At 54.8% G+C, this 130,044-nt stretch overlaps 8 protein-coding genes across 8 annotated transcripts; 2 read left to right on the top strand and 6 right to left on the bottom strand.

Moving 5' to 3' along the window:
• Positions 1 to 222: 222 nt before the first annotated feature.
• BIN2 (bridging integrator 2) lies at positions 223 to 6,502 on the bottom strand. The gene is made up of 11 exons (XM_066567673.1): positions 6,411 to 6,502; positions 4,964 to 5,044; positions 4,796 to 4,850; positions 3,681 to 3,775; positions 3,493 to 3,588; positions 3,306 to 3,413; positions 3,134 to 3,219; positions 2,252 to 2,327; positions 1,923 to 2,005; positions 678 to 1,671; positions 223 to 378 (listed from the first exon to the last, which is right to left on the bottom strand). The coding sequence occupies exons 1-11, from the start codon at positions 6,486 to 6,488 to the stop codon at positions 271 to 273; spliced, it is 1,860 nt and encodes a 619-aa protein (XP_066423770.1). The 5' UTR covers positions 6,489 to 6,502; the 3' UTR covers positions 223 to 270.
• Positions 6,503 to 7,863: 1,361 nt separating this feature from the next.
• Positions 7,864 to 9,808, top strand: LOC136567890 (chymotrypsin-like elastase family member 1). Its single transcript, XM_066567683.1, has 8 exons — positions 7,864 to 7,967; positions 8,061 to 8,143; positions 8,238 to 8,338; positions 8,594 to 8,719; positions 8,804 to 8,940; positions 9,207 to 9,352; positions 9,433 to 9,582; positions 9,707 to 9,808. The coding sequence occupies exons 1-8, from the start codon at positions 7,925 to 7,927 to the stop codon at positions 9,722 to 9,724; spliced, it is 804 nt and encodes a 267-aa protein (XP_066423780.1). The 5' UTR covers positions 7,864 to 7,924; the 3' UTR covers positions 9,725 to 9,808.
• A 2,550-nt stretch (positions 9,809 to 12,358) lies between these two features.
• Positions 12,359 to 14,298, bottom strand: LOC136567907 (chymotrypsin-like elastase family member 1). The gene is made up of 8 exons (XM_066567706.1): positions 14,195 to 14,298; positions 14,019 to 14,101; positions 13,824 to 13,924; positions 13,443 to 13,568; positions 13,222 to 13,358; positions 12,810 to 12,955; positions 12,580 to 12,729; positions 12,359 to 12,460 (listed from the first exon to the last, which is right to left on the bottom strand). The coding sequence occupies exons 1-8, from the start codon at positions 14,235 to 14,237 to the stop codon at positions 12,443 to 12,445; spliced, it is 804 nt and encodes a 267-aa protein (XP_066423803.1). The 5' UTR covers positions 14,238 to 14,298; the 3' UTR covers positions 12,359 to 12,442.
• A 1,650-nt stretch (positions 14,299 to 15,948) lies between these two features.
• GALNT6 (polypeptide N-acetylgalactosaminyltransferase 6) lies at positions 15,949 to 25,305 on the bottom strand. The gene is made up of 10 exons (XM_066567690.1): positions 24,818 to 25,305; positions 23,718 to 23,890; positions 22,081 to 22,230; positions 21,152 to 21,386; positions 19,688 to 19,805; positions 19,388 to 19,588; positions 17,778 to 17,909; positions 16,445 to 16,546; positions 16,182 to 16,334; positions 15,949 to 16,062 (listed from the first exon to the last, which is right to left on the bottom strand). Exons 1-10 carry the CDS (start codon positions 25,303 to 25,305, stop codon positions 15,949 to 15,951), a joined length of 1,866 nt encoding a protein of 621 aa, XP_066423787.1.
• Positions 25,306 to 39,467: 14,162 nt separating this feature from the next.
• On the top strand, positions 39,468 to 68,317 carry SLC4A8 (solute carrier family 4 member 8). Its single transcript, XM_066567869.1, has 25 exons — positions 39,468 to 39,610; positions 45,624 to 45,705; positions 46,675 to 46,809; positions 47,217 to 47,352; positions 48,036 to 48,196; positions 49,631 to 49,816; positions 51,034 to 51,122; positions 51,232 to 51,389; positions 51,725 to 51,812; positions 53,202 to 53,348; positions 53,509 to 53,600; positions 54,314 to 54,488; positions 54,751 to 54,884; positions 55,720 to 55,965; positions 56,053 to 56,158; positions 57,271 to 57,432; positions 58,043 to 58,156; positions 58,609 to 58,770; positions 59,298 to 59,549; positions 61,653 to 61,721; positions 63,893 to 64,066; positions 65,266 to 65,403; positions 66,420 to 66,517; positions 66,956 to 67,059; positions 68,031 to 68,317. Exons 1-24 carry the CDS (start codon positions 39,566 to 39,568, stop codon positions 67,041 to 67,043), a joined length of 3,237 nt encoding a protein of 1,078 aa, XP_066423966.1. The 5' UTR covers positions 39,468 to 39,565; the 3' UTR covers positions 67,044 to 67,059; positions 68,031 to 68,317.
• Positions 68,318 to 71,791: 3,474 nt separating this feature from the next.
• LOC136567827 (pro-glucagon-like) lies at positions 71,792 to 74,622 on the bottom strand. Its single transcript, XM_066567577.1, has 4 exons — positions 74,561 to 74,622; positions 73,979 to 74,081; positions 72,502 to 72,648; positions 71,792 to 71,801 (listed from the first exon to the last, which is right to left on the bottom strand). The coding sequence occupies exons 2-4, from the start codon at positions 74,071 to 74,073 to the stop codon at positions 71,792 to 71,794; spliced, it is 252 nt and encodes an 83-aa protein (XP_066423674.1). The 5' UTR covers positions 74,074 to 74,081; positions 74,561 to 74,622.
• Positions 74,623 to 89,330: 14,708 nt separating this feature from the next.
• Positions 89,331 to 92,300, bottom strand: AQP5 (aquaporin 5). The gene is made up of 4 exons (XM_066567661.1): positions 91,923 to 92,300; positions 90,533 to 90,694; positions 90,219 to 90,302; positions 89,331 to 89,516 (listed from the first exon to the last, which is right to left on the bottom strand). Exons 1-4 carry the CDS (start codon positions 92,283 to 92,285, stop codon positions 89,331 to 89,333), a joined length of 795 nt encoding a protein of 264 aa, XP_066423758.1. The 5' UTR covers positions 92,286 to 92,300.
• Positions 92,301 to 102,651: 10,351 nt separating this feature from the next.
• AQP2 (aquaporin 2) lies at positions 102,652 to 109,690 on the bottom strand. The gene is made up of 4 exons (XM_066567662.1): positions 109,325 to 109,690; positions 105,524 to 105,688; positions 103,796 to 103,876; positions 102,652 to 102,867 (listed from the first exon to the last, which is right to left on the bottom strand). Exons 1-4 carry the CDS (start codon positions 109,688 to 109,690, stop codon positions 102,652 to 102,654), a joined length of 828 nt encoding a protein of 275 aa, XP_066423759.1.
• Between the last annotated feature and the right edge of the window lie 20,354 nt (positions 109,691 to 130,044).

Genomic DNA, 130,044 nt, shown 5'->3' on the forward strand with positions numbered 1-130,044 from the left:
GCATTTTCCGGGAGCTGGTGGAACAGGCTCGACGCCTTTTCCCCGAGTCACGGGTGTTGGAGCAGGGCAGGGAGTGACAACCCCCAGCCTCCCCGCCCTACACTCCTCAGCCACCCCAAATCCGCCGGTGGGATCCCCCCGGACCCCTCCGCAATCCCAGATGGAGCTTTGGAATTTTTCCACCTTTTCCATCTTTATTTCGGACGGGGTGGGGGCTGGGAAATACTTTCTGGGGAATGAATTTGGGGAAGAAGCCGCATTTCCCTGGGATCAGAGGGCGCTGAGGAACTCGGGGGGATCCTGGGGGTGGTCTGCAGCACCTGAGGGGTCCCGGCTCGTGTCCTGGCTCGTGTCCTGCTCCGGTGTCCCGGAACAGCCCTGGGAGAGACACAGGGGTGACACTGGCACCTCGTGGTTCGGTTGAATCCCACCCAAAAGGGACCGAGCCCCCCGCCCGTGGCACCCGCCTGGGTTGGGTGTCCAGGGGGGCTCCGGCCGTGCCCGGAGCCAGGGGAGGGGCAGGTCCGGCCCCACCCCACCAGGGTGTCCCGGGGGCTGGCTTTGTCCCCAGGGCCAGCCCCGTGTCCCCACATCCCTCCCGGGTGTCCCCAGCCCGGAATCCCCCCTCGCTCCCACCCCGGCGTCCCCCAGAACTTTCCCACCTGAGTTTTGCGCACCTCTGGCTCGACATCCGCCGCCTCCGCGCTGTCCCCGGTGTCCCCGCGCTGTCCCCGCTCACCGCCGAGCTGGCACGGCTCCCGGGGAGTGGCCGCGGGGCTGGGGGCACGGCAGGGGACAGCTGCGGTGGGGGACGGCGACACCGCGGGCCGCGCCCGACCCTCGGCGCTGGTGGCCGTGCTGTCCCCTGCCGTGCCCGCGGCTGTCCCCGGCGCTGCTGACAAGGTGCCAGCGGCCTGGGCGATGGCCTCGGATAAAATCAGTGACGCCAGCGAGGTGGCGATGCCCTCGGGGCCCCCCCGCGCCCCGCTGTCACCCCCCGGCTCCGCGGCTGTCGCCGACGGCTCCTGACCAGGGGACAGAGAGTCGGGGTCGGAGATGGGCTCCGGGGGCTCCTCGCTGGACACCGACCCTGTCACCGCTGTCGCCTGCTCCGGGGGCTCCTCGCTGGACACCGACCCTGTCACCGCTGTCGCCTGCTCCGGGGGCTCCTCGATGGACACCGACCCTGTCACTGATGTCGCCTGCTCCGGGGGCTCCTCGCTGGACACCGACCCTGTCGCCGATGTCGCCTGCTCCGGGGGCTCCTCGATGGACACCGACCCTGTCACCGCTGTCGCCTGCTCCGGGGGCTCCTCGATGGACCCCGACCTTGTCACCGCTGTCGCCTGCTCCGGGGGCTCCTCGCTGGACACCGACCCTGTCACCGCTGTCGCCTGCTCCGGGGGCTCGCTGTCGCGGCCGGGGCCGGGCTCCGCGCTCTCCTCGCTGGACACCGAGGCCAGGGAGCCCCCGCTGGCGGGCGAAGCCGGGGGGGCCCCGGGGGACACAGCCCCCAGCTCGGCGGGGGTGGCGGTGTCGGTGTCGGTGGCGGCGCTGCCCCCGCCGGGGGACCCCGGTGTCACCTCCGCGTCCAGCACGGGGGCCTTGTCCGGGCAGGGGACCATGGCCGGGGGGCTCACGGGCGCCGAGATGACCAGAGAGCGGCGATTGCTGGAGGGGGATAGAAGGGTTCAGCTTGGGGCTCCTCCTTGGGGTGTCACCATCCCAGCTTGCGGGGGGCCCTTCCCCAGCCAGCAGGACCCCGATAATTCCCCAGGCCCACAAGAAGCACCTTCAGCCCATCTTTGGCAGACGCCCGCCCACCCCAGGACTGTGGGACCGGAGCCTCCATCACATTTGTGGGGCTGGGGGGCAAAATGTCCCCTCAAGCTCCGCTGTCCCCTCATCTCCCCGGGTGTTACCTGGGGACACCTTTGATGATGAACACCTTGCTCGAGTGCTGCTTCTCCAGTTTGCTCATCACCTCGTACAGGTCCCGGTTGAGCTGGGGAGGGGGGACACAGAAACACTTCAGGGGGCCCCCCAGATGCCCCCCATCATCCGGGGGCTCAGCAGGGCCCCCAACACCTGGGGACACCCCAAACACCCTCGGGCTGCTCTGAATGAATGAAATGAAGAGCAAGGACTCTGGGGAACAGCACCGGCATGGACACCTGGGACACCTGGGGACACCTGGGGACACCTGAGGATGCCGGGGGGCGGGTGAGGTGTTTTGGGGTGCCGTCCCCACCTTGCTCATCTCCTTGTAGAAGACGTCACGGAGGTTGGAGATGTTCTGGAAAACGGTGACGTAACAGGCGAGGCGGCTGCGGGGGACAGGGAGGGGTCTGGGCGTGCCCCACGATGTCCCACCGAGGGGACACCGGAGGGGTCGGGGGTGCTCAGCCACCTCCCACCCGTCCCTCCCCCTGAGTCCCCAACTCCGTGGGCCCCTCACGGAACGGGAATGTCCCCTCAGGGCCACCCCATGGGTGCCGCAGAGCTGCCACCCCCCACTGTCACAGGGCCCCGTGGCCGATGTCCCCCCAGGACCCCCGATGTGTCCCCAGGGTGGACCTTGAGGAGAGACCCACGCAAGTCCTTCCCTGCATGGGGGGACCTCACCCACATGATGGCACCCATGCCCAGCCCGTGTCCCCCAGCCCTGCCATGTCCCCCGACCCCACAATGTCCCCCCAGCCCTGCCATGTCCCCCGACCCCACAATGTTCCCCTGTCCCTGCTGTGTCCCCCAGCCCCACGATGTCCCCCCAGCCCTGCCATGTCCCCCAGCACCACGATGTCCCCCCAGCCCTGCCATGTCCCCCAGCACCACGATGTCCCTGGTCCCACGATGTCCCCGGTCCCACGATGTCCCCCCACCCCTGCCATGTCCCCCTGCTCCTGCCGTGTCCCCCAGCCCCACGATGTCCTCAGCCCCACGATGTCCCCCACCCCCTGGTCTGTGATGTTCCCAAGCCCTTGTGGTGTCCCCCAGCCCCATGATATCCCCACCCTGACACCCCCCACGGTGACCTCCATCCCCGTGATGTCCCCAAATCTCTGCAGTGTCCCCCAGCCCCCCGCACGTCCCCGAGCCCCCGCGGTGTCCCCAGGCCTGTGACAGCCCGTACCTGCCGTACAGGACCGGCAGCTCCTCCCGCAGGTCCCTGTTCAGCTCCTCGAACACCGCCTGGGCTCTATTGAACTCCTCCTCGGCCTGCCGGGAGGGACGGGGGGGTCGCGGCTTTGTCCCCACGGCCGAGGCACTGTCCCCACACGGGGGCTGTGCTGGGGAGTCCCAACCTTGGCGATTTTGGCCTCGTCCTTTTTCTTGGCGCTCTGAAGAGCCTCCAGGTGGTGCCGGGCGCTGTCGTAGTCCACGAGCTTTCGGCCCCGCTTGGCGATGCGCTCCTGGGGTGGGGGACAGGTGAGCCAGGACCCCCCCGTGCTCCCCCTGTCCCCAACCCCGCCCGACCGCCCAGGGAGGCACCTTAAAGTCCCCGAACTGAGCCAGGTAATTCTCCATGAGCCGCAGGGCTTGGTCGGCCAACTTCGCCTCGTAGTCCTCCCACAGGAGGTCATTGCTCTGGGGGGACAGGGACAGGGACAGCAGTGACAGCCGGGACCCTCCAACCCCCCCAGGCTTCAAGGGGACCCTTGGGGACACCCGGGGCTCACTTCAGCGATGGCGCGGAGCTCCTCGTGCCCGTCCCACTCAGGGCTGTAAATCTCCTGCAGCGTCTCGGCCACTCTGCGGGAGCTCTCGTGCATCACTGCGGGCACAGACACCCGGCACGATCGTTATCATTGTCATGATCATTATCACTATCATTATTATTATCATTGTCATTGTCATAATTATAATAATCATTATCGTTATTATTATCATTATAATTATCATTGTCATTATTATTATAGCTATCATTATCATTCTCACTATCACTATCATGATCAGGATCAGTTATCATTGTCATTATCATTATCACTATCACTATCACGATCACGATCATTATCATTGTCATTATCATTTATTCCTGATCGTTATTAATTTATTCACTGCTGTCTGTTGTTGTTTATTAGCCCAGGTGTGTTATTTAAAATTATTTATTGTCTCTATTATCCCATATGTATATACAATATATAACATATGTATTATCTGTTTTTCTATTTAATATCTTGTACATAATATATATCTCATATATATTCATTATCTATTATCCCACATACAGTTTTTATTATTATTATTTTATTAATAGTATTACCGATATTAATTATTATATTATATTATGTTATATTATATTATCATTTAATATTATTGATATTAAACCTATATATTATTACTAATAATATCATTATTTTATCTTTAATATCTTTTTAATAGCTATTACTTATATATCTTCATTATCTCTCTATTATTTTTATCTCTCTATTATCTCTCTATTATTTTATCTCTTTATTATCTCATATGCATTTAATAAATAATGAGATATAAAAATATATATTGCATATGTCATATGTGTAAGACATATATATTTCATCTATATTATATTATCTATTATCCCACGTATAGTATTTTATTAACTATTTTCTCTTTATTATCCATTCATAGTTTACAATCTATTTATTCTCAGTATTTATTTTTATTTATTCTTTCTTTTGATTTGATACTGATTTTTAATGCTCAATCTATTTATTGTAGCATGATTTATTTCCTCTGCTATTCCTGATTTATTATCCCGGCTCCGCCCCGAGTCCCTCCCTGTTCCCGGGGCCATCCCGGATGGGTTCCTCACCTCTCACGGCTCCCACGAACCCCTTGAGCTCCTTGTAGAGTTTGTGACCCTCGTTCTGCAAAACACGGCGGCGAGGGGGGAGGTCAGGGCTGTCCGCGGGGACAGGGACCCCCGGGGGTGTCCCCAATGTCCCCGGTGTCCCCGGTGTCCCCAATGTCCCCCTGTCACCTGCTGCAGCTGGAAGTTGTAGGCGCTCTGCTCAAACTGCTCATCTTTGGTTTCCACCGTTTTGCCCAATTTTTGCAAAACCTGTGATGGAGAGAGAGGGGAAGAGGCCCCCACCACACCCCAAAGGCACCGGGCTGCGCCCCCCGGGCCCCCCAAAACCCCCCTGAGGAGCTGCCGAGGAGCCAGCGGGGCAGGATTGATGTGGAAATGCAAAATTTCACTGCATCCCTCTGTGCTTTTCTTTCTTTCAGGAAAACGGTGAATTTTTGGGTGCCAATCTACCTCCCACCCTAAACCCTGTGGGTGCAGCCCTGTGCAGCCCAAAACACCCCAAGCCCCGGCTGTGGGACACAGGGGATACCATGAGGAGGATGAGGAGGCTGAAGCAGAGCTGAGAGGCTGCTCTGGGTGGGAGAGATTTGGGGTGTCCAGGCTGAATCTCCTGGGAAGAGGCTGAGTCTGGACTGGGGCAGCTTTGGGGTGCCCAGGAAGAGACTGAGCTCCCCTGGGAAGAGGCTGGGGCCAGGCATGAAGGGGTTTTGGGGTGCCCAGGAAGAGGGTGACCCTCTGGAAAATGACTGAAGCCAGATGAGGAGAAATTCGAGGTGTCCAGGAAGAGGCTGAACCCCCCAGGAAGAGCCTGGGCCAGGCAGGAGGGACTTTTTGGGTGCCCACAAACAGCTTGAACCCCACAGGAAGGGGCCAGGGCTGGGAGCAGTGAGCTTTGGAGTGTCCAGGAAGAGGCTGGGGCTGGGTCAGAGGGAGATTTGGGATGTCCAGGAAGAGATTGGGCCCCCTGGGAAGAGGCCAGGACCGGCTGGGAGGGAGATTTGCAGCGTGCAGGAAGCAGCCAGAGCCTGGCCTGGGATGATTGAGCCGTGGGAAAGCCAAATTTAGCACCGAGCCCAAGCCAGGAAACCCGGGAGGGTGAGGGTTTGAAAGGGGTCCTTGTGTCACCCCAAAAGGGGAGTCACAGCTACTTTTAGGGGAGAGGAAAGGAAAGAGGCTCCCCCAAAGCAGTGAGAATCGCCCCGCTCGTGCCGTTTCCGCAGCCCTTCCCCCTCGTTTCCTGTGGGCCCCTGCTGATCTCACCAAGGCTCCTGGGACCCCCGGCCACGCTGGGTCCTGCTGGGCACCCCCAGTGCCAGCCAGCCCAGGCACCCCGTGCCACCACCCCGCAGCCCCCCCATAACCCCCACAAAGGTGTTTTGGGTGGAGAACCCCCCACCACTGGAGAAGCCAAAGTGTCTTGGGGAGCTTTGGGAGATGCCATTCCCCAAACCCTTGGAGCAGCAATGACATTGACCCAGAAACCCCCAAATTCTCACCCTGTGAGCACCCAGAGGTGCTGAGCTGTGCCATTTGGGCCACCCCGGGAGCGCTGAGGGGGGAGAGAAGGACAAACCCGGTCACAGGTGGGGTGTGGGGGTGGGTGGCACCTCCGTACCTTCTCCTGGGCGCGGCTGAAGCGCTTCTGGACCTGCCTGGCGAAGAGCCCGGCGCTGCCACTCCTGCCCTCGGCCATGGCCCCAGCACGGCCCCGGCGCGGCCCCGCAGCAGCCGTTGGAGGCTTCTGAGGGAGGAAGTTGGAGGCGAGGCCAGGCAGCATCCGCTGCGCGCCCCGGAACCCCCAAACCCCAAAAAGGCTCTCCTGGAACCCGGCCAGGCCACAGGGCTGGGGGGCCATGGAGGATCCAGCTGGCAGGGACACACAAAGGATCATGGAGGCAGCTCCTGGCCCCGTGCAGGACAACTCCTAATGGTCACTGATGGCAAAACCCCAAAGTTCAAGGCTGTCAAAAGGTCCCTGACCTCTCGGGTTGTGGAATCACCAGAGGTGGAAGGGACACACAAGGATGATAAAGGAAAACTGTTGGTTCTGAAAGGACAACCCCAAAGATCCCCAAAATCCAGGAGTGTTGTCCAGGTGCTCCCGGATGTCCAGACCCGTGGATGCATGGATATTCTGAGGTGGAAAAGACCCTCTGGGAAGAAGGAAGTGTTGAATATCTGGAGTTGGATAGGACACAAGTTTGTGTCTAACACAGGACGATACCAAAAATCTCAGTAATCCACAAATCCCACTTTTTTAGCCCAAAAATGAGTGTACAGCCCTTTGTGCCACAGCTGGGTGATCAGCTTTGCCTTGGGGTGTCCCTGTGTGGGGCGGAGCCGTTGCCGCTGTCCCTCACTCTGTGCCCTTGGTGCTGATAGAACAAACATGGGATTACTTGGGAATTGTGTTCCTGGGAAGTTTCGTGTTTTCCTTGGAAATAAATGCAGAACTGCAGCAGGTGCTTTTTATTCCCAACACTTTTTTGGACCTGGTTGACCCCATGAGCCTCGTGATGCCAAATGCCGAGGCCTGTGCCTCAAGGGCCAATGGTCCTCACCAAAACAATCTCCATTTGGAGTTCAAGGGGTAAAACATGGCAGAGTTTTGGCCAAAATCCCAGGGTTTATTTCAAACCTATCTCTGCTTCCTCCTGCCCCAGCCTCAGGCCCCAGGGAGCCCAGGCCCTGCTCCAGCGCTGGCTGTGCCGGGGGCTTGGGGAGGGGCTGACGGTCGCGCCCCGTTTGTGCCTCGATTTCCCCATCCCGGTGCCGATGTGGCTCCATCCAGGGGTTGGATCGAGCCCCTGGGCGCGCCATGGCACGAACCGAGGCCGGGCAGCGCTGCAGCCAAGGCCTCCTGGGGCTGAGAGCGGGAGCCAGCGGTGACGCGGCTCGGGGACACGGGCACAGGAGGCGGCAGCGCAGGGCAGCGTCTCCCTGGGCTGCAGCGCCGAGGGGGGCTCGGGGTGTCCCTGGGCTGCCTGGGGACCGAGTGTTCTTTGGCACAGGGGCCAAGGCCGCTCGGCGGGGCCGCGGCACCTGCTGCCCTTCCCGCGCCGCCTCCCGCCGCCCCGTTAAAGCGCCCGCGGGGCCGGCGCTCGGTCCCACCGCGGACAGCGCTCCACCATGATGCTGCAGCTCGTGCTCCTCGCCGCGCTCGCCCTGTGCGGTGAGTCCCGCCCGGAGCCTTGGGCCTCGGCACCCCCGAAAGCCCCCTGGAGCAAGCCCGGGGGGACTCACGCCCACGTGCCTCTGTCCCCAGGGCGCTGCTCCGAGCTGGATCTCGATGGCATGCAGCGGGTGGTCGGCGGCAGCGAGGCGCGCTCGCACTCCTGGCCCTCCCAGGTGCGTCCTGCCCGCGTCCCACGGCCGGGCCCGGGGCTCTGCCCGCGCCGCGACCCCGCGCTCAGCCCCGGGCCGTGTCTCGCCCCCTCCCCAGATCTCCCTGCAGTATTACTCCGGGGGAGGCTGGCACCACACCTGCGGGGGCTCCCTCATCCACAGGAACTGGGTGATGACCGCCGCCCACTGCGTCAACAAGTGAGCGCCTCGGGGACCCCTCCTTCCCCTCGCCAAACCTCCTTTCCCCACAAAACCCTTCCAAGCAGAAATTCTGGCTGCCTCAAGCCCCAGAGCAGCCGCCCTTGGAGCGCTTTTGGCCTCCTCCTTTTTGGCAGGGCCTCCGCAGCGCTTCTCCGGGAGCGCCCCGTTCCCGCTCGGAGCCTCCCGGAGCAGCTCCCGCTCGGGCTGCGCGGAGCCCGGCGCTGACGGAGCGTGTTTGCACCTTGCCGCCAGTAACCTGCAATACCGTGTGGTGGCCGGCGAGCACAACCTCAACATGAACGACGGCACCGAGCAGGTCTTCAGCGTCAGCAGGATCATCGTCCACCCCTACTACAACGCCAACAACGTGGCCGGAGGGTAACGCTGGCGGAACGGGCACTCGGGGGGAGCCCGGCCGGCGTTTGGGGGGTCCTTGTAACATCCTCTCCCTCCCGCCGGCAGCTACGACATCGCCCTGTTCCGCCTGAGCAGCTCCGCCACCCTGAACAGCGCCGTGCAGCTGGCGGTGCTGCCCCAGGAGGGCACCATCCTGCCCAACAACTACCCCTGCTACATCACGGGCTGGGGCCTGACCCGCAGTGAGTGACGGGCTGCCCCCGACCCCAATTGCCCCGGCACCGGCCACCGCCGGCAGCCGCGGCAGCGCCCGCAGCCCGGCACGGCCCCGGCAGGCTCCGCTCGGGGCTGCGCTGGGGGCTCGCAGGTGCCCAGCGCCGGCCGGGGCCGTGCCGAGCCTCGGGGGCACGGGCGGGGCCGGAGGGGCTGCGCGGGGGCCGCGGGCTCGGCTTTGGCCGGGCCGTTCCGGCGGCTCCGAGGCGGCGCTGACCCGCCCCGCTCCCCGCAGCCAACGGGCAGCTGTCCAGCGTCCTGCTCCAGGCCCAGCTGCCCGTCGTGGACTACCAGATCTGCTCCAGCGCGTCCTACTGGGGCTCCACCGTCAAGAACACCATGGTGTGCGCCGGCGGCGACGGCGTGCGCTCCGGCTGCCAGGTGCGCCCGCGGCTCCCGCGCTGCCCCCGCCGCCCCCGGCGCGCCCGCAGCCCCGGCTCACGCCGCTCCTCGCTCCGCAGGGCGATTCCGGCGGTCCCCTGCACTGCGCCGTCAACGGGCAGTACCAGGTGCACGGCGTCACCAGCTTCGTGTCCAGCCAGGGCTGCAACGTCCTCCGCAAACCCACCGTGTTCACCCGCGTCTCCGCCTACATCTCCTGGATCAACAGCGTAAGGCGGCCGGGCCGGGCCGGGCCGGGCCGGGCCGGGCTCAGCCCCGGCGCTCTCGGGGCACCGCTGCGCCCGCCCCGGCCCCGGCCCCGCGCGGCTCAGCCCGGCCCTTCCTCCCTTCCAGGTCATCGCCCAGAACTGAGCCCGGCGGGACAAGCGCTCGCTGCCCCCCGCCCATGGACATCCCCTCACTGCCCCGCGCCGCGCTCCGGGCTTCCCGCCCCCGAGCCGGCCTCAATAAAATCTCTCCTCCCGTCTCTGAGCCTCCGCGCTGCCTTTGCTCGCGTCCGCCCATCCTTCCTCCTCCGGCCCGCCATCCTCCTCCTCCCCCAGCTCCCGCACCGGCCCTTCCCCGCCTCCTCCTCTTCCTCGCTCCTCAGGGAAGAGCCCTGCGGAGCAGGAGCTGCCTCCGAGCTCTCGGGGCAGCCCCAGCCTCTGTGCGATGCTGGAAAAGGGGCAAACGCTGCAAAGCCCCTTCCTGGCCTCCAAGGCCATCGCTCCCTGGCATTGCGGGGGCACACGGAGCGTTCGGGGCAATCCCATCGGCATCTCCCCTGACTCTTGCTCTATTTCTCTTCCCCAAATTCCCTCCTTGGCCACGAGAGGTGTCCCAGGGAACAGGGACAGGACAGGAGGGAAGAGTCTCAAGCTGTGCCACGAGAGGCTCAGGTTGGACATCAGGAGGAATTTCTTCATGGTGTCTTGGTTTGAAAAGACGTGTCTGCTAAGGATGGCAAGGGCCTCCCTTGAAATGGAAAATGTAAACCGCTCCTTCTGAATTATTATAATTTTGAAATTAAGGGGCTCTCAGGCAAAGATTTGAGAATAGGAATAACAGTTCTTTATTAGGGAAAATTTTAAAAAAATTAAAAAGCAATAATAGAAACAACAATCAGAGTGAGAACATGCCCTGACCCCCTGTGTGTCAGGGGGGTGGCACAGCCCCATCCCATGGGGGCTCAGCCCTCCTGCAGTGCCAGCTGTGGTTCTGCTGGAGCAGGGATCCTGCACAAGGGGGGAGTTTTCCTCTGCAGCTCCAGGGCTGCTGGAGATGGGCCTGGGCTCCCTCTGGCAATGCAGGACAGCAGAAGCTGTTCCTCTGGGAATGCAGTGGGCAAAGGCTGCTGTGCTGTCCCAGGCTCAGATTGTACCCAGGTAGAAATGTTTGAAATCTCAGATTGTATCCAGGTAGGAATGCTTGGCTCCTCCCCTGGGCGGAGCATCTCCCCATGGGATGATGGAACTTTATCAGCCATGCAGGGACACTCATTGGCCCACGAACAGAAGATAATTAAAAATTTATGGCCCATGAACAGATAATAATTAATGCCCATTAACAGAAGATATCTCCTGGAGGGAGGATTGGTTGTGGCAGAGATAAAGAAAGCTGCCCAATGAACAGAAGAGACCTACCCCACCTCTAGAAGATGATAATAAAATACACATCCCCAGCCACATCTTGCCACCTAAGACACACAGACAGGGTGGTTGGCCATTGGAAGGGGCTGCCCAGGGAGGTTTGAGGTGCCCATCCCGGGAGATGTCCAAGGAAGGACTGGATGTGGCACTCAGGGCTCTGGGCCGGGGACAAGGTGGGGATTGGGCACAGCTTGGGCTCGATGATCTGGGAGGGCATTTCCCACCGCACACTTGGACTGTGAGGGGATAAACCTGAGGGTTCCTCCTCAGAGGCACCAGCTGGGGCTGGGCTGGGGCTGGGCCGGTGTCACTGCACAGGGACTCGATGGCTTTGTGGAATGGGACACCTGGGACTGCCATGGGAAACCAGGGCTGGGATCACAGCCAGCCAAGGGAGGGATTGTGTCCATCTCCTGATGTCCAGCCTGAGCCTCTCGTGTCACAGCTTGAGACTCTTCCCTCCCGTCCTGTCCCTGTTCCCTGGGAGCACAGGCCGACCCCTCCCCGGGCTGTCCCCTCCTGTCAGGAGTTGTGCAGAGCCAGAAGGTCCCTCCTGAGCCTCCTTTTGCCCAGGCTGAGCCCCTTTCCCAGCTCCTTCAGCTGCTCCAGCCCCACCCCAGCTCTGTTCCCTTCTCTGAACACGTTCCAGCCCCTCGGTGTTTTCCTTTCTGGGAGGGGCAGAACTGGACGCAGCCCTCGGGGGCTTCAGCAGGGCTGGGCACAGCCACTGCTCCCGTGGCCTCCCAGGGCTGGGAGAGCCCTCTTGTCACTCGTGGGTGTTTTGTTCAGCAGGACACGACCCAGGGCTGGGGGAACTCCCAGCGGCTGCTGGATCCACCCAGCAGTGTCTGTTTGGGTGTAAGGCGGGTGTTTGGGGCACAGTGGTGCTGGTGGTGTGTCCCCAGGCTGGGGGTTGTGGCACAGCCCCAGGACGCAGCTGAGGGACGAGGGGGTGGCAGCAGTCCCCGAATCCGACACCTCTCGTGGCCAAGGAGGGAATTTGGGGAAGAGAAATAGAGCAAGAGTCAGGGGAGATGCCGATGGGATTGCCCCGAACGCTCCGTGTGCCCCCGCAATGCCAGGGAGCGATGGCCTTGGAGGCCAGGAAGGGGCTTTGCAGCGTTTGCCCCTTTTCCAGCATCGCACGGAGGCTGGGGCTGCCCCGAGAGCTCGGAGGCAGCTCCTGCTCCGCAGGGCTCTTCCCTGAGGAGCGAGGAAGAGGAGGAGGCGGGGAAGGGCCGGTGCGGGAGCTGGGGGAGGAGGAGGATGGCGGGCCGGAGGAGGAAGGATGGGCGGACGCGAGCAAAGGCAGCGCGGAGGCTCGGAGACGGGAGGAGAGATTTTATTGAGGCCGGCTCGGGGGCGGGAAGCCCGGAGCGCGGCGCGGGGCAGTGAGGGGATGTCCATGGGCGGGGGGCAGCGAGCGCTTGTCCCGCCGGGCTCAGTTCTGGGCGATGACCTGGAAGGGAGGAAGGGCCGGGCTGAGCCGCGCGGGGCCGGGGCCGGGGCGGGCGCAGCGGTGCCCCGAGAGCGCCGGGGCTGAGCCCGGCCCGGCCCGGCCCGGCCCGGCCGCCTTACGCTGTTGATCCAGGAGATGTAGGCGGAGACGCGGGTGAACACGGTGGGTTTGCGGAGGACGTTGCAGCCCTGGCTGGACACGAAGCTGGTGACGCCGTGCACCTGGTACTGCCCGTTGACGGCGCAGTGCAGGGGACCGCCGGAATCGCCCTGCGGAGCGAGGAGCGGCGTGAGCCGGGGCTGCGGGCGCGCCGGGGGCGGCGGGGGCAGCGCGGGGGCCGCGGGCGCACCTGGCAGCCGGAGCGCACGCCGTCGCCGCCGGCGCACACCATGGTGTTCTTGACGGTGGAGCCCCAGTAGGACGCGCTGGAGCAGATCTGGTAGTCCACGACGGGCAGCTGGGCCTGGAGCAGGACGCTGGACAGCTGCCCGTTGGCTGCGGGGAGCGGGGCGGGTCAGCGCCGCCTCGGAGCCGCCGGAACGGCCCGGCCAAAGCCGAGCCCGCGGCCCCCGCGCAGCCCCTCCGGCCCCGCCCGTGCCCCCGAGGCTCGGCACGGCCCCGGCCGGCGCTGGGCACCTGCGAGCCCCCAGCGCAGCCCCGAGCGGAGCCTGCCGGGGCCGTGCCGGGCTGCGGGCGCTGCCGCGGCTGCCGGCGGTGGCCGGTGCCGGGGCAATTGGGGTCGGGGGCAGCCCGTCACTCACTGCGGGTCAGGCCCCAGCCCGTGATGTAGCAGGGGTAGTTGTTGGGCAGGATGGTGCCCTCCTGGGGCAGCACCGCCAGCTGCACGGCGCTGTTCAGGGTGGCGGAGCTGCTCAGGCGGAACAGGGCGATGTCGTAGCTGCCGGCGGGAGGGAGAGGATGTTACAAGGACCCCCCAAACGCCGGCCGGGCTCCCCCCGAGTGCCCGTTCCGCCAGCGTTACCCTCCGGCCACGTTGTTGGCGTTGTAGTAGGGGTGGACGATGATCCTGCTGACGCTGAAGACCTGCTCGGTGCCGTCGTTCATGTTGAGGTTGTGCTCGCCGGCCACCACACGGTATTGCAGGTTACTGGCGGCAAGGTGCAAACACGCTCCGTCAGCGCCGGGCTCCGCGCAGCCCGAGCGGGAGCTGCTCCGGGAGGCTCCGAGCGGGAACGGGGCGCTCCCGGAGAAGCGCTGCGGAGGCCCTGCCAAAAAGGAGGAGGCCAAAAGCGCTCCAAGGGCGGCTGCTCGGGGGCTTGAGGCAGCCAGAATTTCTGCTTGGAAGGGTTTTGTGGGGAAAGGAGGTTTGGCGAGGGGAAGGAGGGGTCCCCGGGGCGCTCACTTGTTGACGCAGTGGGCGGCGGTCATCACCCAGTTCCTGTGGATGAGGGAGCCCCCGCAGGTGTGGTGCCAGCCTCCCCCGGAGTAATACTGCAGGGAGATCTGGGGAGGGGGCGAGACACGGCCCGGGGCTGAGCGCGGGGTCGCGGCGCGGGCAGAGCCCCGGGCCCGGCCGTGGGACGCGGGCAGGACGCACCTGGGAGGGCCAGGAGTGCGAGCGCGCCTCGCTGCCGCCGACCACCCGCTGCATGCCATCGAGATCCAGCTCGGAGCAGCGCCCTGGGGACAGAGGCACGTGGGCGTGAGTCCCCCCGGGCTTGCTCCAGGGGGCTTTCGGGGGTGCCGAGGCCCAAGGCTCCGGGCGGGACTCACCGCACAGGGCGAGCGCGGCGAGGAGCACGAGCTGCAGCATCATGGTGGAGCGCTGTCCGCGGTGGGACCGAGCGCCGGCCCCGCGGGCGCTTTAACGGGGCGGCGGGAGGCGGCGCGGGAAGGGCAGCAGGTGCCGCGGCCCCGCCGAGCGGCCTTGGCCCCTGTGCCAAAGAACACTCGGTCCCCAGGCAGCCCAGGGACACCCCGAGCCCCCCTCGGCGCTGCAGCCCAGGGAGACGCTGCCCTGCGCTGCCGCCTCCTGTGCCCGTGTCCCCGAGCCGCGTCACCGCTGGCTCCCGCTCTCAGCCCCAGGAGGCCTTGGCTGCAGCTCTGCCCGGCCTCGGTTCGTGCCATGGCGCCCAGGGGCTCGATCCAACCCCTGGATGGAGCCACATCGGCACCGGGATGGGGAAATCGAGGCACAAACGGGGCGCGACCGTCAGCCCCTCCCCAAGCCCCCGGCACAGCCAGCGCTGGAGCAGGGCCGGGGCTCCCTGGGGCCTGAGGCTGGGGCAGGAGGAAGCAGAGATAGGTTTGAAATAAACCCTGGGATTTTGGCCAAAACTCTGCCATGTTTTACCCCTTGAACTCCAAATGGAGATTGTTTTGGTGAGGACCATTGGCCCTTGAGGCACAGGCCTCGGCATTTGGCATCACGAGGCTCATGGGGTCAACCAGGTCCAAAAAAGTGTTGGGAATAAAAAGCACCTGCTGCAGTTCTGCATTTATTTCCAAGGAAAACACGAAACTTCCCAGGAACACAATTGCCAAGTAATCCCATGTTTGTTCTATCAGCACCAAGGGCACAGAGTGAGGGACAGCGGCAACGGCTCCGCCCCACACAGGGACACCCCAAGGCAAAGCTGATCCCCCAGCTGTGGCACAACGGGCTGTACACTCATTTTTGGGCTAAATAGGGAGTTTCTAGAACAAGAAGCGTGAAGGATACAATGTGAGAGGAGTGTTTGGAGCTCAGAATGGCCAGAGACAGGATTTGTGTAAAATAAAGCATCTCTTTATTTGAGGTTCAGTGTCTAGGACAGGTTCTCCCCACTCCTGCCATGTCCAGGAGGATTTTTCCCCGCTGTAAATGATATGGCAACAAAAGTGGCAGCTACAGAAGTTGGGATAGACAAACAATCTGGAACAGAGCAGATGTGGCACCCAGGATCCTGTTCAGAAGGATTCTCTGGTGCCATCCAGGGAAAACTCCTCCTGCCCAGCACAAGCAGAATCGTCCCCAGGAATCGTCATCATTTAATAATAACAATAATAAAAGCAAGAATCTAACTTCCTCCCCCCTCCAAATCCAACGTGATTCCTAAGGCACAGATCCCAACTTCTCCCATTGCCCGCCAGGGGCCACCGCAAGCCCCGATCCCCCCTCGACGGGAGCAGTCCCACGGTCACCATCCTCCTCCTCCACGGATTTTCCCGCCCAGATTCCCCATCTGGGGAGGCGCATCCACGTTTTTAAAGCCTGATACGAACTGAAGAGTCTCTGGCTGGAGCCGGGATGGGGAGGACGAGCAGCGGCTTCCGAGGAGCATCGGCAGGAGCGTCGCCGCCACCACCGCTGCGTTTCGGGGTCCCTGGGGTGCCCCCGGCAGAGCCCGGCTCCCAAAAGCCCGGGATTCAGTTCAAGGCAACCACGAAATGCAGCATATTTAAGGCCTTCACTTCTTAAATTAAAGCGAACAAGGGAGTTTTTTGGATCCTGGTTTCCTGAGCGTGGCCGGGGGCTCCGCTGCCGTTTAGGTGAAGGACCAGAGCTGGTGCGGGTCCGTGAGGTCGCAGGGAACGAGCGCCGGGTGCTTCCCCCGGGCCGTCAGACACATCCCCGAGGCCAAATTCTTGATCAGCCGGTTCTGCCGAGAAACAACGCAAACCATCCATGAACGAGAGAGGGGTGTGACCGAGGGGAAACAGCACCGGAGGGGCCGCTCCGTGCCCAGGGGCGATTCCCGGCACGGAGGGGGCTCCTCACCTGCGCCAGGTCCCACTCCTCGCTGGCGGGCACCCGGCCGGGCTTCCCTCGGAACTGGCACTCGCCCAGCTCGGCCGTGCCCGCAGCTCCGCGCAGGCACAGCTCCTTGCCGATGTTGTGGCGCAGCTCCCGCTGGCTCGTGTACTCAAAGTACTGCGGGAAGAGCCGGCGGGGCCGTCACTGCCGCGCCCCGGGAGCTGAGCCCGGGGGAAAACCGGGGGGTGGCAGAGGGGGAAATGATGGGGGTGGTTCGGCGGGCGCACCTGGTTGCCCCCCAGCCCGTGGCAGGGGTACATGATGAGAGGTTTCCCACCGTGGTTGTTCTCGCCCACGTCCAGGCAGCTCTTGGTGCCCTCGTTTTTTATCTGCGGGAGGGGAAGAGAGGAGTTGGGAGGGGAAAAGAAGTGGTGGTGGGAAAAGGAGAGGGGAGAAAAACGAGGGAGAGAAAGGAGAGGGAAAGACGAGGAAAAAGAGATGGGGGAAAAGGGCGGGGAGAGGCCACGGGAACGGGGGTGAGGAGGAGAGAGAGGGGGGAAAAAGGGAGAAAAAGACGAGGTAGGCGTGGAAAGGAGCAGTAGTGAGGAAAAAGGCTGGGGGAGTGGAGGAAAGAAGGACTCAGAGGAGCCGGGGTGGGACCGGCTCGGGTTTGGCCGTGCAGGGCTCTGGGTTATCGCTGTGCAAACACAATCCCAGCACCCAGAGCCGGCTCCGGGTCCCGTGTCCTTTCCAGGACACGAGGAACGCCCGAGCCATCGCCTCCGGCACACGGAGCAAAGGGAAAGGCACCTGGGCGGCGGTTTCAGGAAATGAAGGTGAATTAAAAGCTGGATGGGAGCCAGCAGCCAGCACCTGGCTGTCACCCGGCTGTCGCTGGGCTGGGTGCTGGCCGTGCCAGTTGCTGTCACATCGCCCTGGCTGAGGAGGGGCAGACTCAGGATCCAACACCCAGCTTGAGGGAAAGGGATTTTCCAGCCTCAGAGGAATCCCATCCTCAGGGATGGAGCTGGAGCCCCTCATCCTGCCTGCCCTCAGTTCCTCGGGGATGCAGCCAGAGCTCCGTGTCCTGCTGTCCCCAGCTCCCTCAGGGACGGAACCAGCCCTCCCCATCCCGCCGGTCTCCATTTCCCTGTGGATGGGGTCCTGCCTCCCAGCCGTGCCCAGATTCCCTCGGGATGGAGAATCCCATCCCATCCCATCCCATCCCAGCCCATCCCATCCCATCCCAGCCCAGCCCAGCCCATCCCCATCCCATCCCCAGCTCAGTTTTTCCAGCCCTCCCTGTGCCAGGACGATGTTTGGGGCTCAAGGAAGTTTTCAGCTCTTCCCCCCAATTTAACCCAAGTCCACATCCCCACGGGTTCCTCACCCCGGGACTCACCCCAAACCAGCCCTGCCGGATTCCAGCTCAGCCGGAGCCCAAACCGGCCCCGCCAGCCGGTGACAGATGAGGTGACAGACACAGCGAGCGGTGACAGACAGACACGGTGACAGACGCGGCAGCACCAGCTCCCCCTCCCCGGACCCACCCTCCGGGCTCCCCCGGCTGTTGCCGGCACAGGGCGGAGCTCCCGCGGCTCCGGCAGCCCCGGCACTCACCGCTCCGTAGAACGCCGGGGTCAGGTCGGGCACGAACATCTCGGGGTAGACGTTCTGCAGGTACCAGGTGAAATTCTTGCAGTGCAGCCGCTCCCGCAGCCTGCGCCGCTCTGTGATGTCACCAAATGTCTTCTATTGATGAAGTCATGGACAAAAATTAACTTCAGAAAACAGTAGGGAAAATCCCAAAAAAACCCTTTCCAGGTTCAGAGTTTGGAGTAAACCCCAGCTTTGCCATCATCCCTCATGGTGTGGCCAGCACCGAGACACCTGGCAGGTACCCACCGGCTCTACCAAAAGCTCGGAGATATTTTGGTGAAGAATAAGAAGTTTTGGTGTTGAAAAAAGAAAAGAATAAGAAGCTTTGGTGTGTGGCATTCACATTCTCTGAACAGAGAGACATAATTCTCCCAGGTTTTTTCCTGGAGAAGCACAGAGAAAAGAAGAGGAAACAATTCTGATATCTGTTTGCTGCTCCTGTTGTTTTGCACATGTGGAATTGTTAGGAAGGTTGTTTACCTGAAGTGATTTGTCAATTGGATTCTACTGAGGATTGTTTTGATTCCTTAGCCAATCACTCAAAGCTGTGTCCTGGCTGTCTCAGACAGTCACGAGTTTTTCTTCAATATGTATCTTTTGTATAATATTGTATCTCTTTAATATAGTATAGTATAATGTAATATAATTTTAATAAAGGAATTGTTCAGCCTTCTGAATCAATAGAGACACATACTAATTACTCCCTACATTGGGGGTGCCCTGCTTAAAAAAAAAAAAGAAATTCATAAATCCCGATGTTTTCCTAGTAGGAAACATTCCGGCCAGAGGGGAAAGAAAAAAAGGCTTTTGGATATTTGTGTCCACCTGTCTGGTCTCCCACCCACTCCTGCTGCCCAGGTGGAGCTCCCAGCAGGACCAGCCCTCTGTTCCAGATTGCAAGGCAAGATGTATTCTGTCACCATTTCTATGGCAGTTATCTTTTGTCAAGTGGGCAGTTTTCCTTATCTCTTCCACAATCACTCCTTCCTTGGGAGGGGACATTGCTGATAACAGCTATTGAATGTCCCTGCATGGCTGATAAGAACTACAGCATCCCACTGGGAGATGTGAGCCCAGAGGGAGGAGCCAAGCATTGCTACCCGGATATAATCTGGAGATTCTGGAACACCAGCAGAGCTTCTCCACTGGATTCCCAGAGGAGCAGCTGCCTCTTCCACTGGATCCTCAGAGGAAGATTCCACCCTTTCCTACAGATCCCCCTTGCTCCAGCAGAACCACCCCTGACACTGCAGGAGGGCTGCAGCCACAATTCCAACTGGACTGATACCAACAGCCTGACCCACAGGGTGTCAGGTTGGGTTCTGACTCTGTCAGTGCTGTTTTAGTTCACTGCATTGTTCATTTTATCCTTTTATTTTCTTCCCTAGTAAAGAACTGTTATTTCCTGCTCCCATATTTTTGCCTGAGAGCCCCTTAATTTAAATTTCATAGCAATTTGGAGGGGTGGGGAGGGTTTACATTCTCTATTTCAGGGGAGGCTCCTGCCTTCCTTAGCCGGCACCTGTCTTTCCAAACCGAGACACCCTCCCAGCAGCAGCAGCCCCCGGTACCTCTCTGGCCATCTGGGAGGCTTGCTGGTTGCGGCGGTAGAAGATCTCCTTGTAGTCGTCCATCCAGACCTCGGCCAGGCGCACCTGGTTCCGGGAGATCACCTGGGTGCCCTTGGGGAAGGTGTGCGGGCTCTTGGAGCGGAACACGTGGCCCACGACGGAGCAGGGGATGATCTCCACCTGTCCCCCGCACTGCCACACCTGCGGGGAAGCCACACCTGAGGTGGGGGGGTCCAGCCCCCGGGCCCCCCAGCAGGGAGCTCCCTGGAGGTGCCCTCAGAAGGTTACCCCTGTCCTTACCCTGAAGGACATTTCCACGTTTTCACCCCCCCAAATCTCCATCTGGTCGTCGTAAGAGCCGATGTGCTCAAAGTAGGACCTGGAGATGGCAAAGAGGCCACCTGCAAAGGTTGGGGACCTGCAGGGGGCAAAGAAGGGGTAAAACACAAACAAAAGAGGAGAAAACGGAGTTTTGGGAAATCAGAATCCCCCTCTATCCAGCTGTGGTGGCTTTGGTGGACAGGCTGGGCCCGGCTGCTGGGAGGGGACAGAGGTGACAGTGTGACACGGAGGGGCCTCACTGGATTCAAAGTGAAAAGAGGATATTGTTACCAAAAACCTGTCGCCAAAAAGAGGAGGAGGTCAGAGCTCGGTGCCCCAATCCCTCCTCCCGCTTCCCTAATCTTTTCCATCTGAGGCTGGAACAGAACCTCGCTTTTATTCAGGAAAAATAATAAACGCCAAGGACTCGCTGAGCTGCTGGAGACGAGGCAGCGGCGGGAGCCAGGCGCCCGGCTGGAGGTGAAAGGGGCCTTTATTGGGACAGGAGCGTCGCCCAGGTGACCCGAGCACAAAGCCAGCCCCGCGGCCGGGGTGGGGCCGGGGCCGGGCGGGGTGTCCGGTGTCTCCCAGTGGGGGCACCAGGGAGAGGTGGGAAAACCACCCAGGCTCTGTCTGCATGTCAAACAGAGGGATAAGAAGAGGGATTTTGGCACAGCCTGATCCACAGGTGACCTGTTCTGTGTGGGGGCACCTGGGCACCAAGGGTGAGAAGGCAGAGACAGCAATTAAATCCTTAATGGGAGCGAGAGTAATTAAATCCTAAATGCTGGAGCAAGAGGTGGCTGGAGGAGATTCCAAGGTCCATTTTGGCCCTGCATTCCCCAAGCCCCAAGGGAAGTTTGTCCTCCACCCCTTGCCAAGTTCTGACTGTGCTCGAGCACAAACTCCTGACATGTCCCATGCCAAAAGGGGAGAGCCCCGGTGGGAAAGGGCAGCACCGCCCACCCAGAGGCACCAAAGTCAAGGAGAACACCTGTTGCAGACATCTTTTATGGAAAATCCTTTCCTTAGGATTTTTCCTCCTGAGAAGCTGAGAGGCCTCGGGAACAAAATGTAAACATTGATTATCTGCTGCTGTGGAATGCAACAGGTGGATCTGTGATTGGCCCATGTTGGATGTTTCTAATTAATGGCCAACCACAGCCCAGCTGGCTCGGACAGAGAGTCTGAGACAGAGCCTTTGTTATCATTCTTTCCTATTCTATTCTTAGCCAGCCTTCTGAGGAAATCCTTTCTTCTATTTGTTTAGTATAGTTTTAACGTAATCTATATCATAAAATAATAAATCAAGCCTTCTGAAACATGGAGTCAAATCCTCATCTCTTCCCTCAACCTGAGACCCCTGTGAACACCGTCAGAAACACCAATTTGTTGGAAAAAACAGCAAACCCAACTGGATAAAGTATCCCGTGCTGGGCTTACTTGATGGGGAAGGTCTCATCCTTCCTGCGTTGCCTCTCCCGTGCCGGAACCACCTCCCAGCCGAAGGTCAGGCTCCAGTCGAAGTTGCCCCGGCTGTGCTGCTTCCCGTTCTGCACGGGCTTGGAGAACTCGAAGGTGTTGAGGTCGATGGTGGCGATGTCGGGGCTCACGACGGCCGTGGGCTCCTCGGCGATGCGGGACAGGAGCGGCTCCAGCCAGCCATGGAAACACTCGCCTGGGACACGGGGCAGGGCTGAGTGGGGCTGGCGCCACCCAAAGCACCCGGGGTACGCACAGGTGACACGGGCTCACAGGGGGGACACGGGGACACACTCATGGTGCCACAGGGGGACACTCATGGTGTCACAGGGTGGACACTCACAGGGTGTCGTGAGGGGACAGTCGCAGGGTCACAGGGTGTAACAGGGGGACACTCACAGTGTCACAGGTTGCCATAGGGGGACACTCACAGTGTCACAGGGTGTCACAGGGGGACACTCACAGTGTCACAGGGTGTCATGGGGGGACACTCATGGTGCCACAGGGTGTCACAGGGGGACACTCGCAGTGCCACAGGGTGTCACAGGGGGACACTCGCAGTGCCACAGGGTGACACTCACGGTATCACGGGGGGCCATAGGGGGACACTCACGGTGTCACAGGGTGTCACAGGGGGACACTCATGGTGTCACAGGTTGCCATAGGGGGACACTCACAGTGTCACAGGGTGTCACAGGGGGACACTCACAGTGTCACAGGGTGTCACAGGGGGACACTCATGGTGCCACAGGGTGTCACAGGGGGACACTCGCAGTGCCACAGGGTGACACTCACGGTATCACGGGGGGCCATAGGGGGACACTCACGGTGTCACAGGGTGTCACAGGGGGACACTCATGGTGTCACAGGGTGCCATGGGGGACACTCACAGTGGGCATCCAGGAAGGTCAGCACCTCCCCGCTGGCCACGCTGGCCCCCAGCAGCCGGGCTGTGATGAGCCCCTTGCGCTCCCGCTGCCGCACCACGCGCACGATCTGCAGCTGCTCCACGTAGCGATCCAGCTCCTCCTTCAGGTACTCTGCAGGTGGGAAAACCATCTGGAGCCATCAGAGAGGCAGGTGCCAGTCCCTGCATCCCACCAGCCCATCCTGCTGCCCCATCCCATCGATCCCATCCTTTCCATCCCATTGATCCCATTCCAAATCCCATCTCTCCCATCAATACCATCAATCCCATCCCACCCCATCCCATCTCCGAAATCCCATCCTATAAATCCCATTGATCCCATAAATCCCATCCCATCCCAAATCCCATCTCTCACATCTATCCCATCCCACCCTATCCCATCTCCCAAATCCCATTGATCCTATAAATCCCATCCCATCCCGTCCCCTGCTGTTCAGACCCTGCAGTTGGGTTTGGGTTCAAGGACACCTGAGCCTTTGCCCCAAACCCAAGTGTATTTCTGGCTAAAGAAAATAAGATTTATAAAGATCTAAGCCCCCTCCTGTCTAATCCCTCTCTGGAGAGGGACTGGGGGTTGGCAGGGTGGGTAGGAGGCCACATCCCTGTGCTTGAAGTGTCACCAGGACCAAGTTGTTCCTGGGGGAAGGGGTCACCAGAGGGACCCAGAATTTCTTGGCAGGTGCAGCCAAGCCAGGAGCTGGAAATGGCCAGGTGGGAGCTGGGACCCCGAGAAAAGTGTCCTGGGAAGGGGACCTGAGTCCAACCCACGTCCAGCCACAGTGGGAGTGGAGCTCTGGGGCACCACAAGGTTCCTGCTCCTCGGGAGCCCGTGGGTGGAAAGGGAGAATTTATCTGGGCCAAGGGCAGAGTCCGCTCCTCCCAGTGCCCCGACACTGAACCCCACGTTAATTAGCTCTAGGTGCTAATTAACGAGGATTACAGCTGGCTGAGGTTGGAGGTTTGTGGAGCACCTGGTTTGTCCCCGGGGCAGGGATAACAGCCGTGCTGGGGAAGGGAAAATCCCCGATGTGCTCCTCCGGGGTGGATGTGGAATGGGGAGCGGCTGCTGGGAGATCCCGGGATGCTGGGAGCGTGAGTGGCTCAGAGCTGCTGCTTCCAGGCTTGGAAAGGGGCTGGCAGCCCCTGCATCCTGCTGATCCCACATCCTGCCATGGATCCTGCCTCCCGCTGGCCCCTGACTCCCCCCACTGCTCCCTCACAGCTCCCTGTGGCTCCTGCATCCCTCTCACTCACACATCTCACCACAGCTTGTCCTACCTCCCTCTGGCATCCACATCCCACATGGCTCCTGCACCCTTCTGGCTCCTGCTTTCCACCAGGGCTCCTGCACCCCTTTGACCCACATCCCACCACAAATCCTGCATCTGTCTGACCCCCATCCCAGCACAACTCCTGCATCCTTCTGACCCCACATCCCACCACAGCTCCCGCATCCTTCTGACCCACTTCCCACCATGCTCCCTGTGTCCCTCTGGCCCCACATCCCACCACATCTCCTGCACCCCTCTGACCCCACATCTCTCTGGCCCACACCCCACCGTGCTCCCTGACCCCTCTGTCCCCGTGTCCCCCACGCACCGTCCGTGCTGGCGTCGTCCACCAGGATGACCTCGCGGAGCAGGCGGGCTGGGGACGAGTGCAGGACGCTGTAGACCGTCCGGAGCAGGGTGGACCAGGCCTCGTTGTGGAACACGATCACCACGCTGGTGGTGGGGAGGGGAGGGCAGCGCTTGAACTTCTGATCGATGCACCTGGGGGACAGAATGGGGGGGGGTGAAGGGGGAGGCACGACTGGAGTGACCCCCGATATCCCCCCCCACCAGACCCCACAGCTGCGGGGGAGCAGCTCTGGCCCCTCTGGACTCGTCCCTGCTTTGATTCCCATTGATTTTGGTTGAGTGAGTCCCATTGCCGGCCTCCGTGTCCCCCCTTTGTCGCCGCCACACCTGCTAAGCACGGATAATCGCCTGCCAGCGCGGGGGGCTGGATTCCTCCATCCCTTTCAAGGCTTTTTCCATCCCGAATTCCCCCCCATGTCTCCCCCATCCCACCCCTCCGCGCGGGCCCCGCTTTAATCCGGCAGCCCCTGGCCGAGGGCAGGCGGGGAAATCTCTGGAGTTTCCCTCTTTCCCTCCCCCCGACCCCAGCGGGGTCCGAGGCTGTTCCACTCGGCTAAGAAAAGAAAAAGTCTGACCGCTGGAGCCGCTGGGATAAAGGAGGGAGAGGAGGGAAAGGCGGGGAGGCGCCGGAGCCACCGAGCAGGTACAGGGAGACACAAAGAGCCTGCTGCCACTAAACCCGCCCCCAAGGGGCCAAAATTAGGGAGAAATAATAATAACAACTAAATTCTTTTTTTTTTTTAGCTCTGTCTCCATTCAATCCTCTGCCAGTGCTAGGTGACATCCTGGCCCTAATCTGCTTTAATTTTCCCTTAAATTTTAAGGGAGTAAGTGGCCAGATTGAAGGGAATAAGTGGGCAGGTGGAAGGGAGTAAAAGTGGCCAGGTGGAAGGGGGTCAAAGGGGCCAGGTGGAAGGGGGTCAAAGGGGGTCAAAGGGGCCAGGTTGAAGGGGGTCAAAGGGGGTCAAAGGGGCCAGGTGGAAGGGGGTCAAAGGGGGTCAAAGGGGCCAGGTTGAAGGGGGTCAAAGGGGCCCCAGGGGCTTTGGGCCCGGCTCTCACTCGGGGGGGCGGCTGTCGGGGCCCAGCGCCCGCTGCAGGGAGATGCGGTCGCTGGCGAAGGCGTTGAAGCAATGCTTCTCGTAGCCCCGCTCCTTTTCCTTCGTCTCCTCGGGCGTCCAGCGATCCTTCTTGAAGGCTTTTCCGTCGGCGCCGGGGCTGGCGGGGTCCTGGGGGGGCCTCTCCATCAGCGGCCGCAGCTCGGCCGCGGTGTAGACGCCGGGCAGGCAGGAGCGGCTGCTGGGCAGCGGCTCCGGCGGCGGCTCCGGGGCCCCGATCTGCAGCCGCGGCATCGAATCCCGCAGGTCCCGCACGGCGCCCAGCATCAGGTCCAGCACCTGGCCCTTGCCCTGCACGATGTTCCGCAGCCACGGCTCCTCGCCCGGCTCCTTGCTGCCCACGTCCTTCTGGAGGATGAAGAGGAAGAGGACGAAGACGGCGCCCGCCAAGGCCACCTTCAAGGTGCTGTAGCGGCGACGGAACAGCCTCATTTTGGGGTGTTTGGGGCGTTTCTGGAGGGTTCAGGAATGTGGGGGCTGCGGGTGCATCACGGTGTCCTGCTCTGCTCCAGTGACCTGGGGGAAGGAGAAACACCTGCAGTGAATTCCCGGGCTGGATGCATCCCCGTGGTGTCAAAACAGAAATCCTGCACTGAAGATATAATGTATTGTATTTAAAATGGATCCTGTTGTACCTAAAATAGAATATATAAATATGATCAGCTCGTGGAATAGTTTTGTTAAGGACCTTAAAGATCGCCCAGTCCAACCCCCTGCCCCGGGAAGGGAACCTCCCACTAGACCAGGTTAATAACAAATAATAACACAATAATACAATAGCAAAATAATACATTAATATATTGGCATAATAAAATAATATTGGCAACATATTAACATATCAATATTGCAGTACAATGTTAGTAATATATTAATATAGCAATATAATATTAGCCATATATTAAGTTTGCCACAAGCAACACCTGTAAAATTCATCCCCCCCAGCACTTCCAGCCCCTAAATCCATCCCGAAATTGAAACACCAGGAAAAGTGCAGGTTAAAAAATGCCGGAGGATGTGCCACCCACCCCCACCACCCCACACGAGACCTCCCCAAAAATTTCTTCTGGGACTGATCTGGAGGCTGCAGCCTCCCCCTGCCACCGCCCCTCGCACGCCGAAGTTAAAATAGAGCCCAAAATTTGCCAAAATATTTTGGGCCGCTGGGAAAGAAAAAAGCTTTTTCCTGGGCATTTTCCTGCCTGCGAAGGAAAACTCGAGCAGACCGTGCAGTGCTCCGGGTTCGGCGGAGCTGGAGCAGCAGGTTCGGTGTCCGGTGCCGTGCCCGGTGCCTCGGCCACCGGGAGCTCGGCGCCAGCTCCCGAGTTTGCCCCGGGATCCGCCGGAGGCTCTGAGCTTTCCACCACCCCCAAACTTCCCGCGGCTCCTCTTTGTGAGCCGCGGCCGCCGGAGCATGGACGAGCCCGGCGGGATCCATTCACCGCCATCTCCTCCTCCTCCACTTCGGGGTCCCCCCCCTTCCCTCGGTTCCTTTTTCCCCTTTTCTTTCCATTCTCTCGGGAATGGGGCGGGGAAGGGCACCTGCCACAACTTCAAGGGCGAGGAGGTTCGGGCTGGGGAGGAGGAGGAGGAGGAGGAGGGTCCCGGGGTCCCCGCTTTGAGCGCCGCGGGATCAAAGCTGGACCACGCTTCACTGCCAAGAGCGCCCGACCCCATCCAGCGCGGAAAAGCAGAATCGGGGAAAAAAACCCATCAATCCCCTGGTGTTCCCTGCCATTCCCTCGGAATTTCTGCCCCAAGCTGAGCGAAGGTGCCCCCGCTCCACTCGTGTCCCCGAGGTTTTCATTGCACGGCGCTGCCGTACAACGAGGGGGAGGAAAAGAAACGGATTTTGGGGAAAAAACCCCGTTTCCATCAACCCCACCACTCTAAGCTTCCTTCCTGCCACGTTGCTAATGAAGCTCGTTAGGTGTCGGTGCTAATTAACACCAAAGGGACACTCAGGTGTGCGGGGGGGCACAGGTTGTGCACAACAAGAGCTGCCGCTCCCAGGGGGCCGCAACCCCTTCCCAAAAAGGTCCAAAAAGCCAAATATAAGTAAAAATTTCCCCTCTGAAGGAAGGACTAGGGTGGATTTGGCATGGAGCTCCAGCGTGAGCTCCTGGTGCACCTGCGCCCTCCGCTACCTGCCCTGCAAACTCCCGGGTGGATTCTGCTCCGTCCCATCCCGAAAATCCCATATTGCCACGGGGCTGGCCCCGTGCCCTGAAAAAACAACATCGAAATGACCCAGGGAAGCCTACGGGGGGAGGCGAGGAAGGGGGAAAAAAAGGGAGGAAAAAAGGGGGGAAAAAAAGGGGTGGGGGGGGAAAGGGGGAAAAAGTTCGGTGGGAATTCCAGGAGCATCCCCCGTGATGTGGGAGGGAGGGATGGTGGGAAGAGGCGGAAACAGAGATACACTCGTGGAGGAAATAAAGGGAAATAAATAAAATACAAACGGATTGACACCGACACTGCCTCGGGTGCGGCGGCCACCGGCTCCACGTGGCAGCGAGCCACGGTGACACCGGGAGGGGCAGGGACTGGAAGCTGGGGGGCAGCGGGATTGCTCCCGGCGGGATTCAGTTCCAGTGGGAGGAACTGGATGTGCTGGGGAGGGCTGGGAGCTCACAGGGCTCAGGGTCCTGTCGGGCTCCCCCGTCCAGGTGGGACGAGCCCAGGGGGTCCCGGAGCCGCTCCCGGGGTGGAGATGGCGGCTGTGTGAGGGTCCCTGCCCCGCCGGGGGTCCTGGGGTGCCCGTGGGGCTGGTGGGGGTCGGGTCCTCCCAGCACCCTGCCCAGAACCGCCACAGCCCCGGGAGCAGCTCCGGGGGCTCCATCCCAGGACCACCCGAACCCCTTTCACGGAGGGGTCTCTGCACCGGCACCCCCGAGCACCCAACCCCCAGGAGGGTCCCTCACCAGGACCACCCTGCTCCCCCTTCCCCAGGGCCGGGGGCTCTGCACCGGTAGCCCCCCGTCTCCCTTACCGTGAGGGGGGGTCCGCACTGGGACCTCCAGACCCCCTTACCGCAGAGAGGGGGCTCCGCACCGGGACCACCGAGATCCCCGGACCCCTTTCCCCGGGACAAAGACTTCACACCAGGACCCCAGAGCCCCTTACTGCAGAGAGGGGGCTCCACACCGGGACCTCCGGACCCCCTCCCCCGGGACAAAGACTTCACACCAGGACCCCAGAGCCCCTTACTGCAGAGAGGGGGCTCCACACCGGGACCTCCGGACCCCCTCCCCCGGGACAAAGACTTCACACCAGGACCCCAGACCCCCTTACCGCAGAGAGGGGCGCTGCACCACGACCCCCGCGACCACCGGACCTCCTTTCCCTGGGGCGAGGGCGGCCCACCGCGACCTCGAGACCCCCTCCCCCGGCAAGAGCTCGGCACTGGGACCCCAGACCCCCTTAGAGCAGAGGGGGTTCCGCAGCAGGACCCCCCTCTCGTCCTCTCACCGGCTCCACAGCGGCTGCGGGGCCGCAGGTGCGTCCGGGTGGGGCGGGGCCACCTGCGCTACCTGTGCCCGCCCCCGGGCAGGTGCACGGGCGGGGCCGCCGCGCTCCTAAAGCCGCCCGGCCGGGAAAAACGCCGGCTCTTAAAGGTGCCCGGCCCGGGAAAAACACCGGGTCCTGGAGGTGCCTGCAGGGAGCAAAAGCCGGGTCCTGGAATCGCCCGCCCATCCCGGGAATAACGCCCGGTCCTGGAGCCGCCAGCCGGCCCCGGGCCTGAAATGGGGGTGCTGTGCTGGGACCAGTAAGGAATTGGTACTGGGGATACTGGGAGCCGCAGGGTAGGACCCCACGTGTACTGGGGGCCAGTAAGAGACTGGCACTGGGGACACTGGGAGCTGCAGGGATTTATGGAGGTGCCAAGGTCTTGGCTCCAGGTGTACTGGGACCAGTAAGAGACTCGCACTGGGGATACTGGGACCAGTAAGGAACTGGCACTGGGGATACTGGGGACCAGTAAGGAACTGGTACTGGGGACACTGGGGACCAGTAAGGAACTGGCACTGGGGATACTGGGGACCAGTAAGGAACTGGCACTGGGGACACTGGGGACCAGTAAGGAACTGGCACTGGGGATACTGGGGACCAGTAAGGAACTGGCACTGGGGATACTGGGAGCTGCAGGGTAGGACCCCACATGTACTGGGGACCAGTAAGGGACTGGCACTGTGGACACTGGGGACCAGTAAGGGACTGGCACTGGGCACACTGGGAGCCACAGGGATTTATGGAGGTGCCAAAGTCTTGGCTCCAGCTGTGCTGGGACCAGTAAAGAACTGGTACTGGGGACACTGGGGACCAGTAAGGGACTGGCACTGAGGATACTGGGGACCAGTAAGGAACTGGCACTGAGGATACTGGGAGCTGCATGGGTAGGATCCAACGTGTACTGGGGACTAGTAAGAGACTGGCACTGGGGACCAGTAAGGGACTGGTACTGGGGACACTGGAGGTCCCAGGGATTTATGGAGGTGCCAAGGTCTTGGCTCCAGGTCTGCTGGGACCAGTAAGCGCCCAGCACTGGGGATACTGGGAGCCACAGGGTAGGACCCCATGTGTACTGGGGACCAGTAAGAGACTGGCACTGGGGACACTGGGAGCCACAGGGATTTATGGAGGTGCCAAGGTCTTGGTGCTGGGACCAGTAAGAGACTGGCACTGGGGACACTGGGAGCCACAGGGATTTATGGAGGTGCCAAGGTCTTGGTGCTGGGACCAGTAAGGGACTGGCACTGGGGACACTGGGAGCTGCAGGGTAGGACCCCATGTGTACTGGGGACCAGTAAGGGACGGGCACTGGGGGTCCCAGGGATTTATGGAGGTGCCAGGGTCCTGGCTCCAGGTGTGCTGGCACCAGTAAGGAACTGGTACTGGGGATACTGGGGACCAGTAAGGGACTGGCACTGGGGACACTGGGAGCTGCAGGGTAGGCCCCACGTACTGGGGGCCAGTAAGGGACGGGCACTGGGGGTCCCGGGGATTTATGGAGGTGCCAAGGTCGTGGCTCCAGGTGTGCTGGCACCAGTAAGAGCCCGGCACTGGGCGTGCTGGGAGAAGCAGGGTGCGCCCGGGAAAAGCCCCGGGGGGACGGGCCTGGGCGGGCTCCTTCACCCAGCCCGGGATTTTCCCTTGATTTTCCCTTGGCCCTGACGCTGTGCGGAGGATTTGGGAGATTTGAGCTGGAGCACAGCGAGGATTAATCGGGATTATTGGGATATCAACTGGAATATTAACGGGCTTAGTATTCCAGATAACATCCCAATATTGGGGGGATGAGGAGATGAGGTCTCTGGGGCACAAACACCCCTCAGCCCCAAATTAAAGCGCTAATGAGCTGGGATAAGGTGTGAGGGGAAACTGAGGCACGGATTGGAGCCAACCCTCGGTCCCCACGAGCCCCCCGGGGCCTCCATCGCCCTCCCCGGGGCTTTTCCGAGCTCGCTTCGAAGCCGTCGCTCTCGCCCCTTTCGTTTCCTGCGCCGGAGGTTTCGCTCTTCGCTCACAGCCCGAAGGGGAAATTCCCACCCCCAAATTTGCTGCTGCTCGACTTTCAGCACCCGCCGCTCTCAGCTCGGCGTCACCGCGGCCACCGGGCAGGGCCAGCGCGGTCCCCACACGGTAAGTCACTTTTGGGGGAAAGAGAAGGGTTTTGGGGTGAGCCGGGTGGTGGGGATGGGATTTTGGGGGTCCCGTTCCCCCCACCCCGCCGGGCTCTGCCCCTCGGAGCCGCTCTGCCAACCCCGCAAACGGGAGTTCTGTGCTCCCGAATCGCTGCTTTTAATCGCAGTTTGGGAGAGGAGAGGCTTTTTTGGGACATAAAAAAATCTCCTGCAGCTTCGTCCCGGTGGCACCAATCCGGGGAAATGAGGAGTGGAGACCTGAAGAACCCTGGCAGGGCTGGAATGAAATCCATAAAAAAATCCAAATGAAATCCAAATAACAATCCAATAACAAAATCTTCCCAGGCTTGTTAGGGAGAGGCGGCTCGGTGTCACACTCCAATTAATAATTAATCGGCGTCTTTATGGACAACTCTCAGGCAAAACAAAACTTGAATTAGAGGTGGAGTTGGCTGCCTTGGGAGGGAGGGGGGTGAAAAATGTTTACTGTAAAGGTTTGCAGGAGCAGAGGACCCCAAAGAGCCAAAAGTGGGGTGAAGTCACCCTCGGTGCGGGGCCAGCACCGCCGTTCCCTGCGCCGGGAGCAAACCTTACCATCGCCTCTGAGGTTTTCCTGGCTCCCAGCGCATTTCCTTCGGGATTTCTGCCCTTCATCCCTCCCGGGGAATCCACAGCGTCGGAGGCGGCTCCATCCAACCCTCCAGCCAAACCCCTAATTTGAGCCAGAGCTTAAATTTAAAACTTGCGGCGCTGAGCGGCAGCAAACCTGGAGGAGCTGACAGGAAGCCAGGCTGATTTACATATTATGCTAATTAGGATCGCGAGAACCTTTCAGATCCCCTTTGCAGATGGTTTGCAGATTTGTGCCCAGCTTTGGGTTTATTTGTTATCTTTTCGCCCGGTAATAATTGGTGCAAGATGGGAAAACTGGGAAGTTTAATCCATAATACAGCTGTCAAAGAGGGGACAAACGTGGGGAACGCAATTTTCCTCCATAATGCCAATATTTGGTTAATTGATGCTGGGTGGTGCTTCCTGGGGTATTTTTGGGAGGAGAAGGGGCTGAGCAGCTCAAAAAAGGGAATGGTGTCCCCACCCATGGACATCATTCCTTGGATGGGTTTGTTCTTGGGAGTTTTTTGCTCTCATGCCCAAAAAATTCAATCCTTTGGTACTGAGATGGAAACACAACTTCTTCCAGGTAGATTTAAACGGGATTTTTTGTGTTGTTTTTTTTGGAGCTCGTGGAAGCTGTGGGGGAGAGGTGGAAAAGCCCAGCTCAGCTCCTCTTAGGAAGAACCTCTTCCCTTTTCTTTGTTTTCCTAAATTATGAGAGAACTGGGAAAGCTCCTGTCTGTGCAATCCCTCACGCCTGCAGCACCTGACCCTCCCCATCCCACCAGCTCGGGATGACCCTGCGGCTCCTCCTGCCCTTGGATAACACCAGTTGCCAGTGGATGATGATTAATATGAATTAACATGCTCATTATTGCTGTTCCCAGGTGCTCGTGGCCTCTCCTCCCCCCTGCCCAGGTGTGATGGAGATGCAGGAGGTGCTCCTGCAGCTCTGGGGGCAGGTGGCCAGGCTGCAGGAGCTGTGCTCGGAGCAGGGGCAGCTCCTCCGGAGGCTGAGGGCCAGGAAGGGACCGGTCCTGGGTGAGTGGGACCTGCGGGGTCCTCAGATGGCATGTTGGGGTCATTCTCACTTTTATCCTGCAGGGTCATTCCCACCTTGGTCTTGGCAAGGTCATTCCCACATTTATCCCGATTGGGTGAATCCCACCTCGGTCCTGGCAGGGTGAATCCCACCTCGGTCCTGGCAGGGTGAATCCCACCTCGGTCCTGGCAGGGTCATTCCCAGCTTTATCCTGGCAGGTTCATTCCCACCTTGGTCCTGGAAGGGTTATTGGTCCTGGCTGGGTCATTCCCACTTTGTCCTGCAGGGCCATTCCCACTTTTATCCTGGCAAGGTCATCCCCACCTCGGTCCTGGCAGGGTCATTCCCACATTTATCCTGCAGGATCATTCCCACCTTGGTCTTGGTGCCCTCAGAAGTTCCTCTGGTGGGGGGAAGGGGCTTGGAGCAGGAACGTGCCCTGAGCCCCTCGTGGCTTTGGGTGCTGCTGCTCAGGGACGCTCCTGGTCCTGGGACCATCAGCTGGAGAGGGTGGGAGAAGGGCTGGGGAGGATCTACAGCCCAAAAAACACCCAGGAACCCTCTGGTTTTCCAAGGATTCCCCCTCTCCGTGCTCTCCTCTCCCTCCCAAACACTCACAGCACCCCCACGGGGTCTGGCACCATTTCCCCAACCCTAAAATGGGAATTCTGTGGTCGGGAGGGATCAGTTTGGACAAAGCTGTGCTGGGAAACTGCAGCCTCCCTGCCCTGGGGCTCCCTCCTCTCCACCCGTGTCCTGCCAGGACTTGAACCAAAGCCTTTCCTGGGATGAACCTGGAGTTTGGGGACACGGGGATGTCCCTGAGGTCTCCTGAGGGAGCTGATGGTCCCTGACCCCTCAGCCCTCCCTGGCTGTCCTCAGTGTCCTTCTCTGGTGGCCCTGGAGAGCTCTGCCAGCCCAGGGGTTCCCCAAGCCCAATGGGAAAACAGAGCAATGGAAAGAGAGAAAAACCCCTCTGAATTGCCAGCAATGACCCCTCTGCCTCTCTCTCTCCCAAAGACATCCCGGTGTCGCTGCCTGTCCAGTGCACGGAGGATGTGGGGACAGGGGACGGGCAAAGGTCACCTGAGAGCCGCCAAAGCCACCCAGGAGCTCCGACATCCTCCACGGCCCACATGGAGGGCTCTGCCTGTGCCATGGGACAGCTCCGGGCCACCAAGAGGCTCCCCCCGAGCCCTGGGCATGGCGCAGGAGCCGCAGGAGCCGCAGGTCCTGGCAGCACCGAGGGGGAGAAGGGGGAAGCGCCCGCCCGCAGGAGAACCTGGATCCTCCCGGTGCCCTGGGAAGGAGGGAGAGCTCCCTGCAGCCCTGGGGAGCTGGAGACACTAAACCCAGGGGCTGGGGGCTCCTTCCCAAACCTTCTGGATCTCTACGAGGCCCCTGAAGCGCTTGAGAGGGAAGAGGCTCCCGGGGATGTGGCTCTGGTGGAGATCCGAGGGCCTGTGAAGGTAACGGGGGGGAATTCAGGCCATGGCATCAGGGACCCTTCACCCTCCTCTCCACCAGCCCTGGACACATGGGAAGTGTGGCAGAGAGGGATTATTTCCTTAAAAAGTCTCTGGGCACCCAATTTTCTGGTTCCCAGGGGATTTGGGCACGGGAAAGCCCCTGAGGTCCGTCTGTCCAGCCAGGACATCCCTCCCGTGACCCTCACGGAGGCTTTGGGGATCCCTTGGAGGAGTCAGCTGGGGGGAAAATTCTCCCAACCTCCTTTGAATCTTCCAATTAAACAGCTCTAAAGCATTTCCTTCATTCTCTCTGATCTCCATACCCCAAAGCACATTTCCAAATAATTCCAAACAATTCCTGTCATTCTGAAAGGATTCATAAGGACCTCCCTGAGCTCTGGCCCCTCCTGGTGAACCTTCACCCCAATCCTGGCCTTCCTACCCAGCGTCCCTGGGAGGCCAAACCCATTTTCTTTCATTCCTTTTCTTAAATGAAGCCCTTAAAAATTCTTTAATGACTTCAGGGGCTGGATATTCCTGGGGATAACTCTGATTTTGGGCAGGATTTGGGAGGGAGTTTTTGGAGGAGAAGGGGGAAGTGGAGCTGTGTCTGTCTGGGGCCCATCAGATGACAATGGCACAGGGACAGGTGACAAATCTGCTCCAGTTTGCTGTTCAAAGCCAATTTTCCTGCTGGTTTGGCCCATGGGAAGCACTGGGGGAGGCTTGGGAGCCACACAGACATGGGATTGTCCAGCGGGATGTACCGAGGATGGAGCGAGGGGCAGCTCGAGCTCCCCCAAGCTCCAGCCCAGCCCTTTTTGGGTGGGATCAGGCTCTGGGGGCTGGCCCAGGGCGCTCCTGGGGGTTTCTCTGTCCCAAAATCCCCCTTTTCCTCACAGACCTGCTGGACTCCGGGCTGGGTGCTGGAGGAGGGGACGCTCAGCCCCAGCGCTGAGGCTGCCCCGGGCTGTGAGCTGTGCCAGGAGCTTCTCCCCTCGGAGGCAGCGGGACACACGGAATATCTGAGCCACCTTCTGCTCCACCTGGAGTAGGACTCGTCCTCCCAGTGGGAAATCCATGGATCTGCACCCTGAGCCACGGGACAGACTCTGGACATTTCCATGGAAAGACTCTGGACATTTCCACGGGACAGACTCTGGACATTTCCCATTTCCATCGGACAGACTCTGGACATTTCCCATTTCCATGGGACAGACTCTGGACATTTCCACGGAACAGGCTCTGGACATTTCCATGGGACAGACTCTGGACATTTCCCATTTCCATGGAACAGTTCTAGACATTCTGGACATTTCCCATTTCCATGGAGCAGACTCAGGACATTTCCCATTTCCATGGAACAGGCTCTGGACATTTCCACAGGACAGACTCTGGACATTTCCATGGAAAGACTCTGGACATTTCCATGGAACAGGCTTTGGACATTTCCACAGGACAGACCCTGGACATTCTGGACATTTCCCATCTCCACGGAACAGGCTCTGGACATTTCCACAGGACAGACTCTGGACATTTCCACGGGACAAACTCTGGACATTTCCATGGAAAGACTCTGGACATTTCCATGGAACAGGCTTTGGACATTTCCACAGGACAGACTCTGGACATTCTGGACATTTCCCATTTCCATGGAACAGGCTCTGGACATTTCCCATCTCCATGGAACAGACTCTGGACATTTCCCATTTCCACGGGACAGACTCTGGACATTTCCAGGTTGGACTCAATGGCCTCAGGGGCTCCTCCAGCCCTGGGGCTGATGAGGATTCTGGGCTGCTGCTGCTGGTTTGGACTGGGAGCAGTTTCCACGTTCCCCATCCGTCTCCATTCTCCTGGGAATGTGGTCCCAGCTTTGGATCACCCTGGATGTGTTCTGTTATTGATCCCTGTGGATATTGAAGCTGATCCCATCCTGGGGTCTGGAGGTGTGAGGGGGAGGGAGCTGCAACTCCTGGGAAAAGGGAATTCCTCAAAATTTGCCTTTGACTGAGTGGAAATGAACCTTCCATAAACACTTAGGGATGCTTGGGAAGGCACGTTGGCTTTTTCTGGGAGTTTGGAAGGTTGGGTGGGACAATCTCAAGGTTTTTGGGGTCACTAAGAATTATTTTAATTCATTAATAGGAATTTGAGTATTTTATAGCATTTCCATCAGTAATATCCAATTCCCAAAGGAATTCACTGCAACACTGAGGAAATTGAGGCACAAAGCATCAGTTCCCAATCCCTCTTTTCCTTTGGAAAAATCTCATCTTAGGCTTTTCTATTTTGCAAGTTTCTCCCAAAGTGGATTTGGCATCTCCAGTTTGAGGAAACTTGTGTTGAAATGAAGAGCCGGGTTCTCCTCTAATTCCAGGGATTGGGAAGAATTGGAATCTTCAGCTCAAACACCTCCTCTTTGGCAGCCAGAAAAGCCAGGAGTGAAGTTTCTTCCCCAAAACAGAGCCACGTTAATGGATTTATTAATGACAAACTTCTGTGCGTCCCCAGGGTCCCTGGAACCATTTCCCAAGAGAAATCCCACAACTTTTCTTTCAACAGCAGCTTTGACCTTGGATTCTCCATCCAGGTGGATCTTGGAGCTGCTTCCAGCCCTGGGTAGAACCAGGGCCTTTATTTCACTGAAAATGGGTTTTCTTGGGGTTTTCTCGGGGTTTTCTCTGGGTTTTCTCGGGGTTTTCTCCACACCACAATGGACTTTCCCACCACCATCTCCTGCTCCAAGTTTCCTCCTGTGGCTCCTCAAATTAATTTGGATTATTTGATGATTATTTGAGGGTTTTATGCTCGTCTTAGGGGAGAAACCCTCATTTCCCAGGCGAATCCCTGGAAGCTGCAGCCCCAAAGCTGGAGCAAGGACCCCACCAATTTATTCCCATGGATTGGAGCTGGCCAGGAGGGGAGGGATCCATCCTCACCCAGGAAATGGAATTCCCAAAGCAGGAGCACAGATGGTTTTTATCAGACTCAAAGCTCCTGGTGTGGGGCTGGTGCAGCTCCAAAATGCCCAAAATGCTGTGGAAAATCCCCCTGGGAGCCTTTGGTCTGAGGGAATTTTGAGCCCAGGAGGGGCAGCAGTGAAAGCTCCACCAGCCCAGCCTCCCTCAAGGACATTTTTAGTGTGGGGGCAATTAATCCCCCCCTTCCAGATGTTCCCCAGGGATCTGGAACTTCCCTTTTGGATCTGCAGGGCAGGAAGGTGCCCTGGCTCCGAAATAACTTTAATTGCAGGGTGCTGGTGGGGCCGTGGGTGGGCTGTGGCTGCTGGGGCCAGCCTGGGCTCCAGGTGGGTGGGAGCTGTTTTGGAGCTGGGTCAGGGCAGGTTCCCGGCAGGAGAAGTTGGGAAATCAGGAGTGGGTGAAGCTGTGCCAGGAGAACTCAGGGGAAGGGAGCCCCACTCTTGTTCTCCAGGCAGGGATGGAGATGGTGATGGTGCTCCTGGGGAAACCACAGCAGCAAAAACGCAGCTGGAAATGGGATTTTGGGTGGAAAATGTTCCTTTTTGGAGGTTTCTAATTCAGAGTTTAGGCTGTGGGAGGGGGAAGGGGCTGCCCAGGTGCTGACATCGAGCCCTGGGCACGAATCTGTGCCCAAACAGCCCCAAATTCCAACGTCCAACTCCTTTGGGGCCACATTTTCAGAAGAAATGAGGCTGGGGCAGGCTGGGGTTTCATCCCTCTCATGGGAGAGTGAGGAAAAAGGGAAAATTCCTGCCCAGGAATAGAATTTCTCTAAGGAAAAACTCTCTGGCTGCTGTGGTTGGGTTGCCCCACATCTTCTGGGAGCTGCTGGAAATGAGGGATGAGGTGGGAGAACCATCTGCAGCAGGAGCCCATCTGTGCCACCAGCGAGGATGGGAAGTCATTAATGCCTCTGTTAATTAATAACTGCCCCTCGATTTCATCCCTCGCTAGGGGAAGGGAAATGTTCCGTGATCCTGCTGTGTTTGGACACGAGGAAGCAGAAACTGGAAATGGGATTAAAAAAAATGAATCTCCAAGGGAAGTCAGAGACTTCCAGGTGGTGTTTTGGGAGGAGTTGGAGGTGACAGCTCAACCCTCCCCAATTTCTGAACCTTCCCTGCTGGGCCAAGGGGAATTTTGGGGAGCAAAAAAGGGCCAAGGGGATTTTGGGGGAGCAAAGGGCTGGGTTTGGCCTCAGCTGGGGGAAAAGGGGGGTGGGAGGTGGTGGAGGGGGCCAGGAGGAGACATGGGGGTCTCAGGGGGAGGTTGTGGGGATGGGGAGATTCCTGAGGGGACGGGAGTGAGCTGGGGGGGGTGTCAGGATGGGTCTGGGGGTGTCAGGATGGATCTGGGGGGGTGAGGATGGTGCTGGGGGTACCAGGATGATGCTGGGGGGGTCAGGATGACCCTGGGCCGGGGGTTCAGGATGGTGCTGGGGGGGTCAGGATGGTGTTGGGGGGGTCAGGATGGTGTTGGGGGGGTCAGGATGACCCTGGGCCGGGGGTTCTGGATGGTGCTGGGGGGATCAGGATGGTGCTGGGGGTTCAGGATGGTGCTGGGGGTTCAGGATGGTGTTGAAGGTGATGCTGGGGAGGGGAACTGGGGGTGAAGCTGGGGAGGGTCTGGGGGGTCTGAGGGGATTTGGGGGTGACATTGGAGAGGATCTGAGGGGGAGGCTTGAGGGGATCAAGGAACGATGAGAAGCAGAGCCAGGATGGTGCTGGAGGGGTCAGGATAACGCTGGGGGGGTCAGAATGATGGTGGGGGGGGCAGGATGGTTTTGGAGGGGGTCAAGATTGTGCTGGGGGGAGCCAGGATGGTTCTGGGGGTGTCAGGATGGTGCTGGGGGTGTCAGGATGATCCTGGGGGGGGGTCAGGATGGTGCTGGGGGTGTCAGGATGATCCTGGGGGGGGTGTCAGGATGGTGCTGGGGAGAGCCAGGATGGTTCTGGGGTGTCAGGATGGCGCTGGAGGTGTCAGGATGGCGCTGGGGGTGTCAGGATGGTTCTGGGGGTGTCAGGATGATCCTGGGGGGGGGTCAGGATGGTGCTGGAGGTGTCAGGATGGTGCTGGGGAGAGCCAGGATGGTTCTGGGGTGTCAGGATGGCGCTGGAGGTGTCAGGATGGCGCTGGGGGTGTCAGGATGGTTCTGGGGGTGTCAGGATGATCCTGGGGGGGGGTCAGGATGGTGCTGGAGGTGTCAGGATGGTGCTGGGGAGAGCCAGGATGGTTCTGGGGTGTCAGGATGGCGCTGGAGGTGTCAGGATGGCGCTGGGGGTGTCAGGATGGTTCTGGGGGTGTCAGGATGATCCTGGGGGGGGGTCAGGATGGTGCTGGAGGTGTCAGGATGGTTCTGGGGGTGTCAGGATGGCTCTGGGGGTACCAGGATGGTACCAGGAGGTACCAGGGTGGGCAGTGGCTCGGGAGGGGGCACTGAGATGCCGGAGGGGCCGGGGTGATGCTGGGGGGGGTGGGGTGAGGGGGCAATCGGGGTGATGAGAGCGGGGCCGATCAGGGCGATCCTGGGGCGCTGCTGCGGGCACCGGGGGGGGGGCAATGCCGGGGGGGGGGGCGCTGAGTGCTGAAGGGAATGGGGGCGATCGGGGGGGGCTGGGGGTCAGCCGAGGGCAGGCGCTGGAGGGGGAATGCGGCTGATGCTTGGGGGCACCAGGAGGGTCCAGGGCACGGTTCGGAAGGGTCAGAGCGGGGCTGGGGAGGGAATCGGGGCTGGGGGCCGCAGGAAACCCGCGGGCATCGCCCCTCCCGGCCCTGCCTCCTCCTCCTCCTCCTCCTCCTCCTCCTCCTCCTCCTCCTCCTCCTGCTGCTGCTGCCGCCGCCGGCCTGGGCGGGGTTTGGCCCCGGCACCGGCGATGCTGGAGCCGGTGTGAGCGGCACCGGCCCCCCCTGGCCCCCGCCCCGGGGGGGTGCCCGGGCCCAGCCATGCCCGCCGGCAGCAACGAGCCCGATGGCATCCTCAGCTACCAGGTGGGGCCGGCGGGCGGGGGGTGCCCGGTGCCCCCGGGCCGGCCGGAGGATGCTCCGTGCCCGCTTCACTGCGGCATTTCCGACCGAGGGGGGGGAGAGGGGAGGATTCTGCAATGGGAGCGCGGAGCGGGGTGAAGGGCACCGGCGGGGGGGGGAGGTGTCCGTGAATTGGGGTGCCGGGGGTGGGGGGTCCGGCCTCGCAAAGGGGGGGGGGGGGGCTCGAGGTGGGTGCAGGAGGGGGGGAAAGGGCACCTGCGTGGGGCTGCTGGGGGGTCCTCGCCGGGCCCCCCCCCCCCGGCTCCTCCTCTGCATCTGCCTGTGCCCCCCCTCCCTCCTGCCCCCCTCCCCCGAGCGGCTCTTGGGAGAGGAGACAAAGGCCACTGTCCCCGCGGAGCCCCGCCGAGCCCCGGCACTGTCCCCCCGTCACTGTCCCCCCGTCACTGTCCCCTAACACTGCCACCCTGCACTGTCCCCCCCGGTCACTGTCCCCCCCATCCCCCAGTCACTGTCCCCCCGTCACTGTCCCCCATCACTGCCCCCTATCACTGCCACCCTGCACTGTCCCCCCCCATCACTGTCCCCCCCGGTCACTGTCCCCCTGTCATAGCCACCCGTCATTGTCCCCCTGTCATTGTCCCCCCATTACTGCCACCCTGCACTGTCCCCTCTGTCACTGTCCCCCTGTCACAGCCCCCCAGTTTGGGGGCTCAGGGGTTGTGTCTGTGCCTGGGCAGGAGGGGACACGGGACACCAGGGCTGTGCCCCCCTTGGGCTGTCCCCCCTTGGGCTGTGCCCCCCTTGGGCTGTCCCCCCTTGGGCTGTGCCCCCTTGGGCTGTGCCCCCCTTTCAGCGTCTCCTTGTCCCTGTCCCCCCTGCCCCCCCCCCCCCCCCCCCAGGACTGTCCGGAGCTGCTCTGGGTGGGAATTAATTAATGAGAGGTTGGGAATTAACGAATCTGCCCGGAAATCACTGCATGAATGGAGTCTCTGTCCCCCCTGCCCTGTGACCATGGTGTCCTGGGGATGTCCTGGCTGTGACCAGAGGGTCCCTTCCCAGCCCCGTTTTGGGGGTACAGGGACCCCTCCCCTCCCCCAGTCGCAGCCAGGGGGGTCCCTGGGGTGACACGGCCCAGGGGACCCCAGGGTTTTGTCCCAGGGGGATGGAGAGGGGTCAGGAGGGGTCTCTCTGCCACCTCAGCAGCCTCCAGGTCCCCCCTGTTACCCTCATCCCATCAGAACAGTGGGTCAGTTATTAATTAATTATTAATTATTAATTGCACCTTGGGCCAGGTGAGTGACATCAATCCTGCCAGCGCTGCTGGTGGCTGCTCCTGGTGTGCCCTGGGCTGGGGGCCAGGGGGGCTCGGGGCTGGTCCTGAGCCTCTGTTTGGGGCTTTTCCTCATCCTCAATTACCCCAAAACATCCCCAGAGCAGGAGATTTTCATTCCTAACCTGAGGAGTTGCAGGGAGCCAGGGAAACTGAGGCAGGACCCCCAAAAATCCCTGTGGGGGACACAAAATCCCAACAAAATATGAATTTAGAGAGGGAGAGAGGACACACATGAGGAGGCAGAGACTGGAAAATGGGATGAAAAAAGGGCATTTCCAAGGAAGTCAGAGACTTCCAAGGGGTGTTTTGGGAAGAGTTGGAGGTGACAGCTCAACCCTCCCCAATTTCTGAACCTTCCCTGCTGGGCCAAGGGGATTTTGGGGGAGCAAAAAAGGGCAAAGGGGATTTTTGGGGAGCAAAAAAGGGCAAAGGGGATTTTTGGGGAGCAAAGGGCCGGGTTTGGCCTCAGCTGGGAGCAAAGGGGGATGGGAGGTGGTGGAGGAGGCCAGGAGGGGACATGGGGTGGGAATTTGTGGGGTTTGGGAGATTTCCCAAAGGGATGTGACATGGAGGGGGATGGAAATGGCTTTTCCTGCCTCGCTCCAGCCATTCCTGATTTCATTCCTAGTAGCAACAATTCCTTTCAGTCCCCCCAGAAAACAACTTCCAGGCAGCCAAACTGAGGTTTTTTCCTTAGAAAACAGCAAATTGAAGGAAGTCTGGCTGATCTCAGACTCCAGGGTGAGCGATGCCAAGCTCAGCACCCCCCTTGCAGCCCAGTTTGGATGATTTGGTGCTTGCCAGGCTGTTGGCAGTGGAGGAGGATGGAGAGGCAAGGCTGGTGCCCCATCCAGGCATCCTGGGATAACCCCTGCTTTGGAGCCGTCCCCCTTCCTGCTCCATCCCACCCCAAACCCACAGCTCCACAGCCATAAATCCTCATCCCCCTGAATGTCCTTGGGGGAACAGCCCCTCCCAGTCTGCCGCTCCAGGATATGAAATAAAACTGGAATCTCCAAGGTAAAAAAGAGGGAAGATTAATTTCTGACTCCAACATTTATAGATTTTCAAAAGTGACAGTGGATTGGAGGATGACAGTGCCACCTCTCCAATGACACTGGACAAACCAACAGCCCATCAAGTATCTCCTCCTCCATAAAAGAATCCAAAGCAATTAATTATTTACATAAAGTCCATAAGAAAGTCCATTGCAAAAAATATAAATATCAGAAGGCTTAAAAGAACTTTAAAAACCAGAACAACACTGAGTGGCCTGACTGGGACTGGGGCAGTTTGGAGGGGCAGCATTTCCCTCACTGTGATTTTGGGGATGTGTCCAGGGAAGGGCCGTGGGATGTCAGAGCATCCCACCGGTGCCACCTGCCCCTCCTAAAGCTCCTGGAGCCTCAATCCTGGTTAATAACCCTCAGTGGGGCTCCGAGCTTGGTCCCGGCGGGATTTTCCCAGCCCAGCCCTCGGTGTCACCTTCCCCGGCCGCGTCATTTGACACCCGGGTCACCTTTCCGGGCAGGTGACCTCTGCCGGGAGCTCATTGACGCAAACGACTCTGGAGGATGGAGATGCCGGATTCGCTCAGCTCGGGGAGCCAGGCAGAGCTGGAGAGGGAGGAGAGGAGAAATGGGGCTTGTCCGGAGCCTCTGCCCCGCGGCAGGACAGGCTCTGGCTGATGGGGATCCCCCAAGGGATGGGGCTTGTGCCAAAGCGAGACCTTTCTGGAATTCCCTGATTTTCTGCAGGAAATTTGGATGGAAACAGCCCTGCCCATGATGTTTCTTTTCCTGACAGTTTGTACCTCACTTTTTTATCTTGACTTTTTTTTTTTTTTTTCATCAAATAATTAAACCATATATCTCTACATTATCCAAATCACTTGTCATCAATACTTTCAATTAACCTTCCTCTATATTTCCTATTATTGAAAAAAACCAATCAACCACCATCATCCTTCCACAACCACCCCCAAAGACATAGAATTAACCCCAGAACTAACCTCCCCCCCCAAAAAACCCAAACATAAATACAAACCATGATGATAAACCATCAACCAATCACCCAAATTTTACGTCCTTGTAGCTTATAGAAAGCATGGCACTTATATCAGCTCTGGCTGATGAGGATCCCCCAAGGGATGGGGCTTGTGCCAAAGTGAGACCTTCCAGGAATTCCCTGATTTTCTGCAGGAAATTTCGATGGAAACCAGCCCTGCCCATGATGTTTCTTTTCCTGACAGTTTGTACCTCGCTTGTTCTTTGGGAGTTTGGGTTTAAAATCCACCCAAATGCTGATTGTCCTTCCCCTGGCAGGATGTTTTCACCCCGTTCTGCAGAATTTTCCATAAACCAGAGCTGGATTCTTCCCTTCCACTGGGTTTTCTGAGTGTGCAGAGTTTTGGGGAGTGTAAATAATCCTGGGTTGGCACCCTGGATTCTGATCCCGTCCCTTTTTGTCTCTGGAGCTGAGGGACACAAGGTGCCACCTTGTCCCGAGGGAATCTGACCCCTGATCCATCCGGAGTCCCCCAAAACCGGGGACTGACATGGGGATGAAGGAATGGCCCGGACGGGAAGGGACCCACGAGGTCACAGCAGTGGCAACGTGACCCTCTCTGGGAGAATCCCAGGGGCTCTGCTGGGGCTGTGCTCCCCCTGATGGAGGGAAAACTCCTCCAAATCCTGCTCGAGCTTCCTTGGCGTGCAGGAGGGGAGGTTTGACAAAATGTCTTTTTGGGGAGAAAGAGGCTTGAATTGAGGGAGGATTGAATCTGCCCCTCCCAAATCCCTGTTCACTCCCGCTGCCACAGCTGTGCTCAAATTTGCCATTTTATTAAAATCCCCATTTTAAATTGTGATTTATCGAGCCCTTTCACCCTGTGCCTTTTCCAGGGTTGGGTTTAGTCCCTTTTGGTGGCTCTGGAGGGTGCTGGGAAGGGCAGGAGGGTGGTGATGGATGTCACTGGAGTGAGGACAGAAGAGCCACTGGCACAGGAAAATCCGGCTGCTGGGCAACGTGGGGAGGGCAGGTCCAGGGGCAGGCAGAGGAAGTGTCATTCTGGTTTGATGTGTGGAGGAGTGGGTTAGCTGGTGTAAAGGTTTCACCTAAGAGGCTGGGGGAGAACAGGGCCAGGGAGACGAGTAGGGAGAGTATTAGTACGACACCTAGAATGTCTTTAGTGGTGCAGTATGGGTGGAAGGGGATTTTGTCGCAGTCTGAGGGTTATTTGAGCCTGTTTTGTGGAGGAAGGTGAGATGGACGAGTGTGAGGCCTACGATGATGAATGGGAGGAGGAAATGGAGGGCAAAGAATCGAGTTAGTGTGGGGTCATTGACAGAGAACCCACCTCAGGCTCATTTGACTAGTGTTTGTCCAATGTAGGGGATTGGACAAGGGAGTGACAGTGAACTCTGGAATTGGTGCTCAGGCACCAGCAATCATTCCCAGCAGGAATGTTTGCTCCTCTTCCTCATCGAACTCACCAGTGCCTGGGAGGGAGCCGAAGGTTTTCCATCCGTTGGTTAAAGCAGGAATTTGGGGGGAGCAGATTCCCTGAGAGTTGTTCCAGCTGAAATCATAATCCATTATTTATTCTCCATTTTCCAATCACCTCACGGCATCATTATCAATACAAGGGCAGCGTCTGCCTGGTGGAGTTGGAAACTTTCCCTACAGATTCCAGCTGTGGTTGCTCTGAGCTGGTTGCCCAGGCATGGGGGAGCTCTTGCTCCTGGAATTTCATCCAGCAGCCCCTCCAGTTCCCCCAGTTCCCTCAGGATTTTGCTCCTTTTCCACCTTCACTTTCAGGATCTGAAACCTGGGTGTGGTTTTTGTTGTTTGAATCATTTTCGGTCACCGCGATGGCATCAAGGCAAGGTTGGACCTCACCCACTCAATTATCCCAAATTTTCCCCTTGAGCCTTTAAATGAGGAATAATTGGGCAACTGATGGAAAATATGGGTTATAGGGCATTGCAGGGTGTTTGTTTGCACAGATTTTTATGGGATTTTGGTTTTCTTGGGGGCACAAGGAGAGGGGAGGTGAGCAATGGTGATTCCTTCCTTTAGTATTTGAAGCATAAAAGAATCATGGAATGGTTTGGGTTGGAAAACCATTGGACCATCCTGCTCCACCCCTCTGCCATGGACAGGCATACTTCCCATGAGCCCAGGTTGCTCAGAAATCTCAATTAAAAAATGGGAGATGCTGTCTTCCAAAGAGAACTTGCACCAAGGGGAGCCTGAGGCTCTGCAGGACCTTGAAGGATTTTGGAGGTCATTGGTGGCCACGTCCTGTGGCCAAGAGCCCCCCAGGGAGTCCTGCAGGAGCCACCCTGAGACCAAAAGTGGCTCTTTTCCCCCAGCTTGGAAATCCCTGTGTATTTTTTTCCTTTTTTTAAGAAATCAAGCACAAAAACAAAGCAGGGGGTTGAGTACTTTTAGGTCCGAAATGCCCAAATTTGGGTCTGAAGTCCCTCTCCCCCCACGGTAACCCTTTCAGACTCCCATTGTGTACATAGATGGGTTTATTTGGGATTGGGAAAAGAACCTTCCACAAGTCCTTGTTTTTTGGGCTGTGCCTGGAGGAGAAGCCATGATCCTCGTGGAATGGTGGATGGACAGGGAGCTCCACAGACCCATCCCCACGTTTTCCCTTCTTCTCCTCTTTAGAGACATGACGAGGAGGCCGTGATTGACCAGGGCAGGACGAGCAATGTGGTCAACATCCACTATGAGAAGGAGGAGCTGGAAGGTGAGATCCTGCAGGGATCCTGCTGAGATCCTGGTGAGATCCTGCTGGGTTCCTGCTGAGATCCTGTGGGGATCCTGCTGAGAACTTGCTGGGATCCTGCTGGGATCCTACTGGGATCCTGCTGAGATCCTGCTGGAATCCCACTGAGATCCCGCTGAGATCCCACTGAAATCCTGCTGAGATCCTGCTGGGATCCTGCTGAGAACTTGCTGAGATCCTGCTGAGATTCTGCTGAGATCCTGCTGAGATCCTGCTGGGATTCTGCTGGAGGAGCCACCAGGCCCTGGGAAAACGTCCCTGCAATGTCCCTTGCCTGGTGTCACATCAAGAGCAGCAAAACCTGTTGTGGTTCTTGATAAACAACAAATTATTGCTTTATTTTTTAACACAATGGCTTTTAAAGCCCTGCTGGAGGCCCGGTGTGAAATATCCATGGGGTTGGATAATTCCCATCTGCTTTTCCCACAGCAGCTGCTCCTGGCTTGGAGAGGGCAGGAGAATCATTTGATGTGGTGCAGATTCCCTGTTTTCCTCCCGGAGTTCATCGTCATGGGGCTCCTTTGATCTTTCCTTGTCACCTTCTGCCATAAAAAGATTTCAAAACTATAATTATTGTATTATCTCCTGCTTAATGAGCAAATCTGAGGGTTGGTGGTGGTGGTGTTGTCCAGTCCAAGCTGGAATTCGAGAAGGGTTTTGGTACTTTCAGGGCACATTTAGGTGACCCCAAACCATCCCTTGGTGGGAAGCTTGAGTAAAACAGGCTTGGAAAAAAGGGCAAGTCTGGCAAAGTCAGGGATCCACTGAAATTTACATTAAGGGAAATCACTGTGGGATTTTTGGGGTGCCCTTTGTGGGGCCTTGCTGAACCTTGCGGGTCCCTGAGGAGCTGCCCTGACTCTGTGGCTTCCTCCTGGGGTGGCTGTGCTGGCTGAGCCACCAGTCATTGCCACCACCCTGTTCTGCCAGGCCACCGGACCCTGTACGTGGGCGTGCGGATGCCACTGGTGCGCCAGAGCCACCGGCACCACCGCGCCCACAGCCAGAAGCACCGGAAACGGGAGCGGGAGAAGGACGCGGTGCCCGCCGAGCAGGGATACCACTGTGAGTCCTCCTGGGGTGCCCACCATGCCACTGCCCAGCCAGGTCCCTGGGGACACTCTGTGGGGCTGTTTTACTGAGGAAAAGGGGCTTTTTTTAAAACAAGACTCCCCTTTTCCCAAAATTTTTTCTTGTTTTAGAGTTAAGTTAAATTAAAAAAAAAAAAATCTATGATGGATTTAGGGATCCTGGTGTAAAACTGGAGGTGTGGGGAAGGAAAGCAGGCCATCCTTATGGAGCTTGGGATGGAGGCTCCACTTTGCCCTGTGAGAGCCCAGAGGGAGCTGTGGGAGAGGGGCCAGCCCAGCGTTTATGGCTGGACTGGTCCCAGTGTGATGCCGCTGGAATGTGAGCGTGCCAGGATGGATCCAGGCTCAGTAATGGGATGGGGAATCTCCTTCTGTCCCCAGACACCCCATCCCAGCGGGTCCAGTTCATCCTGGGCACGGAGGAGGACGAGCAGCACGTTCCTCATGACTTGTTCACAGAGCTGGATGAGATCTGCGTGAAGGAGGGGGAAGATGCCGAGTGGAAGGAGACGGCCAGGTAAATAAATCCCTGGGATTTGGGAATGGCAGGAAGCTGTGTCGGGAGGGGTTTAGGTTGGATACTGGGAAAAGGCTCTTCCCCTGCTGGAACAGCTCCCCAGGGAATGGTCACAGCCCCGAGGCTGCCAGAGCTCCAGGAGTGTTTGGACAAAGCTCTCTGGGACTGGGTGGGATTTTGGGGTGTCTGGGCAGGGCCAGGGATTGGACTTGATGATCTTTGAGGGTCTCTTCCCACTTAGGAGATTCCATGGTTCTAGAGGACAGGGAATGCTTGGTTTGGGGATTAGTGGGATTTTCGGGGTTCTCCTGGGCCAGAAGTTGGACTTGATGGTCTTCTTGGGTCCCTTCCAATTCCAGAGACTCCATGATCCTGTGATCCTCATAGGTCCCTTCCACCTCTGGAATTGATTCCATGTTTCCAGAGGCCAGGGACAGCTCTAAGTGGGATTGTTGGGGTGTCCTGCACAGGGGTTGCAGTTTATGATCCTCGTGGATCCCTTCCAGCTGAGGATATTCCAGCATTCCGTGATCCCTGCTGCCAGCTGCAGTGGCAGAGGAGTTCTCTGGGACATGGAACTTTCCCAGCTGCAGGAACATCCTCCAGCCACTCCACGCTTTTATCCGAGGGGCTGCAGGGCTGGAGCCCTTTTCTCTCTGACTGATCCCACTCCAAATCCACAGGTGGCTGAAATTCGAGGAGGACGTGGAGGATGGGGGCGAGCGCTGGAGCAAACCCTACGTGGCCACGCTGTCCCTGCACAGCCTCTTCGAGCTGCGCAGCTGCATCATCAACGGCACCGTGCTGCTGGACGTGCGCGCCACCAGCGTCGAGGACATCGCTGGTACCGGTGGGGGGAAATCCTGCCCTGTGCTCGGGGCTCCCAGCTGGCCTGATGGGGCTCTGTCTTGCTTTGGAAAGACAGGTGCCTGCTAAGGAAGGCAGGAGCCTCTCCTGAAATGGAGAATGTAAAACCCTTTCCCTCCGAATTGCTATAAAATTTAAATTAAGGGGCTCTCAGGCAAAAAATATGGGAGCAGGAAACAACAGTTCCTTAACAGAGAAGAAAATAAAAGGATAAAATAAACAATGCAGTAAACTAAAAGAACACTGACAGAGTCAGAACCCAACCTGACACCCTGTGGGTCAGGCTGTTGGTATCAGTCCCGTTGGAATTGTGGCTCAGCCCTCCTGCAGTGTCAGGGGTGGTTCTGCTGGAGCAGGGATCCTGTAGGAAAGGGTGGAATCTTCCTCTGAGGATCCAGTGGAAGAGGCAGCTGCTCCTCTGGGAATCCAGTGGAGAAGCTGTGCTGGTGTCCCAGAATCTCAAGATTATATCTGGGTAGGAATGTTTGAAATCTCAGATTATATCCGAGTAGGAATGTTTGAAATCTCAGATTATATCCAGGTAGGAATGCTTGGCTCCTCCCTCTGGGCTCACATCTCCCAATGGTATGCTGTAGTTCTTATCAGCCATGCAGGGACATTCCATAGCTGTTATGAGCAGATGTCCCCTCCCGAGGGAGGAGTGATTGTGGAAGAGATAAGGAAAACTGCCCACTTGACAAAAGACAACTGCCACGCAGATGGTGATAGAATACATCCTGCCTTGCAATCTGGAACAGGTTCCTAGGATGGGAGTGGGCTCCGGGTGTGCAGCTCTTGCTGGCAGTGTGGGGTCCTTTGGAAAGTGATTTTTGGGTTAGACAGAGACTGGAGCAAAGCTGTGCAGCAAAAAAGAGAATATTCTGCAGTAAAAAGGAGAATATTCTGCAGCAAAAAGAAGAATATTCTGCAGTAAAAGGGAGAATATTCTGTAGTAAAGGGAGAATATTCTGTAGTAAAAGGAGAATATTCCGTAGTAAAAAGGAGAATATTTTGTAGTAAAAGGGAGAATGTTCTGCAGGAAAAGGGAGAATATTCTTATAAAAGGAGAATATTCTACAATAAAAAGGAGAATATTCTCCCTTTTACTGCAATACTTTACTTTACTTTTTACTTTACTTTTCTCAGTAAAAAGGAGAATATTCTGCAGCAAAAAGGAGAATATTCTGCAGCAAAAAAGGAGAATGTCCTGCACATTTTTGAGTATTTCAGGACCTGGCTGTTTGATTCTCCCTAAGAGCTGACCCTCGTTCAATAACAACTCACTCCAAGCCATTTCCTTGCATGACTCTGATTTAATTCTCCCTCCACACTCCGGGGTTCAGGGCTTTAGGGGCAGAGTAGCTGTGGCAGGGCAGGACCATGCTCTGACCTGGTGTCCCTGTCCTCCCAGACCTGATCCTGGCCCAGCAGGAGCCCTCGCCGGAGTTCGACGAGCGCACGCGGGCCAAGGTCCGGGAGGTGCTGCTGAAGAAGCACCACCACCAGAACGAGAGGAAGAGGAACAACCTCCTGCCCATTGTGCGCTCCTTTGCTGATGTCAGCAAGAAACAGGACCTGCACCTGCTGGAGAAGCCAGGTGAGGTTCTGTGGGGTTTGGGGCTGGGTGAGGTTCTGTGGGGTTTGGAAACAGATGAGGTCCTGCAGGGCTTGGAGCAAGGTGAGGTTCTGCAGGGCTTGGGGCCACGGGAGGTTCTGTGGGGTTTGGAAACAGATGAGGTCCTGCAGGACTTGGAGCAAGGTGAGGTTCTGCAGGGCTTGGGGCCATGGGAGGTTCTGTGGGGTTTGGGGCCATGGGAGGTTCTGTGGGGTTTGGGGACAGGTGAGGTTCTGCATGGTTGGAGGAAGCTGATGTTCTGTGTGGCTTGGAGCCAGGTGAGGTTCTGTGGGGTTTGGAGCCAGGTGAGATTCTGCAGTGTATGGAATGAGGTGAGGTCCTGCAGTGTATGGAACCAGGTGAGGTTCTGCATGGTTTGGAGCCAGGTGAGGTTCTGCAGGGCTTAGAAGGAGGTGAGGTCCTGCAGGACATGGGGCCAGGTGAAGTTCTGCAGAGCCTGGGGCCAGGTGAAGTTCTGTGTGGTTTGGAACCAGATGAGGTCCTGCAGGGCTTGAGGCCAGGTGAGGTTCTGTGGGGTTTGAATCAGGTGAGTTCTGTTGGGTTTGGAGCCAGGTGAGATCCTGCATGGTTTGGAGCCAGGTGAGGTTCTATGGGGTTTGGAGCCAGGTGAGGTTCTGTGGGGTTTGGAGCCAGGTGAGGTTCTGTGGGGTTTGGGGCCAGGTGAGGTTCTGCAGGGTATAGAACCAGGTGAGGTCCTTCAGGGCTTGGAGCCTGGTGAGGTTTTTGCCAGGTTTTAGCACCAGCTGGACGTTTCTGCCAGGCTTTTACACAAAGGGAAGGTTTCTGCAGGGATTTGGTACCAGGTGAGGGTTCTGCCAGTTTTCAGCACCAGGTGAGGGTTTCTGGAGGAGATTGTCACGGGGTGAAGGTTTCTGTCAGATCTGGCACCAGCTGAAGGTTTCTATTAGAGTTTGGCACCAAGTGACGTTTTCTCCAGGAATTTGCACTGGGTGAAGTTTTCTCCTGGGGCTTTAGCACCAGGTGAGGTCTTCTGCCTGTCCTTAGCCTGAGGTGAAAGTTTCTCCAGGGATTTGACACCAGCTGAGGGTTTCTCCAGGCTTTGGCACCAGATGGGGTTTTCTGGGTGACTTTGTCCCCATTAGACTTGTTCTGGCAAATAACAAACACCCCAACTCCTCCTTTCCTCCCTTTCTGAGTGTCTTTCTCTTCCCTCCCAGCCCAAACCCTCACCCCTCACCCTTCTCCCACCACTGCAGAAGCTAAAAATGGGGTGACCCCTGAGACCAGTGCCATGGACCTGAGCAAGGTGAGACCCCTGCACCTCTCCCACACCTCCAGGGGGTTGAGAGGGACCTTGCGGGGCCCTGAGGGTTTCGTTTTTGGGGGATTCCCTGAGAATGGCTGGTCCTGCCCAGGCGGAGCTGCACTTCATGAAGAAGATCCCCAGCGGAGCGGAGGCGTCCAACGTGCTGGTGGGAGAGCTGGATTTCCTCCACCAGCCCCTCGTGGCCTTTGTCCGCCTGACCCCGGCCGTGCTCCTGTCGGGAATGACAGAAGTTCCCATCCCAACAAGGTCAGAAGGAGAAGCACAAAGTTTTTATTTAAAATAACCCCAAACCCACCTGAAATCGCCCCACGATTTGGGGCCCAAGGGAACAAGTGGGAGCTGCATGTTTCTCCCATGCTGCTCCTCACCTTCCTCCCTTCCCTGCTGGATCTTTGAAACCTATGCACCAATTTCAATGAAACTGACCCTAAAATGAGATTTGTGATTGGTTTTGGTGAGCCATTCAACCCATGGGGGAGGAGGGGAACCAACGGGTTTCCCCTTGAGGTCCCTTGGGTTTCCCTGGGTGCTCTTGGAGTGAAGCCACATTCTCCTCTCTCAGTTTGGTTTTCCTTGTTCAGGTTCCTCTTTGTTCTGCTGGGGCCAGGAGGAAAAGCCCATCAGTACCACGAGATCGGCAGGTCCATGGCCACCACCATGACGGATGAGGTGTGATGAGATAAGGGGGATCTCGGGGTCACTTCTGGGGTTCTTCACCATTGCCTGTCCCTGGAGCAGTGAGGAAGAGGATTTGCTGTCCCAGCCCTTCATTTACACCCCAAACCAGGCAGATTTACATCACCCCAAATCCCGGGGGCTGAAATCCCCTCTGGGTGCATCCCACATCCCATCCTTCCCTATGGGGTACCCCGGACATGGTCCCCAGGGGTGGCATCGCCCAGGCCAGAAGAGCTTCACAGAACCACAGAATCATGAGGTTGGAAGAGACCTCTAAGATCATCAAGTCCAGCCTATACCTTAACACCTCAACTAGACTAGCACCATGTCCAGTCTTTTTAAACGGGTGTCAGCACAGAAAGTCTAAAATCCTCAGCATCCAGAGCTCCAACATCTGCTTTTTGGGCCACCCCAGTCTCAGCCCCTCACTTCTCCCTCCAGTGCCATCCCAAGCTCCATCCCTGCCTTTCTGCCTGCTGGTTTTTGGCAGAAAAGTGATATTACACACTTCTAATCAACTGCACAGCCATGATCTCAGTGCTACCAAAATCACTGCAGTGATTCCAAAATCAATCAATTTTAGAAGCCTTTTCCACGGCCTCAGGTCAAAATGCAGTGCTCTCCTGGGAGTCAGAGTGTGTCACAGAATCACAGAATCACAGAATAATGAGGTTGGAAGAGCCCTCTGAGGTCATCGAGTCCAACCTATGCCCTAGCACCTCAACCAGACTATAGCACCAAGTGCCATGTCCAGTCTTTTTTTAAACACATCCAGAGATGGTGATTCTACACCTCCCTGGGAAGAGCATTCCAGTGCTTTATTATTCTTTCAGTGAAAAACTTTTTCCTAATATCCAACCTATCCCTTCCCTGATGTAGCTTGAGGCTGTGTCCTCTGGTTCTGTCAGTGCTGCCCGGTGGAAGAGACCGACCCCATCTGTCTCCAGCCTCCCTTCAGGAATTTGTAGAGAGCAATAAGGTCACCTCTAAGAGGGCAATAAGGTCACTCTAAGGCAATAAGGTCACCTCTAAGTGACCCCTAACTTCTCCCCTTTAAGCCAATGCCTCCAGTGTGGCCATGGGGAGCAGTGCTGAAATCCCACCTGGGATTCATCCTGCACCTCATCCTCCTCACACCCAGGGCTGGCACCATCCCAGGGGTGGCATTGCCAGGGTGGTAGAACTTCTCAAAGCCATGAGGGACAGTGCCATGAGGAGGAGATGATTACAAACACCGCAATGCCCAGATTCTTCCTGTGGGGGAACATTTCCAGCTGGAGTTTTGGGGAAGATGATCCTGCCATAGCCAAAGGGGAGCTGCCCAGGTGAGGACACCTGGGGTGGGTTGTGCTCTCACCTGGGGATCTCCTCTCTGGGCAGGTTTTCCACGACGTTGCCTACAAAGCCAAGGACCGGGCTGACCTCGTGGCTGGCATTGATGAGTTCCTGGATCAGGTCACGGTGTTGCCTCCAGGAGAGTGGGACCCATCCATCCGAATCGAGCCCCCCAAAAACGTCCCCTCCCAGGTGGGTGCGGCAAGGGGGACGGGCAGCACAGCACCCCGAATTCTGCTAAACTCGGAATTCCCAGTTTGGCACAGCCACACCCAGGCCAGGAGCACAACAAGCTGGTGGTTGATAAAATACCTGAAAAATACCAGTTTTGAGCTGAATTCCGTGCTCACAGGAAAAGAGGAAGATGCCAGGAGCTCTGGATGAGAGTTCTTCCCACAGCAAACCAGAGAAACACAGCGGTCCTGAACTGGAGCGGACTGGGAGGTGGGAGCTCTCCTGGTTTGGGGCCTTCTTCTGTTTCACCCCCAAAATCTGAGCAGGCACCTTCCCTTCCAGCAGCTTCCGGGGTCACCTGGTTCAGTGAAAGGGCTCCACGTGTCCACCTTGGGCTGAGCAGGGGGGACATCTGGGAAGCTGGGAGATATGGGCAGGGGGGAGCTTTGAGCAGTGAGGAGGTCCGGGAAGGTGGGAGATCTGGGCAGGGAGGAGAACTGGGAAGGTGGGAGATTTGAACAGTGAGGAGGTCTGGGAAGGTGGGAGATCTGGGCAGGGAGGAGAATGGGAAGGTGGGAGATCTGGGCAGGGAGGAGAATGGGAAGGTGGGAGATTTGAACAGTGAGGAGGTCTGGGAAGGTGGGAGATCTGGGCAGGGAGGAGAATGGGAAGGTGGGAGATCTGGGCAGGGAGGAGAACTGGGAAGGTGGGAGATTTGGGCAGGGAGGAGAATGGGAAGGTGGGAGATCTGGGCAGGGAGGAGAACTGGGAAGGTGGGAGATCTGGGCAGGGAGGAGGTCTGGGAAGGTGGGAGATCTGGGCAGGGAGGAGAATGGGAAGGTGGCTGAGCCCCAGCATCAGCACACCGGGGTTTCCTGGATTTGGGGCAGGGGCAAACACCTCCAGGTGAAGGCATTTTCTGCCCAAAGGAAACCAAAAGTGCTCTCCAAGAGAGCAGCCTGGTGTTCCCTCCCTCCCTGCAGGCTCTTTGGGGGTCTGGTCCTGGACGTGAAGCGCAAGGCGCCGTGGTTCTGGAGTGACTTCAGGGACGGTCTGAGCCTGCAGTGCCTGGCGTCCTTCCTGTTCCTTTACTGTGCCTGCATGTCCCCCGTCATCACCTTCGGGGGCCTGCTGGGGGAGGCAACCCACGGCCACATTGTGAGCTCCTCTCTCTGTAGGGAGCGTGGGGAGGGGGAGATGCTCCAAAAGGTCCCCCCTGGACTGGTGGGAAGTGTCCCTGCTCAAGGGGAGTGTTTGGAGCCCAACCAGCCCCTGCCAACCCAACCCGCTGGTCCCTTCCAACCCAACCCGCTCCGTAACCTTGGAAATCTCTTCCCTGCTGTGAACTTCCTTTGGGTTTTTTGGGGGGTTTTTATCCCTAATGATTGATTTTCTCCCTGCTCCCTCTCTTCCCTGCCAGAGTGCCATGGAGTCACTGCTGGGAGCGTCCATGACGGGCGTGGTTTATTCTCTCTTTGCTGGCCAACCCCTCACCATCCTCGGCAGCACTGGACCCGTCCTGGTCTTTGAGAAGATTCTCTACAAATTCTGCAAGTGAGATGTTTGGATTCTATTCTTCTGGGGAAAAGATTTTTTTATTTTTTTGGGCAGGGAGAAGATGTTTTTCTTCTCATTTTCTTGTGGGAACTGTCAGATTTAAGTTGTTTGCTGGGTCACAGAGGTCTCCTGCTGTTGCTGTTGCACAGGAAGGGTGAGAGTCCTTGGGCTTGGGGGTCATTTGGGGTTTTTTGCTTGGGGTCATTTCGAGATTTTAGGGTTGTAATGAAGCAGTGGGAGGAGGAGGAACCAGAGGCTCTGGATGGATGCCCAAGAAAGGTGAGACAAGTCCCTGTGGTTTGGGAATGAGGGAGGGTTTGTTTACCACCGAGTACAAAACTTTTAAACCTGGTTTTTGCTGGAAGAAGAAATAGATTTTGCCCAAATATCCATGTAGTTTAAAATTGGAATACTTTGCATTTTGGTGATTTTATTGAACAAGGATGAGCTTTTCCTGGGAAATAGTTCTTTTCTATGACAGTCCTTTCATCTTGGTGACTTTGGTGTGGGATGAAGCTCCCTCACCAGAATTAAACTTCTCATTCACCCCCAGGCTGACTGTGGGTGACTGGGGCGAACCCAGCTGGTTTTGGTGTCGGGGCTCTGGGGGACACAACCTCAATCAGCCTTCAAGGCATTAAGACAACATTAATTAATGCTAATTAAACACTTGGCTTCTCCGCCCACACCCTGCCACCTCAAGGACATGGAAACCCCAATTACCACCTGCAACCTCCACACCCTCCCCCATTGCTCCTAATTTTCTCTGGAGGAAGGCTCGGCTCCGAGGCCTGTGCTGGCCTCTCCCCCAGGAGATTTTGTGCTTTTCCAGGGAATACACGCTCTCCTACCTGTCCCTGCGGACGTGCATCGGGCTCTGGACCGCGTTCTTCTGCGTGGTGCTGGTGGCCACGGACGCCAGCTGCCTGGTGTGCTACATCACCCGCTTCACCGAGGAGGCCTTCGCCTCCCTCATCTGCATCATCTTCATCTACGAGGCCCTGGAGAAGCTGAGCCACCTGCGGGAGACCTTCCCCGTGCACATGCATAGCAAGCTGGACCTCCTCACCATCTATTAGTGGGTGTTCTCCTCCTCCCCCCAGCAGGTTCCTCTGGGCTCGTCCTGGTGCTGTTCCCTCAGCCCTGTCCTGGTTTCCCCCTCCAGCTGTAAGTGTGAGCCCCCAGCTCATCCCAGCAATGACACCCTGCGGATCTGGAGGAGCAGCGGGGTCAACGTGTCGGGAATCACCTGGGGAAACCTCACAGTGACCGTAAGTGCCCTGGGCCACCACTTCCTCAGGGAGGCCAGGTGCCAAAGCCACCCTCTTCAGGTGACTTTGGGCTTCAAAGTGCTCTGAGAAGTCCCTGCTTAAATCTCATGAGTACTTTTAGCCTTCTTGGTCCTGGGAAGGAGAGTCCAGGGGTGCCCAGCCCACCTGAACCAGCCTACCTGGTCCAGCCCACCTGGTCCAGCTCACTTTGTCCCCAACCTCAGGGACAAGAACTGTCCCCCTCAGCCGGGCTGTGGGACCTGGATCAAGGTTAAGGGAGTGCTTTGATTCCTGGAGCATTTGAAGGACTGAAGTTCCTGTTTGAAGGCAGTGATTGGCTCCCTTAATTGGTTCCTAATGACTCCAGGCCCTGCTGTCTGTAGGGTCTTGCATAAATTTTCATGTCTGAGCATCCCCACAGGGATTGTCCCTGGAAGCAGAGCCCAGGTGTGGGACGGGAACTCTTTGGGACATCTCCAGCCCCTTTTGGCCTTGTCCTGAGAGCGCCAACTGCAAAGGGACAATTTGTCTCTTTTTCCATCCCATGGTTGTCCCAGCGCTCCTTCCCTGGTCCCTCTTTATCCACAAATTTCCAGCTTTTCCTTCCCCCGCAGTGTTTTCCTCAGCCATGGTGGAGCAGAGGATGTGCCATGGGTCCACAGTGTCCCACCACATCCTGCCTCTGCTCCCCTCTGTGTAATTCCAGCTCTGTGTGTCACTTGTTCAGATGTTGCTGCCCATATTTGCATTATATAAATATCGAAATATTTATATTTATATATAAATTAGCCACATATTCATGTTATTATATTATAATATAATAATATATCTATATATCTCTATTTTTATATATAAATATTTATACTTGTATATAAAATAGTCACATTTATATTATTATATTCTAATATAATAATATTTATATTTATATAAGTATATTTATTTTATATGAATATTTACATATTTATAATATACAGATATATTTATAATATATTGACATATTCATATTAATAACTTCTATGGCAGCTGCAGGGTCACAGATCTTGCACTGAGACCCTCACCCCCCCCCCCGTTATCCCAGTTTTCCTCTGTGTCCTGATGCTCTGTTTCCCCAGGAATGTCGCTCCTTGCATGGGGAGTTCCACGGACCTGCCTGTGGACACAACGGCCCCTACGCGCCCAATGTCCTCTTCTGGTGCTGCATCCTCTTCTTCTCCACCTTTGTCCTGTCGAGTTTGTTGAAGAAGTTTAAAACCAGCCGTTACTTCCCAACCAGAGTAGGTAGAAGGTGGTGGCCCGGGACAGATTCCATGCTCCTTTCCCAAAATGCCATTCCTGGAGCACTGAAGGATTGGCCACTGCTCAGTCACAGGCAGGGAAATGCTGACCTTGGATGTCCCTCCCTCGTTTCCATGAGTGCAGAGAGGTTGTGCCATTCCCCACCTGCCTCTCGACCTGTTCCAGAGTGATGTTTTTTGGCTCAGGCAGTGGGAAATCAGCTCTTCCAAAGTTATTTATTTCTCTTCCCCTTCTGAGCATCATTTTCTGGAGTGGCATTCAAATGAGGAGTTGCCATGGAAAAACAGGAATGAATGATGCCTCAGTGCCTTATTCCCATTTTACCCAGAAGCGTGGCACCTTTCCTCATTTTTGGTATTTTGCTAATGTCTGAATTAAAATTTGAATTTTCCCCCTAATTAAACTCTTTCTACTGTCCCACACCAGATCCCAAGATCTCCAACATGGCAGCAACATCCACCCAAGGGAATTGGCTGCATGTCCTTGGAATGGAGGGATTTTAGGGATTAACCAGTCCCAACTCTGTGGGTGTCCCCAGGTTTCCCACCTCGTGTCCTGGCCCCTCTCAGCCCCGGTTTCTCACCCCAGGTCCGATCCACAGTGAGTGACTTTGCTGTGTTCCTCACCATTGTCATCATGGTGCTCATTGACCTCGGGATCGGGATCCCGTCCCCCAAGCTCCACGTCCCCCACGTGTTCAAGGTAACGGGGTTGGGGATTGGTGGAGAGGGCTTTTGGTACCTCAGGTGCCACCAGGCGATGTCAGGGCAGGGCTGGAGGAGATGCTGGTGGTGGAACCATCTCCTCTGCGACATCCAAGAGCACCGATCCCCCCTGGAAATCAGGGTACAGCCCCAAAACCAGACACTGGACAGGAGAACCATCTCCAGCAGGGCAAGGCTGGGCTGGAGGAGCTGCTGCTGGTGTCAGTGTCTCCTCCTCGACATCCAAGTCATCAATTCCTTCCTGTCTTTTGGGAAGACAGCCCCAAATCCAGGGGAGAGGGGACTCTGGGACAGACGACACTGGCACTCTGAAGCCCCCTGGGAGAGGGTGACACGAAGGGAAATGGGAAATGCTTGGACACAGGCATGGAGGAGAACAGAGGCCAGGGAAGGGTTTGGGCTGGGAGCTGATCCCGCCCTGTGTTGCAGCCCACCAGGGATGACCGTGGGTGGCTCATCAACCCCATTGGGCCCAACCCGTGGTGGACGGTGTTGGCCGCGCTCATCCCGGCCCTGCTCTGCACCATCCTCATCTTCATGGACCAGCAGATCACGGCCGTCATCGTCAACAGGAAGGAGCACAGGCTCAAGGTGAGGGGCTGCAGGGGGTCACCCCCTCCCCACCCCGCTCTGCAGGGCTGGGACAAGCTCCTGTCCCAGAGGCTTTGGGAAGATTTGGGATAACCCCAGGCTGTGGGCAGGAGCTCTCCTGGACACAGGGAGGGGATGGCAACTTTTGGGAGCAGCAAGTGAATGCTGGAGTGTAGAAGGGTGGTGTTTTTTCAAATGTCAGTGGTAGCTGGGAAAGGGATTGCAATGAGCTCCAGGGATCAGAGCCATGTCCTACCTGCAAGTGGTGGGAATTTCTTTATGAATGAAAAAAATAGTACATTTAAAAATTATTTCTGAGAAGCAGAGATGGTACAAACCCTCCAGACCCACTTTGTCTGATTCTTCTGGATTTTCATGCAAGACATCAAATCCATGTTTGGTTCCAGTTCTTATTTCAAACCTTACATAAATTTTCCGGTTGACTTGTGCTTGGGCAGGGTTTGAGCCCCACCTGTGGTGTTGTCCTGGTCCCTGAGGAGTGCTCCTGTTCCACTTTTGCTCCCCAGAAAGGCTGCGGGTACCACCTGGACCTGTTCATGGTGGCCGTGATGCTGGGGGTGTGCTCGGTGATGGGGCTGCCCTGGTTCGTGGCCGCCACCGTCCTGTCCATCACCCACGTCAACAGCCTCAAGGTGGAGTCCGACTGCTCCGCGCCGGGCGAGCAGCCCAAGTTCCTGGGGATCCGGGAGCAGAGGGTCACTGGCCTGATGATCTTCGTGCTCATGGGCTGCTCCGTTTTCTTCACCTCCGTGCTCAAGGTGAGAATGGGATGGAAACCCCCTGGTGACCCACAGGAGTTTGGGAGGGGATGTGAAATTAGGGCCTCTCTCCCAGAGGAGGTGATGCCAAGGGCAGGATGGGAGCCAGCCTTGGTGACTTCCCAGCCCTTCAGACCCAGCTTGGGGTGCTCAAGCCAAGTAAACAGGACAAATCCCTTAATTTGGGGTTGTCCTCCACACCCTCTGTAGTGAGAGGGACCCTGGCTGGATCCCAAAGCTCGACTATCCCTGCCCTTCCCAGCTGGATTGGAGAGAAAATAGACCAAAGGTTCATGGCTTGAGATAAGGACAGTGACAGATCCCTCATCAATCATGATCATGGGAAAACAGGCTGGAATTGGGGATATTCACTGAATTTATTTCTGACAAAATCACAGCATCGTGAGAATTGAAACCAAACCTTAAAAACTCCACTTCCCTTCCCTTCCCTTCCCTTCCCTTCCCTTCCCTTCCCTTCCCTTCCCTTCCCTTCCCTTCCCTTCCCTTCCCTTCCCTTCCCTTCCCTTCCCTTCCCTTCCCTTCCCTTCCCTTCCCTTCCCTTCCCTTCCCTTCCCTTCCCTTCCCTTCCCTTCCAAGTTGAACCCAGCTCTGTCTCTCTGCTCCCAGAGAAAAGAAAACAGGAACACCAAACTTGTCCAAGCACAGGATCCCACTGATCCCAACTTTCCCTTTTCTCCAGAATTTATCTCATTTTTCAGCCTCCTCTCCTTCCTGAGGGCTCAAGGCAGCTTTTCCTGCTCGGCCACTGCCCACCCCAGGCTGGCAGGCAGAAATGGGGGTTTCAGTCAGGCCATCCCATGTTGTGAGGAGCCAAAGCCCTTCCTCACTGGTCCCTCCCAGGGGACACAGTCCTCCAGAAACTTCTCCAGGATCTCCTCCAACCCGAGTCCATTCCCATGGCAGACAGCTCTCCCCAAACTGCTCCATCCTGGAGCCAGCTGGAGCTGGCTCTGCCAGACGTGGAAGAAACTTCCAGCAGCCTCTCACAGAGGCCATTCCTGCTCCCCAGACATGGCCACGCAAACTCAACACATCCGCCCCCGCTTTGGGTTAGAATTTAGCACTTTCAGACAAGCAGGACTTCATTGGCTTCAATTCACTCCCCCAAGAGCCTCAGGAGAGCCACTCCCAGGAGCTGAACCCTCAGAGTTCCCCCCACAGGCTTCCCTGCCTGTTCTCACCAAACAATCCCAGCTCCAGGCTCAAAGGAGACACAACCCAGGCTCAAAGCAGACCCAGTCTCATCTCAAGGCTCAAAGCAGACCCATTCCTACCTCCAGGCTCAGAGGAGACACAATCCCACCTCCAGGTTCAAACCAGACCCATTTCCATCTCCAGGTTCAAAGGAGATGTCACTTCCATGCATTCCCACAAGAGTTTTTCGAGATCATTTTTTACCCCCACAGGAGGTCTCAGATATATGAAATGTGGTCCTGATGTGTCGTGAGCGGCGGAAGAATTGCCTCACACAATATGCATGAACAGCAAATCCCAAAGTTTATTGATAGCTCACACATATTTATATTGGTGTTAATAAAGCTTATACATATTGCAAAAGCTGAGCTCATTATTGGTTAAAGCACACTTAGATCAACCACACCTACTTCTATGCTCTAATGATTATTTTGTTTCTATGTTTACATTCTTATAGCTTCTCTACCTAGGCTATCTTCATTTTCTGGCAAGCGATTTTCTCCCCCATCTTCCTGTTTCAGCGAAGGTCACCATGACCTCTGTCAGTGATTGGACACTGGTTGCATAATCCCCAGCTTGTTTCCCCTATCCTTATCCAACGGTATCACATCGAAGTGGCCTTTCTCAGCTAGCCAATTATCCACAAAGCTCTCCACACTGATGGATGAAATCCCCTCTTTGTCTCCCAGCCTCTCTGGAAAAGAGAATTATTCTGATGGAATGAATCAAAAGATCAGCCTGACACAGAGAACAAAATCTGTGCTGGATAAAATCCAGCAGGGGAAAGTTGGGAATCTTCAGGCAGCACCTGAGAAAGGAGTGGTGGGAGAGAGTGGCAATGCTGCAAATGAAGTAGAAAGCCATTAACTGTTGCAATTTTTTCCCCAGTTTATCCCGATGCCAGTCCTTTATGGAGTCTTTCTGTACATGGGGGTCTCGTCACTCCGAGGAATCCAGGTACAGCTGCTCCAGGGAATTTCCCCTCCTGAAGGCCTTGGGATGGGAAAAATGTCTCTGAGAGCAGGAAATTCAAATGGTTTTTGTCAGGGACTGATGGGTGCGGGCTCAGGAAGTTTTTAGAGCTGGGAGGGCCAGTTCAGCACTGGGAGGGCCAGTTCAGCACTGGGAGAACCCCAGTTCAGTACTGGGAGGGCCAGTTCAGCACTGGGAGGGCCCAGTTCAGCACTGGGAGGGCCCAGTTCAGCACTGGGAGAGCCCAGTTCAGCGCTGGGAGGGCCCAGTTCAGTGCTGAGAGAGTCCCGTTCAGTGCTGGGGGAGGCAGTTCAGCACTGGGAGGATCCAGTTCAGCACTGGGAGAGCCCAGTTCAGTACTGGGAGGATCCAGTTTGGCATTGGGAGGGGCAGTTCAGCACTGGGAAGGGCAGTTCAGCACTGGGAGGATCCAGTTCAGTACTGGGAGGATCCAGTTCAGCGCTGGGAGGGCCCAGTTCAGTGCTGAGAGAGTCCCGTTCAGTGCTGGGGGAGGCAGTTCAGCAGTGGGAGGATCCAGTTCAGCAGTGGGAGAGCCCAGTTCAGTACTGGGAGGATCCAGTTTGGCACTGGGAGGGGCAGTTCAGCACTGGGAGGACCCAGTTCAGCACTGGGAGAGCCCAGTTCAGCACTCTGTTTCAGGCTTTAGGACAGGTTGGTGTTTGGTGATGGGAATTGGCAGAATTCATGTGAAGGGAAGGAAATTCTACTGGTGGGAATCCTCGCTGGGGGATTCCCTGAGCCAAGAGATGCTGACCAGAGAAAACCCTGGAATCATTTGGAATTTGGTGGGCAAAGCCAGGTGGATTTTGGACGGAGTGAAGGGAAAGCAGGTGCTGGTCCCAGGAGGAACAGAAGGGGATCCTGGATCTCTCCTTGCTTCCAAAATCTCCACATCTCACTGCAGGAGCTGTGGCAGTGTGTTAGAATAACTTCTTTGAGCGAGGTCTAATGTGCTCTAGGGGGCTTGTAACACACTTAAGATAGCTTAGCTACTTTTGGAGGCATAAAAATCAGCAGGATGGCTTCTGTTGGAGTGTTGGAAACAAAAAAAGTTTAATAAAAGGCAAAATAACAAACAGAAAAACTGAGCTAAGTGTTAGATGTTCTTGCTCTTGGTAAAAACACTTTACAAAAGCAGTTAGTTTCTTTGTTCACGTCTTTTTCTAGTTAATTGTTTAGGCGAGATTTTTAGATCTTGTCTAATTAGCTATCCTTAATTTTGAAGTGAAATCTCTTAAGTCTTATGAAGTGTCTTTTAACTTAATTAAAGAGAGAAATTTCTAAGCTTCTGTCTTGGTTTGGAAAGACAGGTGCCTGCTAAGGAAGGCAGGAGCCTCTCCTGAAATGGAGAATGTAAACTCTCCCCATCCCTCCGAATTGCTATAAAATTTAAATTAAGGGGCTCTCAGGCAAAAAATATGGGAGCAGGAAACAACAGTTCCTTAACAGAGAAGAAAATAAAAGGATAAAATAAACAATGCAGGAAACCAAAACAACACTGACAGAGTCAGAACCCAACCTGACACCCTGTGGGTCAGGCTGTTGGTATCAGTCCCATTAGAATTGTGGCTCAGCCCTCCTGCAGTGTCAGGGGTGGTTCTGCTGGAGCAGGGATCCTGTAGGAAAGGGTGGAATCTTCCTCTGAAGATCCAGTGGAAGAGGCAGCTGCTCCTCTGGGAATCCAGTGGAGAAGCTGTGCTGGTGCTCCAGAATCTCCAGATCATATCTGGGTAGGAATGTTTGAAATCTCAGATTGTATCCAGGTAGGAATGTTTGAAATCTCAGATTCTATCCAGGTAGGAATGTTTGAAATCTCAGATTGTATCCAGGTAGGAATGCTTGGCTCCTCCCTCTGGGCTCACATCTCCCAATGGGATGCTGTAGCTCTTATCAGCCATGCAGGGACATTCCATAGCTGTTATCAGCAGGTGTCCCCTCCCGAGGGAGGAGTGACTGTGGAAGAGATAAGGAAAACTGCCCACTTGACAAAAGACAACTGCCATAGAAATGGTGACAGAATACATCTTGCCTTGCAATCTGGAACAGCTTCTTTCTTTTTCAAGAGACAAAAGACAGTTTTGTCACTCCCTCAACAAGAAGCACACTCCCACAGCAGTGCTCCCTTTTCCCTGCAGTTCTTTGACCGCCTGAAGCTGTTCTGGATGCCGGCCAAGCACCAGCCCGACTTCATCTACCTGCGCCACGTGCCCCTGCGCAAGGTGCACCTGTTCACCCTCATCCAGCTGCTCTGCCTCGTGCTGCTCTGGGCCATCAAAGCTTCCCGCGCCGCCATCATCTTCCCCATGATGGTGAGGGATGGCGTTCCCAGTGTTCCCAGTATCCTCGGTGTTCCCGGTGTTTCCATTGTCCCCAGCGTTCCCTGGTGTTCCCAGTGTTCCTGGTGTTCTCAGTATCCCCGGTGTTCCCGGTGTTCCCAGTATCCACAGTGTTCCCAGTGTTCCCGGTGTTCCCAGTGTTCCCAGTATCCCAGTGTTCCCAGTGTTCCCAGTATCCTCGGTGTTCCCAGTGTTCCCAGCCTTCCCAGTATCCCAGTGTTCCTGGTGTTCTCAGTATCCCCGGTGTTCCCGGTGTTCCCAGTGTTCCCAGCCTTCCCAGTATTCCCAGTATCCCAGTGTTCCCAGTATTCCCAGTATCCCCGGTGTTCCCAGTGTTCCCAGCCTTCCCAGTATTCCCAGTATCCCAGTGTTCCCAGTATCCCCAGTGTTCCCAGTGTTCCCGGTGTTCCCATTATTCCCAGTGCTCCCAGTGTTCCCAATGTCCCTGATGTTCCTGGTGTTCCCAGTATTCCTGGTGTTCCCAGTATTCCCATTATTCCCAGTGTTCCCAGTGTTCCCGGTGTCCCCGGTGTCCCCGGTGTTCCCAGTATTCCTGGTATTCCCAGCCTTCCCAGTGTTCCTGGTATTCCCAGTATTCCCAGTGCTTCTAGTGTTCCCAATGTCCCAGTGTTCCCAGTATTCCTGGTGTTCCCAGTATTCCCAGTATCCCAGTGTTCCCAGTGTTCCCGGTATTCCCAGTGTTCCTGGTGTTCCTAGTATTCCCATTATTCCCATTATTCCCAGTGTTCCCAGTGTTCCCAATGTTCCCGGTGTCCCTGGTGTTCCCAGTGTTCCCAGTATTCGAGGTACCCCTGGTCTTCCCAGTGTTCCTGGTGTTTCCAGTATTCCCAGTATTCCCAGTGCTCCCAGTATCCCCATTATTCCCAGTGCTTACAGTGTTCCCAATGTTCCCACTGTTCCCAGTATTCTCGGTGTCCCCGATGTTCCCAGTATTCCCAGCATCCCAGTGTTCCTGATGTTCCCAGTATGCCCAGTGTTCCCAGTGTTTCCAGTGTTCCCGGTGCTCCCAGTGTTCCCAATATTCCCGGTGTTCCCAGTTTTCCCAGTATTCCCACTGTTCCCAGTGCTCCTCACTGCCCCAGGTGCTCACTGCTCTGGAGAGATGGAAGCACCATCTCCGGCCTCACCCATCTCCCCTTTCCTTCCTGAAGGTTTTGGCTCTTGTTTTTGTCCGGAAAGTGATGGATTTCTGCTTCTCCAAGCGGGAGCTCAGCTTCCTGGATGACCTCATGCCAGAAAGCAAGAAGAAGAAGTTGGACGATGCCAAAAATGAAGCCAAAGAAGAGGAGGTAATGCCAGGAGCTGGGAATCTCCTTGTGGTATTTTCACGGTCTCCTGTGACTGGGAGGAATGAATGAATCTGACTCCATGTTCTTAGAAAGCTAATTTATTGTTTTATGATCTATATTATATAAAAGAATGCTATACTAAAGCTACACTAAAGAATAGGGAAAGGATACAGACAGAAGGCTAAAAGATAATAACGAAAATCTCATGACTCCTTCCAGAGTCCCGACACAGCTTGGCTGCGATTGGCCAACGAGTAAAAACAATTCACATGAAACCAATGAAATCATCACCTGTTGGTAAACAATGTCCAAACCACATTCCAAAGCAGCAAAACACAGGAGAAGCAAATGAGATAATATTGTTTTCCTTTTTCTCTGAGGCTTCTCAGCTTCCCAGGAGAAGAATCCTGGGCAAGGGGATTTTTCCAGAAAATATGACAGTGGCATTTCCTCTGGGCTGTGAGATTCCCTGTTCCTGCCACAGCTCATCCTAAGATCATGGAATTGTGGGGCCATGGAATGGCTTGGGTGGGAATGGACATTAAAGCCCAGCCAGTGCCACCCCTGCCCTGGGCAGGGACATCTCCCACTTATCCCAGGGTGCTTCAGGCTCATCCAGCCTGGCCTTGGGCCCTGCCAGGCTGGGGAAGGGATGGAGAATCCACAGGTCCTCTGGGCAGCAGCTGTTGGGAACATCAGAACTGAGACAAACGGATCTCATAGCCTGGATCCCACATTCTGAACTTTTTTCCCTAAATTCTGAGAGAATTTCACACTGGAACAGAGGCATGGTTATAATTTTAAAATGAGCCTTAAAATAAAAATAATTACTATATTTCTGTGAGGGTTTGCTCCCAGCAGTGTCACTAACCCCAAACACACCCACAGGGGAAGGTCTTTACCTGCTGCTAAAGGTGCTGTGGGTCAGAGGAGAGGGCAGCCTGCCAGGTTTTTACTGGAATTTCATTTTTCCTCTCTTGGATCAAGGAGAGAGAACTTGACTCGTCTCTTTTCAGGAGTCCCAGAAAATGATGGAAGCAGCTGCTGCGAATTCTGTTCAGCTGAAGCTGGGCAAGACCAGCAGGGTGGACACCCCAAAGCCCAGCAGTGACAGGTAAAGACCCCCCAGGTGAGGATCCCTGGCAGGATCAGTGGGAAGTGTCTGGCTCAGGTTTCTCCACTTGCAGATTTATCCCCAGTCATCTTAGTGGGAAAATCCCTATTAACTGGCAATTTCGGAGGTGATGGCAGAGCTCTGACCCCACACAGTGGCTGCATAATTCCTGTTTTATCCCAAAACTACATCACCAGTGGCTTTCTGGGATCTGGAGACCCTCGTGCTCCCACCTGAGAGGTCACAGGGGAAAACACAAAACACCAGCTGTGGGTCTGCAGCTCCAGGCCTTGATTCCCAAAATTCCTCATCCAGCCAAACCATCCCCACCAGCTGAGCTCCGGTTTTCCAGGCCCTGCTGTTCCTCTGGCTGCTGCCAATGCTCCTGGTGGGATCAGACCCATCCTCACGGAAAACCATCTGGAACATTCCTTTCAGGGCTGATCCTTCCGAGATCAACATTTCGGACGAGATGTCCAAGACCACGGTGTGGAAGGCTCTGACCATGAACACAGAGACGCTCTGAAGCCGGGAGGAAGGAGGTAAAGGCTCAGCTGTGGCGTGGCCCTTTGGGGACAGCATAGGCCCATGGACCCCTGGGCTCTGGCCAGTGCTGCTGGGCAAGGGGCATGCTCCTGGAAGCAGGCAGCACGACCATGGCCACCAGCAGCAGGACCATGGCCACCAGCTCCTCTCTGCTGGGAAGTGAGGGAGCTGCACCTGGAATCCTGGGATCCTCCATCCTGAGAGGCTTTGAGGGGCTGGGAGCATCTCCAGAGCTAGGAGTGGAGCTGGAGGAGGGCTGGAGCAGCAGGAGGAGGGTCTGGAGAGCTCCTGAGGGAGCTGGGAAAGGGCCTTAGCCTGGAGAGAAGGGCTCAGGGAGAACCTTGTGGCTCTGCACAACTCCCTGAGAGGAGGGAACAGCCTGGGGGATTCGGTATCTGCTCGCAGGGAACAGGGACAGGTTGACCAGGGATGGTTCAGGTTGGATTCTGGGGAAAACTCCTTCATGGAAAGGTTGTCCAGGACCTGACACAGCTGCCTGTGGAGGCAGGAGTGGAGTCATCATCTCTGCAAGAGTTCCAAAAACTTGGATGTGGCACCTGGGGACATGGCCAGTGATGAACACGGCTCCCAGGGAACAGGGACAGGAGGAGAGGGAGCAGCCTCAGGTTGACCAGGGAAGGTTCAGGTTGGATACTGGGGAAGATTCCTTTATGGAAAGGCTGACACAGCTGCCCAGGGCAGGGGTGGAGCCATCATCCCTGGAAGAGCTCCATAAACTTGGATGTGGCTGCCCAGGGCAGGGGTGGAGCCATCATCCCTGGAAGAGCTCCATAAACTTGGATGTGGCACCTGGGGTCATGGCTAGTTGTCAACATGTGGGTTGACAGTTGGATTTGTTGATCTCAAACACCTTTTCCAACCTGAACAATTCCACAGATCTCTGATTCTGGTTCTTCCACTGATGACACCCCCCATTTCCCCTTTTTCGCCCCACGCCCACGTTTAGACGCCTCGACGCCGCCGTCGAGGAGCAGGAGTGTGACTCAGGGATGTGCCAAGGCAGACACGGAGGAGCGGCTCGTTTCCCAGCCGAGGGGTCCCACAAAGCCATGCAGAGTTTCCCGTTCCCCGGGCTGCTGCGTCCCGGGGGTCCGTGTTGTCCAGCCTCGTGTGTCCTCGTGTGCGTGTGTTGTGCAGTGGTGGAGGCTCCGCTACCGCTACCGCTTCCCATCAGTTCTATTTTTTTAATCTCGAATTCTTCCTCTCCTTCCTCTTTTTTTTTTTTTCTTTTTTTTTTTTTCCAAATATAAACTCTGAATGTACAAAACCATTCCCTGCTCGATCTGGCGCCTTCTCCTTCCTCACTGCTGGGGTTTCGGGCTGGTTTGGGATCCTCCTTTGGGTAACTTCTGTCTCATACTGGTACAAGAGGGGTGCTCTCCATGGTAGAACAGCCTTGGGAGGATCTCAGAAATTGGGAGGAACCACCCCTGAGCACTCAGGATAACAGAAAGGAAAAGCTCCCTATGCTCCATTTTCCCATCTCTTTTGAGGGTTCTTTTTGGGCTCTGCCACCAGCCTGAGAGCAGTAAAATCCAGAAATGTCCCTTTTTAGTCAGCTCCAAAATGACCATAAGGGAAGCTTAAAAATAAAATCCCTGGTGGTGTTGAGTTTGTGAGGGTCTCCAGGATGAGGTGAGAGATGAGAATCTGACTCCATGTTCTCAGAAGGCTGATGTATTATTTTATGTAATTATATTATATTAAAGAATGCTATACTAGAGCTATACTAAAGAAAGAGAGACGATACAGACAGAAGGCTTAACAAGAATGATGATGAAAGCTCGTGACTGACTCCTCAGAGTCCAACACAGCTGATGGTGATTGGTCATTAAGTAAAAACAATTCACACAGAACCAATCAAACAACGACCAGTTGGTAAACAATGTCCAGACCACATTCCAAAGCAGCCAAACACAGGAGAAGCAATCAGATAATTATTACTTACAATTTTCTCTGAGGCTTCTCAGCTTCCCAGGAGAAGAAATCCTGGTGAAAGGATTTTTCAGAAAATATGGCAGTGACACTGGTGGTGGGAGCAGCCAGGTGAGCTGTGGAGCTCTGCACCCCCAGAACCCCACCCTTGTTCCTTCCCTTCCTGTCACCTCCCTGGGCTCTGGTTTTTCCTTCACCCCATCCTTGCAAAGCCTCTTTGGAGCTGGCAGGGAAGTGGGAAGTGCCTTTTCCTCCTCCTTTTCCTGCTGTTTCACAGGGAATCGGTGAAGGTCCTGAAGCTCTCCCCACACTTTGGGGGTTTGGGGGGCTCTGGTGTCCCCCTGGGACGTGTGGCTGAGTCTGGGGGCTGTGGAGCTGGGAAGGGAGGACGTTCCAGAGGAAAAGGTGCTCCCACAGCCCCCAGGAGGCTTGGAACACCCTCCAGCCTCCTGGAACACGCAGCTGGGACAGGGGCACCACCACTCCTGCTCATCCCACCCATCCAGGAGCCTTTGCCTGCATGGAACCAGTCCAGGAGGACAAGGGCTGGGGAAAAGAAGGTGGGGAATTGCTCTGTGAGATGGAGGTGCCACCTCCCCAGGCAGGGCAAAACTCCATCAGGTTTGATGGATGGGGATTTGGAAAGTGGAGTTTCACTGCTGCCAGCCTGGGGTGGGCAGTGGCCGAGCAGGAAAAGCTGCCTTGGGCCTTCAGGAGGGAGAGGGGGCTGAAAAATGAAGTAAATTCTGGAGAAAGGGAAAGTTGGGATCGGTTGGGATTAGTGGGATCCTCTGCTTGGACAAGTTTGGTTTTCCTGTTTTCTTTTTCTATCTGGGCTGGGCTCAGCTTCGGAAGGAAGGAAGGAAGGAAGGAAGGAAGGAAGGAAGGAAGGAAGGAAGGAAGGAAGGAAGGAAGGAAGGAAGGAAGGAAGGAAGGAAGGAAGGAAGGAAGGAAGGAAGGCTGAATATTTTGGGAGGATTTGATGTTTCCTTGTGCAGGGGAAAACAACACAGAGGGAAAGCCTTCCAGAAATGGTTCCTGGAGCTGCTTTAGGGATAAACCCAAAATATCTTTGGAATGACCCAGAAAGTGAAATCTGACATCAATCCCCTCCCACTCCCCCCCGGGCCCTTCCAGACTATTCCCAAAAGGAAATCCATGGGAATGGGGACGACAAAGGCTGTAACCAGGGAATAAATCAAACAGGGAATAAATGAGGTGCTGACACTTTCTTTGTGTTGTTTTTGTGCTCTCTGTGAAAATTCTGGAGTTGTTTCTCTTTCTGAGAGGCGGAAATAATTTTATTTATTTTATCCTAAGGGAATTTGGGAATGCTCTGGGCTGGAAATAAAATCAAGGGGGGGAAGTTTTAATTTAAAAAAAATTAATTTATTTAATTTTTAGAATTATATTATTTTAATATTAATATATTTTTAATTTTAAAACTATTTAATTTAAAAATTATTTTACTTTTGCATTTTTTTTCAAATAATTTAATTTTTAAACTACTCTGTTTTAAAAGTATTTTCTAATTATTATACTTTTATTTTTTCTGAATTATTTTATCTTAAAACGATTCTATTTTAAAAATTATTCTGTTTTTTAATTATATATTTAAAAATTTAATTTAATTTAATTTATTTCTCAGTGGGAGTAGCTGTGTCACACATGTCCCCTGTGCCAACCCTGGCTGTGCTGGGACTCCAGGAATGCCCTGGAGAGGTGAAATTCCCCATCCAGAGCTGTTGCCTCTGATGCCTTTCTGGCCCTTTTTTGGGCCCACTTGTCCTGTAATTAATTAGAACTAAATTAACTCCAAAGAGATTCTTTGGATCCAGGTTAAACTGGAGTGATTTAACACCAAAAAGGGAATTACTGCAGGGTTTTTCTTAAATTTCTTTTGGCCCTGGTCAGTGGCGTCAGGTGGGCACACCCTGGTTATCCCTTTTATCCAAAACTTGAGGAATTGAGGGAAAATGAGGCACCAAGTAGGGAGTGAGAGGCTCAGAATCCCCCGGGACTGTGTGGGATCCCAGTGGGACCCTTGGAAAGGCTGGAGAAAACCCAAAACTTGAGGAATTGAGGGAAAATGAGGCACCAAGATGGGAGTGAGAGGCTCAGAATCCCCCGGGACTGTGTGGGATCCCAGTGGGATGCTTGGAGACACCAGGAACGAGCTGCAGGAGTGAGCGAAGGTTTTATTGGCATTTGGAGAAAACCATGGGGAGAAGGAAGCCAGAGGGAAATCCAGGCTGGAGAGACGGCTGATCCATGGGGGCAGAGCTCAGGAGGAGCTCACAGGGACCAGGGGCTGGGTCCAGGAGCTGGGAATCCTTCCCTGGAGCTCCCAGGAACCATGGGCTGGGTCCAGGAGCTGGGAATCCTTCCCTGGAGCTCCCAGGGACCATGGGCTGGGTCCAGGAGCTGGGAATCCTTCCCTGGAGCTCCCAGGGACCATGGGCTGGGTCCAGGAGCTGGGAATCCTTCCCTGGAACTCCCAGGGACCAGGGGCTGGGTCCAGCAGCAGCAGGAGAAGGATTCACCCATCATCTGCAGCTCCCAGGGACCACAGGCTGGGTCTGGGATCTATGGGTGATGGGTGAATCCTTCTGTGGAGCTCCCAGGGACCCGGGGCTGGATCCAGGAGCTGCAGGTGATGGGTGAATCCTTCTGTGGAGCTCCTGATCCTGGCAGACGAGGAGAGGCCCAACCTTCCTCATGTGGATGTGGCTGGAAAGCTGCTGGATTTGCTGTTAATGCCTGGATTTTCTGTTAATTGTACCTTAAAAACAAACCCCAAAGAGCTTCAGGGGGTGGAAACTCCTGCTAAAAGCAGGAGCTGTGAACGAGCAGGGAGGGTTCCCTCGCTCAGGGAGGAGCTGCCCCTTGGGAATGGCTGGAACAGAAATGTCAGTGATCCCAGGAGGGTAAGGCTGGAATGAGGAGGAAAATGTGAGGACAAATCACAGGGAGGATGAAACAGCCCCTTCCCATCCCAGAGTTCCAATCACACCACAAATGCCTCCATTTTCCTGACCTTATTACAAGAAACCAGAGGATCTCTGGGAGCTGTTGGGCAGCAGGAAAAGGGAGTCCAACCCTGCCTTGGCACCAGATCCATGGATTTCATGGAATCATGGAATGGTTTGGGTTGGGAGGGACCTCAAAGCTCATCCCACCCCACCCACTGCCATGGGAGGACACCTTCCACTGTCCCAGGGTGCTCCAACCTGGCCCTGGGCACTTCCAGGGATCCAGGGGCAGCCCCAGGTGCTCTGGGAAATCCATTCCAGCCCTCCCCACCCTCACAGGGAGGAATTCCTTCCCAATCTCCCATCCATCCCTGCCCTCTGGCAGTGGAAGCCATTCCCTGTGTCCTGGCACTGCTCCAGTTCCCTCTCACGCTCTCCATGAGGATCAGGACTGGGGAGGTGGGTGGTTGTTTCCCAGCACAATCCCACCCCTCTCCCTGCTCCCAGCACCTCTTTGTGTTGATGAGCCAATGCACGAAGTCCTTGGCCTTCATCCTGTCCAGGTACCGCGTGAAGTCGCTCGTGAAGGTCCCCTCCGAGTGTCGCTTGATGTGGGACAGGAAGCTCTGGGAGTTCTGGGGTCCCAACAGCTTCCATCTGCTCAGGGTGGGAGGGGAAGGGAGGAAAATGGGGTTGAATGGACAGCCCAGCAGGATCCTGCCCCAGGGGATGGCCAGGGTGGGGCTGTGCCCTCCAAACCCTGTCCCTGTGAGATCATCCCCAAAAAGACAGAATAGGGCAGAGAGGAGAAGGGAGGAGAAGGGAGGAAAATGGGGTTGAATGGACAGCCCAGCAGGATCCTGCCCCAGGGGATGGCCAGGGTGGGGCTGTGCCCTCCAAACCCTGTCCCTGTGAGGATCACCCCCCAGAAAAGAAGGAATAGGGCAGAGGAATAAATCTGCAATATTTAATATGATTCCTACAAATCAAACGCACAATTCTTGTTTCAGTTTCTGGAGGTTTGCCAAGCCTGGCATGGATTCCCTGGCATCCAATAAACACATCCAGTGTTCTGTCCCAAATCATCCCCCTCTTTCCTGCTGGTGGATCCCAACCTTCACCCTGGTCCCTGCCTCCCCCATCAGAGCAGGAACGTGGGGCTGCTCCAAGGTTTGCACCATCCTCTGCAGCTCCAGGGTGACTTTGGGATTCACCACAGAGGGTTCCCACAGGACAGGTGCCACGGGAGCACCAGCACAAATGGGGCTCAGCCCAGCCTGGCTGGCCTGGGGCAGGGTGTCTCTGCTCTGACCCAGGCAGGAAATCCTGGGATTCCCTACAGGGAATGTCCCTGCCAGGAACTGCCGTGTGAAATTCCTGCTGCAGCTCCTCAGCCAGGCAGATCCCACTCGTGATCCCAGCCTGGTGTGGCTGCCCCAGTCCAGACCCAAAATTGGGGATGTTCCCTGTGATTTTGGGGATGTTCCCTGTGATTTTGGGGATTTGGGGGTGAAATGATGGCCCCGTGAGGGGCTGCAGTTCTGGATCCCCATGAGACATCCAGGCTTAGCCCAGGAGCTCTGGGAGCTGGGAGGGAATTTGTTTGGATCTATACAAAATAAATAGGAACATACAAGATGGATACATAAACAGGGTCCATACAAAATAAATGGGAATATACAAGATGGATACATAAACGGGATCCATACAAAATAAATGGGAACATACAAAATGGATACATAAATGGGATCCATACAAAATAAATGGGAACATACAAAATGGATACATAAATGGGATCCATACAAAATAAATGGGAACATACAAAATGGATACATAAACGGGATCCATACAAAATAAATGGGAACATACAAGATGGATACATAAACGGGTTCCATACAAAATAAACTGGAGTAGGGAGAGCTGGGACAGCCCCAGGAGTGGAGAGGGATGAGCTGCTGCCGCAGCCCTGCTCCACCCAGCCCCGTACCTGGACAGCTCCTGCAGGTCCTTGGGAGCCACCTGCCCTCCGGCTGGGATGAGCACGGCGAGCACCAGCCCGGACAGGTACAGCCACTGCACCATCTGGGCTCCTGGGGAGGCAGAAACCCAGGGAATCTGCTGGCTGCAATTCCCACCCCAAGCCCTGATCCCACCCAGCCCCTGCCCGGGGTGTGGGCAGGATTGGGGTGGGTGTGTGTGACAAACCCACCCTCACCCTTCCCTTGGGCACATGGCACGCAGAACAGCACCCAAGGATAAAATTGGCAATGAGCTTTATCCCAAACCTCCCTCTTCTGGCTGGGGGTGACATTTCTATCCTGGAATTATCACCACAGTGCTGGAGAACTTCCCCACTGCTTGGAAAAGCGCATTCCAGATGAGCAGGTTTACTCGTATTTTACATTCCTTATTTTTGCTGGACACCTCAGAAATTCTGCAGGAATAAAATGCCACCTCCCACCCTTTATTTGCCAAAACCCAGACTTCTGTTGCCCATCACCAAATGCTTTCTTCACCTGGTTAGATTCTTTTGGAGGTTGGGAGAACAGAGGGAGGGAGAGGCACCTACCTTGGGGATTGAGCTGCTCCCTCCACACCAGATCCGATTTTCCTCCTTCGAGCCGGTTCTGGCTGAACTCTTCTCCTCCCTGGTGCTTTTAAACTCGTCTGGAGGATGCCCAGAGCTGACAGGTGGGTCACAGGTATCCTGCTTTTCCTCAGATGGGTCACTGTGAATCATTACAGCTTTTCTGGAGTGGGGCTGCTGCAGACAATGTTGTTACTGGTGGATTTTCCAACTGACGCCTTCAATGAAGTTTTTTTTAAATTGTTGTTGCTGTTTTTCTTATATTTTCTTTTTTTTCTCCCCACTTTTTGGACCAAAGCAGTGACCTGTGGGTTTCCTCCTCTCAGGTGAGGTGGCCCCTTGCTGGCACAGCGTGTCCTGCATGGATTTATCTGCCCACGGGCTCTCCTTTCCAGCACCTTCACTGGAGAAAAGAAACAAGAAGGAATAAAGAGCAAAGGCACGAACCAATGATTTGTGTCTCCAAACACTTCCTGCCGTGTGAAATTCCTGTTGCAGCTCCTCAGCCAGGCAGATCCCACTCGTGATCCCAGCCTGGTGTGGCTGCCCCAGTCCAGACCTGGAACTGGGGATGTTCCCTGTGATTTTGGGGATGCTCCCTGTGATTGATGGGATTTGGGGATGAAAGGAGGCCCCATGAGGGGCTGCAGTTCTGGATCCCTGTGAGACATCCAGGCTCAGCCCAGGAGCCCTGGGAACACCTGGAACTCATTGGTTCAGAGTTTTCCAGGGTGTCCCATAGGAACTGGGCTCGTTTGTTTCAAATCCTTGAATCCAGTGAAGGAAAGAGGAAAAAGGAGAAGGGGAAAACTGAGGGCAACCCTAAAGAGCTGGATCTGGGCCTGGAGGAGGGTGGGGGCTCCCGGGTGGGCCCAGGGCAGAGCCCTCACCTCCCTGAAGAGCTTCTCCCCACCTTGCAGCCAGGTGGGCTCCTGGGGGCTCTGCATTCCCAGTGTGGATGGCAAGAGGTGTTTCCAGGGCAGGTTTGGGATCTCTGGGGCATTTCCAGGCAAGGAAGAATGTCCAGGGTTTGGTGTTTGGGGGTCTGAATGTGCCTTTTCTCCCAGGCAGTGGGAGACAACAGCCAGCCCTGGGGAGCTGGGCCTTGTTTCTCCCACCAGCAGAGATGGGGGCTCCAGGTGCAGATTTCTCTTTTTTTTTTCCTCTTTCTCCAGAGCTTTCTGTGCTCTCCCCCCCTCGGGACCTTTCTGCTCGTGCCTGGGTAATTATAGTCATTCCACCACGGAGAGTTCTGTAATTACTGCCACTGTCAAAATAAGGTCGATGTTTGGGGGACGCTCATCCTGATGAGCCTTTAATGAGGGCCACTCGCGGCCTTTGGAGGGAGCCTGACATCCCCCGAGGGAGGGAGGGGGACATTAATTAGCTGGATCTGGGGAGGAGAGGGCCAGCTCTGCCGCCTGTCACTCGGGTGGGATGTTTGTTATTAATGCCACCAAATTAGCTCACGATGTCACCGTTTGCGATGTCCCCCGGCCCGGGAGGCCGCGCTGCTGCCTGCGGAGGTGGCAGCTCGGGGAGGGCAGATTCAGCTCAGCCGATGCTCCTCGTGTGGTTTTCTCACCGTGGATCCCAGGGCTGGAGTGGCCTCGGGAAATGTCCCATGGGACCCTCTCCCCACAGCCCCCGGGTGATTTCCTGCAGCCCTTTGGGACGCGGTGCTTCCCCATTCCAAGCAGACCCAGTCACGCTCTCTTTTCCAGCTGGATGGAGCTGCTGGTGGCTCTCCTGGGCTGGAGGAGCCCAACAGGCAGGACCCTGAGCTTTGCGATCCTGCAGAGCTGAATCCATCCCGGTTCAGGACTTTGAGAGGTTTTATGGACACCAGGTGGCAGCGTTTGTCTGTCTGTCCTTCCCTGCCCCATCCTTCCTCTGCCCATCCTTCCTCCCCTGCCCTTCACCATCCTCCTCCCCTCCTCCTCCCTTCGAGGCTCCCAGAACTCCCGTCCTGCCCCTCCAAGGACCGCGGCGATTCCTCTTTTTTGGGGGGCAGCTTGGGGTGACATCCTGATGACATCACAGTGACATCACGGTGATGTCACAGCCGAGTTGGGATGTTTTGAGGTCAAACTCTGGCTCTGGGAGCATCCCTGGAGAAGCAGCTTTGAGGCTACCAGAGCATCCTGTTCCGATGGAGCAGGGACCAAAAAGCTGATGAGGGAAAACTCCCGGAGTGTGTCCAGACACCACATCCATCAACTCTCATTCATTCCCCATCCAGCCCTTTTCCTATTTTTCCCCAGGAGCTCTCATGAGGGTGAGCTGATCTCCAGGAGTGGGGAGAGGCAGGAGGAGCCAGGGCTGCTCCCATGGGGATGGTGGGACATGGTCCTGCTGGGACTGTCTGAAATCAGGCTGGGAACACGATGAGTTTGTCATGGAAGCACAGACGATTTGGGTTAGAAGGGACCTTAAATCCAGTTCCACATCCCTGCCATGGGCAGGGAAGTTCATGTTTTAACCTGCTCTTAAATTTAACCCAGATTGCTGGAGTGGGGACAAACCAGGAGATGCTTCATTTTGAGGGGATTTGCAGCTAACAGGAAAGAATAAAGACTTTGGCTTTCCCTTGGCTCCTCTGAGAGGCCTTTGCTGCCCACAGAGCCCAGCCCAGGCTCTAACCCAGGGCAGGGACTGGAGAACGTCCCCATCTGTCCCCCAGCCATGGTTCTGAGCCCAGGGCCCGGGAATCAGCACTTTTCACCCCCACTTTCCTCTTGAAGGAGTTTGTGGCCTCCTCCTCCCCACCACAGCTGGAGGTGCCCCAGTGGCCAAGGCAAATCTGGCAAAGAAAAACCTCCCTGGGTCACTGGTTCCACCTGGAACCTCCCCTGTGACGCTGAGGGCCTGGGTTTGCTCTCAGCATTTTTTGGGCTGGTTTTTTCTGTTTTGCTTTGCAGGTGTTGAAGAGCCAAGGGAGGGGCCACTGCAGAGCGAAACTCTGTGTTCTCACCAGGTATTTTCGGTGAAGCCCTTTCTCTGAAGGGCTGGGGATTATTTCCTCTCCCCTTTGTGCCTGGCTTTTGGCAGAAAACATCTCGGAGTTGATGTCCCACAGGCTTGGTGCCAGGGAGGAGCAGTGGGGTGGGATGGGAAGCTGAGCTGTTGCCAAGAGTGGGACCTGATGGGTTGAGCTGTGAGGAGTCAAAACTTGGGCCCTCTCCAAAACCCAGCTCAGGCTGATCCCTGTGGTGGATCCCCATTTCTGATGGATTTATGACTCCTCTCACATTGCCGCTGACAAACTGGGTGAGGTCCCTCTTATCCCCAGCTGCCAGCACTCTTCTGTCCCCAGGCACCTTCCCTGAGCTCCCAATGTCCATGATCCCTGGGACACAGAGCCACTGGGGGCCAAGGACAGGCTTTGTCCATGGGAAACTTGGATGTGAGCCTGGAGAGTTGGAAGTGGTTTCCTCAGTGGGGGTTGGAGCAGAAACCAGTTTGAACCCATTGCTGGGCTGGGAGATGGGTGAGAAAATGGGATTTGCAGGTGAAACTCTTCGGGGTGGAGCATGGGGCTCTCACCTCTGGGATTTGGACACCTGTGGGTCCCCAGTCATGGTGGCACCTCTGCTGGTGTCCCTGCTCCTCCTCATCACTGGGAGCTGCTCTTTGGGGTCACCTGGAGGTCAGGCTGGAGGCTCAGCCCTCTCACCCGGCTGAACTGGTGCACTTCACCTCTTCTGGCTGAACCTTGGTGGGTGGAGCAGGGCGTGGGACACACCTGGCTGAGCCCATGGTGCCTGAAACACCTGGGGTCTGAGCCCTCCTTGGCTGCTCCTTCTGACCCCTGTTTCTCCCTGCTGGGTTCTCCTGCTCTCTGGAGCTCCCCAGTGACCCCTGTTTCCCCCTGCTGGGTTCTCCTGCTCTCTGGAGCTCCCCAGTGACCCCTGTTTCTCCCTGCTGGGTTCTCCTGCTCTCTGGAGCTCCCCAGTGACCCCTGTTTCTCCCTGGCCTTCCCTGGTCCTCCTGGGTGCCCCTCCTGCTCCCTGACCCTCCTGGGTGTCCCCAGCACCATTCCCTGCAGTGAAAGGTGGTTTCCATTTCCTTTATGGAGGAAAGACTTTTTTTGGGTACTCTCAGAGGTTTTTTGGGGAACCCCTGGGTGCTCTGAGCAGCCTCAGGCCCTCAGGGCGCAGCACCAGTGCTTGCTGGTTCATACTGGGACCCCACAGGAGCTGAACTGGGGCAGCTCTGGGCATCACCAGCTCTGAGCTCTGGTTTTGGGTCGCTGAGGGAGGGTTTGGAGGGCTTGGATGTTTTCGGGTGGCTGAGGGAGGGTTTGGGAGGATGTGGGTTGGTTTTAGATGGCTGCTGATGGTTTGGGGAGGGTGTGGAATGTTTTTGGGTGGCTGTGAGATGGTTTTGGGAGACTGTGGATGGTTTGGGGAGGCTGTGGGGTGGTTTGGGGCAGGGGTGGGGTGTTTTTGGGTGGCTGTGGGATGGTTTGGGAAACAGAGGTTTTTGGGAAGTTATGGGATGGATTTGGGTGGCTGAGGGAGGATATGGGGAGGGTGTGGATGGTTTGGAGAGGCTGTGGAATGTTTTTGAGAGGTTATGGGATGGTTTTGGGTGGCTGTGGGATGGTTTGGGGAGGCTGTGGGATAGTTTGGATAGCTGTGGATGGTTTGGGAAACTGAGGTTTTTGGGAGCTTGTGGAGTCGTTTTGGGTGGCTGTGGGATGTGTTTAGGAGGCTGTGGATGGTTTGGGGAGGCTGTGGATGGTTTTAGGAGGTTATGGGATGGATTTGGGAGGCTGAGGGAGGATTTGGGGAGGGTGTGGGTGGTGTGGGAAGGGTGTGGAATGTTTTGGGGTGTCTGTGGGATGGTTTGGGGAGGCTGTGGGATGGTTTGGATGGCTGTGGCTGGTTTGGGAAATGGAGGTTTTTGGGAGGGTGTGGAGTGGTTTTAGGTGGCTGTGGGATGTTTTTAGGAGGCTGTGGGATGGTTTGGGGGGGCTGTGGATGGTTTGGGAAGGGTGTGGAATGTTTTTGGGTGTCTGTGGGATGGTTTTGGGTGGCTGTGGATGGTTTGGGGAGGCTGTGGATGTTTTTAGGAGGTTATGGGATGGTTTGGGGAGGCTGTGGATGGTTTTGTAAAGTTATGGGATGGTTTTGGGTGGCTGTGGATGGTTTGAGGAGGCTGTAGGATGGTTTTGGATGGTTCAGGGATTATTTGGGTGTCTGTGGGATGGTTTGAGGAGGCTGTGGGATGGTTTGGGGAGGCTGTGGATGTTTTCAGGAGGTTATGGGATGGTTTTGGGTGGCTGTGGGATGGTTTTGGGTGGCTGTGCATGTTTTTAGGAGGTTATGGGATGGTTTTGGGTAGCTGTGGGATGGTTTGGGGAGCTGTGGGATGGTTTTGGGTGGCTGAGGGATGGTTTGGGAAGCTGTGAGATGTTTTTGGGTGGCTGTGGATGGTTTTGGGTGGCTGTGGATGTTTTCAGGAGGTTATGGGATGGTTTTGGGTGGCTGTGGATGGTTTTAGGAGGCTGTGGGATGGTTTTGGGTGGCTGTGGGATGGTTTGGGGAGGGTGTGGATGTTTTTAGGAGGTTATGGGATGGTTTTGGGTGGCTGAGGGATGGTTTGGGGAGCTGAGGGATGGTTTGGGTGGCTGTGGATGTTTTCAGGAGGTTATGGGATGGTTTTGGGTGGCTGAGGGATGGTTTGGGGAGCTGTGGGATGGTTTTGGGTGGCTGTGGATGGTTTGGGGAGCTGTGGGATGGTTTGACCCTGCACCTGGGTGGTTACACACTGCAGCCTCACAACGGCTGATCTTGGGGCAGGGTGGGGTTAATTTCCCCTCTTTATCTGACACTGTAGTAGTTGATGGTTTATCCTGGTTAAAGGTTTATTTCTGCTAAATGTCCCTCTGGCTTTGAATGTGGAAAAACATCAGGGTTTTGTTTCCCTGACTCTTCTTCCTACCCATAATTCTGTGGAAATCTTAGACACCCTCCCGAGGCAACTTCCCCTCGCGCACAAGCCAAAAACCTTCAGTGGAGTCTGCAGCAAATGTGGCCAAGGTTTTAATCCCCCTCTCCTGCAGGCTTGGGGATGATCAAACAACCCAAATACTCCTAACTCTGAAAAAAACCCCTATTAGAGCCCTTTTTTGGCTGTTTGCAGTGCTTTTAGCCGGGCATCAATCACCAGTAACGGCTGATGAAACCTGATGGGGCCGTAAATCTGCCCTGCTTTGAATTCAAATGCAGCAATTAATCCCGGGGGGGTGTGGCTGCAATTAGATGACAAATTGTGCCTCCAGATTCACTTGCCTGCTTGGACAGCAGCCGCCCGTGTTTGCTCAGCCGCCGAGGCTTGGCTGCAGCTCCTGCTCTCCCCGGGGATGGGAACGGGCCCCGGGAGCTGCAGCTGCACCACGAGGACCCTTCAGCCTCAGCTCCTTCGCCTGGAGATGGGAAGTTTGGCTCTTTGGCTGCCTTGGATTGTCTGAGCCCTCCTGTTCCCGAGGTGAATCATCCAGGCTGGGAGAAAACCTCCGAGAGCATCAGCAGCATTAACCAGGCCCCCAAGGGCCACATTCCTGTGGGTTTTGGACACTTCCAGGGGTGATGACTCCAGCACTGCCCCAGTGCCAGGGCTGGACAACCTTACAGTGAGGAAATTTCCCAACCTAAACTTCCCCAGGCACTTTATTCTTGTCCCTGTTCCCTGGGAGCAGAGCCTGAGCCTGTCCTGGCTGTCCCCTCCTGTCAGGGGTTGTGCAGAGCCAGAAAGTCCCCCCTGAGCCTCCTTTTCTCCAGGCTGAGTCCCCCAGGTCCCTCAGGAGCTCCCCAGACCCTTCCCTGGTGCTCCAGCCCTTCCCCAGCCCCATTCCTGGCTCTAGACTCACTCCAGCCCCTCGGGGTCTTTCTTCTGGCCCCAGCCTGAGCCCAGAGGTTCAGAGGTTTCAGATCGGGGCTGCATTTGCTCAGGGTGCAGGATTCATCCTGACCATCCTCAGACGTCAGGCAGGAGGATTTGGGACCCCCAGCTGGGGCAGGAGCAGCCTCCACCAGAGACACCCCTGGCAGTGCCTGGTTTGGCCCCTTTGGGCTGGCTTTGAGACCAGAACTGGTCCTAAATAGCGCCAGCCTGAGCTGAAGGAGCCCAGTGCTGGATTTGCTGCTGGATCTCGCTCCCGCCCATCCCGGGATGGCTCATCCAGGGATGGTCTGGGGTCGTGCCCGGGGTGGGGGGTGTTCCCTGCTCTGGTTAACTCTCAGGTTGATGGTTGTTAATGTGCAGGATTGTGACCGTGTTCACAGGGGTTTTCGGATTTGGGAAGAGACGAGGATCTGACTCCATGTTTCAGAAAGCTTGATTTATTATTTTATGATATATATTACATTAAAACTATACTAAAAGAATAGAAGAAAAGGTTCTCATCGGAAGGCTGGGCTAAGAATAGAAAAGAATGAATAACAAAGGCTTGTGGCTCGGACCATCTGTCCAAGCCAGCTGGGCTGTGATTGGCCATTAATTAGAAACAAACATGTGAGCCCAATCCCAGATGCACCTGTTGCATTCCACAGCAGCAGATAACCATTGGTTACGTTTTGTTCCTGAGGCCTCTCAGCTTCTCAGGAGGAAAAAATCCTAAGGAAAGGATTTTTCATGAAAAGATGTCTGTGACATAGGATGTCTCTGCTTCAGCCCACGTGGCTGAAGAACGAGTCTGGACTCTTCACTTTTCGGTCTTGAGGTTGTTTATTAATTCTTATCTATAAAATTTTCTTTCTGCCCAGCCGAGATCTGCTCAGCAGGGCAGCCACAGGCACTCTGACCGCCCCTGAGGCGGTGTTGTCCTTTTATACTACAAACTACGTATAACATATTGACACTGAATTCCCAATACCTATCACCCATGTTAGTCAGTGCACTTCTACTCTAAACCAATCCCAAAGTGCCACCATCACAGCAGAAAATGGAGAACATGGAGAAGAAGGAGAAGAAGGACAGGACATGCCCACATTCCTCCATCTTGCCTCCTGAACCCCCATTCTAAAAACCCCAAAATTCTACATTTTCACCCTGTGACAAATTCACTCTCATTCTACTCAAACTCTTGTGGCTTGTAACTCCTCACACAAAGCTGGGAATTGTTTCCAGCCCTTGGGGTGGTGTTAGTTTTTTACACTAAAAGCTATGTGTACAATATTTACACTTAATTCCCAATACCCATCCCCTGTGTTAGACAGTGCACTTCTGCTCTAAACCAATCCCAAAGTGCCAGCATCACAGCAGAAAATGGAGACCAAGAAGGAGAAGAAGAAGAAAGGCTGGACACGCCCAAGTTCCTCCATCTTGTCCCCACAACCCCCACACCAAAAATCCTAAAATCTCCATTTTCACCCTGTGATCATTTTATTATTACACCATTCAAACCTCTGTGACTTTCAGGTCCTCATACAAGGCTGGCAACTTGCTCCAGGGGTCACAATCAAACCCGCAGGTGCTCTGGGCTGTGTGCCAGGGTCTCCGAGCCCCCCGGCAGCTCTGGACACCCAGAGGGATGTGCTGAGTTCTGACATTAACCACACCTTGTTCTGCTGCACCCGGGGCTCAGGGTGGCTGCTGCACAGAGGGCAGTTCTCAGGTTCACTCCTGTTTCCATGGAAAGAAAGGAGCACTTGGGGGTTGGATGGTGCAGGAGCGATGAGCAAAGCCCAGCACGGCTCTGCTGCTGCAGAAAGAGAGAGCCCAGCTCTGCCGAGCCCAGCTCTGCAGCTGAGCTCAAAATCCAAACACAATGTGGCAAAAATCCAGGGCAAAGCCGCGGAGATGCGAGCCCTGATGTCAGCAGTGGGATAAGGTTGTGTTTGCACACCCAACACGCTTTTATCCACTGATTAACTGTTCCTACAGGGCTCCTTTGCGAAACACACTGGCAGTTTCTGTTCCAAGAGATAAGAAAACAAGCTCAGTTTTATATCCCTTCCCCGTGAGGGTGATAACAGAATTTCAGAATTCCTGTGGACTCTGATCTCCAAACGGGGGGCTCCTGGTGAGGAAACAATTGGCTGTTGGGATAAGTAGCTTAAAAAATAAGGAATTAAAATAAAAAGAATGGAGAAAGGGCTCATTTTCTTTGGCTGCATGGCAGGGAACCAACTGCCCTGTCCCCAGAGAAACCAGCTCCTGGGCAGGAGGGAAAAATCCCCAATGGTAAAAGCTGAAAGATTTGCTGGGGAAGAGGAATCGATTTATTTTTTTTCTTTCTGACTTTTTTAGAAAAGGCTCATTGTGTTGGACACTTAAGTTTGTTTTCATCCCCATTTGTAATCCTGGCTGCACAAGAGGGCTTTATCCCAACCTGCAGCTGCACCTTGCTTTGGGCACAGGAGCTCCCGTGGCCTTTGCCAAGCAGGATTAATGTCAAGTGGCAGAGCCGGGCCTGGATCCTGGAGGCCTCGTGCCAGGGGATTTATTTGGTTTATTTTGCGGGTTCGTGGTGATTTTTCAGGGGTTTTTTCTGCCATGGATCAGGTCCCAGTTCTCCTGAGTGGCTCTGTGCAGGGAGAGGGCCCTCGAGGTCTTGTCCTCTTTTTCCTGCCCATCCTGGGGCTGGATGGAGGCACTGAACTTGGAGAGCTCCTGTTCTGGAGGAACTCAGCCCAAAGCCTGGCTGGAGCAGCTGGGGCAGCTCCAACACCTCACCCCAGGGCTGCAGTTTAACAAAGCTGAGTTTAATCCCCTCCTTGCCTGCTGGGTTCTTGCTTTCTCCAGCCTGGGAAACCCTCTCAGCTCCAGAGCTGACCTTTCCCAACAAAGCCCCTTTGTCAGGCCAAGCTGAGGCCTGCAGGGCACCTTTATCTTCCCTTCTTATTACCCTTGATTTTTATTGATGCCATCCCCAGCAGCCCTCAGAGGAGCCGCCTGGACTTTGTTTGGAGGGTGATTAAGAACAAACAGATCTTGGAAAGCTGAGGCAAAACCTTGAGCAAGAGGAAACTTGGCAGCGGGAAGAGCCACGCCGCCGGCAGCGCCAATGGAGTCCCCAGGGAGGAACCTCCATTTCCATGGGGTGCTGAGGCTGAGCTCTGGGAAGGGTGGGTGGAAACAACAGAGGGGTTTTCCCTCAGCTGGGCTGTTTTGGGGAGGGTTTTCCTGGCCTCCTCTCCTTTCCCCATGGCAATCCCAGCAGAGGGCAGCAGGAGTTGCCCTCGGCACCCTTGGCTCTCCCAGGGGCGCTGCTCCAGAGCACCCAGGGCAGGGGGACACCTGTCCCCTCCTGGTCCCTGCCTTGGGACACCTGCTAAAAACTCCCAGCTGTTCTGGCTTGAAGGCTGAAGGGGCTGAAGGAGTTGGAACTTATTAGAGTTGAGTTGGGATTTAGTAAAACTAAGTTGGGACTCATTAAAGTTGTTGGGATTTATTAAAGAAGTGTTTTTTGGGCTGTAGGAGTTGGGACTTATTAAAGTTGGGAGTTATTAAAGAGGTTATTACTGGGGGGCTGTGAGAGGTGTTTAGTGGGAACAGAAGCACCTTTGGAGCTCCTCTTGCCCTTCCTGCTCTCTGGACATCTCTGGCCCTTTGCCTCCTCGATGTCCTGGGCATTTTTTGGGCAGCTCTCACCTTTCCATGAATTATGAACACACTGGGGTCTCAGTGTACTGTGGGGACCAGGCAGGGCACTGGCGGCACTGGGGGGTGCCCAGCCTGACCCCCAAATCCCCGTGAACTGAGCCAGGGAGCCAAACACAAATTGCAGGAGGTGCTGCTCAGGCGGAGGCCACGTTCCTGGCCGGGGTGACAACAGGAAGGGTGGCTGCTGTCCCTTGGTGGCCTGGGAGCTGTTTCCTGGCTCCTAACGAGGGATCTCATGGCACAACAGGCTGGGCAGAGGCTGAGTAGGAGGAGGAAGGCTCTGGAGGAGGTGGGTGCTGGCACAGCCTGTGCCATGACTAATGCCAACACCCAGGCCGGGCTCTGCTCCTGGGGCACAGCTCGCTCCTCGCTGGTGGCATTTCAACCCTGGGAATGCTCTGGAAATGTCAGTATTTGCAGGAATAAAGTTTCCTGGTGTGGAGCCTTGATCTCTGTTCTGGGTTCTGTTCTGTGTTCTTTATTCTGAGTTCTGGGTTCTGTTCTGTATTCTGGGTTCTGTTCTGTATTCTGGGTTCTTTCCTCTGGCTCAGCTCCTTCGTGGTGCTCCTGAGTTGCTCTCTGCTTGCTCAGGGCTCTCCAGAGCAGCCCTGGAATTCCTCCTGCAGCAGGGAGGTGCTCCCTGGGACTTCCCAGCTGGGATTCAAGCCCCTCTGTGATGCTTTTCTCCCTCTCTGGGATTTCCTGCGTTGTTTTCTCCTCATCTTCCCAGCGAGCTGAGCTGAGCTGAGCTTCCAGGTGAAACCAGGCTCTGCTCTCCAGGACCTGAGGATTCAAGGGAAACGTTCAAGGATGCACAATAATTTGAGCTGGGAGCAGGGTGGAAGGGTTGTGCCCCAGATGTGGAGCTCTGTCCCTGCTCCCTCCTGGACAGAGCTGGGCCTCATCCTCTGCAAGGAGCAAAAACAAAGAAGCTCCTGCATCCCACAGAAAAATCCTTAACTGAGCCATTTCCACTGAATTTTTCTTCTTCTCATGGCCCTGGTTCCTCCCCTGTCCAGAAAACTTGGGGTTCAGGGAATTTAAATTATCTGGTGGAGATCTTCATTAATTAGACTTAAATAGACCTGAAATCCCTTTGATGTATTAAAAATGTGAAGTTTCCAGACTGCTGCAACCTGTGAAAATCCTGGGCTTGTCCTCCCTCCAGGCAAAAAAAATCCAGTTTTTAAAGTTGAGCAGTGATTACCTGAGGATGGAAAAGGTACTCAGGAGTGAGGAATTACCTGTGAAATCTTCTTAGAGCAGAGCAGCTGCTTGTGGGCACGTCCAGGGAATAACCCTTAATTAGAGCAAAACCACCCAGGAATGGTAATGAGGTGCCTTTGGAGTGGTTTCACATGGTAAGAAACATTTAAATTAGGGTAAGATAAGCTGGTAATAAAGTGTAACTCACCTTTTTATACCCCAAACGATGGTGGAGAGGTGTGGAATGGAATGGAATGGAAATGAAACTCCTGTTTTAGGGAGAAGCAGGAAAACCAGCACAGCACTGCAGGTAAGTCAGTGTGAACATGCAGGTTTGTACCTGGCCTTGCTGTTTCTGCTGAAATAAAGGTGAATTTTTCCATGAAAAGCCAATTTCTGCTCAGGGAGTGAGTGGGGCACTGCTGTCTCCCAGCCTTCCAATCTAATTAAAAATGAGTCTGAAGGAGCTGGAATGTTGGAGAAGTAGTAATAATAAATTCTCCATTGGTTTTCAAGTGCTGCTGTTCCCATTCCTGGACAGGTGAGGACAGGTGGGAGGCCCTCAGTCCTTTCCCAACCCTGCCCTGGGCCCTGCCCTGGCCAGGTGAGGTCACAGGGTTTGCTGGATGCCAAAATTGAGTCTGGATTGAATTCACCTCCCTGCCCGGATCAAATCCTCAGGGCCCAGGGGAGCTGGGGGGGAAGGAGCTCTGGGCTCTGCTCCTGAGGGGTCCTGCTGGGCTCAGCTGCTCCTGCCCTGCTCTGGGGTGCCACTGACCCCAAATCCCCCCGGCAGCGCCCGAGCTGGGCTCAGGGCTGGGCCCTGGGTGCTTTTAGTGCTGACACAGAGCTGGAGCTGCCGGAGCCTCTGATTCATCCCGGGAGGGCTCACACCCAACCCGAGCTCCTTCCCCTGCTGTTGATCACCTGGAGGGACTGGGGGGGCTGGGCACACCTGGGGGGAGCTGTGGTGGTCCCCAGTTCCCACTGGGGCTCCCCCATCCCTGCTGTGCTGTGGGGATGGATGGGGTTCAGAGCTCCAGAACCAGGGGGATGGCCAAGATTCCCAGTTTGGGGGGGCTGAGTGCACCCTTTGGGTGCATCCCTGGGTTCTGGGGTGCAGGGGAAGCACACTGGGGGGCTGCAGGTTTTGGGGGGGCTGCCCTGCGCCAGCCCCTGAGAGGGGGTCTCTGGGATCTGCTTTAATCTCCCCAGGGCCAGTGTTCTTCTCATCCCCCATGGGAAGGTGGCCGAATATCCCTCAAAAGGAGAAACTGAGGTGTGGGGGATCCTCAGCCCATCCCTGAGGACACTTGGGGGGTTACAGGATTTAATTTCCTGCCCTGCTGCTGACCCAAAGGGCTCTTCTACCTCCCTTCCTCCTCCTGCTTGTCCCCAACCCCTTCTTGGGACAGCTGGGGGAGTGACAGTGCTGTCCCCAGGCTCAGCCAGGACTGCAGGTCCAGGAGTGCCAAAATCCAGGTGGGGCTGCCCATTCCTCCCCGGCCAGGGCTGCAGGAGCCTCCGGGTGGGATGGAGCTGAACCTGGGACGGGGGAGTGCCCAGGGCAGAGCCTCCTCCCACTTGGGGGGGTCCGTGGGGGGAACCTCCCCTGGGCAGCAGGAGGAGGGGCTGGAGCTGGGGAGGGGGCTGGGGTGGGTGTCCCTGTCCCGGTGTCCTTGTGCCACTGTCCTGGTGTCCCTGGGACACCGGGACAGGGACGCTAGGACAGGCACAGAAGTCCTAGTGTCCCGGTCCCAGTGTCCCCTGTGCTGGTGCTCCTGTCCCGGTCCCAGTGTCCCCTGTGCTGGTGCTCCTGTCCCTGTCCCGGTGTCCCTGTCCTGCCGTCCCTGTGCCTGTCCTGGTGTCCCTGTGCCGGGAGCTGCTCTGGCAGAGGGTTGTGGTAGAACTGGAAGAGCAGGGCCAGAGCAGAAGGTCAGGTGAAGGTGTGGGTTTGGCACAGCTGAGGGGCTGGGGAGTTGTGGGTCACTTTTTGAGGGCACCCACGGAGCTGTCTGGGAGAACTGGTACAGCTGGAGTCAAACCGGCCGTGTGGGAAGGGTTGGAAGCACTGCAAGGATGCTCCTGCTCCTTCCAGCCTTGGATGGACTGCAGCTGTCCTGTGCTGCAAGGATTGTTCCTGCTCCTGCCCTGCAAGGATGCTCCTGCTCCTTCCAGCCTCAGATGGACTCGCAGCTGCCCTGCACCTTCCCCACTCCAGCACAGGCACCCACTCATCCTTTCCAGGATTCAGGTTTTCCCCTCCCATCCCAGCAGCTCCCACAGGATCCAGGGTCTGAGCCTTGCTATTTCTCTGACCCTTTGGGATGAGTTTGTGTCCAGCTCAATCCATTCTTCCCTCTAAACTTTGAGACTTGAGCTGATTTGCACCCAGGATTTTTTTTTTTAACTTTCCTTTATTTGCAATAAATAATAAACTATAATACAAAGATCTCAACACAGAATCCAAAATGTCTTGTTCTTTTGGGAATAAAAAGGACTTCCAGCACCAGGAAAGGTGAAAGAGCATCTACGAGCAGCCCCTGGGCTGGGGGTATCTGCACCCCCTGCCCTAAGCAGTTGTTCCCCTTCCCCCAGGTGTTCCCATCCCTGGGCCAGGTGAGGTCCTGCAGGTGCCCCGGTGTGGGGTGTGGGGCCCTGCCAGGGAGCAGAGCTGGAGCCGAGGGTGCCAGGGCCTGGCTGAGGGGCTTTGTGGCTGTGGGGAAGCTGGAGAAGTTCTAGAGCTCATGCAGGGGTTCTTTACACACACAGAGAGCCCCCGGCCTTCCGGCACCCCCGGGGGCCGGGATGGGAAGGTTTGGATGAAGAGTCAGCAGCTGCAGCTGGGTGTGGTGGTGGCCTGGCTTGGGGCACACACGAGCCCATGGGTGGGCCTTCCTCCCCTCCCTCAGCCTTGCTTTGCCAGCTGCTCCTACGGTGGGGTCAGCTCCATGGACTTCTTCCTCTCCTCCCGCTGCTCCTCCCACTCCTCCTCAGACTCGTAGGTGCCCTTGATGATGGCCACCCTGTCAGACATGTTCATGCAGTAGGGGACCAGGATGTAGAAGTAGAGCAGGGAGGCCAAGCAAGCCCCAAGGATGGGCCCAACCCAGAACACCTGGAAAGCAACAGGGACATGGTGAGAGCAGCTCCTGGGGCTGCTGCTCCAGCTCTGCTCATGGCACCTCAATCCATCATCCATCCATCCATCCATCCATCCATCCATCCATCCATCCATCCATCCATCCATCCATCCATCCATCCATCCTCCACATCTCCTGCCATGCAGAGAGGAAAATACCTGTCCCAGACACTTCCTGGGATGAAACCCCCCCAGCCTGTGCTCACTGAGGGCCAAACCTGCTCTGTAAGTCCGGGGCTGAGCTTGCAGGAAGTGCTGGGTGAGAGGAAAGGCCAAGCTGGGCTCTTCCATGGGCTTCCTTCCCCTCAGATGATGCACCGGTGGTGCTCAGAGGGCACCACGGATGATTTCCATGCCTGGAAGTGTCCAAGGCTGGGTTGGATGGGGCTTGGAGCATCCTGGGCTGGTGGAAGGTGTCCCTGCCCATGGCATGGGGTGCGACTGGATGAGTTTTTAGGCTGTTCCCACCCAGCCTACCCTGGGAGGGGTTCATTTCTGTCCCCTGGCTGGCTCTGTGCCCAGGCATTAACTGCTCCTGATGCATCAGGGGGCAAAACCTCCCTCCTTCTCCAGCCCCTTTTAACCCTTCCTGCCTGGGGTGGGCTCTGAAACCCCCACCCCTGCCCTGTCCCCACATGGCCACCACCTGTCCCTGTCCCCAGTGCCACCAACACCCACCCAGTGCGCGGGGCTGAACCTCCTGGTGACAACGGCGGGCCCGAAGGAGCGTGCAGGGTTCATGGAGCAGCCGGTGAAGTAAATCTGCCGGTATGGAAAGAATCCTGGGTTAAGGAGCAGATCAGAGCCACCCTTTGGGAGCAGGGACTGAGGTGTCCCCTGACGGTGTCTCTGTTCCAGAGAGCTGGAGATGACCCCTCATGACCAAAGACCCCAAAGTCTCCTGTGTTTGCTCCTCCAGAGCAGCTCCCTCAGGACCAACTGCTCGAGGGCATTTTGGGAAGCTCTGTGCTCGCAGGACTCCCCTGACTCACCCCCACCAGGTGGCCCACGGTGACGGAGAGGCCGATGGACAGCGCGGGGGAGCCGACGCCGCTGCGCCGGTTGTCGGTGGATGCGAAGATGCAGGCGGCCAGCTGGAAGGTGAGGATGATCTCCACCACCAGGGCCTGGCCTGGGGTTATGTTGTTGTTGAGCTGGAACCACGAGAGTGACAATAATTAACCCTCCCAGGGCTTAGCACCACCAGGAGGGCTCCCGGGTGCTTTGCTGCGAGGTTTGGGAGGGTGAAGTTGGAGGAGAAACCCCCAGGGCCCCTGCCCAGTCCCTGCTTGAGCTCCCTGCTCCTTCTCTGAAAGGAATGATCTTTCTTTCTTTGCAATTCTCCAAGATCTCTCTCTCCCCCTTCCCTGGGCTCTCCACATCTCCACTTCCCTGTCTCCACAACACTGTGTTGCTTTCCCACCAAATCCCTTTTCCCTGCATTTCTTTGATCCTTGCAGGCTGTTTTCATCCTGCACTTTGTGGAGCACCTGCCCAGGAGGATGAGAAGCAGCTGGAATAGGATGGAGGGAGAGGGTTGGGATGAAGGTCGTGGCCTGGGATGGGCTGTTCTGTCTCAGTGATTCTGCACAAAACCCTGGGGACTCTCAGGGGAACTCGACCCCTCTGGACACGGGAAAGACAAAGTAACCCAACCCATCACAGCTCATTTTTTATCTAAAAGTGGCTCGTTTGCGATGTGGAACCTGTGGAATGAGAGGCATTGGAGCTCCTCATCCCAGTGAACGTCTGTGCTGCCCCCAGGCCTGTCCGTGGTTGGAGGAGCAGCCCCACCGCTCTCATTGCAGATGTTCTCCAGCACTGCCCCGAGGGTTTCAGGCCGTGCTTCATTCCTGCTTATCTCAGAGGGTTCTGCTGTTCCCCCTCCTCCCCTGGGAGCAGCCCCCACTGCTCGGGGCCCCTCGACACCGTCCTGCTCCTTCTCCAGCTCCTGCCCACCACTCTCCCCACCCGTCTCCGTTCCCAGCTCCCCCAGGGCTGTGGCTCCAGTGGGCTCCTGCTCCCCCTGCCCATACTGGTCTGACTGGGCTCTGCTCCCTCCCTTCCCCCTGCTGCTGGCACAGCTCCTGTCCCGCGCTAATCTCCAGGTGGAGAGGCTGCACTCAGGAATATCTCAATGGTGCGGGTGACTCACGGGGCCCTCAGGACAGAGGAAGCCCTCATTACAGGAGGGAAAAACATCCCACTCATCACTCGCACAATAAAGCCGTCATGTCTGAGCTCGGCTCCGCTCCCGTCCCATTCCCAGCCCGCCGTGTGTGCGGGACAGAGCGCTGAGGATCCATCCCCACGGATTCTCCTCCCCGTGCCGGTGCCGAGGGGAAGGCGAGGGAAGAGGGGAGATTCTGGGCAGGGACTCACCGCGTTGATGGCCAGGTTGCCACGGGTGTTGGCGGGGGTGACGCCGTAGAGGATCCCAGCGCCGGCGATGGCCCCGACCAGCTGGGCCACCACATAGAGCAGTGTGCGGAGCAGGGAGATCTGGTTGCCCACGAAGAAGGCAATGGTCACGGCGGGGTTGATGTGGGCGCCGCTGATGTGGCCGAAGGCCTGCACCAAGGTGCCGATGGCCAGCCCGAAGGCCAGTGCGATCTGCAGGATGCTGGGCAGCGCCGACGGCCACTTCAGCGCCGAGCCCAGCCCGATGAAGACGAAGATAAGTGTGCAGAGGAACTCCACAAAGACGGCTCGAGCAAAGGCCAGGGTTAGTATTTCCTTCTTCATGGTGGGAGCAGGTGGAGGGCAGCCAGGGAGGAAGAAAGTTTAGGATTGCTCTGTGTCCGGGCTCTGGTGTGTGCAGCCGGGTTTAGGGCCATACCTATCTATATATGCAAGAGCAGCAGGAGCTGTGTTACAGGGTGGTGGGTGGAGCCAGGGGATTAGCCAGTCCTCCCAAATTACCATGTGAACCTGCAAAAGTTTCCACCTGAAAACGTCTTTGGAGCCTCTTGGTGAACCTGTGACTCAGATATTGGTGGTATTTCTCTCCTTTCCCTCTGCAAACAAAGAGCCCCTATAGGGTGTCTCTGTGGTCGTTGAATAACGAGGTTGCATAACGAGGCTGAGCTCCCTCCTCTGCTTTTGGCTTTTACTGCCTCTCGCCAGGCCCTGGGTGTTTCACTAGCACAGGTGTAGTTAATATTTGCTCCCTCCCTCCCTTCCCTGTGCTTGCACACTCCTCCTGTTGGAAAACCCTTGTCGGGCTGGAGGAGCTCTGCTGGGGCCGGGCTCCAGTGCGTTCGATTTCCATGGAACCTTGAAATGGAAAATCAAACACCTGGAACTTCTCCCAGGCTGTGAAGAGAGCTCAGCTCAAGCAAACAAGTGGTTTGCGGTTGTCCAGGGTGCAGGGGAGGGTTTGAGGGAAGCTTTGTCCGGCTGGGGAGCTGTAGATGAGCCGGAGCTTCCTTGAGGTGTGTGGATGGAGAAATGGCATGGAGAGGGCTCCTGGTGCAGAGCCTGGCTGGGAACCTCTGCTCCCTGCCCTTTCTGCTGCTCCTTCCAGAGCACTGGAACAAGTGCTGGAATTGGGGCGTGCAGCTGGGAACGGTGTCTCCTCCCCTGCCTCCCTGTGCCCTTTCCTTTTCTTTCTGCCTTTCCAGCTCTTGCTCAATGAGCAATGATTTTGCTCCTGGGAATGCCAGCACCAAGCCACAGGCTCTGCATGGACACAGGCTGTGTTTACACATCTCCTTTCATGTTCCTGGGGCGCTGCCCTCCATCCCAAACCCATCCTTTGGCAGATGCTTGGCTGGCAGGGAGGGGCAGGGGAGGCTCTTGGGGCTGTGGCCATGGAGCTGGTGGGGACAGAGGTTTTGGGGCGGAAAAGGTCTCGGGTGACACTTAACAAAGAATTCTTGGTTCTCTCATAGCCCTCGCAGCCTTGTGCCAGGATATTTTTTTTAGATGGGTTTGGGTGCCAGATCTGCTGTCCTTTCTTGGTTGATTCACTTTTCCTCTCCCAAATGATGCCCGGGCTGGTTTTATCCCTGGCTGCCAGGTCCCTCTGCAGGGGCAGCCACACTGCAGCACTCAGGGAGCAAAGCTCTGCATTGGTAAAAATTGTAAACCAATTGGACATTGGTAAAATCTTCCCTAAATCCAAATAGTTTAACACTGCTGCCTTCTGAGGAGGCTGTCAGGCCTGGGGGGGGGGGGGGGGGGGGTGGGGGGTCAAAGACCTGGAGGATTCCTGTCCAGAGCAAGGAGAGGGAAATTCTTGTCCAGGACTGGAAATAAATGAGCTTTTCTCTTTCTTTGTACCCAAAATCCTGAGCAAAACAGACCTGGTGGGCCTCAAGGGACTGAGGATCTGTTACAGCCTTAATTCCTGATAATGGTTTTCTCCTGGATCTGCTGATCCCGGGGCTGATTGCAGAGGTAAAGCCCAGATCTGTTATCCTCGAAACACCTGGTCCGTTGGCGTGTTTTGGTGAAAGTTTTGCAAGCTGGTATTTCAAGACACCCTGGCTGGATTCCAGGGTGGTAATTACTTGCCACTTCCCTTCAGCCCTGTCTGTGGCTTCAGCAGGATAAAATGCTCCCTGTTCCCATCCTTCAAACCCTTCCTCGATGTCCCCATCCCTTGGGGGCAGCTGCATTTTGCTGTCGGCTCCTCCAGCACACTCCTCACTTTGGCTGAAAAGCCAAAAATGCTCTTCCAGCCTCCCAAGCGTGGATAACAACAAGCAAAATCCTGCAGCTGACTAGGAGATCTAATCAAATAGGGTTGGGAATGAAAGGGAAAACTTCCAGAAAACACCACGCAAAGCCTCTGCTCCCGAGGCTCTTCGGGAACCTTTTCTCACCAGGAGGAAGATAATGAGGGATGTTAAAATTAGGGCTCATTTGTGTCCTTTTTTTGTCTAGAGGCATTATTAGTTGTTTTGTAACTAGGTTGATAAACCATAGTTGGAGGGTTGAGAGCTGGTTAGTGATTCATCGATTGTCTAGGAATGGTAGTAGGAGAGCTGAGAATGTCATTGAGATGAGGATTAGTGGGATTCCTAGGAAGGATGGGCTTGAGAACTGGTCAAAGAAGGTTAAGTTCATGGTCAGGATCAGGGGGTAGTGCTTGGAGCGATGGGTGGCTTGCTAGAGGGGGGATTTATTGATACGAATGACAGAAGTTTGGCTAACTAAAGAGAAAGTGAGTCATGAAGGGAGCATGATAAAAAATCAGGGGCTGGGGTTTAGTTGAGGCATATCATTAAGGCGGCGGGGGGGGAACCCGTCTTTCTTTAGCTTAAAAGGCAAATGCTGGTTCACAGCTTCTTAATGATTAGGATGATATTAGAGAGGATCAGCTTTCGAAGTTAGCGAGGGCATTCCTGCTTGGCTCCCCCGATGCCAGCCCTGGCATTTGGAAGGCTCCCCGTCCTCTCCGTGGCTCCGTGCCACCCGAGGAGCTTGGCTGAGCTGGAAGTGCTTTGATGTGTCAGGTTTAATGGGATTGGGCAAGGTGTGCAGGCCTGGGGCAGGCGGTGCTGACAGACGGACACCCACGTGCAGGGGTCACACACGCCTTGCCCGCCCGCCCTGCAGGGACAGCACAGGAGGCTTTGGGCAACAGGGGCAGGTTTGGCTGCCTCCTTCATCCTCCTCATCCTCCCCATCCTCCTCATTCTCTTCCTGCTCATTCTCCTCATCCTCCTCGTCCTTCTCCTCCTCGTCCTTCTCCTTCTCATCCTCCTCCTCATCCTCATCCTCCTCATCCTCCTCCTCCTCGCTGGTATCGGCAGACAAACAACACAACCAAAACCTGCCCCAGTTTCTCAGGAGAGGGACCCCAAAGCGGGGAGGGGGTGGGAGGGAGGCAGCTGCTGTCTCATCCTCACCCGGGGCTGCCTCGCCCAGGGAGGTTTTGTGTCACTGGGGCCACCCTGTGCCACCCCTGGCAGTCCCTGCTGTCACCCCGCTCGTGGTCAGAGCCTGTGTGGGGCTGTTGTTAGTTTGCTGTTGTTAATTTGCTGTTGTTAATTTGCTGCTGTTAATTTGCATTTCTTCGCTTTTTCTGGTGAGTTCAGCTCCGTGCTGCACCTCGGGGCCTGGCAGAGGCTGCTCCAAATTCAGGTTACAAACACTGCTGAGCCAGGCTTTGGGATTTCCCCCTCACCTGGCTCCGTACCTCAGCCGAGTACCTTAGAACTGGCCCAGTAATGGAGGCAGGAACAACAACAGTGACAGGATGTCCTGAACAGGAGATGCCAATTCTGCTGGAACTGGGATCAGAAACACAATTAATTGAGCTGGAAAAGACCTCTGAGATCTTCAAGTCCAACCCATGACCTAAAGTCATGGGCTGGGATGAGATGACCCAAAGATCTTAGCTGGGATGACATCAGAAGAGAAAGTTTGGTTCAGTTTTTCAAGAGAAAAGGTGTTTCTTGCTGGCTCAGCTCCAGCATTTTGCAATGAGGCATTGATAAGGAAAAACTGAAATATCACAGAGCAGAAGCAGCAAACTTTGCCCTCGTGATCCTCAGTTCGAGGGCTGCAGGGAAGGCTTTGATGCTGCTTTGGGATGCCCCTGTGCAGGTGTTTCAGGTGGGGATTTCAAGGATCCCTCTTATCTGACCCCATCTGCTGCCCTCTCTTTGAAGCTGAGTGATGACACCGATGACACCGCTGCCCTGGGGCTGGCAGCATTTCCACTTTCTCCTGCCCTGCAGCAACGAGGCTTTGGCTTCCTTCAGTGCTGGCTTCAGAGCCACAACTGTGACACTGAGCTCTGGGGTGTGACACCGAGCTTTGGGGCTGTGACACCGAGCTCTGGGGCTGTGACACTGAGCTCTGGGGCTGTGACACTGAGCTTTGGGACAGTGACACTGAGCTTTGGGGCTGTCCCCTGTGGCTGTGACACTGAGCTTTGGGGCTGTGACACTGAGTTTGGGGCTGTGACACTGAGCTCTGGGGCTGTGACACTGAGTTTGGGGCTGTGACACCGAGCTTTGGGGCTGTGACACTGAGTTTGGGGCTGTGACACTGAGCTCTGGGGCTGTGACACTGAGCTCTGGGGCTGTGACACTGAGTTTGGGGCTGTGACACTGAGCTTTGGGACAGTGACACTGGGCTCTGGGCTGTGACACTGAGTTTGGGGCTGTGACACTGAGCTTTGGGGCTGTGACACTGAGCTTTGGGACAGTGACACTGAGCTCTGGGGCTGTGACACTGAGCTTTGGGGCTGTGACACTGAGCTCTGGGGCTGTGACACTGAGTTTGGGGCTGTGACACTGAGCTCTGGGGTGTGACACTGAGTTTGGGGCTGTGACACTGAGCTCTGGGGCTGTGACACTGAGCTTTGGGACAGTGACACTGAGCTCTGGGGTGTGACACTGAGCTTTGGGGCTGTGACACTGAGCTCTGGGGTGTGACACTGAGTTTGGGGATGTGACACTGAGCTCTGGGGCTGTGACACTGAGCTTTGGGACAGTGACACTGAGCTCTGGGGTGTGACACTGAGCTTTGGGGCTGTGACACTGAGCTCTGGGGCTGTGACACTGAGTTTGGGGATGTGACACTGAGCTCTGGGGCTGTCCCTTCTGGCTGTGACACTGAGCTTTGGGATGGTGACACTGAGCTCTAGGGTGTGACACTGAGCTCTGGGGCTGTGACACTGAGTTTGGGGCTGTGACACTGAGCTCTGGGGCTGTCCCCATGTCCCCTGTGCTGTCCCTGCTGCTGCAGCCCGCCGTGGCTGCTGGGGGTGACAGTCACCTGCCAACCCTGGATGCCACCTGGATGCTCTTTAATGCTGACTGCTGACAAAGCTTAATGACAGCTCTGCTCTGCTCTTTGCTCAGTAATTCCTGCTGGTCAGGGCTGCTCTGCCCCCTCAGGAGTTCATTTGCACTGAAACCACCGTTAATTGTCCCATGGGATAATGAGTGTCAGGGAAAGCAAAGCCAGGTTGGAAAACCAAACCACACAGTGGGAAAGGTGGGATGAACCCTCCTGATTTTCAGGTCCAGCCCTTTCCAACAAAGCCACCAGCACCAGGGACATCCCAAGGCCCCCTTCTGCTCACTTGGGACTCTTTTGGGCCATTTGTTGTGTCCTCAGGATTCCGAGTTGGGGGCAGTGGTGTTTTCCCTCTGGAAAGGTCTTTGCTGTGGAAATGTCTTCACCTGTGCAGCCCTTCCTTGCTTTCCAAGGAGCACAGCCTGGAATCAATGGGAAGGATGTGGGGAGGGAGATGTCCCTGGGAAGGTGATTTCCCCCTCCCCTTGGCACTGCCATCCCACCTGGGCTGGAGGAGCTTCACCAAGGCACAGGGCCCTGAAATCACAACCAGGCTCTGAATCACCTGAAAAACACCAAAAATAAATTAATGACTTCTTGATAATCATTGCAGGAATCTGGAAACTCCTAAAACCACTCTGGGGGTGAGAGCTGGACAGGACCCAGAGCCCCCTGAGCCTGGGCTGAGCCTCCAGAGAGGGGTTCTGCCCCTGTGCCCAGGTGAGACCCCACCTGCAGAGCTGCTCCAGCCCTGGGCCCAGCACAGGGAGGAGCTGGAGCTGCTGGAGAGAGCCCAGAGGAGGCTGCAGGATGAGCAGAGGGATGGAGCAGCTCTGCTGGGAGGAAAGGCTGGGAGAGCTGGGGTTATCTAGCCTGGAGAAGGGAAGGCTCTGGGGTGGCCTTTCAGTGCCTGAAGGAGCAGGAAAGATGAAAGGAGACAATTTCCAAGGGTCTGGAGTGACAAGACAAGGGGGAATGGCTTCCCACTGCAGAGGGCAGGGATGGATGGGATACTGGGCAGGAATTCCTCCCTGTGAGTGGAGGGAGGGGCTGGGATGGATTTCCCAGAGCAGCTGGGGCTGCCCCTGGATCCCTGGCAGTGCCCAAGGCTGGACAGGGATTGGAGCAGCCTGGGACAGTGGGAGGTGTCCCTGCCATGGCAGGGGTGGCACTGGATGAGCTTTAAGGTCCCTTCCCACTCAAACCCTCCCATGGTTCTATGAAAATCCAAGATTTTCACACAATCCCCTGGCTCCAAGTGCCCAAGGTTTCACAGCAGAACACTGGGGACAGCTGGGGAATGGGAAAATCCATTTTCCCCCCGTTCTGCCTCTGAAACTCAGAGCAAATGCACCAAGGAACTTCTCAGCTTTAAAAATCTTCACTGGGGAGTTAAAGAGACCCATGCTGGGAAATTCCCTTGTGCCATCAGACCTGAAGCTGAAGGTTCTTGTACTGAGGGGTGTCTGGAAATGTGGGATTTTCCTTTGGATTCTTGGGAAGTTTGGATAAAAATTGAAGCAGAAACTCCATTCTCTCCAGCAGATCCTTTGGCAGAACCCTGGGAATAGAAGAATTTTGGGAGGTTTGGCTTTTCCCTGGAGCACCAGCACCCTCTGGGATGGTTTGTGGTCGTTTCCTACACCTGGCCCTGCCTCCTCCTCTTGCCCTCCTGGCTCCTCAAGGAAAACACACTTGGGAAATACTTCTCCATCTACAAATAGATCTATAAAAATGATTATGTAAAATAATGAGGTACCTGATCCCAGGCAGGTCATGGCATTGCAGGGAAGTGATTGCTGGAGGCTCACACAGCCTCTGGGATTGGGACTGGGAAGATTTGGAAAGGTCAGGCCAAGAAATCCCAAGCAGAGAACTCAGCTCTGCCCCTCCCTGAGGTGACCCTGGGCTGGTCTCTGTCCTCCCTGTCCCACAGGTGTGACCAGGGGCTCAATGGGTTTGTCCTGTGCTGGGATTTCCAAGGTACAGCTGGGCTTGAGCTTCTCCAGGCCATGATTTTACTTCCATGTTCTCCCAGTGGTTTCCCCATTTTCCCACATGATGCAGAAACCCCTCAGGCACTGGGATCAAGGTGAGTGCTCCCAGGTTCTCCCAGATTCCCTGAGCAGGGATTTGGATGCTCCCAGGTCCCTACAACAGGTAAGGGATCAGTGGGTGGGTGTGGCAATGCTCCATCCCAGAGCTGGAAGGGGCAAGGCACGGAATTCCTTGGGATTAACTTCAAATTGTGGCAGAAGTTGTGAGGAGCAGGACCAGGGCACGACCCCTGGGCTCTGCTGAGACCCCTCAAATCCTGGGGTCCCCTTGGACCCCACTGCCAGGAGAGACCCTGAGGGGCTGGAGCGTGTCCAGGGCTGGGAATGGAGCTGGGGAAGGGCTGGAGCACCAGGGAAGGGTCAGGAGAGCTCCTGAAGGACCTGGACAGGGCTGAGCCTGGACAAAAGGAGGCTCAGGAGGGACCTTCTGCCTCTGCACAGCTCCTGACAGGAGGGGACAGCAGGCTCTGCTCCCAGGGAACAACAGGACAAGGGAAATGGCCTCAGGCTGTGCCAGGGGAGGTTTAGTTGGATATTGGGGAAATTTCCTCAATGGAAAGGGTTTTCCAGACCAGGGACAGCTGCTCAGGGCAGGGGTGGGGTCCCATCCCTGGGGGGATTTCAAAGCTGTGGCACTTGGGGACACGGTCAGGGGTGGAGAAACACTTGGGCTGGGTGGCCTCCAAGGCGTTTTCCAACCTGGACAATTCCATGGTTCCAGGAACATGGTAGCCAAGCAGCAAGGACAAGGAAGGGATGAGGGTGTGTGCAAAATGCTCTGGAATTTCTGCAGCTGTGCAGAAGGATCAGCCCAAAGCTCAGGCACCCCAGGGTGGGAGAAGGGGAACACCTCGTGATCTTGGGGGTGGAAGGACACGGGAATGCTTCAAATCCTGGCTCTGACATCCAAGTGTGGCCATTTTAGGGAGGACTGTGGTCTGTCCATGGCAGCTCCAGGTTCCTGGTCCTGCCGTCCAATTCCAGCTCCCCCGGTGCAATCTGGAGTGTCTGGGTGGTTTCCCGACAGGGCAAGTTTGGGAAGTGACCCAGCTCCACAGGGAAGGTGAATTTGTGTTCCCAGGAAGACTGGGGCTGCTTCAGCCCCCTGGCTGAGGGGTCTGGGGTCTGGGAGGTGACTTTATATCTATTATTTTCCATAAATGTGTCAGTATTTGATCCCTGTGCTCGAATTCAGGGGCTAAAAGGGAATTTAAAGCACTTCATGGGAAAGAGGAGAGCCATTATCAGACATTAAACCTGAGGCTCAGGCCCCGTGAGACTTAAACATTGTCAGGGTAAATAATAAATGAAATGCTTCAATCTGGAGAAGAGATATTGAACGCACCAACATTAATTTAAATAAATAACTGAATTCAGCTGTGGCTTTTTCCACAGCAGAGCATGCCCAGGGTGACTTCTGGAAAAGTCTGCTGGGATTTTCCTGCACACATAGGTGGATTAATTTTCCTTTAAAAGGCATCAAAACCCTCATATGACTTTTAAAAGTGAGCATTTGATAACAGAAATACAATTTGACACTGGGATTGGTTTAAAACATTATTTTATTGCCATTGCTGAGAACAGAGGGAATTTTTGAGAAGTCTCTTCTGAGCTAAAATTCAAATTCACCATCAAGGAGCAAAGGGAAGCAGAGTCCCTGGTTTTGGGTGGATCACACCAGGGCTGGAAGCGCTGCCTTGGCAAAGCCCTCTGGGGGTGTTTGCATGGATTGGCTGTGGGTAATCACCAGGTCTGGGCCAGATCAAAGCTGGGCTCCCTCCTCAGCCCTGCAGCAACAGCCACTCCAACATCTGAGGAAGAGCATGGGAGGAAGGCAAGGATGGATCTGATGGGAGGAGGGGATGGTGCTGTGGAGCAGAGAGAAGAGCATCCTGTGGTGGGGGGTGTCCTGTCAGAACAAGGGGAGGGAAATGATCCAGAAGGATCCATAAATCACCCTTATGAATGGAATTTGGCCCAGTCTAATTGAATATTCTCATCACAGCCTTTCCAGAGAAATCCTGGTGGGGCTGACACTGGTGGGATCCACACTGGGACTGGAGAACTTGGAGCAGAGCAAGTGAAATGGGGTTAAATCAATGGCTGAAAGAGCAAAGTTCACCCAAAAACCATCCCAAATTCCTTGGCTGGGCTGAGGACCATGACCAGGTCCTGAGAGGGCAGAGGGAAGGCGTGGGAGGGGTTTGGAGGGTCAGGAGTGATGCAGGCATGAGAAAGGGATGTGAGAAGCAGGTGATGGAAATGAGAGGGAATTCCTCCCTGAGAGGATGGAGAGGCCCTGGAATGGAATTCCTGGAGAAGCTGTGGCTGCCCCATCCCTGGCAGTGCGCAAGGCCAGGTTGAACAGGGCTTGGAGCAGCCTGGGAGAGTGGGAAGTGTCCCTGCCCACGGCAGGGGTGGGACTGGGTGGGGTTTGAGGTCCCTTCCCATCCAGCCCATTCCATGATTCTGATTCTTCGCACCTGCAACACGCTGGGTGTGAAATCTTCCCTTGGTGTGTTCCAGGTGATCCAAGGGGAACAGGACCAGAGGAAAGAAGGGAAAACCAGGGAGAGAGAGGAAGGACAACCCTGGCCCAGCAATGAGGTGGGTCTGAGTTTGGGTTGTAACCTGGGTTTGCTGTTTCACAGGAGGGAGAATTTGCAAGTGCTCCCCAGTGGGACCTGCAGGGACTCACGGCCATGCTCCCAGTCCCATCTTGCCAGGAAAGCTCCTGTGGGAGCACCTCCGTGTCCTGTGGCGGGTGGGAAATGGCACTTGGGTCCCTTTCACAGCAGAACCTGTCATGTGTGGCACTCATGGCTCAGAGTGAGCGCTCCTGCTCCTGCTCCTGCTCCTGTGTGTGAGCCCAGAGCTGAGCAGGGACCCGGGACGGGAGCAGAGTGCAGCAGCAATGAGGCATCGGGTGGAACCTCCACACCCAGGGTAATGAACACTCTTCAGGCTCCTCGGAGCTCTCCGGGAGGGAACAGCCCCAGCCAAGCTCCGTGTCCTGCGAGGGGCACGAGGGAGAGGGCATCCTGGGGAGATCCCTTGTTCCTGTGGGGTTGGGATTCACTGGCTCTCCCCCAGATCAGAAACCCCCCGGGCACGGGGAGAGCTGGGGACAGGAGGTGGGTGGGACCAGCACAGCATCTCCCCGGGAGAGGAGTCAGCTCCAGCGCCCCAGGAGAAACGAAAGCAGAGAGGGGACAGGTGAGATGCTCCTCTGGACTGGCACTAAAACCACGCCAGAGGTTTCCAGCTCCTCTCTCGGCCCAGGGAGGGTTTGGCTACACCTTCTCAGACATGCCCCTGGGCAGGGTCTGGGGGGAGTGCAGCTCCACGGACTGGCGCCGCCGGGCCTCGCGCTCGGCCCAGTCCTGCTCGGGCTCGCAGCCCTTGAGGATGGCCAAGCGCTCCGAGAGGGTTTTGCCCTGTGGGAACAGCACGTAGTTGTAGAGGATGGAGGCTGCTGCAGCCCCAATCAGGGGGCCCACCCAGAACACCTGGAGAGGAGAGGAGAGAAAAGTGGGGTGAGCAAAGCCCAGCCTGGCTTTGGAGGATGGGGAGGAGCTGGGATCTCTGAGGAGCATTCCAGGGCCTTGGGTTCCTTCCTGGGAGCAAAACACGAAGTCAGCTCTGCTTTGGCCATCGCTGGGGATCTGAGCTCCCCTCCAGTGCCGGGATATTCCCAACCATCCTCTTCCACCATTCCCCCTCTGCTCAGACTGTGCATTAATGACAGGCCCATTGTGAACGTGCTGAGTGATGTGGCATCATCTGGAGGAGCATTTTCCTACCCACTCATGGATTGCTGTGGGAGGAGGAGCAGGAGGAGGAGGAGTCACCTGCCTGGGTGAGACACCTCAGGACACATCAGGAACCACCACAGCTCTGCCTCCAGCCAGGCTCTTTGTAGATGAAAACAATAAAATCATGGAATCTCCTGAGCTGGAAAGGACCCACAAGGATCCTCCAAATCCAGCTTCTGGCCCTGCTCAGGACAACCACCACCAATCCCACCCTGTGCCTGAGAGCATTGCTGAAATGCTCCAGGAGCTCCAGCAGGCTCAGAGCCATGGGCATTCCCTGGGGAGCCAGGGAGTGTTCCCAAAGGTGTACCTAGATCCAGGAACCAGGGAAGTTCCCCAGGACTGGCAACAGCTCCACTCTCCATTGGTTTTGTTCCCTGTGCCAAGTCATGTCAACAGACCTCACACCCTGATCCTGTTGCAATGCTCCCAGTTTGAAGTTTGGAAAAGCCAATTAAGCACCCAGCAGCTCCACCTCCTTCTCCTAATCTCTCCATCTCTCCTCCAGCTGGGAGCTGGCATGGAAATGCCTGGGATTTGCCTGGCTTGGTGAGTTTCGAGGAATATTGGCATTGTGGGGGCCTCACCCACCCCAACCCAACCCAACCCCCAAAGCTCTCACCCAGTGGTCGCTGAAGTCTCCAACAACGACGGCGGGGGCGAAGGACCTGGCGGGGTTCATGGAGCAGCCGGTGTAACGGATCTGCCGGGAACACCACGGCTGCTGTCAGCATTAAACCCTTCCACCTCTTTTTAAAAGCGTTGGGGTGTCATTAGGGTGACAGCTGAGCTGCTGCTGCACCCTTCAGCACTCCTGTTCCAGGAAAAGGGATCCCAGGAGCTGCCAGCACCTGAGTCAGCACTGTGAGGTGGCTGAGCTCGTGTGTCCCGGGGTTGCTGTGCTGCAGCCCCAGGAGCTGCGGGAATGAGCTCCCAGTCCTGCAGAAAATTCCCTCTCATGCCTCTGAGGACAGGGGTGGAACAGTCCCATGGACACAGAGGCTCGTGGGGCACTGAGGATGGAAGGTGTGATGTTGGGGAAGATGAAACAGGAAAGCCTTATAAATATAAATCTCTGGCAAAAGATTTTGAGAATACAGAAACTATAAACGAGATTGAAATGAAAGCAAGCTTTGAGATCCCTCAGTTACTGAACAACAGGAAAGCAATGGTGTGGCTGGCTGAAGGTAATGCCCTTTTGATGGAACAACACCCTCTGCTTGCAGACAGCTCCAAGGGTCAGAGCAGACCCTGCTGGCTTGGCAGGAGGGGCCCAAAGAGGAGTTTGTAGGGTTTAAAATGTAACACAGTATGGTAATGTAATGATTCTCACAGGCTGTATGTAAATGCTGTAGGATTTGTGTATTGTACTAGATTGGTTAGTGAGGATCAGAATATTCAACACAGAAGAAGATTTATTGTACTGTAATGGGAACTTCACTTTCTTAGTTCTTGCCCCTCTTAGCTCTTGCCTCTTACCCTGTTTATTCTCTTACCCCTTTTACTCTCTTACCCTTTTACTCTCTTTCCCTCTCATCCTCTCTGCCCCTCTCTTCTCTCAGGCCTGCTCTGAGCTGTGCCTGGCAGCTCCCAGCAGGGCCCTGAACCCAGGCCCTTTGCAATAAACCCCAAGTTCCATGGCCTGGCTGCAGAGATCTCTCGTCTCCATCTGTCCCGACCGTGCCACCCCCCGATGCTCTTACAGTGTGCTGTGACCAACAGCGTTTTCCTGTGTGCACTGGGTGTGGGGGCTGCTTTGGGCCATGACCCAGGTGGGATTTCCCTGAGTAACCATCCCAAACACTTCCCAGGCTCATCCTGCACTTGGGAGCCCCAGTGACCAACGCCGTTGCTCCAGGAGAGATCCCACAGATCCCTGGAACTTCCAATGGGATTCAAGGAGAGGCAGAGTCCAAGGGAGGTGTCTGTAGCCAGCTGGATCCCTCCTCTGGCTTCAGCCCCAAAAACAGGGGACATTTTTGGCACCAATATGAAAAGAACAAAAATCTCCCAGGTGGAAGAAGTGGCTCAAGGAGAAATAATTGATGGACCTCAGGAAATTTCAGCCCTAAAACCAGAGGAGGAAGTCGAGTTCTGCCTTCATCCCTGCTCCTGGCAGGAGCCTTGGAGCAGCAGGGTCCAGCAGGTGCTAGGCTTGGAGTTTTTCATGCCAAATAAAGGCTGAGCTCAGGCCACAGCTCTCCCATGGATTTGGTGGGATTTTTCCCTCTCTCTACTGGAAAACCACAGGTTACATATCCCCCATCAAGCCAGGGGATGCAGCCAAACCAACTTGGGGCATAAACAAAAAAAGAACCCAAAAGTGCCAGGTTTTGGCCCATCCACTCACCCCGAGGAGGTGCCCCACAGCCACAGAGAGGCCGATGGAGAGGGCAGGGGAGCCCAGGTTGTCCTCACGCCGCTCGTCCGTGGAAGCAAAGACACACAGGACCAGCTGGAAGGTGAGGAACAGCTCCACCGTCACCGCCTGCCCCGTCGTGGTCTCATTGTGCAGCTGGAACGGGAGGAAAAACATGTTCCAAATCCAGGTTCTGTGAGTGGATGGGAAATATGGAGGAGGAATCCAAAACCAGGGGGAGCCAAAGGAGACAGGGGAGGTTTTTGGCACCAATAAGAAAAAACTTCCCAGGTAGAAGAGGTGGCTCAATGGGAAATGCTTGATTGACCTCTCAGGAAATTTTATTGGCACATTTTTGGTATTTTTCAATTTCTTTTTGTTTTCCTCCTACTCAAAATGCCTTTTGGAAAAGTTCGCAAGTTGCATTTTGAAGACATTGAAAAGAAATATTTTGGCATGAAAAAGGAAAAAAAAAATCCCTCTCCACACTTTTTTGACTCAGAGAATTTGTCAGGTCTGATCTGGAGCTGATCCTCCAACTCAGTCCCTTCTTTCCTTGTTCCCTCCCAAATCTAATCCCATTGCTTGGTGATCCCAGGAAGAGGATCAGCAGCTCTGCCCTCCTGCCCGAGCTCCAGAGTCAGATCTTCCTCATTCTCCTCCCCAGTATTCCCCTCCCTTTTTACAGGGGTGATCTGTGCAGGCAGCCACACCACGAACAGCTCACAGGGGAAAAAAGCCTTCTCAAAATCCCAAAATCCCCAGTTCCCACTTTAAGCTGTGAACCAACAAAGCTGAGCAGTCTGAGTCTCCCTTAAACCTCCTGCTTTTATTACCCTCAGTCATTACCAGCCTAAATCCTCTCATTCAGATCAAACCACAATCCCTCTTTTTAACCCTCTTAATCACTCTGGCAGTGCTGCTGAGCCCTGGCAGTGCCTCCCTGCTGTGGGAAAGGCAATTTCCATGTGCTGCCTCCCAACCCAGCTCCCTGCCCCTCCCTTGCTCCCTTGGGGCTGGGTGATGCTGATCCCGACAGGTGCCTGAGCCCCCCTGGGATGGGACAGGGAATCCCTGGATTTCAGTTCATTTTCCCCCTCTTGTGAGGAAGGGGGTGTTGGAGGCCAGGATACCACTGGAGAATCCTCCATGGGGATCCTAAGCTCCCCTGGCTTTATTTTTTCCCTGAGATCCTTGTGAAGCTTTAGGCAATCCGTGTGTTGGGTTTTGGGATGAACCAGCTGGATCTGGTGTGACCATCTCATCACAATGGGAAGGAACGAGCTGAATCTAATGAAAATCTGGGATTTAGACCCAAATCTCTCCTGTCCCCAGCACTTCAGCAGCCTGGGAATCGTGGCTTGGCCAAGGCAGAGCCATGGGGGGATTCACTGGCTCTCCCCCAGATCAGAAACCCCCCAGGCATGGGGGGAGCTGGGGACAGGAGGTGGGTGGGACCAGCACAGCATCTCCTGGGAGAGGAGTCAGCTCCAGTGCCCCAGGAGAAATGGAGGGAGGGAGGGGACAGGGGAGATGCTCCTCTGGACCAGCACTGTGAAAAATTGCATGTATTTTATGATTGGCTTTTTGCAAATATTAAAATGAATATTGTATGTGTTGTGTTAGAAAGTAATGCTGTATTAATTCTCTTAATTACTGTGTTAAATATAGTTTTAGGTTATAAAAAATTGTTAAAATAGAAACTCTGCTATGTGGGATACTTTTTTCCTAAAGAAAGGACTCGCACTGAGATAGCAGCCACAGGACACCTGAATCTTTCAGAGAAAGAGAATTTATTGCTCCATTATCAGGAGAAATGAACTTCTTCCCAACTGAAGGCACCGTCAGGATTCAGAGGAAGAAGCTGACACTGCCCAGACAGAATCCTGTGTTTGAATGGAATTTATGCATTGTGTATGAGGTGTAGGAATATGCAACAGGCTGTTGCTTTTAAGGGTTAATCCTCTGTTAATGTGGGTCCTTTTTTGGGCTCGTGATGCCCAGAAAAAGGTACCTGGATGTCCGTAACTCTTTGAATTTGTTGTCTCATATTGTCCTAATTCAAATTCCAAATCATTATTACTCTAATTATATTACTATTTTTATAACCATTTTATTATCATTAAACTTTTAAAATTTTAAAAACAAGTGATTGGCGTTTTTCACAAGCACTAAAACCATGCCAGAGGAATCTAAATCCAGGGAATCCCTGGGTTTAGACCCAAATCTCTCCTGTCCCCACCACTTCAGCAACCTGGGAAATGTGGCTTGGCCAAAGCAGAGCCAGGAAAAGGTTGCCTGTACCCACACCTGAGGGGAAACTGGCACGAGCCTGGGTCAAGAGGGATGCAGAGGTGGGATTTTGGATGTGTCCTTCCTGAAACCACTGGGACCCCCAGAATCCAAGTGCCCCAAGTACAATCCTGGGAAAAATGAGATGGTTGTGACTCCAAGGGAGGTGTCTGTGGCCAGCTGGATCCCTCCTCTGGCTTCAGCCCCAAAACCAGGGGGCATTTTTGGCACCAATATGAAAAAACCAAAAATTTCCCAGGTGGAAGAAGTGGCTCAATGGGAAATAGTTGATGGACCTCAGGAAATTTTAGCCCTAAAACTAAAGGAAGAAGACAAGTCCTGCCTTCATCCTTGCTCCTGGCAGGAGCCTTGGAGCAGCAGGGTCCAGCAGGTGCTGGACTGTGGCATTCAGAGGCTTCCTCACTGGGGATTCTGGGAATTTTGGGGAATTTTGGAAATTCTGGGATCCCTGGCAGGATGGTTTGGGGAGCTGAGGGGTTTTTCAGGGATTTTTGGGTGAATTTGGGATGGAATTCCCCTGATTTTGGGCCTCTCCTGGTTCTCTGAGGAAAATCTCAATGGGAATTTTGGGGAATTCTGAGAATTTTTGGGAATTCTGGGAATTCTGGGATTCCTGGTAGGAGGTTTTGGGGCAGCTGAGGGGGTTTTTAGGGATTTTTGGGTGGATTTGGGATGAAATTCGCACGGAATCCCCCCGATTTTGGGCCTCTCCTGGTTCTCTGAGGAAAATCCCAGTGGGAATTCTGGGATTCCTGGCAGGATGTTTTGGGGCAGCTGAGGGGGGTTTTAGGGATTTTTGAGTGGATTTGGGATGGAATTTCCCTGATTCTGGGGCCTCTCACGATTCTCTGAGGAAAATCCCAGTGGGAATCTTGGGGAATCCCAGGCATTCTGGGATCTCGAGCTGGAGTTTTTGAGGAGCTGAGGGGGTTTTTAGGGATTTTTGGGTGGATTTGGGATAAAATTCCCATAGAATTCCCCTGATTTTGGGCCTCTCCTGATTCTCTGAGGAAAATCCCAGTGGGAATCTTGGAGAATCCCAAGAATTTTGGGGAATTCCAGGAATTTTTGGGAATTCTGGGATCCCCAGCTGGAGGTTTTGGGGCAGCTGAAGAGGTTTTTAGGGATTTTTGGGTGGATTTGGGATAAAATTCCTATGGAATTCCCCCGATTTTGGGCCTCTCCTGGTTCTCTGAGGAAAATCCCAGTGAGAATCTTGGGGAATTCTGGGATCCCTGTCTGGAGGTTTTGAGGAGCTGAGGGGGTTTTTAGGGACTTTTGGGTGGATTTGGGATTGAATTCCCCAGATTTTGGGCCTCTCCTGGTTCTCTGAAGAAAATCCCCATGGGAGTTCTGGGATCTCCATGGGGAGGTTTTGGGGCAGCTGAGGGGGTTTTTGGGGCCTGCCACCTCTCATGCTCCCAAAGTCCCTGCCCAGTGTCCCGGGCCTGCCTCACCCTCCCCGTGCCGCGGCCTCACCTTGTTGAGGGCCAGGCCCTGGCGGGCGCTGGCCGGGGTCACCTCGTGCAGGATGGCGGCGCCCACGACGCCCCCCAGCAGCTGCGCCGCCACGTAGAAGAGGGCGCGGAGCAGGGAGAGCTGCGAGCCCAGCAGGCAGCCCAGGGTCACGGCCGGGTTGATGTGGGCGCCGCTGACGTGGCCCAGGGCCTGCACCAGCGTCCCGATGGCCAGCCCGAAGGCCAGCGCGATCTGCAGCGTGCTCGGCGCCGGCGCCGAGGGCCAGTTCAGCGCCGAGCCCAGGCCGAAGAGCACGAAGACCAGAGTGGCCAGGAATTCCGCCAGCACGGCCCTGGTGAAGGCAATGGAGCGCAGTTCCCACATCATGGAGGCTCCCAGCAATGATCCTGCCTGCAGTGCCCTCGGTGCCCACCTCCTGCCGTGTCCCTGAGGGTGACCTGGGACAACATTTATATACCTGGAGGAGGGGGGGGCTGCAGGATCAGCTGCTGAAGGGGATGGTATCACGGTCCCGGGAAATCTGATGCTTTTTTTCCTGCTGTGTTCCAGCTGAGGGAACATCAGATCCTGCCCCTTCTATTAGAGCTGGGGAATGCAGCACTCGCCACCCTCGGGAGGTCACAGATCAGCCTCCAGCAGTGCTGGGAAGGGCTGCTCCCCTTCCCCTGGGAAGGACTGCTCCCCTTCCCCTGGGCTCCCTTACCTGGGAAAGACTGCTCCTCTTCCCCTAGGAAGGGCTGTTCCCGTTCCCCTGGGTTCCCTTACCTGGGAAGGATGGCTCCCCTTTTCCTGGCCTCCCTTACCTGGGATCTATCCCAGAGCTGCTCTTGCAGCTGGACCCTGGGAGCATGGAGAGGGCAGGAAGCAATGGGGGGTTTGTGGAGATGGAGCTGAGGTCAGGTTGTGTTGAAAGTCAGGCTGTGGGCTGTGATTTAACAACCAGAAAAATCCAGGAGCATGGAGGGATTCCTGGGGGTGTCCTGTGCAGGGCCAGGTGTTGGATTAGATGATCCTTGAGGGTCTCTTCCAAGCGATTATGTTCCATGGTTCTATGAACAGTGAGTGCAGGGGAGGCTCAAAAGGGATTCGTTACAGCTCAGCTCCTCAGAGCACCAGAATTTTGCAGCCTGGGCACAGATTTCCCACCCAGAAAATTGGGAATCAATCCCAAAACAAAGACTGTCAGAAATTCCCATGTGAAAATGTGACCCCAGGGCTGGAGCACCAACTGTGCCCTAATTATGGCCATTTTGGCCAAGCCAGCTCTTCAGAAACGTCCTTTTCTTGGTGTCAATCCCAGAGTGAGAATTTCTTTTCTGGGATTTGGTTCTTCCCATCTGCTCCTTGCCCAGAAAGTTTCTTTTCACTTTCCTCCATTTCCCATTCCTGAGGGATGTCTGGAAAACCTTTTCCTTGCCTTGTCACTGGGGTTGGTGGCTTTACTGGAAATTGAGGAGCTGGTTTTTCCTCTCCAGAGCTGACTCTAAGGTGGGACCATTTTATCCCAGAGGGATGCAGACCAGCAGGACCAAGTGTCCATGTTTGGGCTCTAACAAAGACTCTTGCTCTACAATAAACTGAGTATTTTCCCTTCCAGAGGAGCTGTGCAAGTGCCATGGGACTGATGTTCCATGTTGGTGGGATTATATCATGGGATGATGGGTATCCCAGGCTGGAAGGGACCCACAGGGGTTTGTGAAGGTTCTTTTCTCCAAGACAGGTGGGAAACAGAGCTCCAGGTGGAGCAGAGGATGGATGTAGGTCTCTTCCAGTGGAACTGTTCTTCTCATCTTCCCTCTTCTCTCTTCTTGTCTCCCTTCCTTCCTCCTCCTCTTTCCCCTTCCCCTTTTCTTTCTCCTTCTCCCTTCTTTTTCCCCTTCCCCCTTCTTTTCCCCCTTCCTCCATCCCCTTTTCCCTTCTCTTTCCCACTCCTCTCTCCTCTCCCTCTACCTTTTCTTCCCTCTAAAAAAAGCTTTTTTGGGAACATCGCTCTTAACAAGAGAGGGACTGTGGGAAAAACAAGTCCAGCCAATGGCTGAGTCTGAACAAGGTGGGACTGTGGTGCAATAAAACCTTTTCCTCTGAAAATCCTCCCCTGGGACTGTGTCCTGCCCCAGCACCTCTCCAGCCAGAGCTTTTCCATCAGTGGAGTCAGTCTCGTAAAACAGGTTTGGAGGCTAAAGGGATTTGGGTGCTGCTGAGCCTCAGGATCATGGTCCCGGCCAGGCTCGTGCTCCACATGCCTGGCACAGGGCTCAGCCCTACTCAGGGCTGCAATTACTGCAGGGAGGATGGACAGCAAATCCAGGTAATTACTGGAGCTCATACCCTGCCTGATTAGTGGTTACTTGTGAGGAGCGTGGGGATGTCTCAGTGCTCAGGACTAATTAAAAGGAAGGAGAAGTCAGCAGGATTAGTTCTGAGCCACTTAGAAGTCCAACCCCATGGTCCTGACTTTTGTCTGGAGATGCAAAACTCATTGCATCTCATTTGTACTGAGCTTAGAGATGCTGGTGCTGAAATTAGAGATGTTGGTTTCAAGCCTGGAGCAGTCTGTGCCATGGCTGGGGGTTCCTGTGCTGCTGGACTGTGGGGAAAGGGTCAGAGCTGCATTTTGAGACCAGCTGTCGTGGTGTCCATGGCATTGCTGGGAGATGGTGTTTTCCAGCAAGAACAGCACATCCCAGCTTTGCACAGAGACCCCCTCAGGGTCTCAGGGTTATAATTAATGGCTGCTAAAGGTTAAAATTAATGTTGCCTGGGAGCCCAGGGTCGGGGGGACAGCTCAGTTTGTGGGATTTCCCTCCAGGCAATGGAAAACTGAGGCACACGGGGGTACTGGAAGGGAGTTTGGGGTCAACTGTGGCACCAGCAGGAGCTCTCCAGGCCCAAGTGCAGAAACCCAGTCTTATTTCCAAAAATCCCTCTAAAAACCAGCTAGGATTGAGGCAGAAAGGAAAAGGATTTTGGATTCTCTCATCTGAGCCCAAGGTCAGTCCATGGCCCTTGTGAGCCAGACAGAGCAGAGGCAGGGCAGGGAACTTTGGGGTCCACAGGGGGAAAAAACCAAGAATCATCTCCAGGCTGAGATGCAGCAATCAGAGGAAGCCAGAGGAAATGTTGGAATGCACCAAATACCTCCCAGCCTTTACATGGAACATCTTCAAATCAATTCCTGAGCACTGTAATTCCACTGGTTTTACAGAGGAATCCATCCATGGCACACAACCAGACCCTGGTGACTCCAGGCACTGAATCAGTGGCAGAGCCAAGGTTTCCTGTCAGTGCCATGGTTGGGCACTGCCCTGGAAAAATGGGAGATCCCACAAGCTGAAGGGTTGGGAATGGGCTGTTGAATCTGTGCTTGTGTCTAGGAGGGGTTCTGGAGCTGCTGGAGATGATGGAATTGTGGCTTTCCACCTCACCCCAGGTGTGCTGCTGCTTTGAGAGCAGCCAGCAGCATTCCAGCCCTGCAGGGAATCCCAGGAGTTTGGGGAAGTGCATTATTTTACCTGTCAACACCAGCCCCTGGATTGTGACGGTGTTATCAGCCCTCCCTGGGACCAAGTGCAAATTTAATGATCTCGAGGAGCAGGTTGGCATCTGCAGGAAGTTGGAACCCCTGTGGGTGCCTCATGCTGGTGCTCTGTGCTGGTGCCTCATGCTGGTGCCCTGTGTTGGAGCCCCACGCTGATGTCTCATGTTTGGAGCCCCATGTTTGAAACACCTTGTTGGTGCCCTGTGCTGGTGCCCTGTTTGAGCCCTGTGTTGATGCCTCATCTTCGTGTCCTGTGTTTGGAACCCCATTTTGGTGCCCTGTGTTGGAACCCCATGTTTGGAACCCTGTGTTGGTGCCCATGTTTGGAACCCTGTGTTTGGAATCCTGTATTGGTGTCCTGTGTTGGTGCCCATGTTTGGAACTCTGTGTTGGTGTTCATGTGGGTGCTCCAGGTTTGAGCCCTGTGTTGGAGCCCCGTGTTTGGAGCCCCGTGTTAGTACCCGTGTTCCAGCCCATGGATTCCCTGTGTTCATGTCCCATCTTGGAACTCCATGCTGGAACCTCATGTTTGGAATCCCTTGATGGTGCCCTGTGTGGATTCCCTGAGCTGGTGCCTCATGGTGGTGCCCGTGTTGGTGCCCATGTTGGAACTCTGTGTTTAGAACCCTGTGCTGGTGTCCAGTGTTTGGAGCCCTGTGTTGGTGCCCATGTTTGGAACTCCATCTTTGTAACAGTGTGTTGGTGCCCTGTGTTTGACCCCCATGTTGGTGCCTGTGTTGGTGCCTTGTGTTTGGAGCCCCATTGTGGTGTCTCATGTTGGAAACCTGTGTTTGGAACCCACTGTGGGTTACCTGTATTTGGAACCCCATCTTGGTGCCCTGTGTTGGAACCTCATGATTGGAACTCCGTGTTGGTGTCCCATGTTGCAGTGCCATGTTTGGAACCCCGTGCTGGTGCCTCCGGTTGGTGCCCCATCCTGGTGCCCAGTGTTTGGAACCCCGGGTTTGGAACCCCGTGTTTGAAGCCCTATGTTAGTGCCCTGTGTGGGTTCTCTTTGTTTGGAATCTGGTGTTGGTGCCCCATGTTTGAACCCTGTGTTGATGTCTGTGTTTGAATGCCACATCTGGAACCCTGTGTTTGGAGCCCTGTGTGGGTTCCCTGTGTTTGGAATCAGGTGTTGGTGTCCCGTGTTTGAACCCTGTGTTGGTGTCTGTGTTTGAACGCTGTGCTTGGAACCCCGTGTTTGGAGCCCTGTGTGGGTTCCGTGTGTCTGGAATCTGGCGGTGTCCACGTTTGAACCCCGTGTTTGGAATCTGGTGTTTGGAGCCCTGTGCTGGTGCCTCGTGTTTGTGCCTCATGATTGAACCCCTTGTTTGGAACCCGGTGTTTGGAGCCCTATGTTGGTGCCTTGTGTTTGTGCCTCATGATTGAACCCCTTGTTTGGAACCCCGTGTTTGGAGCCCTGTGTTGGTGCCCTGTGTGGGTTCCCTGTGTTTGGAATCTGGTGGTGTCCATGTTTGAACCCCGTGTTGGTGCCCTGTGTTTGGAACCCCATGTTTGGAGCCCTGTGTTGGTGCCTTGTGTGGGTTTCCTTTGTTTGGAATTTGTTGTTGGTGTTTGTGTTTGGAACCCATGTTTTGAGCCCCGTGTTTGAGCCCTGTGTTGGTCTTTGTGTTTGGAATCCCCTGTTTGGAACCCCCTGTTTGAGCCCCATGCTGGTGTCTGTGTTTGAAACCCCATGTTTGGAACTCTGTGTTTGGAACCCCCTGTGTTTGAGCCCCGTGTTGGTGTCTGTACTTGGAACCTCATGTTTGGAACCCCCTGTTTGGAACCACCTGTGTTTGAGCCTCATGTTGGTGTCTGTATTTGGAACCCCCTGTTTGGAACCCCCCATGTTGGTGTCTGTATTTGGAACCTCCTGTTTGGAACCCCCTGTGTTTGAGCCCCGTGTTGGTGTCTGTACTTGGAACCTCATGTTTGGAACCCCCTGTTTGGAACCACCTGTTTGAGCCCCGTGTTTGGAACCCTGCGTTTGGAACCCCTGTTTGAGTCCCATGTTGGTGTCCATGTTTGGAACCTCCTCTTTGAGCCCCATGCTGGTGTCTGTATTTGGAACCCCCTGTTTGGAACCCCCTGTGTTTGAGCCCTGTGTTGGTGTCTGTATTTGGAACCCTGTGTTTGGAGCCCCGTGTTTGGAACTGCCTGTTTGAGCCCCGTGTTTGGAACCCCGTGTTTGGAACCCCCCTTTGAGTCCCGTGTTGGTGTCCATGTTTGGAACCCCCTGTTTGGAACCCCCTGTGTTTAAGCCCCATGTTGGTGTCTGTATTTGGAACCCCCTGTTTGGAACCCCCTCTTTGAGCCCCATGCTGGTGTCTGTGTTTGGAACCCGCTGTTTGGAACCCCCTGTGTTTGAGCCCCATGTTGGTGTCTGTGTTTGGAACCCGCTGTTTGGAACCCCCTGTGTTTGAGCCCCATGTTGGTGTCTGTATTTGGAACCCCGTGTTTGGAACCCCCAGTTTGAGCCCCATGCTGGTGCAGCAGGAAAGGTCCCACTGCCGCGTTTCCAAGTATGTCTTGAAGGTGCCGTATTTTGAAGAACGTTTTGCAAGGCAGGGAATGGTTCTTGCACAACCAGGAGCTCCTCCAGTGCTTTAGATGGCCCTGATATCTCTGCTCCCCTGGCTTCCAGGAAAGTATAAACATCCCGAGGTATCTCCATTCCATCTGAAATACCTCGGAGCCACAAAAACACTTATTGCATAAACAATGCACAGTTTTCCTGCTTGGATCCGACCTGTCACAGGAGTCCCATGTGCTGCCCAGACCCTGCTGGAAATCCCGTTTTCTGCTCTTTTCTGGGAGCAGGGAGCACCTGCAGGCAACTCCCCCTCCTCTAAAACAGCCTGAGGGACAACTTGAACTGCTGCTTCCCGAGGCAGCAAACTCCCTTTTCACTGGACACCAGAGAATCCACCATTGGAATAAGGCTCAGGAGAAAATTTTGTACAAATGGAATGGTTTTGGTTCTGCTGTTCCTGGAAATGCAAGACTTCTGTCCCACAAAGGAGGGGGAAAACTGAAATGTGTAAAACTGGAGTGAGTAAAACTGGAATGGGTAAAATTGAAATCCTGTCTCAGAGAGTTCTCCAGGAGCAGCCCTTGAAAGAAAAAAAAATAAATTCTTGTATTGTGACAAATGCTGTTCTGTTGGCTGCCTGGAAAAATGGATGTGCCTGAGCATTTGGTCCCATCCTGCTTCCCAGCAGAGTGTGGGGAATGGCAGCTGTGGACTTGGGAAGCCAATGGGAATGAAGGAATGGACTCATCTGTCTTGGGATCAGCAGGAAGTGTCCAAGGAAGTGTCCTGGAAGCCCCTTGGCCTGGCTTCCATCTGGGAATTGGAGCAGCAACAGCAGTTGCACTCTGCAGGTCCGATCCTGGTAGGATCCCCAGACAGGAGGGGCTCTGAGTGGGGGTCCCTCAGCAGGGACAGGACCAAGCATTGGTCCCTTCCTGTGAGAGGGAGCCTGTGCTGGGTTTTTCCAGGATTTGGCTCCTGCTGCCTGGTTCCAGACTGGTTTGGGTTGGAAAGGGTATTAAAAGCCATTGAATTCCAACCCCTGCCATGGCAGGGACACCTCCCACTATCCCAGGCTGCTCCAAGCCCCATCCAACCTGGCCTGGGACACTTCCAGGGATCCAGGGGCAGCCACAGCTGCTCTGGGAAATCCATTCCAGGGCCTCCCCCCCCCTCACAGGGCGAATTCCATCCCGATATCCCACCTAACCCTGCCCTCTGGCAGTGGGAGCCATGTCCTGTGTCCTGTCCCTCCATCCCTTGTCCCCAGCCCCTCTCCAGCAGGGACCCTTTTGGTGACCATCAGAAAGGATTTTCTCCCAGTGCCCAATTCCATCCAAAGGACGTTCACCCAGAGGAGCAAAGCAGGGAAAGAATCCCCACCTTCTCTGCTTTTCACCTCAAGTCCTAAATCCCTTTTTTCACAGAGCTGCTGTTGGCTCTGGCTGTGTTTGTTGTTCCTGAGGGAGGCACATGCATTATTGCAGCCCCGATTCCCTCCAGTGCCTCCCGAAGGGACCTTGGGCGTGGGCCAGAAGCAGAACCTGCCTGAGAGGCTTTGCTTGGCTCCTTTATCCCATCTCAAGGACTTGCAAGTTCAGTCCTGAATGTTTGCCTGGCAGACAGCAAGACTGGTGCTGCCAGAGCCAGGCTGTGGATCCTGCTGGGATCAGGACATTCCCGTGGCTGTGGAGACCACGGAGCCTTTTGGCCCAGCAGGAATTGTGGAATAGTTGGGGTTGGAAAAGACTTTAAAGCCATCCTGTCCCACCCCTGCCATGGCAGGGACACCTCCTGCTATCCCAGGTTGCTCCCAGCCCTGTCCAGCCTGGCCTTGGACACTTCCAGGGATGAGGGAGCCACAGCTGCTCTGGGATTTGGCCATTCCCAGCATCCCATGACATCAGAGATGGAAGCTGGGACCTCCCTTCAACCCCACCTCAGGGATGGCAGAGAGGAGAACATTCTTCCCATGGTTGGGTGCTGGGCATATAAACATTTATAGGAAAATAATGAATGCTTTTCTCTCAAATCCATGAAACAACTCCAGCCAGACTCCAGGACATCCAGAAACCTGCAAAACCCCCATCCTGTGGGGGTCCCAGTCGTTGGTTTCTCTGGATCTGGATTGAAGGCACTTGAGACAGTAATTCGTGTTTGGACTCAGGTGTTTATTATTCCTTATCAGTAAAACAGTCTCACTACTGTGAGTTCAGCAGCTCTTCATTAGAAGGCACAAAATGGCCAACAATCTCTTGTTACAAGGTCTTTTAACACTAAACTGTCCAATTAAGAGCTGACACCTGGATTATTTCCCCTTTTAACCCAATAACTGATCCCAAAGAGCCCCCAGTGCAGACTTTTCTGCCCAGTTACAAAATGCCACCCAAACCCATGAAGAAGAAGGAAGAAGAAGCATGAAGATGAAACCCAAGATGACACCCTGTGCCCTCCATCTTGCACACTAAAAATCCCCAAACCTCAATTTCTCACCCAGTGACACACCTACACTTGTCTCTATAATCTATTTCACACTTTTGTGGATTCTGGTCTATCTTGAAGTCCAGGAAACTTTCTCCATGAATGAGGGTCAAAGTCAGGGCACCCCTGAGGGTCAGGGCACCCCAGAGCAGACATATTCCCAGTGCCCTGGGCTTCCAGAGACTTCCAAGTGATGGAGCCCCCATGGCCCCGCTGGCTGCTGGAAGCTCTTTGTCCCCTGCCTGGGCAGGAATGTGACATCGGTGAGGAGCAGGAGGGTGGGACACGGCCCTGCTGACAGAGCTGGGCAGGAGAGCTCAGCCGGGCTGGCCCGGGCTTTGTTTGCACAACCAAAGAGCTCAGAGAGCCCCAGAGCTGCGGGTGGGACCGGGGAGTGGCGGTGACACGGTGCGGTGACACCGAGCAGTGACACGGAGCAGTGACGAGCAGTGACACGGGGCAGTGCCAGCCTGAGCTCAGCTTTCCTCATTTTATGTAAATCTCGGTAATCCGGGGCTGTGGGCTGGAAGGGAATGAGCCCTGGGAGATGCCAGCTCCAGGTGACCCCAGAGGTAAAAAGGAAATTAAACCCAGTGTTGGATGCCGCTGGGAATTGGTCCGGGTGGTGGCTCTGGCAATGATGTCCCGTATTTCCTCCTCACCTGGCACCTGCAGCCCCTTTTCCCTGTCCCCTCCAGCCCCGGGGATCCAAGGTTCTCATTCCCTGTCCCCTCCTGTCCTGTCCCCTGCACATTATCCCTGTGCCAGTGCCTTTCTTGGGGAGCTGCTGTCGTGAGGAGGGGCAGGGATGGGCAGGGAAAGAAGAGGCTTATTGCCAAAAATCCCTCTAAAAACCAGCTGGGATTGAGGCAGAAAGAAAAAGGATTTTGGATTCTCTCATCTGAGCCCAAGGTCAGCCCATGGCCCTCGTGAGCCAGACACAGCAGAGGCAGGGCAGGGAACTTTGGGGTCCACAGGGGGAAAAAACCAAGAATCATTTCCAGGCTGAGATGCAGCAATCAGAGGAAGCCAGAGGAAATGTTGGAATGCACCAAATACCTCCCAGCCTTTACATGGAACATCTTCAATTCCTGAGCAAGAGCTGCTCCTGCCTCTGCTTTGGGGGAGCGTGGAACTGGGAGCTGGGCACTGAGCTGGGATCTGGGCACTGAGCTGGGATCTGGGTATGGGGCTGGGATCTGGGTATGGAGCTGGAATCTACAGTGGAGGAGGGATCTGGGCACTGAGATGGGATCTGGGCACTGAGCTGGGATCTGGGTATGGGGCTGGGATCTGGGTATGGAGCTGGAATCTACAGTGGAGGGGGGATCTGGGCACTGAGCTGGGATCTGGGTATGGGGCTGGGATCTGGGTATGGGGCTGGGATCTGGGTATGGGGCTGGGATCTGGGTATGGAGCTGGAATCTACAGTGGAGGAGGGATCTGGGCACTGAGCTGGGATCTGGGCACTGAGCTGGGATCTGGGTATGGGGCTGGGATCCAGGTGTGGAGCTGGGCTCTGCCAGCCCCAGCATTCCCAGTGCTGGCTTCCTGAGTCCAGTGGGGCTTTGCAGGACCAGTTGATTGCTGAAGGTCGATCCCACCCAGGATGGGATCCAGGGAAGTCTCTGTGCCCAGAGCCAGGGGAACAGGGACGCTCCTGTCCTCCAGCAGCTGCCTCCTGCCTGGAGCTGCCCCTCCTGGGGCTGGAAGGGATTGGAAGCCACTCCTGGGCTCTGGGACAGCATCAGGAGCAAGGTTGGGAGCTTGTGATGAATTCCCAGAGCTCCATCCCACCAAGCTGCCTCTGGGAGCTGCTCTGGCAACCTCCAGACTCAGCAAATGAAACCCTCACACTTCTCATGATCCCTACATTGCTTCAGGAAGTTTTTCCCATGGAGATTGAGTCTGGGAGTGTGGGAGAAGCAGGCAAAAGGGCAGAACAGCTCCACAAGCTGGGCACCCCCATGGAAAGGCCTCCACAGCCAGCAGGGTTGGCTGCAGCCCTTCCCACCAGCCCGGACTCTGCAGAGGTCTCCGTGTGATCAACAGCTGGAAAAGGACTGGGACAGGCTCCAAAACTGCTCCCAAAACTTCTGTTTTTACACAGGAGGTGCAGGCAGGAGATCCAACCTCTTGCTTTTCAATTTTCAGAGCAAGGGCCATTTCTCTTCCCTCCTTCCATCTCTTTTCATCACCTCCTTCACCCTCCATCCTCCAGGTCCCTCCTTCTGCTTCCTGGTCCTTCCCAGACCCCTCCTCAATGCTGAGGCTGAAACGAGAGAAGCCCAAAGTGGGTTCTGCAAAGCCTCTGTCTCCTTCTCCCTGTGGAGGAGAAAGGGGAGGGTGAAGGGATATTTTTGTTTTTGGGGGCTGGATTTCAGTGGGTTGGGCGTGGTGAGGCCTGGGTTGGGATTTGCCCTCCTGCCACGGTACAGAGACTTTTGGAGGAGTTTTATTTTTAAATCTGGGCTGTGGCTCTGATTTCCTCGCGTGCCCATGCCCGTGCTGATGTGATTTGGCCCCGCTGTCACTGTGATTTGCTTTGGCACTCTGAGCTGTGCTGAGGCTCGGGGAGCCCTGGCAGATCCTCGAGGCCGTGCCAGCCAGTCCAGCGTGAGGAAAGCTCTGAAATCCTCTCCTGGGTGGGGACTGACTGCCCACAGAGCTCAGAATTTCATTTTGCTGCTCCAGTGGAGATCGTGAATCTGCTGCCCTGGAATCCAAACGGGGCTGGGCCTCGCTGGGGGTGGAGGAGCTTTGCTGTACCCCAAAACCTGGCACAATCCACCCGAAGAGCACAAACTAAGGCTAAAAGAATTCTGCCCGGAGGTTTTGGGGGTAAAGGTCCCAACGTGGGACAGGGAGAGCTGGGGGCAGCCCCAGGACCATCCTGGGAGGGATGGAGCTGTTCCCTCATGGTGGAACAGGGGAGACAAAGAAATCTGCCCCCAGTTAGGGGCTGAAGGGGCTTTCCAGGCAGAGATGTGAGTGCAGGGATGTCATGGGAGAGGTGAGGTTTGGGGAGGAAAGAGAAGAAGGAAGGGGATTTTGGGATGTCTGGAGGAAAGCGAGGTCTTTGTGTCCCAGGGATGAAGGTCAGGGAGGCATCAGCCCCTGGCCTGGTTTACAAACTGCTGCAAGAACCTGGAGAGGTGCAGTTCAGATATTGGGAGGGAATTCCTCCCTGTGTGGGTGGGGAGGCCCTGGGATGGATTTCCCAGAGCAGCTGGGGCTGCCCCTGGATCCCTGGAGGTGCCCAAGGCCAGGTTGGACATTGGGACAGTGGGAGGTGTCCCTGGTCCCTGCCAACCCAAACCATTCCAGGGCTCCCTGGTTCTGCAGTTCCATTCCTGGGACATCTTTAGGCCAGGTGGGAAATGCCCTTCCTTCTAAACTTGGGCTTCCAGGGCAAGCACGGGGGATCCTTCCAGGAGAACACCAGCAAACCTGGGTTTTGAGCCAATTTCTGGGAATTTGGGCTCTGGAACCACAGAACCTGGAATACCCTGAGTTGGAACAGACCCCCAAGGATCACCAAGTCCTTCCTCCATGTGCTCTGCTGGGCAGGATGTCACCAGCACAGTGACTCCTGGGCCAGGAGCAGTGTCAGACACTCCTGTGGCCACCCTGGGCTGTGTTCTATTGCAAGAGCCTGAATGAGAGATGTGGGACTCCAGGCAGCTCTTCAGAATGCAGCTGATTGTGTACAAAATGCAGTTTATTGTGTACAAAATGCAGTTCATTGTACACAAAATGCAGTTTATTGTGTACAAAATGCAGTTTATTGTGTATAAAATGCAGTTTATTGTGTACAAAATGCAGTTTATTGTATCCAAGGTGTTACAGCAGTCCAGGGCTGTGGGTGACAGAACTGTGCCTACAGCTGTCAGCTCCAGCTGCAGGCAGGCCTGGACACCCTTAGTTTAGGTTACAAATGCATTATAGACTTTTCTTTTGGGTACAATGCATTATATACTTTTCTTTGGTGAGCATCTTAATAAATTAGAACCAATCTATATGTGAACTATTATCTATAGCCCATCATACCTACTGTAATTACCATATACATGTCACTCTTCTCCAATCACTAAAACTTAGCACATTACAGTTTCAGCTAGAAGTTGTTTTTCAGTTTTCTTGCAGTGGAAAATTCTGAGACCTTTTTTCTATTTGCACCATTTGCTGCCTTGTTTGCCTGTGCTCTCTTTCTGCTTGGCAAAAACATCTTCTTGTTTGAGATGGGTTTATCCTTTGCTCTAGGCCATAAAACCCCCTCTAACTAACACACCCTTTGCCTCCTTGGTTTTCCAGTAAGACTGGCTCAGCAATCAAAACTTGCTTGCATCTCTACTCCTTCTTCAGATTTTACATTCAAATATCTTTCAATATCAATATATTGAATATATTGATATATATTGTATATCAAATATATATCAATGTATTGAATATATTGATATATATTGTATATCAAGTATATATCAATGTATTGAATATATTGATATATATTATATATCAGATATATATATCTATATCAAAACTTGCTTCCATCTCTATTCCTTCTTCAGACTGTACATTCAAATATCTTTCAATACCAATATATTGAATATATTGATATATATTGTATATCAAATATATATTAATGTATTGAATATATTGATATATATTATATATAAAATATATATATCTATATCAAAACTTGCTTCCATCTCTATTCCTTCTTCAGATTCTACATTCAAATATCTTTCAATATCAATATATTGAATATATTGATATATAATATATCAAATATATATATATCTATATCAAAACTTGCTTGCATCTCTATTCCTTCTTCAGATTCTACATTCAAATATCTTTCAATATCAATATATTGAATATATTGATATATATTGTATATCAAATATATATCAATGTATTGAATATATTGATATATATTGTATATCAAGTATATATCAATGTATTGAATATATTGATATATATTATATATCAAATATATATATCTATATCAAAACTTGCTTGCATCTCTACTCCTTCTTCAGACTGTACATTCAAATATCTTTCAATATCAATATATTGAATATATTGATATATATTATATATAAAATATATATATCTATATCAAAACTTGCTTCCATCTCTATTCCTGCTTCAGATTGTACATTCAAATATCTTTCAATACCAATATATGGAATATATTGATATATATTGTATATCAAATATATATTAATGTATTGAATATATTGATATATATTGTATATCAAGTATATATCAATGTATTGAATATATTGATATATATTATATATCAAATATATATATCTATATCAAAACTTGCTTGCATCTCTATTCCTTCTTCAGATTCTACATTCAAATATATTTCAATATCAATATATTGAATATATTGATATATATTGTATATCAAATATATATCAATGTATTGAATATATTGATATATATTGTATATCAAGTATATATCAATGTATTGAATATATTGATATATATTATATATCAGATATATATATCTATATCAAAACTTGCTTCCATCTCTATTCCTGCTTCAGATTGTACATTCAAATATCTTTCAATACCAATATATTGAATATATTGATATATATTGTATATCAAATATATATTAATGTATTGAATATATTGATATATATTGTATATCAAGTATATATCAATGTATTGAATATATTGATATATATTATATATCAAATATATATATCTATATCAAAACTTGCTTCCATCTCTATTCCTGCTTCAGATTGTACATTCAAATATCTTTCAATACCAATATATTGAATATATTGATATATATTGTATATCAAATATATATCAATGTATTGAATATATTGATATATATTGTATATCAAATATATATATATCTATATCAAAACTTGCTTGCATCTCTACTCCTTCTTCAGATTCTACATTCAAATATCTTTCAATATCAATATATTGAATATATTGATATATATTGTATATCAAATATATATGGATGTATTGAATATATTGATATATATTGTATATCAAATATATATTAATGTATTGAATATATTGATATATAATATATCAAATATATATATCTATATCAAAACTTGCTTCCATCTCTATTCCTTCTTCAGATTCTACATTCAAATATCTTTCAATATCAATATATGGAATATATTGATATATATTGTATATCAAATATATATGGATGTATTTAATATATTGATATATATATTGTATATCATATATATATCTATATCAAAACTTGCTTGCATTTCTATTCCTTCTTCAGATTCTGCATTCAAATATCTTTCAATATCAATATATTGAATATATTGATATATAATATATCAAATATATATATCTATATCAAAACTTGCTTCCATCTCTATTCCTGCTTCAGATTCTACATTCAAATATCTCTCTGCCAAGCACACATATCTGTGAGACTTTCTTGTCAAACTTTCATCCTTCCCAGCATTATCTAAAGTCCCTGCACAGCAGCTGGGAGCAGCAGGAACTGCTCTGGTGGCTCTGCCAGTGTCCCCAAACCTGTTCTGCTCCCCCTCCCAGCCAGGCCCGGGAGCTCTTGAGCAATTCCTGCCCTGCAGCAGCCTGGCTGCACCCGGGGGCAGGACAGGGAGCTCTGCCAAGGCCCGAGAGCTGCTCAGTTTAATCCTGGGCAGAGCCAGGCTGGCCTGCAGTGTTTGCTGGGGCCCGGGAGCACCCGGAGCTGCCGCTCTGACGTGGCAGCGCCGATTTCGCTTCCGTTTGCTCCTTTGTGTCCTCACTGCCAGGAAAATTCATCCACAAACACCAGAGTTTGCGTCCAAAGAGGAGCCAGAGGAGTCCTTTTGCTTTATTCCAATAAAGGGAGAGGCCATGGGGCATTCCCCTGGGATCTCTCCATTTTTTGGAGGACATAGCCTCCTTTTTATCCCAATTTCCCAGCTGCATTTCCCTTCTCTCTTTCCCCATTTCTGAGGCAATTGAGAGGTTCAGACTTCCCAAAACACCTGATACCAGAGATTCCCCTCTAATGTATAACCCTCCCTTTTCATTTGTAATTCTTATGGAATTTAGGGGTTTTTTCCCATTTCTGAGGTACTTGAGAGGTTCAGACTCCCCAAAACGCCTGATACCAGATTTCCCTCTAAAGTATAACACTCCCTTTAATTTTTAATTCTTATGGAATTTAGGGGTTTTTCTTCCCCATTGTTTCTTTCAGCTTTCAACGTCCAATTTTATTTATCAGCAAACCTAAAGTTTATTTGTAAAAGCAAATGTCTTTTTGCATTCATCAATCAGTGGAATCCTTCCCATTGTTTCTTTTATCTCCCAGTGCTGGTTTTATCCCCCAGCAGACCCAGAGCTGGTTTGGAAACACAAATCCCTCATTCCTCTCAACACCGTGCCCTGTGACCCGTGGAAATCTCACACCACAGCCCTGGAAGTGTTCAAAGAAATAAACCAGCCCCAAATTTCTCCAAACAGGAGAAAATTTCTTATTTCCAGGCCCAAATTTCTCCAAACACCCCGATTGCCTTGGTCCCAAGGCAGGGATGAAGCAGGAGCTTCCTCAGCGGCTGCTCCTCGTGGGTGCTGCCCACCAGGGCAGGCCAAGCCCTCATTAATTAAAGTGGCTGCTCAGGGTTATTAATTAATGTTCCCTGGGAGCCCAGGAGCAGGGGGACAGCCCAGTTTGTGGGATTTCCCTCCAAGCAATGGAAAACTGAGGCACACAGGGGGGTTGGGGTCAGCTGTGGCACCAGCAGGAGCTCTCCAGGCCCGAGTGCAGAAACCCAGGAGAACATCCCCAGCCCAAAGGGTCCAGGCTCATCCAGCTCCTTCCCCCACGTGTTCATGGGGTGCTGTCCCATCCTTCAGGAACACCCTGGGGAGGAGCAGGGGACATTTCAGCTGGAGGGGGCTGGGAATCACGGAATGCTTGGGTGGGAAGGGCCCTTAAAGCCCATCCAGTCCCAGGGCAGGGACACCTTCCTCTATCCCAGGCTGCTCCAAACTCCTCCAAACTGGCCTTGGGCGCTGCCAGGGATGGGGCATCCCCTGGGAAATCCATTCCAGGGCCTCCCCACCCTCACAGGGAGGAATCCCTTCCTCACATCCACTCTAAATCTTTCCTGCTTTAGTTAAAAACCTTTCTCCCTTGTGCTGTCCAGGTTTCCATCTCCCATGGAGGTGAAGCTCCAAGGCTGACAGCCCTGGGAAGCTCCCTGGGGTGTTGGCAGGGCTCTGCCTGTCAAGAACAAGGAGGTTTCCATTTCTTTTATTCTGCAAACCCCTCTCTGTGCCTTCCCTGATGTTCCCAGCCTGCAGGTTAATCCCCCACCCAGGGACCAGGGATTTAGCATTAATAATCCATGGATAATTCAGTGGCCTGGGGTAAATTCCTGCATTTTTAATGTTTTATTTTTTTTTCAAGTCCACAGCACAGCTTTCACTGCCAGGGATTTTTTTCCCCTCTCGGGATGGGGGAGAGAGTATTTACTGAGGGCTTCTGGGTGTGCCACTGTGGATGTTGGTGCAGCAAATCCCTTAATTATCCCATCAGGTTCCCTTTCCTTTGTTTTTGATGTGATTGAGTGTTCAGCAAAGTTGTTTTAATCCTGCAAAATCCCTGGTGGATTTGGCTGGGTGTGGCCTGGACAGAGGTTTTTTATTGCCATTATTTCTCAGTCTGAGTGTTGAAGGGAAGAGTGAGGAGGGGAATGGCCAGAACTGGAGCTGGATGGGTGTGCCAGACACCTGCACCTGGGATCTTCTCCCTGTGGGATGGGCCCTGGGGACAATCAACACCTTGGGAGGACTCTGGCACCTTTGGGAGCTGCCAGCCCAAACAGGAGAACCAGGATCCAGGCTTGGGGCAGGGTTTGGGGGTCCCTGCAAGCTGAGGGATCTGCTCTCCATCAGCTCAAACAGGAGAACAGGGCTCCAGGCTTGGGGCAGGGTTTGGGAGGAGGAAGGATCCCTTAGGGATCTGCTCTCCATCAGCTCAAACAGGAGAACAAGGATCCAGGCTTGGGGCAGGGTTTGGGAGGAGGAAGGGTCCCTGAGGGATCTGCTCTCCATCACTCAGCTCAAACAGAACAAATCCAGGCTTGGGGCAGGGTTTGGGGGTCCCTGAGGGATCTGCTCTCCATTGCTCAACTCAAACAGAACAAGGATCCAGGCTTGGGGCAGGGTTTGGGGGTCCCTGAGGGATCTGCTCTCCATTGCTCAACTCAAACAGAACAAGGATCCAGGCTTGGAGCAGGGTTTGGGGGTCCCTGAGGGATCTGCTCTCCATCACTGCAGGCTGGGCAGAGTCTTCCTCCTCTTCTCCAGGAGCAAGCAGAGCCCTGGGGGCTCTCCCAGATGCTTCTCCTGGCTCAGGAGGGACCTGGTGGCTCCTCAGAGCCCCACGGGGGTGGTGCCTGGTGGTGCTGCTGGATTGGGAGCCAGGCTGGGCCAGGAGGGGAGGCCGAGGTCCCCTGGGTGGGGATGGACCTTGGGCACTCCTGGAGCTGGGATCAGGGCAGGGCTCCTCCCCAGAGGTGCTGAACAGGCTCCTCAGGGATTGCTCGTGGCCCCAAGGCTGCCAGAGCCCCTGGAGCCTCTGGACACCCCTCTCAGGCACAGGGTGGGATTTGGGGGGGTCTGTGCAGGGCCAGGGCTTGGAATGGATGATCCTGGGGTCCCTTCCTGTTGCCCTGATTTTTAAAGATTTTTTTTAAGCCTTCTGATGTTTACATTTTTGTAACAAACTTTCTCACACACTTTCTGTAAATAATTTATGGTTTTGCATTCTTTTATGGAAAGAGAGAATTTTAATAGATTGCTAGTTTATCCAGTGTCATTGGAGAGGTTGCACTTTCCCCCTCCAATCCACTGTCACTTTTGGAAGTCTGTAAATATTGAAGTCAAAAAATAAACTTCCCTTTTCTACCTTGAAAACAACAGTGTGTCTGTGTCATGTTATTTCGTGTCATCTAGTGACACCTTCTCGGGTTTTGGTTGTTAATTGCTGCCCTGAGATGTGCAGGATGTCTCTGCTTCAGCTGAAGAACGAGTCTGGACTCTTCACTTTTCGGTCTTGAGGTTGTTTATTAATTCTTATCTATAAAATTTTCTTTCTGCCCAGCCGAGATCTGCTCAGCAGGGCAGCCACAGGCACTCTGACCGCCCCTGAGGTGGTGTTGTCCTTTTATAGTACAAACTACATATAACATATTGACACTTAATTCCCAATACCTATCACCCATGTTAGACAGTGCACTTCTACTCTAAACCAATCCCAAAGTGCCACCATCACAGCAGAAAATGGAGACCAAGGAGAAGAAGGAGAAGAAGGACAGGACATGCCCACATTCCTCCATCTTGCCTCCTGAACCCCCATTCTAAAAACCCCAAAATTCTACATTTTCACCCTGTGACAAATTCACTCTCATTCTACTCAAACTCTTGTGGCTTGTAACTCCTCACACAAAGCTGGGAATTGTTTCCAGCCCTTGGGGTGGTGTTAGTTTTTTACACTAAAAGCTATGTGTACAATATTTACACTTAATTCCCAATACCCATCCCCTGTGTTAGACAGTGCACTTCTGCTCTAAACCAATCCCAAAGTGCCAGCATCACAGCAGAAAATGGAGACCAAGAAGGAGAAGAAGAAGAAAGGCTGGACACGCCCAAGTTCCTCCATCTTGTCCCCACAACCCCCACACCAAAAATCCTAAAATCTCCATTTTCACCCTGTGATCATTTTATTATTACACCATTCAAACCTCTGTGACTTTCAGGTCCTCATACAAAGCTGGCAACTTGCTCCAGGGCTCAAAATGAAACCCGCAGGTGCTCTGGGCTGTGTGCCAGGGTCTCCGAGCCCCCCGGCAGCTCTGGACACCCAGAGGGATGTGCTGAGTTCCAACAACCCCTTCCCACTGAGGGTGCTCCCTGAACAGAGCAGGGCAGGGGCTGGAGTCTCTTCCCTGCTGTTTTATCCAGGAGGAGCTGCTGGGGCTGTGCCTTTGCTGGGAGTTTTTCCCCTCCCAGAGCAAAAGTTTCACCTCTTGGAGCCTTTCTAGCCTGGGATGGAGCTGTGGGATGTGGAGTTCAGGCTCCAAGGCTCCTGCCCTGGCTGGGCAGCAGAGCCCTGGGGTGTGACCGTGTTCACAGGGGTCTGAGGGGGAGGGAAGAGACCAGGATCTGACTCCATGTTTCAGAAGGCTTGATTTATTATTTTATGATATATATTATATCAAAACTATACTAAAAGAATAGAAGAAAGGATTTAATCAGAAGGCTGGCTAAGAATAGAATAGGAAAGAATCATAACAAAGGCTTGTGGCTTGGACTTTCTGTCTGAGCTAGCTCACTGTGACTGGCCATTAATTAGAAACAACTAACATGAGACTAATTAAAGATCTACTTGTTGCATCCCACAGCAGCAGATAACCATTGGTTACATTTTGTTCCTGAGGCCTCTCAGCTTCTCAGGAGGAAAAATCCTAAGAAAAGGATTTTTCCTAAAAGATGTCTGTGACACTGGGGCTCCCTGAGCAATTGGGCTCCCAAAGCACCTGAGCTCCTGTTCCAAGCCCCTGGAGGGTGTCACCCCCTGAGTGTGTTGGAGTTCTTTCCCCATCCTTTAGCCATCCACAGTAATTTACCCGTGGTTGTTTGTGCATCCTCGTTCTCGGCTGTTTGTCCATCCTCACCCTCGCAGGGGAGGCGGAATCCGGGCACCAGCCTGGGCTCAGTTTCTGTCCCTCCCTTGGGCCCTGCCCAGCCCCGGGAGAATGAAGCCCTTGAGGAGCCGCAGGTTAAGTGGCCCTTAATTGATTGGGAATAATCCTGACAGGTCCTGCGGAATCGCCCCTTTCCGACTGAATGGCTCGGGCTGGGTCCGTGTGGATGCCAAGGCTGCTTTGCTTGGCTGCATTCCTGCCCTTCCAGCTCGTGCTTTCCTTTTAACCCTTCCTTTCCCGGCTTCTCCACAGAATCCAGGAGCGGGGATGGTTTTCCCACCCCGTTTGCCTGCAAAGATTCCTCACCTTCTCGGCACTGGGCCTGGAGTTTGTCAGGTTTTTTTGTGGTGGTTTTGGGTTTTTTATTTTTTTTTTTTTCCGGCAGAGTGCTCAGAATGGCTGATTTATTGTTTGTGCCTCTGTTATC

Source organism: Molothrus aeneus, chromosome 30 (genome assembly GCF_037042795.1).
Source record: "Molothrus aeneus isolate 106 chromosome 30, BPBGC_Maene_1.0, whole genome shotgun sequence".
NCBI classification, from domain to species: domain Eukaryota; kingdom Metazoa; phylum Chordata; class Aves; order Passeriformes; family Icteridae; genus Molothrus; species Molothrus aeneus.

Excerpts from the sequence above, each read along its gene's own strand:
- LOC136567890 (XM_066567683.1), top strand. The coding sequence starts at position 7,925 with ATGATGCTGCAGCTCGTGCTCCTCGCCGCGCTCGCCCTGTGCG. Across the intron at positions 8,339-8,593 it reads GCCGCCCACTGCGTCAACAA|TAACCTGCAATACCGTGTGG; the intron begins GTGAGCGCCTCG and ends CCTTGCCGCCAG. Across the intron at positions 9,353-9,432 it reads GCGTGCGCTCCGGCTGCCAG|GGCGATTCCGGCGGTCCCCT; the intron begins GTGCGCCCGCGG and ends CTCGCTCCGCAG.
- AQP5 (XM_066567661.1), bottom strand. The coding sequence starts at position 92,285 with ATGAAGAAGGAAATACTAACCCTGGCCTTTGCTCGAGCCGTCTTTGTG. Across the intron at positions 90,303-90,532 it reads CCGTGGGCCACCTGGTGGGG|ATTTACTTCACCGGCTGCTC; the intron begins GTGAGTCAGGGG and ends CCATACCGGCAG. Across the intron at positions 89,517-90,218 it reads GGTTCAGCCCCGCGCACTGG|GTGTTCTGGGTTGGGCCCAT; the intron begins GTGGGTGTTGGT and ends GTTGCTTTCCAG.
- BIN2 (XM_066567673.1), bottom strand. The coding sequence starts at position 6,488 with ATGGCCGAGGGCAGGAGTGGCAGCGCCGGGCTCTTCGCCAGGCAGGTC. Across the intron at positions 3,414-3,492 it reads CTCAGTTCGGGGACTTTAAG|GAGCGCATCGCCAAGCGGGG; the intron begins GTGCCTCCCTGG and ends CCCCCACCCCAG. Across the intron at positions 1,672-1,922 it reads ATCATCAAAGGTGTCCCCAG|CAATCGCCGCTCTCTGGTCA; the intron begins GTAACACCCGGG and ends ATCCCCCTCCAG.
- AQP2 (XM_066567662.1), bottom strand. The coding sequence starts at position 109,690 with ATGATGTGGGAACTGCGCTCCATTGCCTTCACCAGGGCCGTGCTGGCG. Across the intron at positions 105,689-109,324 it reads AGGGCCTGGCCCTCAACAAG|CTGCACAATGAGACCACGAC; the intron begins GTGAGGCCGCGG and ends CTCCCGTTCCAG. Across the intron at positions 102,868-103,795 it reads GAGACTTCAGCGACCACTGG|GTGTTCTGGGTGGGCCCCCT; the intron begins GTGAGAGCTTTG and ends TCTCCTCTCCAG.
- LOC136567907 (XM_066567706.1), bottom strand. The coding sequence starts at position 14,237 with ATGATGCTGCAGCTCGTGCTCCTCGCCGCGCTCGCCCTGTGCG. Across the intron at positions 13,925-14,018 it reads CGCACTCCTGGCCCTCCCAG|ATCTCCCTGCAGTATTACTC; the intron begins GTGCGTCCTGCC and ends CCCCCTCCCCAG. Across the intron at positions 13,359-13,442 it reads GCCAACAACGTGGCCGGAGG|CTACGACATCGCCCTGTTCC; the intron begins GTAACGCTGGCG and ends TCCCGCCGGCAG.
- SLC4A8 (XM_066567869.1), top strand. The coding sequence starts at position 39,566 with ATGCCCGCCGGCAGCAACGAGCCCGATGGCATCCTCAGCTACCAG. Across the intron at positions 54,489-54,750 it reads AGGCAACCCACGGCCACATT|AGTGCCATGGAGTCACTGCT; the intron begins GTGAGCTCCTCT and ends CTTCCCTGCCAG. Across the intron at positions 64,067-65,265 it reads CCATCATCTTCCCCATGATG|GTTTTGGCTCTTGTTTTTGT; the intron begins GTGAGGGATGGC and ends TCCTTCCTGAAG.
- LOC136567827 (XM_066567577.1), bottom strand. The coding sequence starts at position 74,073 with ATGGTGCAGTGGCTGTACCTGTCCGGGCTGGTGCTCGCCGTGCTCATC. Across the intron at positions 72,649-73,978 it reads GACCTGCAGGAGCTGTCCAG|ATGGAAGCTGTTGGGACCCC; the intron begins GTACGGGGCTGG and ends CACCCTGAGCAG.
- GALNT6 (XM_066567690.1), bottom strand. The coding sequence starts at position 25,305 with ATGAGGCTGTTCCGTCGCCGCTACAGCACCTTGAAGGTGGCCTTGGCG. Across the intron at positions 23,891-24,817 it reads CCCGACAGCCGCCCCCCCGA|GTGCATCGATCAGAAGTTCA; the intron begins GTGAGAGCCGGG and ends TCTGTCCCCCAG. Across the intron at positions 16,547-17,777 it reads CCCCGGCGTTCTACGGAGCG|ATAAAAAACGAGGGCACCAA; the intron begins GTGAGTGCCGGG and ends CCCCTCCCGCAG.